Raw genomic sequence first — 144,179 nt, 5'->3', positions numbered from 1 at the left:
TTGTATCTTTGAGTTTGATGTATCAAGAGAGAAACTAAAATAACCACCCAGACTCCTACATGCATCCTTAATTCTCAGCTCTGCGAGTTTCAGCGCACATAAGGACGTGCCGTTATTCAGCTTTGGGCACTGAAAAATTAAGACAAAATAAAATGATGCTGCTTCTCAGTGCATATCAATATCTGTCTTTCAGGATCCCCACTTGAAGTTCAATGTATAAAAATATGTAAAAAGACAGAAATCTATAGTGCAGGGGAGCAATTCATCATGGGATCCTGTGCCTTGCTTTACGTTGCTGAAAATAGCAGTAATAAGGCCCCTACTAGAGTGTAGAACAAGCTACTGACTTAATAGAATAGCAAACCACTAATATATCCCAATACCTGCTTGCTAAGGTAAGTGGGACCTTATCGATAAGCAGATAAACTGCAGGTAGAAAATTCTATACATATTTATATACATATAGAACATCTCACCAATTGGTGACAGGTCAGAAATATGATTGGGTAAAAGAACAGCAGATGCCAGAGGGGCTGGGTGTCTCAACAGAAAGATGGGCAGGGGTGTGCCACTTTGTGAAACACTCAGTGTAAAACTGCAAAGATTTTGGTTATTACATTCCATTTCATTAAAATATGTAGACAAGCCAGAGAAATCTCACCCAATATGGGTGGTGGTGATCTTTCAGTTCTTTTTTTGAAATCATGGCTAAAAAGCAGAAGCACCATCCAGCTTGTTATCAGCCCACAGTTCAAAAGCCAACATAGTATTGGTGTGCATTAGGGCAAATGGCATAGAGAGCTGGCACATCTGGGAAGGCACCATTAATGCTCAATAAGACATATTGGTTTTGGAGCAACATAGACTGGTATCCAGACATCCAGGGAAGGCCATGTCAAGGCCCAACAGCCCTCAGTGAGGTTAAAGTCAGGACCAAGGAGGAAGCTGAGTTCAGAAAGTTCAATGCATGGTATCCAAGGGGTTAAAAAAGTCATATTCAGGCAATAGGTTGAGGCAGGCAGCAATCAGTGTAGTCAGGAGCAGGGCCCATGGGTGTTGCCATTTAGACATGGTACCAGAAGAGAGAGGAGCACCATTGGACTTTCCTCACAGGCCGTGCTTATGGCCGTGCTATTACACTCATTGTAAATTAAAATCTTTTTTTTGTATAACCCCTGGCAAAGATAAACATAAATACATCTCCTCAATGTTTTCCTTTATTCAGACAGTTACAGTACTTTTACAAATGCACAGAGAGAGATGGAAGAAAGAGCGCTTTGATAAAACTAGATAGATGGAACATTTCATTCTTGTTTTGCAAACAACTGGGTTCAAACACTGAGAAGAAAGAAAATAGACCGATTTGCCATTGTGCTACATATTTCTTTGCCACAGCAAACTTCTAATGATGTCAGCTAAGATTTTATTTACTCACTGAGATCAATGTATCCTTCCACTCCCTCTTGTGCACCTCTTGCACACTGAGCATTCTGGTAGCCCCTTCGTCAACATGTTCTTAGGCACAAAAATATCAGTGCCCCCCTAGTACAACCCCATAGGGAGTTTTATACAGAGAAATGATGTCTATGTGAAAAAAGATTGCACCTGGGCTCATTATAATGTAAATGTGCTTTCCTTAATTGTTTCACTGGGGGGTTGGACACCAAGCCCAATGACATCTGTTAATTAGTGTACCAGTCAGCGATTCTTTCCAATTATATAACAGTATTGAGATTAGCTGCTATAAAATAAAAAACAATATATGAAAAGTAGCATGAGAAATATAGATCTTCTCAAGGGGCGGAAGAGGAATGTTGCACCCATTGACCCCAGAAAAGCAGTGTTAAGGCCTCCTCCAAAATTCTGGGTAGCATTGTGGGTAGCAAGTATTTAGTATTAGTATTTAGTATTAGTATTTTAGGAATGGATGAAGCCTAAACCCACCCCAATTAATTTATATACGAAAATAAAGTTTCACATCATATGTATTCAAATCTTGTAAAAAGGTTTTGGGTTGTGGAAATCTTATTGCATAATTGTGCCATATAATGCAGTACAGGTATGGGATCTGTTATCCAGAAAGTTCCAAATTATGGAATGACCATCTCCCATAGACTTCATTATAAGCAAATAATTCTAGTTTTTTTTAAAAAACAGCCCTATTGGGTTTATTTCATGGTTAAATGATTCCCTTTTCTCTGTAATAATAAAACAGTACCTTGTACTTGATCCCAACTAAGATATAATTACCCCTTATTGGGGGCAGAACAGCCCTATTGGGTTTATTTAATGGTTAAATGATTCCCTTTTCTCTGTAATAATAAAACAGTATCTGTACTTGATCCCAACTAAGATATAATTACCCCTTATTGGGGGCAGAACAGCCCTATTGGGTTTATTTAATGGTTAAATGATTCCCTTTTCTCTGTAATAATAAAACAGTATCTGTACTTGATCCCAACTAAGATATAATTACCCCTTATTGGGGGCAGAACAGCCCTATTGGTTTTATTCAATATTTAAATTATTTTTTAGCAGGTATGGAGATCCAAATTAGGGAAAGATCCCTTATCCAGAAAACCCCAGGTTCTGAGCATTCTGGATAATAGGTCCCATACCTGTACAGGTAGGGGATCTTTTATCTGGAAACCCATTAACCAGAAAGCTCCTAATTACGGGAAGGTCATCTTCCATAGACTCCATTTTAATCAAATAATTCAAAAAATGATTTCCTTTTTCTCTGTAATAATAAAACAGTACCTGTACTTGATCCTAATTAAGATAAAATGAATCCTTATTGAAGGTAAAACACTCCTATTGGATCTATTTACTGTTTAAATTATTTTTTGGTAGACTTAAAAAGATCCACATTAAAGAAAGACCCTTATCCTGAAAACCCCAAGTAGCAAGCATTTTGGATAACAGATCCCATACCAAGTATCACAGTACTTATAGTTTGTAAATGCCAAAATTCTGATACTGTTAATACACTATATGTTCTTTAATAAAAATAAAAAAGGGAATGATTCCAAAAATATCCCGAAGTCATGAATACAGGGTTTAATTACCAAAGTTACAGGACTAGGGGGCAGATTTCTCAACATTTGTATTTCACTTTTTTCTGTAATTCCATTTGTTTTTGTGCTAAATATCACAAATTTGAACTATGGTTTTAAAAGCTTGACTTTTCGATATATAAATGTGAAAAATTTAAACCTTCTGCAAATGAAAGCTTGCAAGGTCCTGTAGACATCAATGCTTCCCTAGGCAAAAGTCTACCTGAGTTTTTCAAGTTTTTCAAGTTTTTTTGAATTTTTTTAAACTTGTTGACACATTAAAAATGATCAGTAAAATGCAAATTAAAGATATTCAACTTTTTTATGGTTTTATTCAATATCATTTGTTCAACTCGAGAATTAAGGGAAAAAATTGCTTTGAAATGGGATAGTTATTTATCAGAAGAAAGTTCTGGGAAGTCAGTTGACATCAGATCAAGACAATGAATGAACAAGAGCAATTTTGTCCTTTTTCTTGTTTAAACCATTGATGCTACTGGATAATTCCTGGCCTTTCTCACTGTTCTTTATTGTAAGGTGAAATCTCAGAGTCGTGGGATTTTATTTTAATACCTGGATAACAAGGATCAGGTTGAACATTACAGGAGATATTTTGCTTCTGAGTTGTGATGCTCTACACACTGATTAAGACACTCGGTGGATTGTTTGCTTCAGTGTCACATGACCTCTCATTGGGTCAGTTCCTATTTAAGTAGAAAATGCTAAGAAATGATGCTCTTCTTGAAACATTGTTGTGGAAATACATTTCTTATTTTTAGAATGCCGGGTCAGAGAGAACAGCATTGAAAATTGCCCTTAATTTACAGGTTATCTAATTAGTGCGGCAGGTTGTAAATAGCAGTGCTTTGTCGAATTGACCTCGACAAGCTTTGATTTATAGGTACTCTCTATGGGCGCTAATGTATTCAGCCGCGTGTATGGATATACATTACTTATAATTAGCTGGTAGGAAACACCATAGCATGCAGCAGATTAGAGTGTGTTCTGATTTACAAATATGAATTAATTCATTATCTGGAACAGTGCTGTTAATCTAGAGCCATTCAAGCAAACACATTCACTTTTCAATATTTTACTGGAAAATATTCTAATGGATAGTCTTCTAAACCAGAAGTGGCCTGCTTCAGCATTTCTACATCTTACCAAACCAAAGCAGTAAAGGGAGGCCATGACTATTTACCTATAAATAAAGGGTACTAAATCCATGATTCATTCCATAGGTTGAGTTTAATCACAGGGATTTTTAAGGAAGAGGTGGAGTCATCTGATTTCCATGGAATCTGTCCTAGCCTAGCAAGTAGTGTACAAAACATAGAAAGAAATTGCCAGCTCTTGGTCTAAGTCAGCAGTGACCAGCTGGTCAACTCCAGAATGTGGATAAGACTGAGCGCTGGCACAAGGGTGTTTCTAGCAGCTGGTCAGCGCTACAACATGGGTTAGATCAACTTCTTTCTGTGTTTCATGTACACATTGTAGACAAATATTGCTTCTAGCTGCTATATAGCCTTTAAAACAAGGAACCAATTTCAGGTGTATGCTAAGGAGCTGGGGCTAAACCCCCCTGCTTTCTCACTAGGGCTCCTAAGTTAAGGGTAAGTGCAACACGGTCTTGCTACTCAGTCACTGTTTGCTTGTGGACTTGATTTTAATTGCACTACAGACTTAGAATGCTAATAGGCAGTGTTAACTTACATACAATGAGGGGCATTGAGGTGGCATGAAAGCTTAGTATTTTGCTGGTAGCTCAAATCAAAAATTCTGATGGGAGGGGGGAGTGAATTCTTATGAATTCTTGTGGGAGGGGGGAGCAGGAGAAGGGAGAGGAGAAAGAGCTGGGCAGACCCCTGCCCCAGGAATGAAGGATTTTTCTGAGAGAGAAAGTCTGATACCAAAGTACATGTTTACACAAAAGAAGACAAGAATCACGTGTTTCCTTTGATAGAGGACTCAGTGCAGCGTTTCTGTGAGTGCTTATGGCTGTATTTACATAGACCTTTCTGATAAAGCTTACTTAGTTTTTTACCTTTCCTTTAAGCAGAAAATGAGGTCTACCTGAAATAGAAGCTGATGCTACACAGCTGATTATTAAATAATTTAAATTACCTGACACAATTGCACTGCTTTCTGTTTTGCCATATATTGTAAATCTGAATTAATTACTAATCAGCCTTATATTGTGCCATTTATATTCTATATAAAGTACAATGTGACATTTATATTCTATATATACAGTATATTGTGCCATTTATATTCTATATATACAGTATATTGTGCCATTTATATTCTATATATACACTATAATGTGCCATTTATATTCTATATATACAGTATAATGTGCCATTTATATTCTATATATACAGTATATTGTGCCATTTATACTCTATATATACAGTATATTGTGCCATTTATATTCTATATATACAGTATATTGTGCCATTTATATTCTATACAGTATATTGTGCCATTTATATTCTATATATACAGTATAATGTGCCATTTATATTCTATATATACAGTATAATGTGCCATTTATATTCTATATATTCAGTATAATGTGACATTTATATTCTATACAGTATATACAGTATAATGCGCCATTTATATTCTATATATACAGTATAATGTGCCATTTATATTCTATATATACAGTATAATGTGCCCTTTATATTCTATATATACAGTATATTGTGCCATTTATATTCTATATATACAGTATAATGTGACATTTATATTCTATATATACAGTATAATGTGACATTTATATTCTATATATACAGTATAATGTGACGTTTATATTCTATATATACAGTATAATGTGCCATTTATATTCTATATACAGTATAATGTGCCATTTATATTCAATATATACAGTATAATGCGCCATTTATATTCAATATAAACAGTATAATGTGCCATTTATATTTTATATATACAGTATAATGTGCCATTTATATTCTATATATACAGTATTGAGTGCCATTTATATTCTATATATACGGTATAATGTGCCATTTATATTCTATATATACAGTATTGTGTGCCATTTATATTCTATATATACGGTATAATGTGCCATTTATATTCTATATATACAGTATAATGTGCCATTTATATTCTATATATACAGTATAGTGTGCCATTTATATTCTATATATACGGTATAATGTGCCATTTATATTCTATATATACGGTATAATGTGCCATTTATATTCTATATATACACCATTTATATTCTATATATACAGTATAATGTGCCATTTATATTCTATATATACAGTATATTGTGCCATTTATATTCTATATAAACAGTATAATGTGCCATTTATATTCTATATATACAGTATAATGTGACATTTATATTCTATATATACAGTATATTGTGCCATTTATATTCTATATATACAGTATATTGTGCCATTTATATTCTATATATACAGTACAATGTGCCATTTATATTCTATATATACAGTATAATGTGCCATTTATATTCTATATATACAGTATATTGTGCCATTTATATTCTATATATACAGTATAATGTGCCATTTATATTCTATATAAACAGTATAATGTGCCATTTATATTCTATATATACAGTATATTGTGCCATTTATATTCTATATAAACAGTATAATGTGCCATTTATATTCTATATATACAGTATATTGTGCCATTTATATTCTATATATACAGTATATTGTGCCATTTATATTCTATATATACAGTATAATGTGCCATTTATATTCTATATATACAGTATAATGTGAGTGGGCCCCTAAGCTCAGGTAAGTGACAGCAGCACAGAGTATGGGCAGGGAATCAGCAGAAAAGAAGATGGGGGGCTACTGGGGCATCTTTGGGGGCACAGACCTTCCCTGCTAAAGGGCTGGGGTTGCCTTGGGCTGGTACAGAACCCCAAAACATAATGTACAACATTTCTGTCCTACTTCTTTGTGAAGCTTTAGTTCTAAACTCAATCACTTTGTATTATTATTGACAGTGCCATTAACAAATATATTTGAGCCCTTTACATAATGGCTAATGGACCTTCTAAAACCTTCAAAATCAATGCTGATACTCCATGCAGATTGCCATAATCCTATAAATCTAATAACTTGTATCCGGCTTTGCAGGAGACAACTCTACAAGGCAACCTTTCCTATTAGAGGCACATAAGTTAAACTGCTGACTATCAGCTTCTCTGTATTTCAGAAATAGAAAAGAAGCCAACATAAAAGCAATGTTCATCTCTCAACAAAACTGATGTTTTACTTCCAATAAGGATTGCAGTGGTGTTTTATCCTATTATTTTACATATAAAACAGTAAACTTTCAGAGCAGAATCTTCTGGGAACTCTATCTGCCAGTTCTGTTATTAGCTGTGGTTCACTATTGAAAGAAGGCAATAGGTTTGGCTTTTAAAGCATTAAGCCGGCTTTTTTGCATAACACACAAAACTTAGTGCAGAAAAGCTGCACTATCAAAAGAAATACAGGATTTCTGGTCTGGTGTAAACATGTACTTTGGTATTTGACTTCCTCTCTCAGAAAAATCCTTTATTCCTGGGGCCGGAGTCTGGGCAGCTCTCTCCTCTCTCCCTTCTCCTGCTCCCCTCTTCCATAAGAATTCATAAGAATTCACTCCTCCTCCCATCAGAATGTGTGATCTATGCTACCAACATCTAGAGCTACAGCAGGAAGCTATGGAAACCAAGCTAAAATGGCAGCTGCTATCTTAAACAAACAGAGGGAGCTTCTATGGCTATTTTTTCAGGTATGGGAACGCTTTCTGCAGAATAAATATAGTGTTCTAGGTGGCACTAATGTGGCGAATCTATTGGCAGTAAAATGCCCAAATGACTTTCCTTCTCTTTTAAGAAACTGAGCTAGAGCAAAAGCCTGTATTTATAGTACCCAATAGTATGGTCTGAGAACAGATACACTGTCTAGGACCTTGGTGGTTCTATAGACATCAACTTGATCTTTCCTTGACCAGCTTTGAAACTGTTGTAAATGGACCTTCCTAGCTAGTGTTATGTCTTATATTGGTCTTCTCTAGTTTTGCAATCCCTTAAGGTTTGAGGATATACCATTGTCCTCAGAGTTGTATTTTACCTGGTTATCTAGTCCAGATTAGTAGACTAGTAGCCAGTGTTACACCATTTATTACATTACCCCCTTTGCATTTGTTCTAGATTGCTGTTACCCCTGTTTTTGTATCAGCTGATTTGATAAAGGTCTCCCAGTGACAAGCTATAGGCTTGTTATATCTGTGAGGGCAGAACCACCATGCAAAGTAGCATTGCCACCCAAGGCATACTTGCTGGCCCGGGGGCCCACCGGACTGCCCCTTTTTGTAAGTATGGTGCTAAAATAATAAGGGTATGAGTATTAGTATGCTTGCTTATTAACAATGCCATTGTGGTAAAGTGTCCATAGAAAGTGTATAGCTTTTAGGATTTGAGTATTGATGAATACCATTATAGTGCTTTAAATAATATTGTGCTTAATTAGAGGCATATAATGTAATGTAGCAATGTTTTTAGTATTTGTGGGTATGTTGTACCTATGGGGTGACATACATTGTTTTAGATTTTATTTATGTATATGGTACACATATGGAGTGATATGGTAATGATTTTGTATGTATACATTTTAACAGTATATGAGTATGGGATTTTTCACAGATCTTCCAATTGACACTATGGACTGGGATGATGGCACTACACAAAGGAGTTTTGGTTCTCTTGATGGATAGCTTTGAGAACCAATTGGATATACGAACAGAGCTGATGACACTACACAAAGGAGTTGTGGCTATTTGATGGACAGTTTTTGAGAACCAATTGGACACTTAGGGGGGTGGAGTCGTTGTCTTTAAATTGTTACACCGTTTATTTTGTCTTTTACACTTGATAAAGGGCGCTATTTAGCCTGAAACATGTCGTGTGATGTGGTCTGCAATAAAAGCATTTTTTAGCAGAGATTCTGCCTAAGGTGCTCTCCTCTGTATATTGATGTGCCCCTTGCATGTTGACAACAATGACCTACCTCCCCAAACCCCCACCAATGTTGTCATCCCACCCGCCCATCCCTTCCCTGAGCTGTCACTCACTCACATTGCATCCTTAGCAGATGCCAAAGTAGCAGATACCTTCTTTGTCTACCAAGATCCTTCTAGTCCTTCTAGTGATGCTTGTAAGTTTGTTTAAATTTCCCTTAAACATATTGGAAAATAAGTCTTTAATACAGTTGATTTGCAGAGATTATTGAGTTTTAATTGTACATTAGAATGTCATTAAAAGCATAAAAATATCATTTTAACTTCACCCTATAAAATCCTGTCAAACTGAGCTACTAATGCAGGGAGAAAGGGCTGTAATGTTGAGTTAGGAAAGACAGCATTAGTACAAAACAGCGTTATAAAAAATGCAAAGCAAAGCATAATGTGACAAAATAAAAGTTGACAGATTTTGAGAAGACACGTCCTTAATGTGAGAGCAAATCTGACCCGCAACAGAGAAAAGCTGCCAACTGGCGTTACAGACAGATAACCAACCCCCTCAGAGGGGAATCTTGTTTACTGGGGGCTTAGGGGAAACATTTTTATGTTTCCAGTAAATATGAGTTTAATATATTATATATATTATATTAATTCAAATTATCCACAAGTGGGAAATGCAAATAATGTAAAATTCTTAGGAATCCACATGCATGATACACAGGGAGGAGATTCCCATGCACAGAGACACATTACTGACACATTACTGACACATTACTGACAAAGGTCAAAGCCCTGAAAATAATAATGTAAAAGAAAAAAAGCTAAAATGAATATGGCATTAGCTTACTGCCGATTTAGAAGAGAAAAAAACTCCTTAACCAAACTTATTTTATTCACTCTCGAGCAAAAAATCTATTTTCTCCCTTGATTCACATTTTTTCCTGTTTAGCAAGTTTTCTAAATCCTGAAAAGATCCATCTTGATCAAGTCCATCTAAACCTGACCCTAGTACCTGACTTGAAAAGAATTCAAAACAAATGATAAACTCCAGAGAATATCAAAAATGAGAAACTATTAATGACATATCTCACTCATGAAAATTAGCAGGAAAGATTAAGAAGGTTTTTTGAATTTTGGATAAATGAGCCCCTTGATTTTAAAGCACTGCTGTTTCCATTAATGTTATACAGGTATGGGACCTGTTATCCAGAATGCTCAGGACCTGGGGTTTTCCGCATTTGGGTCTTTCTATCATTTTGATCGCCATAACTTAAGTCTACTAAATAATCATTTAAACAATAATTAAACCCCCATAGAATTGTTTTGCCTCCACTAAGGAAAAATGTCGCAACTTTTTCGTTGCAACTTTTTCGTCGCCATAGAAACTTTTTCGTATTTTTCGCGACTTTTTCAGCAGCTCCAACCTGGCCCAAGGAAAGTCTCCCATAGGGCTCAATGGCACTCTGCAGCTCCAACCCGGCCCAAGGAAAGTCTCCCATAGGGCTCAATGGCACTCTGCAGCTCCAACCCGGCCCAAGGGAAGCCTCCCATAGGGCTCAATGGCACTCTGCAGCTCCAACCCGGCCCAAGGAAAGTCTCCCATAGGGCTCAATGGCACTCTGCAGCTCCAACCCGGCCCAAGGAAAGTCTCCCATAGGGCTCAATGGCACTCTGCAGCTCCAACCCGGCCCAAGGAAAGTCTCCCATAGGGCTCAATGGCACTCTGCAGCTCCAACCTGGCCCAAGGAAAGTCTCCCATAGGGCTCAATGGCACTCTGCAGCTCCAACCCGGCCCAAGGAAAGTCTCCCATAGGGCTCAATGGCACTCTGCAGCTCCAACCCGGCCCAAGGAAAGTCTCCCATAGGGCTCAATGGCACTCTGCAGCTCCAACCCGGCCCAAGGAAAGTCTCCCATAGGGCTCAATGGCACTCTGCAGCTCCAACCCGGCCCAAGGAAAGTCTCCCATAGGGCTCAATGGCACTCTGCAGCTCCAACCCGGCCCAAGGGAAGCCTCCCATAGGGCTCAATGGCACTCTGCAGCTCCAACCCGGCCCAAGGAAAGTCTCCCATAGGGCTCAATGGCACTCTGCAGCTCCAACCCGGCCCAAGGAAAGTCTCCCATAGGGCTCAATGGCACTCTGCAGCTCCAACCCGGCCCAAGGAAAGTCTCCCATAGGGCTCATTGGCACTCTACAGCTCCAACCTGGCCCAAGGAAAGTCTCCCATAGGGCTCAATGGCACTCTGCAGCTCCAACCCGGCCCAAGGAAAGTCTCCCATAGGGCTCAATGGCACTCTGCAGCTCCAACCCGGCCCAAGGAAAGTCTCCCATAGGGCTCAATGGCACTCTGCAGCTCCAACCCGGCCCAAGGAAAGTCTCCCATAGGGCTCAATGGCACTCTGCAGCTCCAACCCGGCCCAAGGAAAGTCTCCCATAGGGCTCAATGGCACTCTGCAGCTCCAACCCGGCCCAAGGAAAGTCTCCCATAGGGCTCAATGGCACTCTGCAGCTCCAACCCGGCCCAAGGAAAGTCTCCCATAGGGCTCAATGGCACTCTGCAGCTCCAACCTGGCCCAAGGAAAGTCTCCCATAGGGCTCAATGGCACTCTGCAGCTCCAACCTGGCCCAAGGAAAGTCTCCCATAAGGCTCAATGGCACTCTGCAGCTCCAACCTGGCCCAAGGAAAGTCACGATACTGAAGCTTGAATGAATCCGAAACTTTCGTACTCGGCACAACAATACGAAAAAGTTGTGACGGTGACCAAAAAGTTGCGGAAAATACGAAAAAGTTGCGACTGCAAGGTAAAAGTTGCAAAAATACTGATCATTACGAAAAAACGCATTCGGACCGTTCGTGGATTAGTAAATGTGCCCGTATGAGTTCCATAATTTGAAACTTTCTTATTAAATAGGGTAATAACAAGTTAATGTTTATCCATTAAATCTATTTTCCTATTTTCAATTGGTCAGGAAAGCATCCCCCCCTCGCTTTTTTATTTAGTTTGGGCTTCTTCCTCTGGAACAAACCTTGTATGTAATGATAATTTATCACTATACATGATTAATGGAATGTTATGCTTTAGTCCTATGCTATTACCTACAGCTTATTTTTTTATTTCTTCTGATCCACCTATATCACCAGTCAGTCACTGAATGAAGTTTGCCAAACAAATATTAACTTTGGGAATATCTGACTGATTGACTTGTGGGTGAATAAGTTGGATACTGCCATATTATGGGCACACACACACGTAAATAACCCCAGTTCAATTATCCGTACCCCAAAGTTCAAACCCCTGTATGAATGCAGTACATGTAGTGAATGTGGTCATTGAAACAGGAGATCAAGGTTCCCTTTTGCACTGACTCAAGGTTCCCTTTTGCACTGATACCAATGAACCAGCCAATGATATACAGTTTGGTTGGAAAATGTCTGTGCTCATTGGCTTTCTCTCCACAACCTCTGTTAGAAAACATTTTTTAATCTCATACAAATGAGGAGGCAATGGAGTCATCTCTCAACTTCCATAGGACACTGTATAAATTGTAAATAAATACACACATCTACAAAAAAATTAAAGCCCAAATATTTAGGACTACTTAGTGGATAACGACTAAAAAGATTTGAATTAAAAACAATGGGTAAGAAATGTAAAATACAAACACCCCCCGTATATATATATATATATAGACACTCTGTGCTTAACTCTCAGAAGTATAATCTCAGTCCATGTTGGCAAGCACTGTTCCCTGACTATGAATCCGTAGGTTTTATTAAAAGACAGTTCCAGCAGTTGCTTGACTTTCTATTTTAAGCCAATGGAATTGACCTTGCCTTCTCTAGCGCGCCTGGGAATTTACACTACAGTCAGTTGATGACTGTCCTTTGTCCTGACCTTTCCTTCTCACGGCTTCATTTAAAGCCGACAACCAAGGAACTTTAACTGCCCTGTTCTATATGCCGGAATTCTGTCTTATACACAAGTAAAATACATTCTATTCACTAGGATAGGGTGAAAAATTGGGATAAAATGAATCACTGTTAATATCAGTATAAATCAGTTGCTACAAATCTGGATTTCCTGCCATACAGGTATAGGATCTGTTATCCAGAATTCTTGGGTTATGGGGTTTTCTGAATTGAAGATCTTTCTGTAATTTTGGATGTCCTTACTTTAAAGGGCTCATTTACTAACCATCATTTTTTAATTTCAAACTCTATAGAAAAAGTCGCAGAGAAAAAATGCTGGAACTTTTCCGAGCTTTACTATGCGTCTACCCGGCTACAAATCCAAATTCAGCAATTCACCAGATTAAACTTGCTGTGTTCATGTAAAAGTCAATGGCAAAGGTGCCTTCACTTTCCTTGAAGTTTTTTTCTTTTTGAAACTTTACCAATTTCACTGGGTTTTGTCCGAAAAACAGCAACGATTTGACACAGTTGAGTTTTTTTTACGGCTTTTTACGACCTTTCTCACAGTGACTTTTCCTTACAACCTGTTTAAGTAAATATCAGAAATTTGGGAAAACAAATCTAGTTGAATTTGAAAATGAAATTTTTTTTTGGCGTTTTAGTAAATGCGCCCCTTAGTCTTCTAAAAATTGCTTAAACATGAAATAAACCCAATTGGGTTGTTTTGCCTCCAATATGGGTTCATGCAGCTTAGCTCCCACTAAGGACAAGGTACTGTTTTATCCCAGAGAAAAAGGAAATCATATTAATCAGAATTATTTGCTTAAAATGGACACTATGGGATATGGCCTTCCTATAATTCAGAGCTTTCTTGGTAATGGGTTTCCAGATAATAGATCCCAAACCTGATATAAAAGTTAGAGGAGTGCCATGGAATAGAGTCCTTCACAACAGTAATATAGCTGTACACTATAAGATATATAAGGGGTTAAAGTAATGGAAACCTAAGAAAAGAATATCTTAGAGAGAGACAGATAAAACAGCAGCTGTTATAGTTGCTTCTCCAATACACATCCATTATACTAATTGAAAGATTAGGAGTGTCTGTAAAGCAGTTTGCATGTGAAGCATCGTTCTTCCACATTTCATACTTTATGAATTTAGTGATGAACAAATCAGTTGCTAATTCAATTTTCTACTGCAGTCTCAGGCCAGGTAATTACACTCACCGGTATAATACATAATTATACATTCATTGGCTACTAAAGCAAATACAGTCCTGTCTCACATGAAAAAGGACAATAAATTGAAGATTGAAACATAATTTTGCCTCTTTATAGGTCCCTGGTAAGGCCTCACCCTGAGTATGCAGTGCAGTTTTGGGCTCCAGTCCTTAAGAAGGATATTAATGAGCTGGAGAAAGGGAATGGAGGATTTAAACTATGGCGTTAGACTGTCAGGGTTGGGGGTGTTTTCTCTGGAAACAAGGCGCTTAGGGGACATGATTACTCTGTACAAGTACATTAGAGGTACAATACAGGTTTCCTAAAATTTAGGAAACAATACGATGATAAATGGACTGTCTAGCTCAGTGATCCCCAACCAGTGGCTCAGGGGCAACATGTTGCTCCCTAACCCCTTGGATGTTGCTCTCAGTGCCCCCAAACCAGGGAGTTATTTTTGAATTCCTGACTTGGGGGCAAGTTTTGGTTGATTAAAAACAAGATTTCCTACCAAATAAAGCCCCTGTAAGCTGATAGGGTGCATAGAGGCCCTTAATAGCCAATCACAGCCCTTATTTGGCTCCTCCATGAACTTTTATGGTGCTTGTGTTTCTCTCCAAGTCTTTTTACATTTGACTGTGGCTCATGAGTAAGAAAGGTCGGGGACCGCTGGTCTAGCTTTATACTATAGAATAGATGATGAAGATAAGTCTTCAAGTTCAACAAGTTTATGCATGTCAGGACCTGCATGTACTTGAACTCTGGACTTTATATTAGGCAGGTTCTGCATTACCCCGCTGAGCCACTTGAGACCTTGGGCATCCAGCCCTAAACATTATATTCACCCCTCTTTGCCCCATTGTTCTGACTCGTCGCCTCCTCCTCCCTTAGTAAGCCCAGGTGGTTGCAATTGGACAATTATCGGGCTTTATAAGCCAGTTAGAAGCAACCCCTGGTTGCTTGTTCATTAAGCCCTTTTCATGATCTTGTGTCCGTACCTGCCTGACTCCTGCATCTGTACCTGTCCGTATTCCTGTGTCCGTACCTGCCTGGTTCCTGCTCCTGTACCTGCCCGTGTCCTGCCTACTCCTGCCTGGTTCCGTTTGCTCCAACCCGTTCCTCGTCTCCTGCCCTTGACTTCTGTTTGATCTCCCGGTAATTGACCTTGGCCTGTTTATTTGACTGCTCTGCCTTCAGCCTGCCTCTGACCACCGCCTGTTATTCGGACCCTCCTTGCCTGCTGCCAGTCCTGACCCTTTGCCTGCTAAACGGACTTGTATTATTTTGCCGCCTGCCTCTGACCACTGGCCTGTTTATGGACTTGTATTTCTTGCTGAATCCCTATAATAAATGTCTTTGCATCTCAATATGCCTTCTGCCTATCTACAACAGTACCCGTTATATCCTTATTACACAGCATATAGGCTCCTACCTGCCAGCCACCTACCTGTGGCTGTACCTGCCAGCCACCCACCTGTGGCTGCGCCTGACAATGCATCATCTTAAAACCTAATATATTAACTTAATTTGTTAACTTTATAAGTTAATTTGTTACTTGTTCGGGTCAATGAGCAGACTTGGTTATTCCTTAATATAAAGGTTTATGGTTTCTGTTCAATGTTTTTATTAATGCTTTGTGGCATTTATATTTAGAGTAATGTCTATTAGACATATTTTGTCATTTACATTATGGGGGGCATTTACTAAAGGTAATTTTTTCACAATTTATACTTTTTACCCAAAATGTGAAAAACCAAAAACATGTAATTTTTTTTAAAAAAAGTACATTAGAGGACATTATTGACAAATAGTGGGGGATCTCTTCTCCCATAGAAATAGCAGATCCTGTTATTGGTATTGGCATATATAGTATAATATATATGGTAGATATAGTGATATATGTGGGTTTATAGGTAGGTCTGCATAAGTTTATGTATATATGTGCACTGGGGTTTGTTTGGAGGGGTTGAACTTGATGGACTTTGTTCTTTTTTCAAGCCAAACTTACTATGTATATACAGGTATGGGATCTATTATCCAGAATGCTCGGGACCTGGGGTTTTCTAGATAAGTGGTCTTTCTGTCATTTTGATCACCATACCTTAAGTCTGCTAAAAAAAACATTTAAAAATAAACTAAACCCAATAGGATTGTTTTGCCACCAATATGGATCGATGCAGCTTAGCTCCCACTAAGTACAAGGAACTTTTTATTATTACAGAGGAAAAGAAAAAAATTAAATTATATTAGAATTATTTGCTTATACAGAGCTTTCTGGACTCGACAGATAGTAGCCCAATGACCCGTAGTAAAACGTAGGGAAGCAGGGGCATGACAGACACGTTGGACAGACTTAGCCACTCCCAGTTGCAGGTGATTGGTTAGTTCGTAAGGGGTATAAAATGCGGGTAACTGTTCCCGCTTCTCACTCCATTTTAGTCAGCAGAGTAAAACGCCCACCCTCCCTCCCTATAGAGGTGGAGGTAGCGGAGTGTCGTTGGCGGGGTGATTAAGTTGGGGGAAAGCAATGGTTGGGTTAGGAGGGGAGTTTTATAGTTAAGTGGGGCTGGCATGCTTGGAACCTCAGGGGTAAGAAAGTGGATTAGGAGGTGAGTTTTGTTGGGTAGTTGGTTCCGGGCCAGAAGGGAAGCTGGCAGCGCCAGTTGCGCTGCGCAGTTATTGGATTGTTACAGTGTTTGGCTATTTAAAAGTTGATTTGTTTGTTATACAAACATTTGTGTTATGTTTGAGATGTTGTTTCACATTTGTTATTTATGTTATGTTTTAAATTAAAACTTCACTTGTTGTTAATAAATTTTCTGCGGCCATTTTTATCCCAAGAATTGGTGTCTGTGTGTTTATTGGGGATGGTAAGTAAAGAGGTAAAAGGGGGTTGTTGGTTGGGAGAAGGGCGAGTCAAGTTCCAACGTTACTCATGTCAGGCCCTTTCAAGCTTACCGGATAACAGGTTTCCGAATCAGGGATCCCATACCTATATTTCTATATATACTGTATACATTGCATGCTAAACCTTTCTTCTGTAATACAGTTAATCTAGCCCCCAATATGTCCCTACCCTTTCCCCATTCTAGCACCCAGGCAATTCAGCATAATTACACAAGAGCAATAACATGGAAAGCATGTTACTAAATTATTATGCTATGTTAAATGGAAACTACCATCTAAAAATATAAAAATAAATCCCACACTGTAATTTCACCATTGCCTGTGAAATCATTTCTTGTTTTCATGAGTCACAGCCATATAATCTGCTAATAATACTTCTCATTCATGTGAAGGTATCTAAGGCAGGGATGTTCTATCGTAAGCATCTAATGAGTGAAAGCTCTGATACAAGCAATTAATCAGAGATCAGCACCCTCTCCTTCTGTATTTATAGCTCATATATCCTAGTTAATGGCTATGAGCTGCCTCGGCAGCCCTACAAAGCAAACTTTAGTGTTATTAGTGTGAAAGATCTCACATTTATCACTTTTAGGGTCTCTCATTACATACATGTGAGCATTTAGTAGCCAATTAGAAGACAGTGTACCATGTAAGGATTTACAACCATTAAACACATTCTATGTTTCATTCTGACTGGTAAATATAATAAAAAATATAGTTTGCCCAGGTCTAGTGAGCCATATGAACCAGCAGTTTAGTTGTTTGCTTTAGGGAATCAAAAGGGAGTCAATTTTATATTAACTGGCTGCAGCGTTACTCCATAGCTAGTAAAGATAAAAAGAGACTGTAATTCATCAGGCTCAGACATATCATCACCCTTTGCAGAAGCAGTAAAAATATGATGGGGGATAAAAGGGCTCATTAATAAGCTCATTTATAAGGGTTTACACTGGTAACCGTTAAAGCCCTGTCGCTACTGACACTAGCGATGTGTGAATCTGTCTGCCGGAAAATTCGAGAAATTGCTGAAAAATTTGCGAAACGGCAAAAAATTTGCACCCATTTTTTTATGCCTATCACAGTGCATTAAAGTCAATTGACATATTTTTTCTCATGACCTTTCTGTCTCTGCAACATTTCTGCCTTGGCAAATTTTTTGTCTTGGGAATTTCTGTTGCAGTCTCGTGAAAAGAAAAAAAAAACGGAAAAACAATTTGCTCATCACTAGCTGACACCTTCTTGGTGGCGATAGCCCTAAGGTTTCTCAGTGTGCCATTCATCTCATCAGACTGAATAGGTGCAATGGTGCTTAGCAAAAAATGTGTAAGGAGCAGCTTTAGACACAAGTTACTTTAAAGAGAGCTGTTACTTTGCACAATGACTGTGTCTATTTCATTGCAATTGCAATTGATTAGTAAATGAACACTTATTCTTTAGTGGCAAGGCACAAACAGAAGTATGAGTTGGCAAGGGTACTCAACCAAGAAAAAACTGTCCAATTCGTTCCCTGTGTTGTTATCACTGCACACAGCACCATTCCCTTCAGGCTAGTGCCTGAGACATCCTCCATCAATAAATGAATAAAGGAAAACACATACAAAGTACTGTGATTGGTACCTCACACCCTCCAAACTACATAAGTGGTTTCATACTACAGACCAATGCTCTAGTGGGTGTGGAGTACCCGCCAATGAAATGCATGTGGTGCCCAACAACCAAACAACTATGGGACGGTATATTCACACTTATAAATAGGACATTAGCTACAGATCTTGTGCCGACCCCTGTTTAGGCCTTTTGCTATGTGAGCTGAATCAACTTACAAACGCCTAGTAGTACCCAAGCCCGGCCATTGCCCTCTTTCTTCCATTTATCATCTCCCAGGTGTCCCTTTCCCAGTTATAAAAAAAATGAAATACTGTTGCAACCGTTACTGTTTGTTGATATGTAGAAAACTATAATTATCAATATTTTCAACCATATAATATACAAATACATCTTCATGATGAATAACGTTGATAAATGCAATACCGAAATACTGCAACAATAAAAATAAAGATAAAAAAATTGATGGTATGGGAGATGGCCGTCCTGTTATTTAGAGGTTTCTGGACAGCGTCGGACTGTCCAGCGTCCCTCCCATAGGCGGATTTTCAATAAGGCTAGGGGAGGCTAAGCCTCCCCAAACCTGCTCTGGCACCCTAAAAATAAAAAAATAAAAAAACCTGGCTCCGTTTCTGCGCTGACAGTAAAATTGACCAATCAAGACACAGATGCAGACAGGGATCAGGAAATTTTGCAAACTGCAGAAATGAAGACTTAAAAAAGAAGAATCTGCAGACTGTAAGTTTACCCATGAACCAGCTTTGAACTTTGCTGCAGTTTTCATCCCACAGGTACTATACACAGGTACTATACTGTATATGTTCTAAAGGCTGACCCACTAGCTGGAATTAAATTGTTTTTTGTCATCTGACATTTATAATATCCCCTACCCTAACAGATGGAGGGTAAGTTAATTTTTCCCCCTGACAAAGCTTATTGTGCTTTTATATATTTGTTATGGTTTTTTTGCACATTCTATTTTTTTTTTACTTTTGTCATTGTTTTTTTCATTTATAGTAAGTTACAGTGGGGCCAATGTTGTGTATCAGTGCCAGTGTTATAGTGCCAGGGCCTGAATATCTGCCATCTGTACCCACTGCTCCTCATGGCATATAATGTGCTGGGTTTGTATATAAAGACTGTGTCTCACTGTATATAATGTGCCTGGGATGTCAGTACCCGCTGCCTCACTTTCTATAAAGCTAACTTAAACACATCTAAAGGGGAGGTTCACTTTTAAGTTAACTTGTAGTATATTATAGAATGGCCTATTCCTAGCAACTTTGCAATTGGTTTTCCTAGTTAATTTTATATAGTTTTTGAATAATTTGCCTTTTGCTTCTGCCTCTTTCCAGCTTTCAAATGAGGGTCACTGACCAAAAAGTATTGCTCTGTGAAGCTACAGTTTTATTTTGCCATGCAGGCCCCTTAACTATTCATATTCCCATCTCTTGTTTAAACCACTACCTGGTATATAAGACCCTAGCAACCAGATAGCTGCTGAAATACCAAATGGAGAGCTGCTGAACAAAAAGCTAAATAACCGAAAAACCATTAAAAATAAAAGAGGACCAATTGCAAATTGTCTCAGAATATCAGTGTCTACATCATATTAAAAGTTAATTTAAAGGTGAACTACCCCTTTAACCTAACTGAACACAAATGTATAGAGAACCCCTAACAGAAGTGCACGTATGAATGCATTTACATCCAAAGCATTTTAGGGTTAAAAAAATCCCCCCCACCCGCACTTTTGCACAGTATCCCTGGGAGTCAGTGGGAACTGACAGAGGTAGTTGGGAGGTTAATTTTTTACACCAGCAGTGAATCCACTAAGTGTCACATTAGCTGTAGGTCAGTCTGTGTATGGGCCATCTTTAGCCTCCCCAAACAAAAAAGTCATCCTCCGCCTATGGTCCCTCCCCTGATGTGCCGCAGGTAAGTTTCATTTAGGTGCTCGGGGGAGGGGATCGCAGGGTGTTGGGGGCCCCTGCAGGGGGGTGTGTGAAAGCGGCAGGGGCCATTGGAGGGTGCAAGAGCCCCTGAGGCAGAAGCCCCGGTTGGCCCTGCACCCAAAATCCACCGTTTCTGGATAAGGGGTTTCCAGATAACAGATACCATACCTGTTTTTATGAAACAAATTTATTCAACACACTACAGTTTTGGAGATGTTTCATCACTGTGCCAATGCTTCAGTTAAGGGTTCCCTTGTTATCTATTCCATGCCGTGTGTTTGCTGGCAACAAGGCAAGGTCCAAGGTACCCTGGCTATAAAAAGCTAAATGTTTGCATGTAATGAAACCTTTTTGTATTCTGTATAAAGGCAACTCAGCAGAGCAATCTAATATAAGAACGTTAGTGGACTGCTTTCCATATTCTTTTTGATACTTTTTCCACTAAAAAGCACTAAGATGCCAGATGATTTTCCCACTTGCTATAGCTTTTATTATTCTGCTGCTTCTTTTATTTCTGTTTCCTCGCTTTTAGTTTTCCAATCTCAGATCGCTATCTGGAGTTTAAAATCTACATTCCACTCAAAACCCTTTGTCAACAAGCTCCGTTTGGCCAGAAGAAAACCATTCAACTTCTAAAAAGATGTCAACATTAAATGAAAAGGGTAAATAAAAAAAAACCATTACACAAAGTGAAAACACAAGCAGCTAAATCTACAGAATAAATATAAAACACACGGACGCTTCTATAGCTATTATTTCTATGGGAATCTACAATAATATTCCCCTTTTATCGTTTCCAATCTTTTTTTTATATACTTAGAAACCCTGTCCATGAAATTTAATGTACTGCATTCATCCGTTTTTATTGTTTGCAGTGAAAAATGTTATTACTCTACTTCTTACATAGGTTTTAAATGGAAAGGAAAATATACCGGCAGAATAATTTATAAGGTAGTTTTTCTTCTAACTTTACATTATTCAATAGGGACCTATAAAGCAACTTTTTATTTTATTCAAGATCAAACTGAAGACCCCGACTGGAGGAACCGCACTTCACAGATTTCTCTTTGTACATCTGAAACAGCACCTACAGATAGATACTCTTCTTCACTATCAGTTTTTAGAATATATATACTTTTCCCATAATCCTCACCTACTAGTGATGGAGACCCACATAATACATATGTTGACCAGAAAATCTGCACTACAGTGATGGGCCCCAATAATTGTGAAACTAGTCTGTAGTTGAAGTCTAATTAGCTATAAAGTATGTCATAGAAATTAATGAGTGATAGTGAGTTTCGTTCAATGGATTCCTTATACTTTGTATACATATATAAGGCCATGCAGCTTCCACTTCCAACTCCAGGGAGGGTTATCTACAAGTTCCAGCCTTCTTGGTGGACAAGTACAAGATTGCCATTGGATGGTGCAGTAGGTACTACAATCAAGGCCCCCTGACTGCAGAACATCCCCAAGAGACATACATTGAATTTGAAGGTTGAGATGGGGATCTTGTAGGGAAGTGGATGGGGTTTGGTAGTGGAACGTTTTGGCATAAAGAAGCATTGATGGGTGGATCTGGGATGTAGTTGTGCATGTATAGGTAATTGAGGGTGGCATTTGACTTATTTGCAGGGTCAGATAACCAATGGGTCAATAATTGGGCTCCCTGTTAACAACTTTGTCGTATGACCCCATGATTGCTGATGGCGGCCCTGCACAAGTACATCAGAAATTGCCAAGGAGGCAAGACAGTGACAGCACAAGGCAATAAGTAGCAGTACAGATTTCTGAACGATTGTATCTTATCGAATAAACTGACGGATAAGAGACAGCAAAGCTGAAAATATTTCTCATATAGGCACAATGTACGAGTTAGAGATAGGAAAATAAAGCTGTTATCTATTCTACAAGCAAAATGTTGACAAAGTGTTTAGTGAATAATTCCTCTCCCAGTTGTTGTTCTAACCACTGGGTTAAACCTTACCCTACACCGAGGGTAACATAAGGTACAGTAGATAGAAATCCATTGGCACTGCTAGTTCTAGTTAGTTATGGTATAAATCTGATTCTTTGCCATGGGTTGCTTGAGAGATCAGTTGTTTATGAAATGTAAACACGTTCCTACCTGGTGTTCTCGGCAGCTGTGATTGCAATTAGTGGGGGGATCCTCAGGGCTAAAGAGATCGGCCTCTGTGGATTCTCTGAATCTGATTTCCTTTCCAGTTCTGTTTGTTCTGCAAGCCTGAAAGCCAGAGGTGGAAGATGGATGGCTCTGCAAGAAAGTCTCCTTACTGGACATGGTTCAATTTCCTGAAAAATTCGATCTTCTTCATATTTGGAATGAAGGGACTCTTCTGACACCTATAAAAATAAAACAGAAAAGGTTCAGTTGACCGATTTGACCATCATCATATGCGTCTGATTTTGGGCATATGTTAAGTGAGATAACTGCCCCAAGAAAAAGCCGTATAGCACTATCCCATGTCTTTACTGAAAAACTGTAGTGATGTGTGCAACATCCGTTGCTCAATCCAAATAATCAGCTTTGGTTTAGGCTGAAGAAAAGATACATATCCATTGAGTTAACCTTTTCCTCTCATCTAAATGAAACCTGCCTACTTGCTAGACAACATCAGAATATTTCTCTGTTTTCCTTCAGAAGCTAAATCTCTCTGACTGTACAGTTATGAGATGTGACCAACAGGTGGCGCAACAGTATGTGCTACAATATCCATTATACTGGCAGTGAACAAAAACTTAAATAGCTCTGAAACTAATAATAATACCAATAACAAATGTAAGTTGCACAAGTTCTTAGAAAAGCAGCCAGAGCAATTCTACATTAAATGTTTTTAAGGTTTACTTATGATAAGAACAACAAAATGTTGCTGGAATGTAATATTTACATTTTTATTGAAAATAAGCCTGCCAGAGGTTCAGCAGCCCTATAATAGTAATGATCCAGGCTTTGAAAGTTGGCCACAGCAGATCACAATCTTTCATCTTGTTAGGCCATTTTTTTGCAAGCGCCCAATGCTTTATTGGTAGGAGGCAAACGGTGCACTGTACCCATATTTGCTAGGCATGGATTTGCGGCGATTTTCTTTCACTTTCGTAAGACTGTTTCGCGAAATGTGTGACACAATTTGCACATAAAGATTTGCATTGCATGTGTTAAAAAAATAGTGTGCGTCAAAATAAAATTGTCACGTGCATCAAAACATTTTTGTGCACGTCAAAACATTGTCGAACCATCTAAAAAACTACGTGTGCGGGAATTTTTTATTTTTTTTAGTTGCACAACATTTTCACTGTTATTTTAGCAAATCAAAATGGGACAGATTTGCTCATCCCTACCCATAACTCATTCTTTATATTTTTAATACAAATACAGCACTTTCCTTAAGGATGAGTGAACAGGTTGGGTCACTGTGCAAGGCTTTTTGGAGATGACTTGTCACCGATTAAAAATCTGTTCAATGGAATGTATTAATCAGTTTGGAGATTTGTGTCGGGTTTGGGACTGATTGGTGCCTGAATTACAAAGGATACACAATAAATCAAGACACATTTTTGCATTAGAACAAGCAGCAGTGATGTCGATGTCTCTGTTCATCAGAACGTTAGTGCTAACACTCGGTGTTTGTTCTACATGTCATTGTGCAATGTAATAAAATATTTTAATCTAGATGAGAAATCAATAACCTTACAAAACCAGGATAAAGGCATAACCGCGATGCCTGAATGCGTTATCTCTACGCTCAAACAGCAATGAACTCACCTTCAACTCCACACGCATGGAGAATGCATATTCTAAATTTAAATCAGCCAAATGAGAATAAAAATGCTAAGTCTCAGGAAAGTGAATGCGCGAGATCATGTAACATTGGTAGCATTTGATTAAAAGAGACAGATAAAACATACCCTGTGGAGTTTAAATTGGTTAGTAAGGTAAATTAAGTCAGGAGGGTTGACTGAATGCTTAAATAAATGTACCATGTTCATAATAAGGGCAGGTAATGATAATCTAGATAAGATTTTAAAAATATTGTAGAACTAGCAGAGGCAGCACAGTTAGTCTGCTTTTCATATATGTTTTTCAGACTTTACACTTATAACCTTTAATAAGAACATTTCCTTATTCTACAGTTACTGCCATTATATTTCCTTTTAATCCAAATTGTGATAATTAATTCCTAATATCCTGTGTTGCTTTAGTGACCCAATACCCAAGAATAACATTGTGGATGGAAGACACTGAAAAGGGTTACATGAAGGAGAAATAAACCCTAAAAATGAACATGGCTAAAAATGCTGTATTTTATATACTGAACTTACTGCACCAGCCTAAAGTTTCAGCATCTCTATAGCAGCAATGATCCAGGACTTCAAAGTTATCATAAGAGCTCTGCTCCCCATCTTAGAAAGTGTCTGTAGCACTCACATGCTCAGTGGGCTCTAGGGGTCGTCGGAAATTATCAAGCAGAAAATGAGGCTGGCCTGTCATATAAACTGATGCTACAGGGCTGATTATAAAATTCTGATGCAATTGCCCTGGTTTCAGAGCTGCCATGTAATGTGAATCTGAATAATTGCTAATTAGCTTTATACTGTGCCATTTATATTCTATATATACAGTATATTGTGCCATTTATATTCTATATATACAGTATATTGTGCCATTTATATTCTATATATACAGTATATTGTGCCATTTATATTCTATATATACAGTATATTGTGCCATTTATATTCTATATATACAGTATAATGTGCCATTTATATTCTATATATACAGTATAATGTGCCATTTATATTCTATTTATACAGTATAATGTGCCATTTATATTCTATATATACAGTATACTGTGCCATTTATATTCTATATATACAGTATATTGTGCCATTTATATTCTATATATACAGTATATTGTGCCATTTATATTCTATATATACAGTATAATGTGCCATTTATATTCTATATATACAGTATAATGTGCCATTTATATTCTATATATACAGTATAGTGTGCCATTTATATTCTATATATACAGTATAATGTGACATTTATATTCTATATATACAATATAATGTGCCATTTATATTCTGTATATACAGTATATTGTGACATTTATATTCTATATATACAGTATATTGTGCCATTTATATTCTATATATACAGTATAATGTGCCATTTATATTCTATATATACAGTATAATGTGCCATTTATATTCTGTATATACAGTATATTGTGCCATTTATATTCTATATATACAGTATATTGTGACATTTATATTCTATATACAGTATATTGTGACATTTATATTCAATATATACAGTATAGTGTGACATATATATTTTATATATACAGTATAGTGTGACATTTATATTCTATATATACAGTATATTGTGACTTTTATATTCTATATATACAGTATAATGTGCCATTTATATTCTATATATACAGTATATTGTGCCATTTATATTCTATATATACAGTATATTGTGCCATTTATATTCTATATATACAGTATATTGTGCCATTTATATTCTATATATACAGTATAGTGTGACATTTATATTCTATATATACAGTATAATGTGACATTTATATTCTATATAAACAGTATAATGTGCCATTTATATTCTATATATACAGTATAATGTGCCATTTATATTCTATATATACGGTATAATGTGCCATTTATATTCTATATATACGGTATATTGTGCCATTTATATTCTATATATACGGTATAATGTGCTATTTATATTCTATATATACAGTATAATGTGCCGTTTATATTCTATATATACAGTATAATGTGCCGTTTATATTCTATATATACAGTATAATGTGCCGTTTATATTCTATATATACAGTATAATGTGCCATTTATATTCTATATATACAGTATAATGTGCCATTTATATTCTATATATACAGTATAATGTGCCATTTACTTAGTTTACTGTGTAGTTGGCACACTGCTGGTAGCCTTGCATTGATATATTGTAGTATATATATTTAATTGTTGATGTGCAAAAAAATATCTTCCTAGAGACAGATCTGTTGGGGACAGGGCACCTTGTTATGAGCCAGTGCACTAGGGCTATCCTATGTAGCATTATTTATCATTCTTTATTCTTTTCCTCCTCAATCACTAAACCCTGTGTTTCCTTGTACTCAAGTGAAAACAGCCTTTAGATAAATATAGAATTAGAAATTAAGTTTATTGTTTATTCTCATGAATGTTCAGGGTGAGTTGGACACAGGGGGTATGGAATTCAAAAGATGAAAAGTTCTTTATAGTATCTTCAAATAAACAGCTTTCAAATGCTTGCCTGATCTGGAATCAGAAGGGCTTTAATACATACTGGCCTCCGAGGTAAATTATTGGATTTTTCCATTATAGCCACATGTTAAAGGCAGCAGTAATTCCAAGGGATCTAATTAGAGTTATAGGTTCTTAACCAAGAAACCTGTGTCATCTTATGAAATCTCAGCTGGTATGGGTTGCAGAAATAAATTGGATGCCTTCTCCACAGCAACCATCACCAACAACCAGCTGCAAGCATCATCACTTCATCACATCATCACTAATCTTCTTGTTTTGAAATCAAACTGAAATGTTTGAGGTAAATGAGGACAGATATTGCAGAATCTGTTAAGTAGTTTGAAAGAGTCGAATTGATCCGGCTAAAATACACATATCAAGTGGTACTTAAAGATACCAATTGGGATAATTCTTAGTTATCGGTCTAAAGAAAATGGATGCGGCTGCTCAGAACATACATGATTAAATTACAGAAGAAAAAAAAAAAGTGGCTACATAACCAGTGAGGGAAAACTTGACAAGACACTTCTAGGAGTGAGAAATAAGGTCATAATATTACACACTATAATGAGATTATTATTATGCACATACAACATGAAGAAATCTTCGCTTAAAAAAGTAATAACACAATAATAATACAGTCAATACAGAGCCCCCAGCAGGGAAATATTCCTCCACATCATTATTAAATGCAGAGGCCACAGGATAAATGTGGTCATCAAGATCATTGGTATTAATCAAGGGCTCCACTATAGCTTTTAATAGCCTACAATACTCAACCGCTAAATCACTGGGTGCTGCTCATATACAGAGTGCAGGGCAGAATGGAACATAAAGACATGAGGAAAGACAATGACGAAGTTCCGGAATTCCGGTGGGAACAAAGGTGCAAAGGAGACCTGTCTTTACTATATAGTATTTATAGTAAACAGCTATATAGACAGAATAAAAGCTGGAAGGAATATAAAGTGGGGGTAACAGCTCTTAAACAAATAAGAGACACAATATCCCTTATTTAGATGCTACCCACCTGCCCCAGATGGGGCCAAGCCTTCCTGTATTATTAGGGGCTTCCCAAGCTTCTTCTCTTACTTAGGCCCTGACATTCAAAATGGTTATGGCCTCAATGAAAGAATTTACAAACCTTATGCTAATAGTGAAATTATTTCAGAACTTTTGGATCTCAGTAGCAAGGCCAGGACTAAACATCAGTGACATTGCGGTATGCGTTGTGTCATGTTTGTACCAAAGAACCTCCAAGATCCATGAAACGCATACTCAATATCAAACACAAGAACATTTTGTAGATGGAGCATATTTAAACCATTGTCCCTTCAATCTGACATCCCATGTGTTAATCATCATAATGTCTTCTCCTATGTAAAAGCTAAAACATAAATTATCACAACTGATGATACAAAATGTTAACTCATACAGAATGTCTGGGTATGTAATCCTTTGCTCATTGACAAACTTAACTTTTTAGATTGACTCTCTGGCAAACTCAAGGTTTCATTTCACCTATCAAATGGCTCCTTTCCCATAATATAAAGTCATGCAGGTTTATTTCCTTGCAGTCAGAGGGGGCTGCTATTAAATGATTGGAGGTATGGCCAGAACATGCCCATAAATGTTTTTCATTGCCTGTTCAAAGTGTATCCTTAGATCCATGCCAGCATTGATATTCCCTAAAAGGCAATTAGTAATTGTTTTACTCTAGTTTTTTTTAATCGTTGTAAAGTTTTGTACTTGCTTTTATTGAAAAATGATCCATCATTACCTCTTCAATGCACTTCCCAATTAGATTCATTTCTAGGTTTCCTCGTGGGCTATTTTTATTGCACTTTCCCATGGCGGGGGTCCCTTGGGGGGGTGCAGGACCCCTGGAGTCCCTTGGCCCAATGGGCCCCTGCACCCCCCAGTCCGACCCTGCTTGAAATTGTTTTCTTTTCAAAAAGCTTTAGTTGTGTTTGGGTGGAAATCTTTAATTTCAATAGCCAAAGACCATCAGTTGATTCTGGGAGAAGATGAATGTTGAATTGGGTGGTTTTACCTGCTGACATGAAAAATGTATGAATTGAATTTTGACTCCAAAAGTATTAATTGCAGCTGCTTATTAGGGGTATAAAATAACCAGAATGCTTCCCTAGTTTCCTACATCTCAAAGAGTTATTTATGAATGCAACTGCAGTGTGCAGATAGTGATGGGATTCCCTTGCACCGATAGACAAACATGCCTGTGATTCAGCAAAGAGGCAGAATGGACACAATGACTAATGGCAAAACTATACTAAACCATGTTTGGATGAACGTACCTTATAGCTTTAATACAGCTGTCATTTACTCTATTTTATAGTGAGCACACTTGCATCTGTGGTCCCATAATATTTAGTAATCATCACTTGATAATACTGACTGCTCCCATTTTTGTAATACAAGGCCATAGTTCCAGGTCTGTGCTCTGTTCCCTTTGAGAACCTATGAACACCCCCTAACCCAGGGGCACTTTACATTGAAAATGCTGCTTTAAGCTACTGAGTGGCGCATACGCATGGCCGAGTGGGGGATGCCCAGAGTTGGTTAATAGTGTGTACTGAGAAGGCTACAGTGTTACAGACTGATTGATGGAAAACCTTCAGGGAAAGCTCTTAAAGAATAACAGATCAATAGAAGTAGCAGAGAAAATAAGTTAGAGCGCTGTACGTGGGGTTTTTAGAATACACAAGGAGCAATGAGAGAGCAGTGACATGGCTGAGCTAAAAAGTGCTCTGAAATACTGTCAGCATGGCAATTTCCCCTGAAACCGATATCCTTCCTGCAAATGTCAAACAACTGATCGAAAAAGCATCAAAATAGGACACAAAATAAAGTTGAATTAAAATAATTAACTATGATAAGCTATTTATGAAGCACAAACATTTTCAGGCATCAGCAACTTTAGGGATAACCTCATATTTTGCTTCTTGTTGTTGCTAGTTACAAAAAAAGAGTGATGAGAACTGGGGATGGAAAAGTCAGCATTAATTTGCTACTATCCATCATTTTTATGTTTGTCTCAGCATTTCAAAAGTAATTCTACTGGCAATATCAAGCCATGCCCTGAGTTATAGAATAATACATGTGCTGCCTTATATTAAAAAAGCAAAAGATAAGGCCTTCTCAGAAGTGAAAAATTGTGAGAGTTTTCTCTCGCCCCAAGCAAAGTGAGGGGTACAAAGTCTGATGGGTCAGGTTTTTTATTGGTATAGTTCCATTTAGAATTATAGAATGGAGATTATTGAAACAGTCCTCTAATATGCCAGTACCCTTTAATGACCTAGAGTGGGCCTTGCCAAATAGTGGCCAAAAGTGAGCCCAAGAAGTGTACATTATACAAATTGTTTTGTTGGTATCTTACTTACATATGACTAAAGGGCATGGTTGTATAAATACACTATATGGGACACCTACCTGTCCAACATCTCATTTCCAAACAAGCATTAATATGAAGTTGGCCCTGGCGTTGCTGCTATAACTGTCTCTTCCCTTCTGGAAACGCTTTCCACTAGATGTTGGAATATTGTTGGTGGGATTTGGCTCCATTCTGCCACAAGTGAGACTGGTCGCTAATATTGGAGATCAGGCCTAGTTTGCAGTCACCGTTCCAATTCATCCCACAAGTGGCCATTTCAGTTCAGGTTGGGCTTTGCCAAAGTCAGTGAAGTTCTTCTACTTCCAGTACAACAAACCCATTCTTGCTTTGTGTATGGGGAAATTATTGTGCTGAAACAGGAAAGAGCCTTCCCCAAACTGTTGCCCCAAAATTCAATTGTCAGGAATTTGCTGAAGCATTAATGCTTTCATTGAAGCCAGAATGGTTCTAACCATGCAAAACAGCCCAAAAGCATTTTTCCTCCTCATCCAAACTTGGATACCATAATGCATCCAAGCTATTAGTATTCTCCGGTCATCTGCCAAACCCTGACACCAGCAGACTGCAAGATGGTGAAATTCAATCTATTACTTTAGAGAACAGGCCTCAACTGCTCCATAGTTCAATGGCAGGGATCTTTACTCCATTCATCTTGGCAGTTCACAAGGTGATATTGTTTGCCTTTGATCACCTATATAACCCCAAATACCCTATTAATAGTCTTTGTGATGACTTTGGTTCCAGAGACATTTTAAAAGTCAGTGGTTAGAGTTCTAGGCATGAGGGCATGTCATCCTAAATGGAGTTTTCACATACTGTAAATATGCCTGGATACTCTTGGCAATATAGTGTATTTACATTAATAGTTACATAGGGTTGGAAAAAAACCTTTCCCAGCAAACACACCCATACCGACCCAGTAGTCTATCACTAATTAGTAATGAGCAAATTTTTTCACCAGGCATGGATTTGCTGCACAATTCTGCATAGACTGTAATGCATTTGGAGAAAAAACTTGAGAAAAAAAATGCCCATTGACTTGGAAAAAAACAAATTTTCGGCCATTTTGCGAATTTTTCAGCATTTTTGTGAATTTTTTGCCAAAGCAAAATGGGACATATTTGCTTATCACTATCTGTCATAGATTTTTCTTATTAATGTTTAGAATGAGAAAACACTGGGAAGTGATTTACTGTACGTTGGACAATCCTGGGATCTAAAAACAACACAGAATATTAAATCATACAAATTCCAACAAAAAGCAAATGGAAAACTCATACAAAAACCTTGATCTCTTAAGTAAAAACTTTTATTCTAGCACCCAAACCTGGGCCCTATTTTATGATTTGATTCAGTTTCTGGTCAGTAGTTACACTAGAAAAGGACAAATGGCCCAGTTTCCTGTGCTTCTCTGCATTTCTCTACCTCTTCACTTAACAGCATGACTTCCATTTAGAGTCTCCATCAATAAGTGATGCCCTTTGCTTGGTCTCAGATATTTGTCTCTAATTGCTGCAATGAAAACAGATGTTCTAGAATGTGAAGTGAAAGTGGATTCATGTGGATAAAACACCGGCGCATGTTTTGAATACAGAGGATTCATTTCACCCAAACATCACAGGAAACATGTTGAATTTCCCTTTATACTTTGTTTGGCAAGCTGAACTTTGTAAAGCTTCTGATTTGCTTTAATGTTACCTTGAAAGGATAGACTTTTCTAACATTCTATATAATATTAAACTATTTTACTATCTATGTCCATTAGCCGCATTGCAGAATCTCCCAATGTCTCTGCACTATGGAGCTTACAGTCTATACACACATATTATTATCTGAGTAAGTTTAAACTGAACATTAGATTAATTAGTAGACAATAAACATAAAAACCACCCATTACAAGTAAATTACTAGTTACTTTGATAAATTCAATGTGCAAGCTACAATAATAAGATCTCTATTTAGGAATAATCAATCTCATGTGACTTTAGTGACCCAGGGGGACAACAGTGACGGCATCTTTATAGCCCAGAAACAAAGACGTCTACCAATTACTTTTCTCTTTCCAAGAAAAAAATGATGAGAAAATGTTGTGGCCTTAGAAGGTCACAGGTTGGCAGGTCAGACACAAGTAATAAGTATTGTGTCGATACCTCACCACTATTCCTATTTTAGAAACTGTTGAGGTATTGGAAAATGGAAAATATGAACTATAAAAAAGAAAAAAATAATATATATATATATATATATATATATATAAAATAGGCTCTCTAGTGTCTGCCCTCCGATGCCAAAAAATCTCACGTAACGGGGTGCTCATTCAAATATATTTCACAGAAAATGTATTTGCAGACTGGCATACCCTTTTAAAATAACAATGTCTCTATTGTGAGCACATCGCACAAAAATCTGATGTTTCAGTCCTCATTAGGACCTTTCTCAAGGATAGTGCTAATATCAAATTAGAGTTCTAAATTTCACCCATTGATAAATACCCTTTTAAAAATCCCATAGGAAAAAATAGAACATGGGTGAGTTTTTATGTATTGAGCTCCAAATTCACATTTTGATAAATCTGCCCCATAGTGTTGACATATTCCACGTTTCCAACATTATATATCATTCACACCAGTCCCTGTTGCAGTGGAGCTTACAATCCAGGTCCCTATCACATTTACACATACTTGGGTAATTTCTATCAGGAGCCAATTAACCTGTCCTTATAATTTGGAGGGTAGGAAGAAAGCAGAGTACATGGACGAAACCCAGTCAGACATGGGGAGAACACACAAACACCTTGCAGAGAGTCCTGACTGAAATCGAACCACTGGTAGAGAAATGCTTGGAGAAATTCTAGCATGGCATGTACACACATATGTACCTAATAACGACTGATTCAAATTTTTCTTAATTCATCAGAATTTAAATGACCACTTTGAGCAATCAAATTCAGTTCATTCATATGTGTGTTAGAGTTCAGTGGCTGTGAAGAAGTCTAGCACCCTACTGATTCTGGGTCAGATCCAGGTAGTACACATCAACCAGGAATTACATAAGGACAACAGGTCCAATGGTATGGTATCTGAATGGTTAAAGAGAGTTGTAACCAAGGACGCGGAACAGGTAAGGGACAGGCAATAATCGATACAGTCAGGAATAGCTCAGTAGCAAATAACTTGAATATTAAAACTATTTGCATCAGAATAGTGTACCCAGGAAGGTAGTGAAATAGAACTTACAATCAGGCATTGGACCCAGGTTGTGGGAATGTAAGTTTCAATTTCATGTCAGTGTGGGCACCGTGGCACTAGGTCACTCTGATTGCTGCTCAGCCCTTACCGTTCCCCATTCCCCAGGGGCAACATGATAGTGCCTTAACTAAGGGCATTCTTAGTAGCAGAGACTTTCAAGTTCATATTGTTGGGTTTATCGAATTCCTGTTGGCCATTTATAATACTAAAGACTTGAGGTTGTTGTTTAACAGACTAAAAATTGCAGGTTTTTCTTGGGAAACATGGAAACGTTGGGCACATGCATCTCTGGGGGAATTAACAAAGAAATAGCAGAATGATTAATAACCTCCATGACAGGGAATGGATCATTTAACATGAGCCCTAGTGTGGGAGAAGGAGCTTGAAGAAGAATATTTTTGCAGAGAGCCAGTAGAGCAGTGTAAAGGTCTTTTTTGCTAGTGATATAGTTGTCTAAATGATTCCCTGTAGCAGTCCTGATGGCAGACAAAGAAGCAAGACCAACACTGGATATGTGAACATCTGAGACAATATAAACTTGATCTTTGATGAGCAAAACTGGTGCATTTCGCATTGGCAAAAGAGTTATGAAACTGCAGAAATTTTGCAAAATACTGGAGCAATAGAGGACAGGTACTGGACCCCTTATCCGGAAACCCATTAGCCAGAAAGTTTTGAATTACAGAAAGACCATCTCCCATAGAATCCATTTTAATGAAATAATTCCCAATTTTAAAAATGGTTTCCTTTTTCTCTGTAATAATAAAACAGTACCTTGTACTTCATCCCAACTAAGATATAATTACCCCTTATTGGGGGCAGAACAGCCCTATTGGGTTTATTTAATGGTTAAATGATTCCTTTTTCTCTGTAATAATAAAACAGTACCTTGTACTTCATCCCAACTAAGATATAATTACCCCTTATTGGAACCAAAACAATTCTGTTGGATTCAATTGCTGTTTAAATAATTTTTTTAGTAGACTTAAGGTAGGAGATCCGAATTAAGAAAAGACCCTTAATCCGGAATACCCCAGGTCCTGCATAAATACGTTCTAGGCACAACAACCTTTATTAAATGGCACTAGTGATGGGCGAAATGTTTTGCCAGGCATGGATTCGTGGAAAAATTTGCCGCACGTCCAAAAATTGTCGCCGGTGTCAAAAAAGAATAGTCGCGGGCGTCAAAAGAATAGCCATGCGTCAAATTAATAGCCGTGGGCGACAAAATAATAACCACAGGCAACAATTTTTTTTTCCAGCGAAACAGAACAGATTCGCTCATCACTAAATGGCACCAATACTTGCAGCATTTCTGTCCATTTTTGTGCAACTGCGATTCTGTCTGTGCTTCCAAAAAAACCCTTTTTTTATAATGGAAACTCAAGCTCTGCCTTCTACATTAGATTTCAACCTTTCTAAATAAATTGCAACTTTCCATCCACTTCCTTTATATATTTATTTACATGGCTGCGGTTCACTGTGTCACTATAAATGTGCATAATCACGGAGAGCAGAGTCATAAATATGCAGAACATTCAGATGTTTGGTAAATTGACTGAATAATATTCTGTGAATATGAGCTTTAAATTTCTTAGGAACCTGTTTGAGCCAGAATTATTAACATTATTTGCTTCGTTTAATGCAGATCTGAATGTGATGTGGCGTTTAAGTGAGCAGAAATAGTAACACTGCCTTCAATACACAAACAGCAACTGCTAATCACTGAGTCAGTCCATCCCCCACCAAAAATTTCTTTTAGAGCATTTTTTCCATTATTTTTCTTAAAATATTTTGTTGGCAAAAAAGTGTTATTATCAGTGTTAGTGTCAGCATAAGTGTCAGTGTTAGCGTCTGTATTAGTGTTAATACACTAATCGCCAAGCGAGCGGATCTTCACCCAATATCCCCACCTACAGGTGGGAGATATCGGGGAACATGTAGGCTAATTCAATCATTTGGCCCTGCCAAATATAAGTCACTCCCACAATTGTAAGTCACACCCACTTTTATCATAGGCCTTGCACATTCTGGTTTCGTCTACTAAACTCCAACATTTACTGGCTGGCGATTCTGCTTCTGCAAAGCCCCCTGGAGGGAGGTTCAAAGTTCATTCTCCATTCTATCCAATTCCTGTGTGGCTATAGTGGGACTTTTTACAGAAAAAATGAGCGGTATGAAGTCAAAAAATGCCAGTTAGTAGATTATAAGTGGAGGAATGGCATCCCTCTGAATCCCTGCCCAATTTCAGCACTGAGCAACATTATTTACTGATATATACAGTATATTCCAGTTTGCCAAGATTCTATAATAGGTCCCTAAACATAATATTAACTATGGGGCACATTTACTAATCCACGAACGGACCGAAATCGTCCGAAGGCGTTTTTTCGTAATGATCGGTATTTTTGCGACTTTTTTCCGTCACCGTCGCAACTTTTTTGTATGTCCTGTGATTATTTCGTCGCCATTACGACTTTATCGTAAATTTTCCGCGCCTTTTTCGTCGCTGTCGCGGAAAAATCGGATTGGTTTTTCCGCCATTTACAGTTGCTCAATACGATAAAGTCGTGACGCAGATGAAAAAATCGCACAAAATACGAAAAAAAGGTGACGGCGCCGAAAAAGTCAAAAAAATTTCGTTTCCAATACGATTTTTTCCCATTCGGGATTTGGATTCGTGGATTAGTAAATGTGCCCCTATGTGTTGGTTAAGTATTCATTCTGGGGGTGTAGTTTCCTTTTATAACATATAGACTACAGTAGGCATTGTTTGGTACAGAAAGAACCCTCGTCAACACATAATTCCTTATTAACTCCAAAATCTATGGATTTTAGCCTCCAAAGCTTTCACCACCTGATGTAGCTGTTTATTAAACCCGATAAACCTGTGACAAACAGAAATTATATATAATCTATAAGCAACATATATGACGGCACCACCCCAGCTACTCATTTTCCCTGATATCCATAATTTGTCAGGCATTTAAGATAATTTAGTTTGTGTTTGCAGTTGGTTTGTTTACCCATACTGGTAATAGCCCTGTATAAATCTGTACCTGTGATAAATGACATTCATTAGCCTGGGCAATAGCTCTTCCTTTGAGTACAGGCAAGGTGCTTGTTTCTATTTTAAATGACTTGAATAATGTCACTGAAGCAGACACTTAAAGGTCACTTGGCTCTGCAGAGAGAACAGGAGACTTTTTGAAGAAGATAAGGATTTTAGTAATTCTTAGTGCTTCTCATTATTGGTTTAGTTCCATTAACGGTGAGAGTTGCCTTGTTTTTCTCATAACATTTATATATGTTAATAAATAAACACTGTTTTTTGCAAGAAAATGCCCTCATTAGCACTGTGCTGCCCACACAGGACAGGTGCCATTATGGGGCATACGAAAAACCCTCCAGTGCCCTGGCCTGCTCATTATGCACATACGGAGGGGTTTCTGGCCCCTGAGCCGGCCCCTGTGGCGCAGCCCCCCTTTTTTTTTTTTTATTAATCTTTTCTTATTTTTATTATTTGCCTTCCTCTGCTAAATCTTTCCAGGTTTCAAATGGGGGTCACTGACACCCACCAGCCAAAAAACGATTGCTTTACGAGGCTACAAATTGAACAACCTCTTTAACCCAGTGGTTCTCAACCTTCCTAATGCCACAACCCTTTAATACAGTTCCTCATGTTGTGGTGACTCCCAACCATAAAAATTACTCCTAAGACCATCGGAAATATGTGTGTTCCGATGGTCTGAGGCGACCCCTGTGAAAGGGTCGTTCGACTCCCAAAGGGGTCCCGACCCGCAGGTTGAGAACTGCTGCTTTAACCTGTTAATATCAGATTAGATCCTACTAAAAACATGTTTTTCAGTTGTTTGATATCCATGCAATGCCATGGAAAGCAAATCAGGTTTATATTGTGCCATTTATATTCTATATATACAGTATATTGTGCCAGTTATATTCTATATATAAAGTATAATGTGCCATTTATATTCTATATATACAGTATAATGTGCCCTTTATATTCTATATATACAGTATAATGTGCCATTTGTATTCTATATATACAGTATAATGTGCCATTTGTATTCTATATATACAGTATATTGTGCCATTTATATTCTATATATACAGTATAATGTGCCATTTATATTCTATATATACAGTATAATGTGCCATTTATATTCTATATATACAGTATAATGTGCCATTTATATTCTATATACACAGTATAATGTACCATTTATATTCTATATATACAGTATAATGTGCCATTTATATTCTATATACACAGTATAATGTGCCATTTATATTCTATATATACAGTATAATGTGCCATTTATATTCTATATACAGTATAATGTGCCATTTATATTCTATATATACAGTATAATGTGCCATTTATATTCTATATATACAGTATAATGTGAGTGGGTCCCTAAGCTCCCTAAGGTAAGGAGATAGGGGGGCTACTGGGGTATCATTGGAGGCACTGGCACCTTGGCCTGTTACAGAAGCCCAAAAGATATGGGGCTCATATTAAAAGGTACTTGTGGCCACTCCAAGGCTTTTTGCAATCACCCAAGGGAAGGTTCTCCCCGTTTATACATATTTTTTCACTTTGCTACTAGATGCTTAGTGTGGCAGTATAATACATTCCTATCAAGGTGACATTCTTTTAAATACAGAATCATTTTTAGTTTAGATTATTTCTGAGTAGTGATGAGCCAATCTGTCCTGTTTCGCTTCGCTGTAAACTTTGCGAAATGGTGAAAAATCCATAAAACGCTTTTATCGCGCAACTTTTTTGTCGCCCACGTATTTTTTTTGTCACTTGAGTCTTTTTTTGATGAGACCTTTTTGACGCACAAAAAATTTTCACAGCAAATTTTCACAGAAATTTCGCAAAACAATGGCGAAATACAGACATTCGCTGCGAATCCATGCCTGCCGAAGACATTCGCCCATCACTATTTCTGAGCTATTTTTCTAAATATCTGCCTTTGGGTTTGCCCATTGTGTTTGTGGATACCGTAAACTGCTGATACGGAGGCTAAAGAGCTACGTGATGTGGTTGGAATTTTATTCTAACATCACTGCGCTCCCCCATATATGTGTTGTGATTCCATTAAAAAGGTAAGCCCCATCCCAACTAGCACTGGCATTTTATAGTTCAGATAATGATATTTATTGTGCTTTAGTTCCGCGATCTGTCGCTGTGCGAGCACAATGCTAAATCTTGGGAGATTGCTGGCTGTAAATAGCCATTATTTTTCTCATATGTCACTTCATGCTGGAAGTTTACCTACTTATTAAAATTAATTCGCTCCTGAAAAGGAACACTGAGGATTTTCAGTAATTAATTATGTTTGCTGACGGTCACTGGGCACAGAATCTTAGATTCCCCAAGTGTTTTTAGCAAACACATTAGCATGGAAATAGCATTATTTAACTCAGTGCTGTCCAACTTCTACGGTGCCGAGGGCCAGAATTTCTCTAGCATACATGGTGGAGGGCCGCTAATGGAAGCCAGTTTTGACCACTCCCCTTTTTGAAACCACACCCACTTCAAACCACACCTATTTTATCACAATGGTGGTAGCACAGCAAAATCCCAAATGCTTGGTCCTTACTGTGGGGATATCAACCATCATTCATATGGTAAAGAATTATGTCATATTAAGATATACCCTTAAATTCCATATGCCTCCTCCTCCCCTGTGGATAGCAGAGCAACCCCCAGTACATAATTACACACCTTAGGGACCATTTATTGGCTATTTCCAACTGCTAACAAACTCCCACAACAAACCCCTGCCAGGTTCACCTCCCACAAGCAGCATAGGGCAAGCAGAGTATGGCACACACAGGCAGCACTCTGCCTGTCCTATGCTGCCTCTGTATGCCATACTCTGCCTACCCTACCCTGCCTGTGTGTGCCATACTCTGCCTGCCCTACCCTGACTGTGTGTGTCATACTCTGCCTGCCCTACCCTTCCTGTGTGTGCCATACCCTCCCTGACCTATGCTGGCTGTATGTGCCATACTCTGCCTACAATACCTGAGGTGTGAAGAAGTGAACAATGGGAGTGATTACAGTCTGAGGCTGAGGTGTGAACACTACAGGGGGTGAACAATGCAGGTATTAAAAGGTGTGAAAAACACAGGGGATTACATATTTAAACAATACAGAGGGATTACAGCCTGAATCTGAGGTGAGAACCATGCAGGGGGCCAGTTAATCTCAGTACTGATACCATTTAAAGCTAACACAAAATTAAGCCATCAAAGCAGCCAGACAGGTGGGGGGCCACACAGAGGGCCACCAGTTGGACAGCACTGATTTAACTCATAAGGGTTTTTTGTTTAGTAATACAGGTACAGGTATGGGATCCATTATACAGAAACCCGCTATCCAGAAAGTTCTGATTTACGGAAGGGCCATCTCCCATGGACTCCATTATGAGCCAATATTTCTAAATTTTGAAAATTATTTCCTTTTTCTCTATAAATGTAAAACAGTACCTTGTACTTGATCCCAACTAAGATATAATTACCCCTTATTGGGGGCAGAACAGCCCTATTGGGTTTATTTCATGGTTAAATGATTCCCTTTTCTCTGTAATAATAAAACAGTACCTTGTACTTGATCCCAACTAAGATATAATTAATCCTTATTGGGGGGCAAAACAATCCTATTGTGTTTATTCAATATTGAAATGATTTTTAGCAGGCTTAAGATATGGAGATCCAAATTATGGAAAGATCCCTTATCCGGAAAACTAAAGATTCCGGGCATTCTGGATAACAGGTCCCATACCTGTACAGGTATGGGATCCCCTAACTAGAAGCCTGTTATCCAGAAAGCTCTGAATTATGGGAAGGCTATCTCCCATAGACTGCATTTTAATCAAATATTTCAAATTAAATAATAAAAATAATTTCCTTTTTCTCTGTAATAATAAAACAGTACCTGTACTTGATCCCAACTAAGATATAATTACCCCTTATTGGGGGCAGAACAGCCCTATTGGGTATATTTAATGGTTAAATGATTCCTTTTTCTCTGTAATAATAAAACAGTACCTGTACTTGATCCCAACTAAGATATAATTACCCCTTATTGGGGGCAGAACAGCCCTATTGGGTTTATTTAATGGTTAAATGATTCCCTTTTCTCTGTAATAATAAAACAGTACCTGTACTTGATCCCAACTAAGATATAATTACCCCTTATTGGGGGCAGAACAGCCCTATTGGGTTTATTTAATGGTTAAATGATTCCCTTTTCTCTGTAATCATAAAACAGTACCTGTACTTGATCCCAACTAAGATATAATTAATCCTTATTGGAGGGAAAAAAAACCCTAATGGGGTTATTCCATTGTTTTTTAGTAGATATGTAAATCTTAAGTCTACTAAAAAATCATCTAAACCCCCCCAATAAGGGGTAATTATATCTTAGTTGGGATCAAGTACAGGTACTGTTTTATTATTACAGAGAAAAGGGAATCATTTAACCATTAAATAAACTCAATAGGGCTGTTCTGCCCCCAATAAGGGGTAATTATATCTTAGTTGGGATCAAGTACAGGTACTGTTTTATTATTACAGAGAAAAGGGAATCATTTAACCATTAAATAAACTCAATAGGGCTGTTCTGCCCCCAATAAGGGGTAATTATATCTTAGTTGGGATCAAGTACAGGTACTGTTTTATTATTACAGAGAAAAGGGAATCATTTAACCATTAAATAAACCCAATAGGGCTGTTCTGCCCCCAATAAGGGGTAATTATATCTTAGTTGGGATCAAGTACAGGTACTGTTTTATTATTACAGAGAAAAGGGAATCATTTAACCATTAAATAAACCCAATAGGGCTGTTCTGCCCCCAATAAGGGGTAATTATATCTTAGTTGGGATCAAGTACAGGTACTGTTTTATTATTACAGAGAAAAGGGAATCATTTAACCATTAAATAAACCCAATAGGGCTGTTCTGCCCCCAATAAGGGGTAATTATATCTTAGTTGGGATCAAGTACAGGTACTGTTTTATTATTACAGAGAAAAGGGAATCATTTAACCATTAAATAAACCCAATAGGGCTGTTCTGCCCCCAATAAGGGGTAATTATATCTTAGTTGGGATCAAGTACAGGTACTGTTTTATTATTACAGAGAAAAGGAAATCATTTAACCATTAAATAAACCCAATAGGGCTGTTCTGCCCCCAATAAGGGGTAATTATATTTTAGTTGGAATCAAGTACAGGTACTGTTTTATTATTGCAAGGGAAAAAGGAAATGATTTTTGAAAATATTAAAATGATAGTATTACAGGTATTGGACCCCTTATCCGGAAACCCATTATCCAGAAAGTTCCTAATTATGGAAAGGCCATCTCCCATAGACTCCATTTAAATCAAATAATTTACATTTTTATAAATGATTTCCTTTTACTCTGTTAATAATAAAACAGAAATAATTCGAAATTCTTTTCTATTGTGTTTGTGAAGCAAAATGAACTTCACTCACACTATATAAGTAATATAAATATTGTTTCCTTCAGTCCTGGAATTACACAATCATATCATAGGGTACCAGTTTGTGGACACTTTTAAAAGGACAAGCTTTGTATCACCCCAGAATCGTCTGTATGTGCCAGAATGGGGGCCTGATGCCCAGGCCCATGCACAGGATAAACAACTGGTGGTTAGGAGGGAGGGGAAAGTGAGAGCTGAATTGAAAGTTATAGTACTTGTCTGTCCCGCCTCTATGCCTAAGGCATAGAGGGGGGGGCAGGCAATATATGATTGACAGCTGGGATTTTTAAATGCCTTTATAATGGGTTTGGATGTGTTAATATAAAAATGAATTTGGGTTTCATGTTTAATTTGATTAAATTATTGGAGCCATTCATTAGATATTTATGTCTAAACACCCTCCTTGCACTGCCATATAATTGCGTGATTACATGGTCCATAATGGAAGTAACAATATAATGTGCAATGTGTCTGTGTAAGGCGCATATAGTGGGGTGGAAGTTTCATTGGATGCATTCTGGGAAAAGAAGAAGGAAGATCCCCACATACCCTGCTTTGGTTTTTACTTTGTTCAAATAAAAATTCAAGTTTTAAACAAAGCACAGTAAATGGTAAGCTGACAAATCAGTTTTAAAAATGTTGTTACAGATAGTAAAAGGTGTGCAGGGTTAGATCAAATGGAAACCTGGAATAAACTATGTTGGCACAATGGAAGCTTTTTCATTATGGGCAAACCACTCCAAGATAAATAGAGCATTATTGCTCCCTTACCAGGGTGGAAAGATTATCTCTCCCCAGGGTGGCTGAGCAGCAGAAAAGGTACACACAATGGGACATGACAGATAGGTTATATAGATAGGAGAATGTGACGTTTGCACTGACATAATGGAACGTTGTGCTTGAACCTGCCTTTGTGTGAAATTGTCATGCAACTAAATTAGAATGGAGGATCTGAGCAACAACTGTCAACTGCTATTTTAAAGCAATACATTGAGCTCTGCACATTTTTCAGTCCCTTAAGTAAGATTTTCATGAGAGTTCAATTCTGTGCCGAAATGAAAGAAGAAAAAAAAACATAGGAGTAGTGATGAGCGAATCTGTTCCGTTTCGCTTCGCCGAAAAATTCGCGAATCTTTGAAAAGATACGCGAAACGGCGGAAAAAAACGAAACGGCGAAAATGTCGTGCGACAAAAAAATGTTTTCGCCCGTGGCTATTATTTTGTCGCGCGGCTATTGTTTCGTCGCCCGCGGCTATTGTTTCGTCGCCCGCGGCTATTATTTTGATGCGTGGCTTTTATTTTGTCGCCCGCGGCTATTATTTTGTCGCACGGCTATTGTTTCGTCGCCCGCGGCTATTATTTTGTCGCGCGGATATTGTTTTGTCGCACGGCTATTATTTCGTCGCCCGCGGCTATTATTTTGTCGCGCAGCTATTGTTTCGACAATTTTTGGCGAATCCATGCCTGGTGAAACTTTTCGCCCATCACTACATATGAGGGATTATGTAACATGCTCTAACAGCAGGTTATATTGACATACGTATAGGTAGAAACATTTATCCTGTCTGAATTCAAAAATATAATAATATATGATCTATCTATCATCTATCTATCTATCTATCTATATCTATCTATCTATCTATCTATCTATCTATCTATCCATGTGTGCACAAATAAATCTATTTTTATATTAAAAGATTATAATAGCATTGTAAGGGTCAGGTCTTGAAACCTGTTTGCCTGCATTGTGGTAAGCAGTACTGTCCAACTTGGCGGCCCACGGCCCCGCAGCCCCCCCTTGCGTTGCCCCACCATTAAAGTCTGGCTGCTGTGACTGCTTACCTTTGTGTAATCTTTAAATGGTATTAGTATTGATACTAAGTCCCTGCATTGCACACACCTATAAGACCCTGCATTGCCCAGGACTCCTTCCTAACTTTGCCTGTGCCTTCTCTATCCTGCCAGTGTGTGCCATACTTTGCCTGCCTTATGCTGCCTGTGTGTGCCATACTCTGCCCGTTCTACACTGCCAGTGTGTGTACACACTAGTGATGTGCCAAGGTTGGCCCTAACCCTCCCGTAGGTATAAAAAGGAGAGATGGTGCCTATATTAGCAGTGGGGGGGATAATAGCCTCTGGGAAGAGACTGGGGCTGTGGGATAGCAGGTATAGTAGGGAGAGATTGTGCCTATAGTAGCAGTGGGGGGATAATAGCCTCTGGGAAGGGACTGGGGCTGTGGGATAGCAGGTATAGTAGGGAGAGATGGTGTCTATAGTAGCAGTGGGGGGATAATAGCCTCTTGGAAGGGACTGGGGCTGTGGGATAGCAGGTATAGTAGGGAGAGATGGTGCCTATAGTAGCAGTGGGGGGATAATAGCCTCTTGGAAGGGACTGGGGCTGTGGGATAGCAGGTATAGTAGGGAGAGATGGTGCCTATAGTAGCAGTGGGGGGATAATAGCCTCTGGGAAGGGACTGGGGCTGTGGGATAGCAGGTATAGTAGGGAGAGATGGTGTCTATAGTAGTAGTGGGGGATAATAGCCTCTGGGAAGGGACTGGGGATGTGGGATAGCAGGTATAGTAGGGAGAGATGGTGCCTATAGTAGTAGTGGGGGATAATAGCCTCTGAAAAAGGGACTGTGGCTGTGGGATAGCAGGTATAGTAGGGAGAGATGGTGCCTATAGTAGCAGTGGGGGGGATAATAGCCTCTGGGAAGGGACTGGGGCTGTGGGATAGCAGGTATAGTAGGGAGAGATGGTACCTATAGTAGCAGTGGGATAATAGCCTCTGGGAAGGGACTGGGGCTGTGGGATAGCAGGTATAGTAGGGAGAGATGGTGCCTATAATAGCAGTGGGGGGATAATAGCCTCTGGGAAGGGACTGTGGCTGTGGGATAGCAGGTATAGTAGGGAGAGATGGTGCCTATAGTAGCAGTGGGGGGATAATAGCCTCTGGGAGGGGACTGGGGCTGTGGGATAGCAGGTATAGTAGGGAGAGATGGTGCCTATAGTAGCAGTGGGGGGATAATAGCCTCTGGGAAGGGACTGGGGCTGTGGGATAGCAGGTATAGTAGGGAGAGATGGTGCCTATAGTAGCAGTGGGGATAATAGCCTCTGGGAAGGGACTGTGGCTGTGGGATAGCAGGTATAGTAGGGAGAGGTGGTGCCTATAGTAGCAGTGGGGATAATAGCCTCTGGGAAGGGACTGTGGCTGTGGGATAGCAGGTATAGTAGGGAGAGATGGTGCCTATAGTAGCAGTGGGGGGATAATAGCCTCTGGGAGGGGACTGGGGCTGTGGGATAGCAGGTATAGTAGGGAGAGATGGTGCCTATAGTAGCAGTGGGGGGATAATAGCCTCTGGGAGGGGACTGGGGCTGTGGGATAGCAGGTATAGTAGGGAGAGATGGTGCCTATAGTAGCAGTGGGGGGATAATAGCCTCTGGGAAGGGACTGGGGCTGTGGGATAGCAGGTATAGTAGGGAGAGATGGTGCCTATAGTAGCAGTGGGGGGATAATAGCCTCTGGGAAGGGACTGGGGCTGTGGGATAGCAGGTATAGTAGGGAGAGATGGTGCCTATAGTAGCAGTGGGGGGATAATAGCCTCTGGGAAGGGACTGGGGCTGTGGGATAGCAGGTATAGTAGGGAGAGATGGTGTCTATAGTAGCAGTGGGGGGATAATAACCTCTGGGAAGGGACTGGGGCTGTGGGATAGCAGGTATAGTAGGGAGAGATGGTGCCTATAGTAGCAGTGGGGGGATAATAGCCTCTGGGAGGGGACTGGGGCTGTGGGATAGCAGGTATAGTAGGGAGAGATGGTGCCTATAGTAGCAGTGGGGGGATAATAGCCTCTGGGAAGGGACTGGGGCTGTGGGATAGCAGGTATAGTAGGGAGAGATGGTGCCTATAGTAGCAGTGGGGGGATAATAGCCTCTGGGAAGGGACTGGGGCTGTGGGATAGCAGGTATAGTAGGGAGAGATGGTGCCTATAGTAGCAGTGGGGGGATAATAGCCTCTGGGAAGGGACTGGGGCTGTGGGATAGCAGGTATAGTAGGGAGAGATGGTGTCTATAGTAGCAGTGGGGGGATAATAACCTCTGGGAAGGGACTGGGGCTGTGGGATAGCAGGTATAGTAGGGAGAGATGGTGCCTATAGTAGCAGTGGGGGGATAATAGCCTCTGGGAAGGGACTGTGGCTGTGGGATAGCAGGTATAGTAGGGAGAGATGGTGCCTATAGTAGCAGTGGGGGGGATAGCAGGTATAGTAGGGAGAGATGGTGCCTATAGTAGCAGTGGGGGGATAATAGCCTCTGGGAAGGGACTGGGGCTGTGGGATAGCAGATATAGTAGGGGGAGATGGTGCCTATAGTAGCAGAGGTAACAGTAGCCTCTGGCATACGAATGTGGCCCACTAAAATAACACTTTATATCAGAACAGAATGATGTAGGGAGTTGTGTCACAACACCTGAAAATCCACAGTTTTGACAATCCTGTATAATATACAGTAAATAATTGGCCCTACCAAATTGCAATGTCAGTGCCTCGCTATCACTTAAGCTGGCCCTGGTAACCGAATATATTAGAGATAGTAATATTTTACGTTTAAATTTGCCTTCTCAGATGTTCAAAGTCAACAAATTACTTGGTCTAAGTGAAAGCTTTAAAATATTTAAAGACATTATGGCTTTACTTTTCTAGAGATGATAACCATTAAGATAAATTGATTGATGCCATACTTGAAGCCTATTTCCGAGGGAATATAAATATAAACATTAATGGACTGCCTGTAATTCATAAGATTATATATTATTATGTTCGCTACTGATGTGCTTTCCTTTGGTCCATCAGATTTTGATGATCTTTGTCTCATCTTAGAAATATTTTCTGCTTCTAATGTGTCACTACATTTTCTCCTATGCAGCAGTAAAGTGATTCCCCATTTCATAAACAGCAATTATTTTATCCGTAAGCATTTGCCTTTAGTCTGTTTGACAAGTTGTTTTATTTATATTGATTCAAGAATAAGATGTAGCTTATAAAGTAAAAAGAAAAAAAACTAGAGAGTTCCATTGGGCCTTCAGTTGTAATGTTCTATTTAATTGTGGGGACCATTAGGATCCTGCTAAAGCTCAGGTTTTGCCACAGCTGTCAGTAGCACCTCCATCTTAATGTCTTCTGGTTTCCCAGATCAACCAAGAACAGCAGATTTTGTTTTAAAAAACTGAAGAGCTGGGCAGTCTAAAATTAAGGACTCTAGCAGGCCCAGACTGGAATTCAAATAGTCCCTGGCATTTAAAGTACACAGAGCCCCAAACAGCCCCCCAGCAGCCCAATAAATAGTGAGTGTCTATGGCATCTTACAGCAGCCCCTCTGGCATTTGCCAGAACCCACAGATTGCCAGTCCGGGCTTGGACTCTGGAATGTGTGGTTCTTTTCTTGGAGTAGTGGGTGGAAACTCTATAAAGTATTTTTAACATCCATATAATGAGAGCCCAACAAAGTGAGCTTAGGTGGATCATTTTTTGAGCATGGAACTTATCTGAGAAGTTCTCAGTGGGCTGGGTCTAGCACCGGTGCTTACTTTAACAGAGGGATTCAACAGAAAGGTAAATTTGTGAAAGAAGTACTTGCTGGTTTTCCTCTAAAAAAGCACTTGAGCACCCAGGCTGAAGAAGCCATTATAAGAGCTGGAATTAATGATTCCTTATCTAGGAAAAATGGCATTGGCTCTGAGTTAGCTCTCTGTCCATGAAGCGGGGGACTTGCTTGTGCAGTTTGAAAGAGCTAAGGAACATGTGAGTAAACTAACTGAAAATATGGGGTAAAGTTGGCCACAATAGCCACTGTAGCACTAGCAAGGGGTACATTTTCTATGTATGAATACTGTAAGAGTACCAGTGGCATCCTGGTTTCAGAGGAATATATTTGAATTGTTGCCTATATTATGTGCAATTGAAACCTGTACAAAATGCCCTGCTGTGAATAAAACTAAGATAAATACCAGCTTTAATCTACTCTGAGTGCTGCTAATGTTTATTGCCACTTCCACCGTTTGAATGAAAGCCTAGTATATATATATATATGTTATTTAAAGGGTTTTTTTAGTCTTTAGTGTATCCCACTGAGTGGAGGCACTGCTCTAGTAATGTAGGAGGTAGTATTATATCACTCCCACCCCCACATGAACCCCTTAATTAACATTATATCCTTTTCTTTAATGTAAAGATTTGCTTGAGACACAACTCCTCTTGTGCTGTTAGATGTGATGGTCTGACAATACATTTCCTCCATTCATCAGCAGTAAAAAATAATAATATTTTTGAACCTATTTTTAGATGTAGGAAAGGAAACTGCTAATACAACTTCCTGTGTAAGATAGTTAGATTATTACAATGATACTGCTCTTAAAGGAACAGTAACACCAAAAAATGAAAGTGTATAAAAGTAACTAAAATATAATGTGCTGCTGCCCTGCACTGGTAAAAGTTGTGTGTTTACTTCAGAAAGTCTACTATAATTTATATAAATAAGCTGCTGTGTAGCCATGGGGGCAGCCATTCAAAGGAGAAAAGGCACAGGCACATAGCAGATAACAGATAAAACACTATTGTATTCTACAGAACTTGTCTGTTATCTGCTATGTAACCTGTGCCTTTTCTCCTTTTTTCCAGCTTGAATGGCTGCCCCCATGGCTACACAGCAGCTTATTATATTAAATATAGTAGTGTTACTGTAGCAAACACGCCAGTTTTACCAGTGCAGGGCAACAGTGCATTATATTTTTATTACTTTAAAGCTCTTTCATTTTTTGGTGTTACTGTTCCTTTAAAGTAAGAAAAAAAATTAGGGGGCCTGTCATGTAACCTCAGGCAGTCCCTGGGCAGAAGTGGTCTCTGTATGAGCACAAAGGGCAAGTGGGGTAGGCATGAGAGGCACGGGCCTAGGGTGCAACTAGTGGGGGGACGTAATTCCAAGCAAAAAAAAGTTCCTTACACATGAAGCCAGAACAGGAGGCTCATCTGCCACTAAATGTTACCTATTGTACTGGGCTTAGAGGTGAATAAGAGCGACAGCAGTGTGAGAGGAAAAGCAGTGAGAAGAGGAGAAGAGTGGAGTGGATTTGGTAGTGAGGTAGGTAGGTGCTCAGTCTGTCAGTGTAGTGGTGGGTGGGGGTCGCTGGAGAGTTGCCTTGGGCATCTGTATGTCTAGGTCCAGCTCTCAGCTCTGAATAATGGGCATGCTCTTGCCTCCCTTAGTGCTCAGTTGCACATCTTCTAGGGATAATAGTAAATTACTTTTTTCTGTTACATGGCCATCTCCTCTTTGTTTATTCTTCTGTGCAATACATCCCACAATTTACCCAGTTTAACTCATATTTCTGCCTCCATATCTGCCAACCTTTTGTAGTTGGGCCTCTGACATATGATGGTATGTGCCACAGCTGCCATACATTACTTCCTACATGGTCTTGGTTATAAAAATGCAATTGCAGTTATAAGTACCTATTTTCAATAGCTATAAATTATAGAGTGAAACAGATAGTGAGAACCTGTCTCTAGTTCTCTAGAAACTGTTACCCCTGTGCAACTGGACATTATAGGGACAAAAAGCAAAAACAAATGAACTCTTCCTGAAAATGATATATGTAAATGTTTTGAATCAACCCCATAAAATGTATAAATTGTGTCTGGCTCAGCTGGATAACATTGCCCTGTGGAAGAGATAAGTAGCTATAATAAAAATGATGCAGTCGTATTATTTTCCCTTTAGTTAGCGTATCTATTTGGAAGAGAGAACAGAGGAAATTACTCTTTATGAGTTAAACAAACAGATCAGCCAACCTTTCTTTGTTAACTGCCTTTAATTGCCAAAGGAAATACAGTAGCAGGAAGGAAATACTTTGAGGCCAGGAATGCTCTTCAGCTCTTATATATATAATATACCTAATGGCTGCCAAAGTCTTTTAGAAGTAATGTTGCACTGTTGGAGTTCTTGTATTGACTATGACATAAAATTACACTCAAAGGGAAAATATATCTCAAATATGAAAGTATTAGGTAGTAGTCAGGTACCTGGGATAAAAAAAAAAAACATGGGGTATGTGCCTGATAAGCAAAGTAAAGTGGCCCCAAACACCTGAAATTAAAGTTTTCAAAGTTTAAAGCGCCCAGAACGACAGGTAGGTGAAAGGAGAGGTACCTGCCTGGCACGCTCTCACCATTGCGCCCTATACAGGTGCCTCTTCTGCTTACCCCTAGTTCCGGCCCTGATAACAGGGTGTTAACCTTGTGGTGGTCCAGAGTCTGGGAGAGACCCGGGAATAGTCAGGAAGGCTACATTCTCATCTGTGAGAGACTGTTATATTTTTGATGTCACATAAAGACAAGCTTGATGTGTTTTCAGTTGAAGAAAGTAAAGGCCAAGTCCTATTTTCCTGCATTTTGTGTTCCTGTCTCTTCTCTGCATTAGAAACTGCTTGCCTACCATTTAAAAAGCTAATCTTCCCACAGCCCCTTTTAATTCAATGAGCCCTTAAGTGCAAAAAAGATGGCAGATTGCACTTTTCTTTGCACTTCGCACCCTGCCCTGTAGGTAGAACAATTCCTGCAATAAATATGGCTCTGCCTATGTTCCTCAGCACTGTAGTCACGCTGTGTAGGCCACAATGAGACTTATACTTTCCACCTTCCCTGTGGCAGGATTGTCTTGTGCCCACTGGTGCTGAGCTCCAGGTACAGAGTGTGCCATACTATGGATGGAAGTGCTCTATGGGGAACACCTCTGCACCCCTAAGTCTTCTTTGTGCTTCCATCTGGGTTCTCCTGACTTCTTTTTTCTCTTCTTTTAGATTTCAAATTTTTTTTTAAAAAAATTCCTTATGCAGATAAATTAATCAGCAGCGAGGCACAGCCTGTTTTCCCCAGATCTAACAAAGTGATTTCGGTATAAGTCAGGGAACTGGAATGCACAACCGCAAAACAACACTACTGCATTGTTCTCAAAAGAGCACAAAAGGGTTGTAGAATTGCGCTAATGCACCACTTATACATTTAAAACCATATGGAAAAAGCATTTAAAGCTGTGAAGATTTAAACATCCCCTACGGTTTGGGTGCGTGTTTATAGCTGTAGTTAGTTATAAAACAGCTCATTGCCTTAAGTTGCACTGTGGTTTATTAATGGAACTGTGAAGTGCAAGTTGTACTTGGAATAAATGAGAAGAACTGCTTTAGACAGACGGCAGGTTTGCTGCAAGCATTTAAATATTAACGGCCCATAGTGTCCTTGTGGTTAAGCAAAGTGCACTATGTCTAGGGTTATTGTCTACATATCCTTTAGCCATTTTATCATTAGCAATAATTTCCTAGTGGGGACTCTACAGATCTAAAAAACAAGAAATTTAACAGAAAGAAATCTATGATTTTGGCACTGACAATCTACATTATGGCACTTTACCAATCAACCTCTAATAGAATATTATTATCCGTGTGAGCCTCAGCTGCACCTTTCCCTGCTAAACGTACCTCAGCAATCATCTCTTTCACTGTCCCTGAGATCTCTTCTAATACCCAGGTGGTCAAATAATTGTTGTTGGCCTTGTTAGCATTTTACCCATGACCCTAAGCGTGATGGAATATTGCTTGATTAACTGAAGAGCGACTTAAGTGAAGTAGCATTTGTTTTCAATACAATCAATGAGTATACTTCATGCATACAGGCATGTCTCTTAATTTTAGCAGTTACCTATATACAGTATATGGCAGCTAGGAGATGAATTCATTTTTTAGACCAACAGTTTTGTGGAAAATGTTCCATTCATTGCAGTTACCAGGGGGTGTTGGTCCTGATACAATTGTGCTTGATGCAGCAAAAGTAACAGAGTTACTTGCTCTTTAACCCCAATTGGATACATCTGGATGGAGGAAGTGTAGCTCCAGGGTTCCCACAGCGGCAGAGTCCTAGGCCCCACCGACTCAGGTCCACTTCGGTGAAATTGTGGGCGCTCCCCCCCTGAGTATGACCACAAGGAGAAAGTTTATGGTACATGGTACGTGGTGTGTGATCGGGGGGATGGGGGGGTTGGTTAGTAGTGAAGGTGCCCAATTGCTTGGAAGAGCTTTCAACTGGGGTGAGAGGCCCCTGAGGTGCCAGCCCTGGGGGACCCTGGACACCCCCCCCCCCCATTTGACACTGCACAGAAATTCTCAATTCGAAATAAGAGGGAGGATGAAGGCACTGGCATTGAGGGCTAATATACAGAAGTGCAAGGAGCCCATGTTGACACTAGTAATGAGTGAATTTTTTCAGACATGAGGTACGATTCACTAAAGTGCGTTAAAACGTGCGCTATTTATAGCATGCGGTAAAATTTTTAGCGCGTCTAATTTTTCGCGACAACGCACGATTCACTAAAAGCATACTTGTGTTAATTTACGCGCGATACTGCATGCGTTATTTTAGTTGCAAAGACTATTTTCGTGCGGTGTTGGATGGTACATGCGCTAATCAGCGCCCTGCGTATAAATAGTCGCCACGTATAAATAGTAGCCACATATAAATAGTAGCCGCATATAAATAGTCGTGCGAATAAAAGCACACCATGTTAGCCATACATGCCAATACTTGCGGAAAATTACTGTACTGAAAATGCCCATTTCCCTGCAAACTGGCGGCTGCATCACTCTAGGGCCAACACAGACTTGAATAAATCCCACTGCAAAGTCCATATTGTGTTGCCAAAAGCTCATGAACTGTACTTTTCTATAATTACCGCCTGCCCCAAGAAGGTGTTAATTTTCGCATTGACTAATGCAATATTTAGCGCGTCTAAGTGTTTGTGAATCATGCGTTAGTGTTACTTCGGCGCCCAAATGAACGCATGTGTTTGTGCGCAAATTAACGCATGCGATGTGCGACTTAACACACGCGGTAATACTGTAGTGAATCACGCACTAATTTTCGTGTCTATTGTAATGCAAAAAAGCGCGCAATAAAAATTAACACACTTTAGTGAATCAGCCCTATGGAGTTGTGGCAAAATTCCTCATTTTGTCATTGGCAAATTTTTTCAGAAAACTGTGACAAAAATGTGTGCAAAAAATAATTTGCTGAAAAAGAGTGTGCAAAAAAATTGTTGTGTGTGTAAAAGGAGTTACATGATAGGAGAAAAAACACCCGAAGACTTTAATGCATTTGGCGTGAGAAAAAATGCAAGAAAAAACACTTATTGACTTTAATGTATTTGACATGTAGAAAATACAAGGCAGAATGAACTGCGGACAATGTCATTTAACACTGCTTTGTTGTATTTTGCATGTTATAGTGCAATCTGGGAGAATACAAAGCTTTCAGCCTAAATGCCTTGAGAAACTGGTAATGGATTATTCTTTTTTCACATCAAGGTCAATGGCAGCTCAGAGTAATGTGCCTTATTATTGTTATTTATTTTAAACAGAGCACTGCTGTTAATCCCTGCTAAGGGCATTAGCCACATAGGGCGATTGAAAAAGGTTGGGCCTACATGGAGCTACATTTGATGCTGCATTTTAACCAGGTTTGAAAATCTGGAATAAAAGTCAGGATCAGGCTGTTAAAAAGCAATGGGAACAGAACAGGTGGGAAGAGCTACAACACAATATTATTTATAATAAAGATAAAATCTACACATGTATTGGTTGGATACCATGGCAGTTCAGCAGTTTTGTTATCCGCCTAAGAATCATACTGACAGCTTCCCACCTTTCCTAAAGAGAGTGAAATGATAAGAAGTGGAACAGTGAATACTACAAAGTGCTCCTTTGGATGCAGTCACCATGTTCTTTTCCCACAATGCAGCATTCCATATCAGCACTAGCTACTTTCCCAGAATTCCAGTAACAAAGTGCAGTTGCACTTTAACTTGAATGAGACACAATTTCACTGAATGCTTTCTACATTTGGTTGGCGCTACTGTCTGTTTCGGAGGTGGCAGTTAGTGATGGACAAAATGTTTCGGCAGACATGGATTCGCGTTTCGCCATTGGCAGATTATTTCGCGAAACGGCTGAAAAAATTTGCCGTGGAAAAATTTGCCGCGCGTCCAAAAATTGTCGCCGGCGTCAAAAAAGAATAGTCACGGGCATCAAAAGAATAGCCATGCGACGAAATAATAGCCGCGGGCGACGAAATAATAGCCGCGGGCGACGAAATAATAGCCGCGGGCGACGAAATAATAGCCGCGGGCGACAAAAGAATAGTCGCGTGAGACAATTTTTTTTGCCGCACGACATTTTCACTGTTTCACGAGTTTTTCGCCGTTTCGCAGATCTTTTGAAAGATTCGCAAATTTTTCGCGCGGAAAAAAAAATTTGCCGCACGTCCAAAAATTGTCGCCGGCGTCAAAAGAGAATAGTCGCGGGCGTCACAAGAATAGCCGTGCAATGAAATAATAGCTGCGGGCGACGAAATAATAGCCGCGCGACAAAATAAAAAAAATAATAAAAATAATAACCATGTGACAAAATAATAGCCGCGGGCAACAAAAGAATAGTCGCGGGCAACACGCACGACATTTTCGCTGTTTCGCGAGTTTTTCGCCGTTTCGTGGATCTTTTGAAAGATTCACAAATTTTTCAGCGAAGCGAAACGCAACAGATTCGCTCATCACTAGTGGCAGTACCTCCAGGGTTCCCACAGCAACATACATTAATAGGAGTAGCACTTATCATTTGGAAACTAAAGGCAAGAGGAGGGCGCTGAGAGCAAAGATACATACGTTTAAGGAGTGTGTACTTTACTGGCCCACAACTGCGCTTACAATTGTACATGGCCACCAGAGGGTTTCTTTAGCGTTTCCATATTTGTATTAGAACTTGTCTTATTTTTAGAGATTAGGAATTCATTAAATTGTGTCATTGAGCAAATATTTGCATGGCGGAATCATTCTGCACAAATGGATCTTGCATATATCTGCAAATATGCACTAGTGGGTGTAAACAGACTTTAACACCATGGACTTATTTTCTTATTATTTTGGTATTGATGAAGATATCCAGCAAACATGCCCAAAAGCATAGCACTTAATACTTGCAGAGTTTGATGCAATAGATGTTCTCAAACCTATCCTTGTTCACATGTGCCAGCTTTTATACATAGATAAACTGCCAGGTTTGGGAGGCAGGAAATTACGTCATTTAGGGGTGGGGCTATGATGTTAGGGGTGGGGAAATGGGAGGGCTGGGCAGGGAAAGGTGAATGGGCCAGTAAGATGCATACTGGGTATGGTTATAGGTGGAGCAGAGGTGGCCCATAGTTATAAAGAGTGCTCAGCAGTGGAGAGGGTCAGGAAGGGAGAGATATATAGGCCATCACAAATTTGCCACAAGTACATTGCTGTTAAATTTGAAATACCAGTGGTGGCCCTAGCTGGGGATTTACTGCCTAAGCTGGTCAAACACCAGCCAGGTGGCAACCCTACGGGGCATATTTATTGTAGTGTGTAAACCAACATCACGGGTGATCTGGTGACGTTGCCTATAGCAACCAATCAGATCTTTGCTTTTGTTTTCTAACTCACTTATTGGGCAATATTACCTATTACCTGTTGCTATGGACAATATTACCGGTGATGTTGGCTTACACATTACTATAAATATGCCCCTAAGTGTACATTCCATATTGCTAGGCAGTTATATTGGTGCATCTGCTCTGAAACCTTCCCTGCATTTCCCCCCTGTGTCGCCGAGCACAGCAGCCTGGGCATGACAGAAGCCGATTAATATGCTGTGCCAAGCAATGGGACAGAGCAAGTCACTATAAATCTCAGCGCTACATCCTTCTAGAAAATAAAACATGACGTCAATTTAAGACGCTTTAAGGAGACAGGTTGAGATACGCACGCTCTAACCCTGAGTGCAGAGAGATCCAGTTTTATTTCTGTGTCAGTTCTATTCAAGTTATCTCAATCCCAGTGCCTCGGGCTGCAAATAAACTGCATGTCGGAAGCTCGCAATATAACAATTACCATATTTAACGCAATCGTTTTCAGATTCCTTCCGATAGCCTGTTTTTTGTGACAATACCCTGAATTAGATCATCTCCGTAAATGTAATAAATGTTTGTGTTTGTGGGAAGAGGTCACTTTCCCAGTGCCTACCTTTCTGGAGCAAAATGATTTGCCATTGCCTTAAAGGCATAGTGCATACTCCTCTAGGCCCTGCATTGAATATCCATTGTTAATGATAACCACAAGCTGACAGGGATCATTAAATGCAATGTTTAAAATCAAGAATGAAGCTCTTTGTTCATTCCCAGGTAATGGAAGACACTGTACCAGTTAGATCCACAATACTTGGTTGCGTTTAATGGATTTTTCTTTTATAAAATGTGCTCGTTGACATTCCTGCCTTAATGGTCCTTTCTTCAGTATATTTGCGCGACTTTTAATGACTCATAGCTACATTGCGCAACTTTTAATGACTCATAGCTAATATTGTGTAACGCTTTTCTGACCCAATTTACCAAACCAGGCTAGTAGTGATAATATGAGCATGGGTTACATTGCGACACTTAATACAAAGGGGTGAGCCTCCGCTATATGGGAGAATTAGATGGAGCTGAGGGTGTAGTTGAACTACAACTAGCTGAGGTGTGTAGTGCAAATAGAGAATAATGGACGCCAGAGGATTCTTGCTTATTAACTATGGTACAAGTTTATTAGACAAAGGCACAACTTGATAGTGCAGCAGGGTATACTCACAGACACAGCAGTATAGAATGTGTGGTCACCGTGGATAATACAATGGTGACACTTAGGCACAGAATAACCCACTTGGAGGATGCACAGAGGATTAGTTGACACCTGAGATATAGACCTTTCAGAAGGGAGTGTTCCGGCCGACTGTGGTCCAGGGGAGAGCTCCTAACACTGGTACCTGGCGTCTAATAAAACTGGTCCCTAAAGAACGACTACAGAGCCGGGGTGGACTAAACCCTTTTACAACTCCTGGTTGGGGCTATTAACTGCCCTTGCTAAATAATCTGACTACTCTCACCACTTCTAGAGGGTGCTATAAGTAAACCTGTCTGTGCTGGATAGTTCTCATTCACGGGGCCCTGTCCCCGACTTATAAACTGGCAGTTCTCTTTACTGAGACCGTGTGTCTCAGGCCCGATGACATGCAGCCTGAGAGAACAGCAGCCAAAGAGGAAGACACTTCCTTGTGCAAGACACTATATAGTCTGCACAAGGGGAGTGGTCAACCTGGGCTAAACCTATAGGGGGTAGCCTAATAACTGTAACCTGAGATCAGAGGGCTCTGCCCTATAACAATACAGATTACATAAAGATAGGGGATAACACCATAGGGAGCTTAACCCTATGGGTCCCTACAATTGTATAATATACTATTAACAGAATGTCAACGCATTTCCTATAAACGCTACACAACTGACATGAAACAAGGGCCACACTAGCGTAGAATATATAAGGGAAAGGCTCAAGTGATAGGGAGAGTGTGGGCAGATGTTAGGGGTCACCATGAAGAAGTCATCCATTTAGTCTCAGGAAACAGTAATGAATAACCAACCTACAGATTGTGGAGAAATTAGGTGGCAAGATCCTGCTTGGTGTAAAAAACCACTTCAGCTATTGAAGGTATAGGAATTTCACGGCATGATTGTATTCATATGGAAAACACTGATCTTTTCACTCCATTTTGGGTCCCCAAGAACCTGCACCTAGGGATACTAATGGTGGCACAGAATGCAAAATGCAAAAAACATGAATCTGTATTTGTGATTTGCACCCAACCACTCCACCAGTAAATGAGGTTCAATGAGTCTCGAAACAATGTAGCAGAACCCAGCTGTCATCCAGCAAAGACAACCATTTCCAAAATGCCTGGCATGCTTCTTCACAGGTCTTCAAAGGTCTGCCAGCTGGCTTCTGCTAAACTGCTTTAAAAGATAGAAACAGCAGTGCAGAGGATTCAAAGGGACAGGCAAATATTGGTTTTCATAGCAAATACACTTACAAATCATTTTAAAACTAGTGATTTTTTTTAATCAATTTATATGAACAAGCGGCATTGCCATTAATTTCCTTGAAATGACAGCAATGCTTCCTGACTGTCTCAGCTGATCAATGCCTCTCTGTATGGGGGGACAGGTCTATAAAAACATTAGGGCTGATGTCCGCTAATGCAGTTGGGGGTCTCTGTACTTTCCCAACAATCAGTTGCATGTTAAAGTATGCATCAGTTGCATATTAAAGGTACTTATATCAAAATGTGTTCCTTTCACTTTCGTATAGTTGTGCACCAATTAGTCCTTTCTGCCTTCTATTCTGAGTTGAGCACTATTGCACCTATTGATGCAGGAGAACCCTTGAGTAACTGCCACCTCCGGTCCCAGCAGTAGCTCTGGGGCCCCTCAGCACCCTGCGTCAATTGCTGCAGTTCAGTTTCGCAGAAAAAAAATGCATTGTTTACTTACTAAATAGTAATGCCTGTCTGTGAGATAGGTTGTTCCAAAGTTATTACTTCATAAATCACATCAAGACTTTACATCACTGTTTTTCATTAAAATGTGGCCCACACAAATTATTGATTTACAGAGTTTTTCAAAGAATTGATCTCATTGGAGAAATGGCTGCTCCAAAATATAATTAATATTATATATATAATATAATTAAGCACCAGAGAACAGATAAATAAGGATGCCAGGAAAGAATACATTATGGCAATATGTTTTACTGAGACAAGAAATGCCTTCTTATATACAGTGTATAGATTTCCCTTAGGCACAAGTCAGGGTTTGCTAAGAATTTCATACCAACCCCTCCCCGCAGCTCGTCTGCACCATTAGGTGCAAAAAGGTGAATCATGTAGAACTTTAAAAGACTAATATATAAACCTAAGTGCAAAAACAAATGCAAATGTTTTGCACAGGGTTGTACTTGGCCAGCGGGACACAGAGAAAAAAACCCATCCCTCATGGGCCCTGGCCCCACCGACCCAAGTCCGCTCCCCTGCCCAGCCAACCCCAGCTCCCCCACTGCCATGTCTGGGCTGCTCCCTCTCCTCCACTCTCCTGCCCGAGCCTGCTCCCCAAGAGGTAAAAAGGATGTGGCATGGAAGGGGGTGGGGACAGACATCTGGAGGAGGGCACAAATTTTGCAGAGGGTCTGGGGCCCTCAAACTTACACTACTGCACCACATTGGACAAGGTTTTCTTAATTCTACCCCTAACTAGTAATTTCCACGTTTTCCCACTGGTGGATTGTTTCGTGAAAGGGGCGACAAAATTTGATGTGGAAAAATTTGCAGAGCGACAAAAAAGTGTGCAAAAAAATTGTGGCGCACTTCAAAGAAAATGACATTTTGCCATTTCATGAATGTTTTGAAAGATTTGCGAATTTTTTGGCAAAGCAAAACAGGACAGATTCACTACCCCTATCCCTAATCCCCTGCATGTGGGACTATAAATTGGGGTCCTACAACTGAGAGGGAAAAACGCTGCATTGTGTGCAAAAGAAGAATGGAAATTTGCATCTAAAACTGCACTTTGCAATTTGCACATAACACTTGTGGTCATAACTGACCCTTATAGACCCTTATTATTTTATGGGTGATTTTCCAGACTATTGGACTGGAGATTTCCAAAGGAAACATCCAAAACAATCTGCATGTCGGGATGCAGTGGATTTGTTAATGAAAGGGATTCAGAATGTTTCTTATTAATAATCATGATAATATTTATAATTATTATAATAAAACCCAAAGGCTTGCATACTTTAGCAAAATATATCCACAGCACTGTCAGGAACGTTCCATTATAAAGGAGGCAGATGCCTATGTATAAAGCAATGCTGATTACTCTTTGACAACCAAGAATATTTTGTTTCCCATCTATAGAAACCAAAATGAGCGACTATTGATCTCATGCTTGTAATGAAAGTTCTTTTCTTAATATGCCAAATGTCAGCTAAAGACAAATGTCAAATTGTTGACTGTGGTTCCCAAATTGCCATGTTCTGAACACATTCTGAACTTTGTAGCAAACTGATGGCAGGAAACACAAAATATAACAGTGAAGTCATCAAGTCAAGCTGAGAAAATGTAGAGAACTGCAGAACGGAATAAGATTGAATAGAACCAGCTATTTCATTGAAGCAGTTTAATAGAAGTGATGATCATCCAAGTTTATAGACACTTTTCATTGTCTGTCATTCACTTGCGTTATTATTATTATTATTACATGGTTTCTTAGAGTTTGTATCCACTGTGCTTCTCTCTCCCATAGCAGAATTACTCCTCCTGAAAGTAACTCCTCTTCTCAGGGATTTCGGCATTTGACTGTGAATCAGGAGGACACTGTGTAAGCTGGGGTAGGAAGCAGAACCCCGGGGGGTAAGCCATGCCTACAATTATGGTGAGGCTTAAGTGGACTCCTTGCTCATGATACACGGCAGCAGCTGCTTCTTTGTAAAAAAAAGTCTTGTCTTGTTTTGCAACCAGATCATTCCTAATTCAAGATGAGTAAAAGAGATTCTTTTTTTGTAATAATAAGACAGAAACCTGGGACCCATTATCCAGAATGCTTGGGACCTGGGGTTTTCCGGATAAGGGGTCTTTCCGTAATTCGGATCTCCTACCTAAAGTCTGCTAAAAACATTATTTAAACAGTAATTAAACGCAATAGGCTTGTTTTGCCTACAATAAGGATTCATTATATCTTAGTTGGGATCAAGTACAGGTACTGTTTTGTTATTACAGAGAAAAGGGAATCATTTAACCATTAAATAAACCCAATAGGGCTGTTCTGCCCCCAATAAGGGGTAATTATATCTTAGTTGGGATCAAGTACAGGTACTGTTTTATTATTACAGAGAAAAGGGAATCATTTAACCATGATATAAACCCAATAGGGCTGTTCTGCCCCAATAAGGGGTAATTATATCTTAGTTGGGATCAAGTACAGGTACTGTTTTATTATTACAGAGAAAAGGGAATCATTTAACCATTAAATAAACCCAATAGGACTGTTCTGCCCCAATAAGGGGTAATTATATCTTAGTTGGGATCAAGTACAAGGTACTGTTTTATTATTACAGAGAATAAAGAAATCATTTTTAAAAATGTGAATTATTTGATTAAAATGGAGTCTATTGGAGATGGCCTTTCCATAATTCGGAACTTTCTGGATAATGGGTTTCCGGATAAGGGGTCCGATACCTGTACTGACAATAAGCAGTATAGTAAAATACTGTATGCTGCAGACTTCACTTTTGGTTGGACGGGTGAAGCAGGGTTGTTGACTGGTATATTATACAATAAACTACTACCAAAACCAGGGACAATTTTTTTTATGTAGCAAAGCCCAAAGCAAAACAGATAATTTATATAAAGTAGGACTTTTGCCTTCTACTATTGAAGGACCCCGGAAGTTGTACTGCAACAAAAACACAGGTTTCCCAACATGTTACTGCTGCCATCTTGCATAGAGGAAACCCAAGGGCTCAATTTTTTTACAAATACAAGCAATAAATGCAAAGTGATAAAATGCATTCAAATTACCCAGTGTTTTTACTAATGGAAGCAAGTTGCACCAGATTCAGCAATAGCATGTTATTCAGCTGCGCGCGGAGGAGCAACAAGCAAAGGAAACCATGGAAAGAGCTTACACTACTTTAAACTCTATTGAGTGGATTAGTTGTTTAGAAATATAATAGAAGGCCTCTCTGTCTATGTGAATGACAGCAACTGTGCTTCAACATTAATCAGCAGCTAGTGCCAACTTGGAGCTATATGGAAAGAAATATTTCGCACAAAGGCCACAACCCTGGGCACCTCAAACAGTCTAATGGGCAATATAACATAAGTGAGGTGTGGCTATCCTAAGACAGCACAAAGATGTTTGTTTTGATCAGTCTATTCAAGAAAAGCTGTGAAAGAAAATTGGTTGCTATGGGTTACTGCTGGTGCAAAGTTACCCTTAATACCTGTGTTACTATTCCCAAAGTGTTTTCACAAAGTTTGGTAAAGATACTGGTTTTGTTTCCCATTTGATTTATAATGTCCATTCCCTGAAGGACAGCACAAATCACCATCAGCTATAATATTGTACCTAAGGAACTCACAAAATAACATTCCATTTTCACGCTGTATATCCATGTGCAATGTTCTTGAGATGTTACTATGTAAATGGAGTAATACAAGGATAATAGATTAAAATCAATCTTATCTGCCCACACATAGCCATTTTACTTAAGGATTTATGCTCAGTAAGAGAAAGATATCACAATAGGAAGTTGAACGTTCAGCGTGGATGAAAAGGGACTTAAGAACGTCACATTTTGGAAAGCATGACAAAGGCATTGTTTTAACTTTAAAATAAGCCACACTTATTTGCAAATAGCCCATAAAGTTCCCCGGAAACTTTACCATAGATTGTAGATGCATTTTAAATATGTACAGGCTAAACAATGCCACGCTAAGGGGCAGATTTACTAATCCACGAATTCGAATCAGGAGAGGGAAAAATTTGGATTGGAAACGAAAATCTCAAATATCCCGAAAATGCTTACGGAAAAATCGTATTACTCACGATAATATTGTATTGGCGATCCGAAAGTCACTAAATTTTCATACTGACCATTGTAAACAGTGGCAGAGCCTTTCCGAATTTTTTGCGCGGCCGCGCGAAAAAATCGTCAAGAATACGCTCGGAGCGTTCGTGTCTTAGTGAATCTCCCCCTTACATAGTTACATAGTTACATAGTTACATAGGGTTGAAAAAAGACCTGTGTCCATCAAGTTCAACCCATCCAAGTAAACCCAGCACACCTAACCCACACCTACCAATCTATACACTCACATACATAAACTATAAATACAACCACTAGTACTAACTGTAGATATTAGTATCACAATAGCCTTGGATATTCTGATTGATCAAGAACTCATCCAGGCCCCTCTTATAGGCATTAACAGAATCTGCCATTACCACATCTCTAGGAAGGGCATTCCATAACCTCACTGCCCTCACCGTGAAAAACCACCTACGCTGCTTCAAATGGAAGCTCCGTTCCTCTAATCTAAAGGGGTGACCTCTGGTGCGTTGATTGTTTTTATGGGAAAAAAGAACACCCCCTATCTGCCTATAATCCCCTCTAATGTACTTGTACAGAGTAATCATGTCCCCTCGCAAGCGCCTCTTTTCCAGAGAAAACAACCCCAACCTCGACAGTCTCACCTCATAGTTTAAATCTTCCATCCCCTTTACCAGTTTAGTTGCACGTCTCTGCACTCTCTCCAGCTCATTAATATCCTTCTTAAGGACTGGAGCCCAAAACTGCACTGCATACTCAAGGTGAGGCCTTACCAGGGACCTATAAAGGGGCAAAATTATGTTCTCATCCCTTGAGTCAATGCCCTTTTTTATACAAGACAGCACTTTATTTGCTTTAGTAGCCACAGAATGACACTGCCTGGCATTAGACAACTTGTGATCTACAAAAACCCCTAGATCCTTCTCCATTAAGGATACCCCCAACACACTACCATTCAGTAGATAGTTTGCGTTTATATTATTTCTACCAAAGTGCATAACTTTGCACTTATCAACATTGAACCTCATTTTCCAGTTTGCTGCCCAGTTATCTAATTTTGTCAAATCGCTCTGCAAAGCGGCAGCATCCTGCATGGAACTTATAGTTTTGCACAATTTAGTGTCATCAGCAAAAATAGAAACAGTACTGTCTATGCCCACCTCCAGGTCATTAATAAACAAGTTAAACAGCAAAGGCCCAAGGACTGACCCCTGCGGTACCCACTAACCACACTGGCCCAATTAGAAAATGTTCCATTTACCACCACTCTTTGTACTCTATCCTTCAGCCAGTTCTCTATCCAATTACAAATATTATGTTCTAGGCCAATATTCCTTAATTTAATCATTAACCTTCTGTGAGGTACTGTATCAAACGCTTTAGCAAAGTCCAAGTAGATGACATCAACTGCCATTCCAGCATCAAGGTTCCTACTCACCTCCTCATAAAAGGCAACTAAATTAGTCTGGCAAGATCTGTTACGCATAAAACCATGCTGGCACAAACTAATAGTATTGTGAACTGCAATGTATTCAAGTACCCTATCCCTTATTACCCCTTCCAGAAGTTTTCCTACTACTGATGTCAGACTAACAGGCCTATAGTTTTCAGGCTGAGAACGGGATCCCTTTTTAAATAACGGCACCACATTAGCAATCCGCCAGTCTCTTGGCACCATGCCAGACCTCAATGAATCCTGAAAAATTAAGTGAAGAGGTTTGGCAATCACAAATAGTTTGTCTCTGTTTTCTTTTATACAGATCCATACGTTCTAAAGTTTGTCACTTGTTAGTTCTAATGGGACATTAGAGTTCTGCACAAAACCAATTTCTGAGACCCAGACCTGACCCGGATCAGTGGCCCGCAACCTGCGACCTGCATCCCGAATTTTTACTTGCTTTAACCTACTACTCAACTAGGTTTGCCACCTGTATGGTTTTGAGCCAGACAGCCCAGTTTTTGAAGTGGCTGTCTGTGTCAAAACTGCCTGCCTAGTTGAAATTGATGCGATCACCAATGGACGATCTCCAAGTCATAGCCCCACCCTGTGACATCACAAGCCTGCCCCCACCCCCTGTGACATCACTTCCAGCCCCCTTCCCATCTCTTGTGAAGTCACCGTCCACCCCCTGCTCGGAGTAAAGAGCTGGGAAAGGTTGGAACCCTATAGATGACCCAACCTCTAACTTGCCTTCCAAGATCCACACAGTGGGCTGCATCAAAAGAATCACATACTAACATCTTTTGCAGAAATGATGCAATCACCAATCCCAAAATGTTAACAATTTGCGTACACATGTACTTACAATTTCATTTATTTTGATGCATTAGACACAATTTCTGCGGCACAACTCCCCATAGAGCAGCCATGATGTTGCAGTACTGCACTGTGGGGGGAAAAAAACCCTGGGCGTTCGCATTCAAAGATTGCAATTTGCACAATGCGCTAATATGCACTAACTGACCCTTATAGTGTTTCTTTATGTAACGTGCCCAGGGTTTAGTTATAACACAGTGTTATTCTGTTATAAAACCATTTTAGTCAGATAGCACACTGAGCTGATTATGTTTGGATTGTCAACTGATCCTTCCTATATAGAAGGATTAGTAAAGCAGCAACCTCTCTCTTTCTTATGATCCTGCTTTCTAATCCAAGATGTGTTCCTTGGAGGAGCGAAGGGGATGACCCCTAGAGTAAACGCATCAAGTGATTCCTTTTGATTTTCTAGATAGATGCTGTTTATATCCTTTTATATTGTGCCCTAGGACAGGCAGCTTGGTGGCTCAGACATGAAGATTAATGAATACGTGAGCCCCTAGTTGGCTGTAAGTAGACACCAGTCACAATGAAGATGGAGGGATAGCATAAAGCCAAAGCTGAACAAGATTCTGGGGCTAAATAAGGTTAAACGATGGTGCCCAGGAATCGTATTGGCGAATAAACACACAAATTTGCATCTGTACCCAAAACACCAGCAGGTAGCTACCCAATGAAATACATTAGAAGAACAGTATTCTAGGGGATAATCAATGATATTAAAGCAAAGTTAGGCGTGTTTGATGGAGAAGGGACAAATATAAATGCCACACTATAGATAAAAGGATAACTGGACAGAAATGGATTGCCACTCTTTTATGGCATGTCATCAATATACCAATGCCTTTTAGCCGCAACTGCAGCATCTGTGAAGCTAAATCAATTACACATTAAACTTTGTGCTGAACTGCTGTCATTTACTTGTTTTGGCAAGTGCTTAATAGCAAGGCCATAAGTGTTTTAATTCTAAAACAGCTGCAAGTTGATGTTTTGTGTGTCAGGAAATGATTTGCAGCAATCACTTGCCAAGGGGACTCTATGTAATGGGGATTCCTGCTGAGATATTTTTTGTGGGTGAGTTTAGCAAGTATTTATGGATGGTCGGACAAGGTGATCATAGCAACAAAAGGGATGTGGGCGTATCCCAAGGCGAATAAAAGAACACTAACACCAAAAAATGAGAGTGTTTTAAAGTAATTAAAATATAATGTACTGTTGCCCTGCACTGGTGAAATTGGTGTTTGCTTCAGAAAGTATACTATAGTTTATATAAATAAGCTCCTGTGTAGCCATTTTGTGGTGTTACTGTTCCTTTAGGTATAAGAAAACTATAATAGAAGTGTCACTAATCTGGCCGAGCAGAGTGAATAAAATAAAAGTTCCACAAGCCTAAAGGGGAGTGAGGGTTTAGTCTAATGTCCCCTCTAATTTCTTCTTGGCTGTGAGCACAAAGTGCACAGCTTAAAGAGAACATTGGTTTAGTCCTGTGCTTTTTTATGGATAGATATTTCTCCTGCAGTTTGTCTATGTTGAGCTTTAATGTACTTGTGAAGAGTAATCATGTCCACTCCCAACTCACTACAATGAGATTTTGGCCCTGACAAATTCTTGTATTCTCTCTGCATGTTCCCTTTCCTCCACCTACCTCGATATCCTCGTGTGTTTCCCATTTTGTAATCATGACCCTTTATAAGTCTGTCCCTGACTATTGCACCTTGCTTGGTCATTGCGTTAATTCTGTCATTTTGCCTCTGGTATCCTCTCAGGTCCTTGTTCCTGACCTCCAAGGTTCTGTTTCTGGTTGCTGCCTTCCGATCTTATGTTGCTGGTCCCTACCTTCCGAGCTTCTGTTCCTAGTTCCTACCTTCCGATCTTCTGTTGCTGGTCCCTACCTTCCGAGCTTCTGTTGCTGGTCCCTACCTTCCGAGCTTCTGTTGCTGGTCCCTACCTTCCGAGCTTCTGTTGCTGGTCCCTACCTTCCGAGCTTCTGTTGCTGGTCCCTACCTTCCGAGATTCTGTTCCTGGTCCCTGTCTTCTGAGGTTCTGTTCCTGGTCCCTGTCTTCTGAGGTTCTGCTCCTGGTCCCTGCCTTCCAAGCTTCTGTTGCTGGTCCCTACCTTCCGAGCTTCTGTTGCTGGTCCCTACCTTCCGAGTTTCTGTTCCTGGTCCCTGCCTTCTGAGGTTCTGCTCCTGGTCCCTGCCGTCCGAGGTTCTGTTCCTGATCCCTGCCTTCTGAGGTTCTGTTGCTGGTCCCTGCCTTCTGAGGTTCTGCTCCTGGTCCCTGTCTTCCGAGGTTCTGTTCCTGATCCCTGCCTTCTGAGGTTCTGTTGCTGGTCCCTACCTTCCGAGCTTCTGTTGCTGGTCCCTACCTTTCAAGTTTCTGCTCCTGGTCCCTGCCTTCCAAGCTTCTGTTGCTGGTCCCTACCTTCCGAGCTTCTGTTGCTGGTCCCTACCTTCCGAGTTTCTGTTCCTGGTCCCTGCCTTCTGAGGTTCTGTTCCTGGTCCCTGCCTTCCGAGGTTCTGTTCCTGATCCCTGCCTTCTGAGGTTCTGTTCCTGGTCCCTACCTTCTGAGGTTCTGCTCCTGATCCCTGCCTTGTTCCTTCACTCCTGGTCCCTCTTTGTCCTGTTCTTTGGATTCCCCAGTACTGACCCTTGGCCTGTCCACCACTTTGTTTATTGCTGCCAGCCCCAACTTTTGGCCTGATTCTGGATTGTGCCTCTGCCTGCTGATTTCTACTATTCAAGTCTGTATTTCAGTTATTTGCACTTTTACTAATCACTTTGTTAGTTAATGTTCTCTTTCATTGGCCTCTGACATCAGTTCCGTGGTATATGCTTACACTCTGGATTACCCAGTCTTTAGGCTCCCAACTTCCTGGTACTCCACAGCGTCTCCTCAGGGACAGAGTGAAATATTGTCAGTAAACAAAACAGGTGCACAACTGAAGCAATAGGTATTCTGTCCTCTACCCTTCCAGACACTAAGCATCAGCCCCTTCCAGAAACTGCAGACCTGGTACCGCAACAAAATATACAGAAGGGGTACAGACAAGCAATATATGACTGCTTTTATTTCTGGCCCGGTGTGCCCTTCTTAAGTCTGTGAAGCTAGTTCTCCAACTTTACTTGGGACCCTTGCCCTGCTGCAAGAACAGCGGGAAAACTCCAAATCTGCTAAAAGACAATAAGAAGAACTTAAATGTCCCACGTTTAACATTAAGAAAAATGAATTAAATAACAAAAGAATTATTAGAATTTATCTACCATCTATCTATCTATTTATCTATCTATCTATTTAATGTGTTTGTGGGTTTATTCTTATATCTATGAAAATTGTTCATTAAGTTTCCAGGTCTCTGCCAAAGACAGCAGTGCCACTATGCGTAAGTGCATGATTGACTGCAGTTCCTATGTCCTGATGCAGCACTACACGAATTAATACTATTTGCAATGGTAGCATTTCTCTTGTTAAATTTCTGAATCTAATGATTTGACAGCAGCGTCCATCCAGTGATGGATAGGCTTGTATAAAGCAGAGTCCCCGTGGCTTCGGCTGAGTTAGATGATTGTCTGCCAGTGCTTGGCACATTAACCAACAGAAAAGCTGAAAATAAGGATTTCTTTTCAAAACAAGTAATACAGGGTTCATAGTCGTAGTGAGTATTGAGTTTTCAAATTCAAAGATAATCAAATAAGACAGATAACAGATAAAATAAGCACATTTTAGGGGTTAATTAGAGATGTTGCAGTAACCATACGTCTATGGAATAGAACTGGAATACTGAACAACATATAACATTCTCGTATGGAAAATATATAACTGTTTCCCAGACTCTAAGGCCACCTACACACACTTGTGCAAAATTTTTGGGAGACAACAGCATCATTGTGAATGGTTCTACCAGTGGCGGGCCGGGCTTGCACAGGCGCAAAGATGGAAGTAGAGGCACAATAACGAGCAGGCAGCGGGGGTTAAAGGCCCAGACCAGGGGTAGATGATAGATAAGGTACATGCCCCCACCATTCCCCCCCAGGCACGTGCCTCTTCTAAATACCCCTAGTTCGAGCCCTGAGTGTTACATTATAATGTGATGATTTAAAAAACACTCCAATGGTTATCAGTTCTTCACACAGAGAAAGATGCCAATTTAACGGCAAAGTAGTATTTAGAATAGTAGAATAGTTTTAGCATCAACATTTCACATAGTAGCTCTTGGATTTCCGTACTAATGAGTGCCATTCAGTTGCTTTATAGCTTCACTAGCTTTACTCCTAAAGATAAACCTGACTCTAGCTGGCTTTGGGGCAGGGACCTCATCCCAAATCATGTAATGAAACACCTAGCACTGAAGTAATTCCTTTTATTGTCTCATTCATGATAATTATACCCCTGTTTGTGTTTATGCCTTGTAAAGCTCCACATACATTTGAGGTGCTATATAAATAAACAAATACATGTGGGCAATTTCCCACAAGGATTAGGCTGTTATTGAGGCCTCCGGAAACTTGACTTAATCTTCCCATGATCCTCCCTCCTCAAGCTTTTTTCTAGAGCAAATTGTTTTGAGGGTTTACATTACCTTTAACACTAGACCCTGCAGGTACAAGTGCTTAATGTATAATTTCTTATTTAGAGGCCAGAATGTGCCCCTGTATATATACAGAGTGACGTGACCACTATTTGAGAATAAAACTCATATACTTTTCGTAGACACTGCAGAGCAGTCACCAACCCAAAGTCAATGATCCACTCCAGGCCTTTTTGAGACCTTATTTCATCTTATCATTTAGTGTGAAGAGGAATTCAGACCTCATAACATGGGGGTTGGTTGACAGCTCTGACACTGATGTTCAAATACAACCTTCCTCCTTAAATTACATAAAAAAGTCAAATGAACTGAGGTATTTTTTGTTCATGGCTATTTGCAATTCCTAACTATAAGTGCCTATACTGAATGAGAGCCATAATCACTGTGCTATATAATATTATCTGTGGTAACATTATAACATTAATGTATAACACAGTGGTTCTTGGAAGAGGCCTTGATATGTCTGCTAAACTACAAATTTGTTTGTTTGAGGAAAGTTTAATCTTTTAAAAATTATGTAAAGGTATAGACTACATATACAGTATATTATCATATAATGAGACCCTGACGCGTTGACTGTAAGTTTCGCGCTCAGGGGAGAACATCGGGCGGGTGGTGGGGGCCTCTGTGGGAGGATAGGGGGCGCAGCAGGGGCCCCTATGGGGAGTGCGGAGGACACGGCAGGGGCACCTTGGGGGGTTCGGGGCCCTTGGGGCAGTAGCCCCGGTGGGCCCTGCACCCTCCACTCTGACCCTGGGTGCCATTAAGGCACAGTACAGGTCTGATATGGAAGCAAAGACCAAGGTATCTTTTAGACTGGTAGAATTTTATAGAATATAATTCTATACATAAGAGAAAGGATGCTTAAGGATGTTAAAGACTGAGATGACCCCAGACGTCTATTTTATGCTCAGAAAAATGTCATCTTCAATTGGATTTCTTCTAATCCCTTATCCAGAGAGCAATAGATCAGGTCGATTAGTAGTATTTTATATTCAATATTTGGGTAAGGAGTTTAATATGTGGACAGTATTAAGGTAGGGGTACAGATAGTAGCACAGAAGTTGATGCTCAGGGGAAAGCAAATCTATGGTCTAAAAAGAAAATAGAAATAAAAAAATAAATAGTTTAGTTTAATAGTTTAATTAGACTATATATATATAGAAATAGGTAAGTTTAATATTGATACAATAACCCATGAGTGGGTTTTTGAAGGGGTTTAACTTTCTTTTTTCATGAATTGTTTTCTGTAACTATTTAATTCTTTGTTATTCTTCCACTCTGCATGGACAAATAAATCCATATTGTGCATTATTTGTACCAAATGCTGTGCTTAAAACTCCCATAACTTAAAATGGTTCTGCGTTTCTGACGTTTTAATGTTGCAGTGGCCTATTTTCCTTTCTACATCCCACAAACCTAATGCAAAGTCTGATGTGTTTATATGAAACAAGCCTTTATATAAACTCATGAAGCGTGACAGTGACAAATGGCACAAGCAGTAAATAGGACATCCCCTCTAGAAAAGTTCATGGTAACCTAAAATGCATTAGGGGTATTTATAAAAATCCTAAAGAGAAATATTAAACCCTACAAAAAGGCTGTTTAAGGGCTTTACCAGACACTCTGAATAATGCAATAAAACACTTAGGTGCTGCATACACATTGTATTATTCATGCCAACCTGTACACCTGTAAATATTAACAAACAGCAAAGCTTAAACAGACGGATTATGATGGAAAAGAACATCTACTGGAATTTAGTGCAGCTCCATTGGACGCACAGAAAGCCATTTATCAAGGTGAAGCAGAAGCCATTTTCAGCCTGTTCCCATCTTAGACAAAATCCCCAAATGTTCTCTCAACCGATATACAGTATATTTTTTGTATATTTTTGTCTTTTTGCCTATTTCTTCCTGTTGAAAATAACACTAGTGACTACCAGAGAACCTTCACTTATGTACAATTAGTTCAAAGCTTGGAAAATGGGCACCAATAAGTTTTGAGCTTAAAGATGGGCATTAACTAGCACCTACAGTAAGGAGATTAGACTGAGTGTGGATCCTTTCTTAGGGGCAGATTTACTAATTCACGAACGGACCGAAAGCGTCAGAACGCGTTTTTTCGTAATGATCGGTATTTTTGCGACTTTTTCGTCGCCGTCACAACTTTTTCGTATGTCAGCAATTTTTTTGGCACCGTTACGACTTTATCATATATTTTCCGCGACTTTTACGTCGCCGTCGCGAAAAAATCGGATTGCTTTTTCCGCCGTTTACAATTGCTCAATACGAAAAAAATTGCGACGGCAACGAAAAAGTCGTGCAAAATATGATAAAGTCGTGACGGCGACGAAAAAATTGTGCAAAATACGAAAAAAACGAAATGGCGACGAAAAAGTCGCAAAATTTTCGTTTCCAATCCGATTTTTTCCCATTCGGGATTCGGATTCATGGATTAGTAAATGTGCCCCTTAGAGTTTGAGATGGTTTGGCATGGTTAGGTTTTGGCTGATAAATTAAATGGAGACCAAATGGAAGGTTATGTGGGCAACTAAAGGCCCGTGTATGGGGAGAGCAGAGCGGCCTGGCCGACCGATATCTGGCCTGAAATTGGCCATATCTCGATCGGCCAGGTTAGAAAATCCGGTCGGATCGGGGACCGCATCGGCTCGTTGATGCGGTCCCCGATCCAACTGCCCCATTGCCGCCCACATAATCCGATCGTTTGGCCCCAGGGCCAAACGACCGGATTATTTTTTTTTTTACCTAAATGCTCCCCGATATCGCCCACCCGTAGGTGGGGATATCGGGGGAAGATCCGCTCGCTTGGCGACATCGCCAAGCGAGCGGATCTGCTCGTGTATGGGGACCTTTAGAGTGACCTATTTTTCAAATGTTACCTGTGGTTTCTATTCTTTTAGATAACAACTACAGATATATAAGGTGCAATATAGAGAAGCAAAGTCCGAGTACTGGATACTTACGCCAGTTGGCTAGATGTTCAAAAAGGCTGGCATAGGCAAAATATATTTTCCTTTCTCTTTCTCTTGAGGGACTGCGTTTCTTTTGCTCCAGTATGTGGCAAATGAGCAGAGGGATTTACAGTAGCCCGGCTGTTGGTTTGTGACTATTTTCCATAACCAGGTTACTTTAGCTGTAGTGGCTGTTTTCTCCTTGAAAGAATCCCAGGTTAAATGTGCAGGAGATGCATTTCCATTAATAATAAAGAATATAATAATGGCCTTTTTAATCCCCTCATCTTACCATATTGGATTTAAAGGGAAGTTCATCTATAAAACAACAATTGTAAAGTGACATTTTTTAACTCAATCTTAGTTTATTTATTTATTTTTATTGTTCTACCCATTTCTAGGCTGCAAATGAAGAAGCTTGTTGTTGTGTCACTGCGAATGTGAGGGTTCAGTTTTATTGTTATTCATGTTTTTTATTGCCCATTTTTTCTGAACCAGTCCTATTGGACTGCCAATTCAAAAACACTACTTCATTAGTCAGATCAAGCCCTAGCAATCACTTATTCCACTTAAAGCCCTTCCTGGGGCAGTCAGATTGGCTTCATCCCATGCCCCAGTTTGAGTGGAACTTTCACTGCAACTAACAAATATACCTATAGACCAATGAAATTATAGGGGAGAAGGATAAAAGAGATAGAAAGACAATATTTTGTGTAGAATGGGACCCCCTAAAGCAGTGATCCCCAACCAGTGGCTTGGGGGCAACATGTTGCTCGCCAATCCCTTGGATGTTGCTCCCAGTGGCCTCAAAGTAGGCGTTCATTTTTTAATTTCTGGCTTGGAGGTAAGAGTTGGTTGCATAAAACCCAGTGTAAAGCCAAACAGAGCCTTCTATAGGCTGATAGTCCACATATGGGCTACCAAATAGCCAATTATAGCTCTTATTTGCACCCCCAAGAACTTTTTCCATGCTTGTGTTGCTCCCCAACACTTTTTCTATTTGATTGTGGCTCATGGGTATAAAAGGTTGGGGATCCCTGCCCTAAAGTATACATTGTCCTTAGTATGGTATTGAGTTTAGAGTTTATCAATTTAGCTAGATGTGGACTATGTCTACTGGGTTATTGCATAGTCAGCAGTATTGTTAGTATGTTAAGAGGTTGGATCAGGTGGTTAGGGATATGTTATAAACATTCAATATCTGTTCGGCGATGAACTGCATGTTTCTACTTGCAAAATGCTCAGTGTTCCTGTGTGTTTTTTGGGATTACAACAGTAGAGCCACATCCCACATCCATGTGTAGGCTAGAAATGTAGACCATACTTACCCTAACCTGGCATATCAAAGATATGGTTCCTACTTACATGGTTACCTATCTGCTGTAGCACTACATATCTGAATAAATAGAATGAATGGGGCACAATCCAGTTTGCAAGCAATAAAATGCATAAATAATTTTACTTCAACACTAATATATTTTATAAAGAAAAAACAGAGGAAATCCCTCAGCATAATTTATGATTAAAATGAATAATAAACGATGAAGAACATGAGAAGGTAATATTGCTCTTTTTAAATATTAAGTAGTTGAAATGACTTTGGGCTCATGTGCTCGGCATGTGAGTGGTTTATACAATTCATTGTACTGACAGAGGAGTTCAGCATTAGTTCTAGCCATGCCTTTTAGAACTATCTAGAAACCATGTACTGTGTTTATCTGACAACAATGTGTAGCAGGCTGTTATGGTCAAGCTTTCTGCATTGTTAATAAAGCTTTATATAAACTCATGAAGCGTGACAGTGACAAATGGCACAAGCAGTAAATAGGACATCCCCTCTAGAAAAGTTCATGGTAACCTAAAATGCATTAGGTATTAGTATTTATAGAAATCCTAAAGAGAAGTATTAAACAAAGAGCCTTTTTGAGGGGCTTTACCAGACACTCTGAATAATGCAATAAAACACTTAGGTGCTGCATACACATTGTATTATTCATGCCAACCTGTACACCTGTAAATATTAACAAACAGCAAAGCTTAAACAGATGGATTATAATGAAAAAGAACATCTACTGGAATTTAGTGCAGCTCCATTGGATACACAGAAGCCCTCTTATCAAGGTGAAGCAGAAGCCATTTTCAGCCTGTTCCCATTTTAGACAAAATCCCCAAATGTTCTCCCCATTGATGTATATTTTTTGAATATTTTTGTCTTCTTATTTATTTTTCCTGACGAAAATACCACTAGTGATTACCAGAGAACCTTTACTCAAGTACAATTGGTTCAAAATCTTCAATAAGTTTTGAAGGGAAAAGATAGGCATTGCCTAGTGCCTACGGTAAGTAGAAATGATCCTGCCAATGGAAGCAAATTCCACCGAAAATGTTCTGACATCTAGTGGAAAGCCTTTCAGGAAGAGTAGATGAAAAAGACTTGGTTTCTGAAATGAGATGCTGGACAAATGATTGTCTACATACTTTAGCCTGTTTATTGAAATTCATATTTGTGTAATTTTCATTTAAAAAAAAAAAAAAACAACTTGAATGTTAGCTTATTTATAAAAAAATGATAATGTTAAAAAAAACATGATTAACTATGAACAAAACTAGAAAAAACTTGAATAAACATACATTTGCCTAATCCATTGCCATTGACTTCTACATAACCACAAAAGTTTTTTTTAGCACAAAAGAATACACGCTTTTCAATAACCCCATAGTGTGTGAACTAAACCTTTAGTCAGGCACAATGGGAACCTTACATTCAGGTTTTAGTAGTGGGGAAATGTACAGGTATGGGATCCCTTATCCAGAAACCTGTTATCCAGAAAGCTCCGAATTATGGAAAGCACTTCTCCCTTAAGGAGAAGATATGGACTTTAGGTATGGAGATCCAAATTACAGAAAGACCCTTTATCCGGAATACCCTTGGTCCAGAGCATTCTGGATAACGGGTCATTTACCTGTACCTTGTACTTGATCCCAGCTAAGCTATAAATAATCCTTATTGGTAGCAAAACAATCCCATTGGGTTTAATTAATGTTTTATTGATTTTTTAGTAGACTTAAGGTATGGCGATCCAAATTACATAAAGACCCCTTATCCGGAATACCCTTGGTACCAAGCATTCTGGATAACGGGTCCTATACCTGTACCAATATTTTTCATTGTGATAATGTTTACTCATACTTAGTACACAGTATGCCAGGGTCGGACTGGGCTAGCGGGGCACCAGGTATGTATGGGGGGCACCCAGACCCATCCCAGTAACCGCTTACCTCCCTCCCCTGATGGTAAGGTAAGTTTCAGATATGTGCGCTCAAAGGTAGGGGCAGGGTGTGAGCAAGAATGGGGGCCCTGGGGTGGCAGCCTTGGCCAAAGGTGAGTTTTGTTGCTTTAAAAATGGATATGTAGGAAAATAACATGAAGCTCATACAGTGGATTTTAAGAGTGCTCTGTGTGCCCCAAGTTAATTTCTAATTACTGCTTTTTTGGTCAGGAAGTACTTTGCCCCCTAAAGGCAAACCTAAAGGCAACCTGGCAAGTGCTGTATTGTCTTCTTCTATACCAAGAGAACCAAGGGAATTTTATGTTCTTAACATACAGGCAACAAGGGACACTTTTAATTTGAGCTATTTAGTTGCTTTTTCCCCACTAATGTTTTCTTCATGCAGAGAGCTGAGCATTATACAACAAATTGAGATTTGGTAATTAAAGTTTCACGTTGAAACTGCCAAATCCCACTGCCAGGGACTCTCAGCCAAAGCAAATCACTGTAAAGCAGCATCGCTACGGAATGAAGGTGAAAACAAGGTGTTTAAATCTGTACCCTCATGTAGCACAAATACATCGAATGAAATATACACTTTCTTCATTGTAGTTATGTGCACAATACAGACAGGAAGAGCATTTTTCCTATAACAATAACTAAAGGACTACTAACATCTTTCATTTTAATGGACATTCGTGTCTTTGATAATGAAAAAAAAAATGTTCCATTTGGTTTCAAAGTTCCGATTTCTTAAATGTATGTGTTTACTTTTATGTTCTGATGTCTGCAGATATCTTTGAGCTGATGCATATACACCTATGGTAGGCACTGGTTTTAATTAAACCACAGACAAGATCTTACTATTCTATTTTGAACTTTTTTTATATTTTTTTCCTAAATATTTTATATTTCTGCCCCAGATCAAATACAAATTAGTCACCAACTCTGAGCAGGTTATATGCCTCCCGATGCAATTGTCCATAGTGTGTGTGGATGTTATAGGGAATTTAAATTGTAAGATCCACTGGGGCAGGAATTAATGGGAATGATGTATAATCTCTGTAAAGCACTGCAGAATATGTTGTTCTTTATGAATAAAGAATAATAATAATAATTAGTAGATTTTGTATAAATGTCCATTTAGGATATTGTCACACCTTCCAATGACTGGAAGGAAGAATATTTGATGATGAATGACTTTCGTTCTTTCATGGTTGTATATTGCATGAGAATCAAGTTGACAGAATCTTCCAGATAATCTGTGTAAACCTGCCTGTGAATTATCTAATGGCCATTACTTGTCTATCCTGAAAGATAATGCTCAGCATAGCTGCCTTGCATCCCAACCAGGCAATGCCCAATGCAGAAGCTGCAATGGTAATACAGGTATAGGAGCCGTTATCCAGAATGCTCGGGACCAAAGGTATTCTGGATAAGGGGTCTTTCCAGTCTTTCCAAGTCCTACTAAAAAATCAATAAAACATTAATTAAACCCAATAGGGTTTTGCCTCCAATAAAGATTATTTATATCTTGGTTGGGATCAAGTACAGGTACTGTTTTATTATTACAGAGAAAAGGGAATCATTTAACCATGAAATAAACCCAATAGGACTGTTCTGCCCCCAGTAAGGGGCAATTATATCTTAGTTGGGATCAAGTACAAGGTACTGTTTTATTATTACAGAGAAAAGGGAATCATTTAACCATTAAATAAACCCAATAGGGCTGTTCTGCCCCCAATAAGGGGTAATTATATCTTACCTGGGATCAAGTACAAGGTACTGTTTTATTATTACAGAGAAAAAGGAAATCATTTAACCATGAAATAAACCCAATAGGGCTGTTCTGCCCCCAATAAGGGGTAATTATATCTTACTTGGGATCAAGTACAAGGTACTGTTTTATTATTACAGAGAAAAAGGAAATCAGTTTAAAAATTCGGAATTATTTGATTAAAATGGAGTCTATGGGAGATGGGCATATCATAATTCGGAGCTTTCTGGATACTGGGTTTCCAGATAAGGGATCCCATACCTGTACATGTTCACATAAAAACTTTAGCATTAGATTCACAGTCATTTTCTAGCAGAAGGAGAGGGAAGTGACAGTGACCATAAGCTTTGTTTCAGGCAATATACAGTATGTCTATTTGCCTAAAAAAAACATTTTCAGGTATTTTCTGTGTTTGTATTTTTTTGAGAAGGAGGATATTTTTGAAGATCAAATAAATGGACAGAGCTAGATAAATGTTTTGAATATACTTTGAACATAGGTGTAAATTGTATAATGAAGCAGTAGAATTCTTAATGAATCAGAGTGAGTGAGAGTAGGACTGGGCAGGCCGGGGATGATGCAGTTGGCCAGCTTGTATATATTGCAATATATGGACAAACAATCCCTGTTTTGTTTAAAGGGGAGGGCATTGCTTGGTTGCTTAATGCACAGAATGTCTTAATGTCCTATATACATTGATAATAGGAGAGTGCTGAGACCTTCTGGTCTCTGTCGGTATAGGTGTTCAGTAGTGATGAGCGAATTTTTTTGGCACGCATCGATTCACAGCACAATTCCACATTTCGCCACTGGCAATTTTTTTTCATCAAATAACTGCAAAATTTGCAGTCACATCAAAAAAAGTTGTGGTCACATCAAAAAAAGTTTTAGTCGCGTCAACAAAAAAGTTGCATGCATCAAAAAAAATGTGCATGTCAGAGAGTCGCGTTTCACCAATTTTCCACTGCACATTTTTCTGCACAATGGGTCAGATCACTAGTGTTCAGTATATATAAGGATCTGAGGTGGAAACTAATACACAAACGTTAATACCCAGAGGTCTTAGAATCTCATTGTTTCCCAAAATAGATTGAACACAAAACAATGGGAAAGACTGACAGAATTTACAGTAAATACAACTATATAGATGGAAAAAAGGTGGTTAACTGCATATAGCTAGCCAGGCCCAAACTGGTAATCTATAGATTGTGGCAAATGCCAGAGGGGCTGCTGTAAGGTTCCATAGACAGTTACTATTTATTGGGCTGGTGGGGGGGCTGTTTGGGCCTCTGTGTACTTGATATTCCTGGACCTGTTCGGAATTTTATTTTGGACCTAGTTGGGGTGCACATCCCCACACATAAACATTCAGAGCAAGGAATTTATCTCAATACACACTGTCACAGGCACCGCATAAGGGATTCAGTTCTGCTCCCAGCGGTACGTGATAAATTTGACACCATTAAATATAATTATTTATTTTGATAAAAAAATGTTATTAAAAATCATTTTGAAATATTCATTTAATTCCAGTATAAGTGGTGGTTTTGACAGGGGGGATTTTAATAATAAAAACATTATTAGATTTATGGCAGAAATGTGAAGGCATATGAGTGATTAATCAGGATGAAAGCACACAGCAGGTTATACAGTTATGGTTGGAGAATGAGGACACGGTGTTGAACAGCCAATGATGTGTTCTTAAAAACATAATGGTACATTACCCAAAGCAATTCATTTGGCACATCATGATGGAAGGGGAGGAGACCTTGACAGAATCCTACTACAACTTGAAAATCAATGGATACAGAGGCCAAATACCATCTCTATATCCCATGGACTAAACAGGGATAAAAAAAATATAAAATATATCTATACATTAGCACAGTTTTTTGCCCAGGTTTGGTTCAGATGCCAGTGTAAAAGTAACCCAGAAACCCATTATCCATAAAGCTCCAAATTATGGGAAGGCCATCTACCACAGACTTAATTTTAATAAAATAATTCATATTTTTAAAATATATACTTGATCCCAAGTACATAGCACAGTGGTGCAATGGTTAGTACTGCTGCCCATCCATGGAGCCCTGTGATCCACCATCAGGAATCACGGTGCTCTATACTACTAACTTAACAGGGCTCTTCACCCCCAATAGAGCCCCAAATATTAACCCATTGGCCTTCTGGGCTCCGTGGTGGATGGCCCTGCCAACTAGTAGAATGATAACATTTATTATAGTGTGTGTAAATGTGATAAGCACTTTAGACTGTAAGCTCCACTGGGGCAGGGAATGATATCTGTAAAGCAGAATGCTATATAGAGTTTGTTTCATGGTAGTAATCCCAAGTCTCTGCCATGGCAAGATATACAGCATGTTAAGGTGGCTATACACTATAAGATGAAAACAGCATCAGTAAGCCAATGTGGTCTTTGATCCTACTGGAAAATCAAACCTGCCCAATGTACATCTGCCCAATATTCAGCCAGATATCGGCCAGGCAGGCCTTTCATGGGTCATACACAGGTAGGAGTCAGTCTCAAAGACCTGAATATGCAGCTTAAATCTGCTCCTGTATGGCCTTTAATAAGGTGAGGTTTTTTTTTCATTTTTAAATTAGGAACTCATATTCCACTAGGTTACTATTTTCAGTTGGGTGTTCCTATTTATGTGTATTCATTTATTTTTTTCTCTTATTGAAAATAGAGAATTGGTTGTATATTTGTATTTTTATATACATATTTATATTTCTTAGATCTCTGCAATTATTTTTTCATATAAGGAAATTCTCTGGAAATGATTGTGTGGGTAATGCAGGCTATAATAAGAGTCATGCTGTCCTTCTGATGCAATAAATCTACCTTCACTCCAGTAAATGCACTTTCCTTGTGCTCCTCACATACAAACCTAATTGGCTGCAAACACATAAGATGTAGTAGCTGTCATATACATCATTTGCTGTCATCTTTATGTTAATGCCAGGGAGAGACATCTGCTGACAGCATCAGCATTTCTAACACACAGCAGGTTATCTAAAGAAATGGATGTACATACTTGCAGAGATATACTGGCACCGACAAACGCTGCTTTTGTTTGTTTTCTCTACATTCTTCCCAATGGAGTTTTATTGTAAAGTGAAGGGACAGGCAAGCAGGAATTAGTAAAACTCCAGAATTATAAATACTGAGGTTTAAGGGAGCTCCTTTCTATTTTCTCCCATGCTAAAAAGGCCTCTAGATCTTTCTTAAATCTATCTAATGTATCTGCCAGTACAACCACCTCTGGGAGAGAATTACACAGCTTCACAGCTCATTGTGATAAACCCCTTTTGCACCTTAAAATCTCAACCCCCAGGTGCATTATATTATATTTAACAACAATGAATCTCATCTGCCACTTAGCTGCCCAGACTGCCAGTTTGTCCAGATCCCCCTGCAAGGATGCCGCATCCTGGATAGAATTGACTGGTCTGCTGCCTCCTACTTCTATTGGTTCTCCAGCCATCTATACATCTCTGCTTTCAGTCTCTTAATTTCATGCATTTTTCATCAATCAGTGTGTATTATGAATTCATATATTGTGAATTGGTGGCACCTTGATTACATATTAGCACTGCAGCACTTGGGTTCATTTTATCAGTTGATATAAATACATTTAAAAATATCTCATTTTATTTTTGAATAGATTTGGATTGATTTGGATTGAACTTGACACGTTCGTTAAATTATTGCAGTTCTCAGATGTGACGTGTCAGTTCTATTGGAGGGGCGGCCTTTCAGTTTTTGTTATAGAATATTTTGCTTAAATGTATTAGTGAACCCGGGTTACAAACTTAAAGAAAAATCTTAAAAAATTATCATTATCATAATTACTGTATGCCTGATAGTGATGCAGAATACTCAAAAAGCACCGTCTAAGTTAACTGTTTATATAAATAGGCTTATGGTGACTGACTACAGTGGCTAGCACTAGTGACGAGTATATCTGCCACGGTTGCGTTTGGGCAAAAGTGTGCGAAAAAATGGGGGTATCTGCCATTTGATGCGACCGTGCCTTTTTTAACATGACCATGCCCTTTTTTGCTGCAACCACATTTTTTTTTTTGTTTTCATGAAACAATTCGCCAATGACAAAATGAGGAATTTCGCTGTGAATCTGTGCCTGCCGAAAAAATTCACTCATCACTAGCTACCATTTCTGCCTTGCAGCCAGGGTCGGACTGGGCTGCCGGGACACTGGGAAAAATCCCGGTGGGCCCCGGCTCTAGTGGGCCCCAGTGGCCCAGACCCGACCCTTGCGGCGATCCCCCCTGCCCGACCGCTCCTGCCCCAACGCATTAAATTTACGCACTCGGGGAAGGACGTCGGGTGGGGGCCCTGCGAGGGGGGTTGGGGGGGGAGGCCCCCCAGTCCGACCCTTGATTCCAGCCTGGGCACTATCTGGAATTCGTATGTTGCTTAGGTGCTTCAGTTTCCTATAGGTGATTTAGGTTTCCTCCCACACAGCATAAAACATACAGGCAGGTTAATTGGATCCTGATAAAATCGCCTGTACTTTGTGGCAGGGGCTAATGTGAACAGTCTATGTTAAGCACTGTAATTAAATGACATTTTTAAAAAATATATATTTCTAAATATATATATTCATATTCGTCTTATTTTTAATACAATAATTTTGTAAGGTATTAACTTAATATATTTTATTTTGAGGACAGCGTCTCTTGAAACCTTTATACCTTTTTCTTTCTTTCAAAAAAACGAAACGATTGGTTTGTACACAGGGTTCCGGCAGCAGTTTCCCAGCGGGGCTGCGTTTGGTGGCATTTGCGTTAATGATACCATGGGCATTTATTGAGTATAAACCCACTACAGCTGAAAACAATATATAATCTCTCTCTATATATATATTCCTGGCCAGTAATTCTCACAGCTGCAGGCCTAGCCTGTGAAACCTTTGCTATGTCTTCATGGAAAGATAACAAAATCCAGGCGACTGGAATCACCACATGAAAAGTTATCTCTTCTGTTCCCTCACGGGGAGGGTTCCCGCCCAATTGTCATCTATTGACATGGTAAAAGTCAGATCTCAGCACAAGCAGGGGTGTGAATTGGTTCCCAGCATGCTATGGGTTTAGTTTCACTTAAACACTTCACACTAGGATGCTTCATACAGTAGTCAGGAAAATAATGTCAAAAAAACAAAAGAGTCATTCATAATGTCAGCAATAATATCCACTGTCAGGGCTAGCTACCATCAGGGAACAGGTGCCAGAGCTGAAGATATACAAACACTGTGTGCATGATGTATTTGAGTAGATTGAAACATATATACTATATGCTATGAATGCATTATTTGGTTGCTAGGATTCAAATTAACTTAGCAACCAGGGAGTGGTTTGAATAGGAGAGGACTTCAATAGGAAAATAAGCATTAAAAAAGTAACAATAACAATAAAATTGTAGCTTTACAGAGCAATCGGTTTTTGGCTCAGGGGTCAGTGACCCCTGTTTGAAAGCTCAGAATATTCCATAAATATATGAATTAATCAGAAAGATTGTTTCTAATCAAGCATTTTTGTTTGTTTGTTTCATAAAACTCTTTTTAGTGCAGTGATTTTTATAGAGTAAAGTAGAACCATGGGCAAAAGTGCCACATTGTGTAGCCAATAACCACCAGATAAGGGTTTTTTTCTGTAATTTCCAAATCTTAACTCTACTAAAAAAATATTTAAACATAAATTACCATTAAAGGGGTTGTTCACCTTTGAGTTAACGTTTAGTATGATGTAGAGAGTAATATTCTGAGACAATTTGCAATTGGTCTTCATTTGTTGTTATTTGTAGCTTTTTTGTTATTTCAGTTTTTGTTCAGCAGTTCTCCTGTTTGGAGTTTTAGCATCTATTTGGTTGCTAGGATCCAAATTATCTTAGCAACCAGGGAGTGGTTGAATGAAACACTGATATATGAATAGGAGAGAACTTCAATAGAAAAATAAGGTAAAAATATAGGTATCGGACCCCTTATCCGGAAACCCATTATCCAGAAAGTTCAGAATTACAGAAAGGCTATCTCCCATAGACTGCATTTTAATCAAATAATTCACATTTTTAAAAATGATTTCCTTTTTCTCTGTAATAATAAAACAGTACCTGTAGTTGATCCCAACTAAGATATAATTACCCCTTATTGGGGGCAGAACAGCCCTATTGGGTTTATTTAATGGTTAAATTATTCCCTTTTCTCTGTAATAATAAAACAGTACCTGTACTTGATCCCAACTAAGATATAATTACCCCTTATTGGGGGCAGAACAGCCCTATTGGGTTTATTTAATGGTTAAATGATTCTCTTTTCTCTGTAATAATAAAACAGTACCTGTACTTGATCCCAACTAAGATATAATTACCCCTTATTGGGGGCAGAACAGTCCTATTGGGTTTATTTAATGGTTAAATGATTCCCTTTTCTCTGTAATAATAAAACAGTCCCTGTACTTGATCCCAACTAAGATATAATTACCCCTTATTGGGGGCAGAACAGCCCTATTGGGTTTATTTAATGGTTAAATGATTCCCTTTTCTCTGTAATAATAAAACAGTACCTGTACTTGATCCCAACTAAGATATAATTACCCCTTATTGGGGGCAGAACAGCCCTATTGGGTTTATTTAATGGTTAAATGATTCCCTTTTCTCTGTAATAATAAAACAGTACCTGTACTTGATCCCAACTAAGATATAATTACCCCTTGTTGGGGGCAGAACAGTCCTATTGGGTTTATTTAATGGTTAAATGATTCCCTTTTTCTCTGTAATAATAAAACAGTACCTGTACTTGATCCCAACTAAGATATAATTACCCCTTATTGGGGGCAGGACAGTCCTATTGGGTTTAATTACTGTTTAAATAATGTTTTTAGCAGACTTAAGGTAGGAGATCTGAACCCCAGGTCCTGAGCATTCTGGATAACGGGTCCCATACCTGTACAGGAAGGTATAAAACCCAATAGGATTGTTTTGCATCCAATAAGGGGTAATTATATCTTAGTTGGGATCAATTACAAGGTACTGTTTTATTACTACAGAGAAAAAAGAAATCTGTTGTAAAATTCTGAATTATTTGATTAAAATGGAGTCTATGGGAGACAGGCTTTCCGTAATTCGGAGTTTTCTGGATAATGGGTTTCCGGATAAGGGGTCCAATACCTGTACTAAAAAGTAACAATAAAATTGGAGCTTTGCAGAGCAATAGTTTTTTGGCTCAGGGGTCAGTGACCCCCGTTTGAAAGCTTCAAAGAGTTAGAAGAGGAAGGCAAATAATTCAAAAACTATAACAAATAAATAATGACCAATTGAAAAGTTGCTTCTATAAAATACTTCCCATAATTTGGAGCTTTCTGGATAACAGTTTTTTGGATAACGGATCCAATACCTGTAACTGTGATGAGATTTATTTTCCCCTTGCCTTATCCAGTATCTCAGAAACAGGACTTTGTTTAGAGATTCGCTGAAACACGTTTTGTGGTGACATTGGCAGGAGCCGCACATTTGCATTCGGCTGATGAATACATACATTTTTTATCATTACTATACATTGTTCATCTGTTTCACTGTTGAATTTTAATGCTTCTCCAGGTTTTATCATTTTATTCACAGAAGGCTTGACTATCAAGCAAGCTCATTTGTCTAGAAAATACATTATTGGCACCAGAAAGGATTCCAAGGTCTTTCAACGATTTCACCACAGTCGGATGTACTTTAGAAAGAAAATGTTAATAACTTTAGGCTTTATTTTTTTCTTTTCTTTCCCTTATTTAACAGAAAAAAAATAAGAGCTGGGAGCTTTACTTGAACATGGAACATTCTAAAAAGAATGATTGTGGCCAGCTATATGCTGAGAAATGAATATTCGTATATTTTATGTTTTGCTCAGACCTACAAAATATTTGTTGTCAGTTGATATTTACACATAAAATATAATTACAAAAGACCTTTGGTGTTTTAATACCATGGTTACCAGTTATCCATTTAGTGTAGTACAGGTATGGGATCCGTTATCCGGAAACCATTATCCAGAAAGTTCAGAATTACGGGAAGGCGTCTCCCATAGACTCCATTATAAGCAAATAATTTTGATTTTTAAAAATGATTTCTTTTTTCTCTGAAATAATAAAACAGTACCTGTACTTGATCCCAACTAAGATATAATTACCCCTTATTGGGGGCAGAACAGCCCTATTGGGTTTATTTCATGGTTAAATGATTCCCTTTTCTCTGTAATAATAAAACAGTACCTGTACTTGATCCCAACTAAGATATAATTACCCCTTATTGGGGCAGAACAGCCCTATTGGGTTTATTTCATGGTTAAATGATTCCCTTTTCTCTGTAATAATAAAACAGTACCTGTACTTGATCCCAACTAAGATATAATTACCCCTTATTGGGGGCAGAACAGCCCTATTGGGTTTATTTCATGGTTAAATGATTCCCTTTTCTCTGTAATAATAAAACAGTACCTGTACTTGATCCCAACTAAGATATAATTACCCCTTATTGGGGCAGAACAGCCCTATTGGGTTTATTTAATGGTTAAATGATTCCCTTTTCTCTGTAATAATAAAACAGTACCTTGTAATTGATCCAAAGATATAATTAATCTTTATTGGAGGCAAAACAATTCTATTGGGTTTAATAATGTTTAAATGATTTTTCAGTGGAGATCCAAATTGCGGAAAGACCCCTTATCCGGAAAACCCCAGATCCAAGCATTCTGGATAACGGGTCCCATACCTGTATTGGTTTCTAAAACCCGAAAAAGTTACAGACAGGTAACAAACATAGCAAACATAGCATACCAAACTTGGCAGTGATGAACATAAAGGTCTTTTCACCAGGTGTAATTTCACTATTGTAAAACTTCATGAACAAAATATTCCCTAGTAGAATGGTCACAGAACAACAGTAAAGATAGCTTAACACAATGGTAGGGAAGGACAGGTCAGACTGAGCCAACAGGACACCAGGAGAAAACCCAGTTGGCCCCCGCAACCCAGACCAATCCCCACTAGGAAGCATCACCTCCCCCCCCCATACGTAAGTATGAGCTATGTGCACTGGGGTGGGGGGGATGGAGCCAGAGACCCCTGGGGTTATAAGGAGCATTACAGGACGCACATGGCTGATAACAATAAAGATATGAATTCACAGTACAGATATGGGATCCTTTATCCGGAAAGGCCATCTCTCATAGACTCCATTATAAGAAAATAATTCTTATTCTAAAATAATTTCCTTTTTCTCTGTAATAATAAAACAGTACCTGTACTTGATCCCAACTAAGATATAATTAATCCTTACTGAAGGCTAAACAATCCCATTGGGTTTAAATGATGTTTAAATGATTTTTTAGTAGACTTAAGGTATGGAGATCCAAATTACAGAAAGATCCCTTATCCAGAAAGTCCTGGGTCCCGAGCATTCTGGATAACAGGTCCCATACCTGTACAATATAAAAAACCATAGACAGTAGAAATACTACTTACACTTTTCCCCCTTGCATACAAAGAGTCTGTATTCCTTTTCATGGCGGTGATAATTTAGAGCACTATTTCAGAAGCAGCCAATCAGCACCCTGACATTCAGCAATCTGAAAAAACATGATTAACAGTTACAGATTCACATTGGAGAGAAATAAAATACTCACAAATGTCTGTGGCAATAGAAACAATGCACACACATGTATTTTATATCACATAGGTAGGATAGAATAATGTTTCTAATGTTCATAGTATATGGTGCTTTTATATCATACTTTATCATATTCATATATTTTGTACATGTTAATATCATTATAAATAAATAATAATAATAATAATAGACCCTATAAAAGCAAACATAAAACTGAGTTCACTTGAATGTCCAGACATGAGAAGAGTAGTGATGAGCGAATTTTTTACACCAGACAGGGATTCATAGTGCAATTCTGCATTTAGCCACTGGCGAATTGTTTCGTGGAACTTCCGCAAAATTTTGCAACAAAAAATTTGCAGCCACATAAAAAAAGGTGCGGTTGTGTCAAAAAAGCTGCATGCATGAAAAAAATACGCTGCGAATTTCCACGTTTCACCATTGCCAGATTGTTTTCACGAAACAGGAGTCAAAATTCGCTGTGTGATCAAAAATTGTTGCCTGTGCCAAAAAAAAAATTATCGTACACATCAAAAAAATTGTTGCACACGTTTTTTCGCCGTTTTGTGCATCTTTTGAAATATTGGCGAATTTTGCGGTGAAGCCAAACAGATCCGCTGATCACTAAGGATCTCCTATAAAGTACATATGGCCTGAAAGATTCCAGTGAAATAGTTAATACTACTGCATTCTCCTCTTGTTTAGTACACATGGAATCACACCTAACCCCCTCCTGTTCTCATTGTCTGAGGTTCAGCGTGACCTGCTGGGGCGCTGAAATTTTAATAAATGGGTCAGTGAATTTCATAAACACATCTGTGTAATAGATCACAAATGGCACGGCACACAATCAGCAAACCGCCTGTATTTCTATCATGCACGGGAAATAAATATCTATGTAGTGCAAATGCAGCAGTGTATGCTATTACTTGGCTCACTGACCCATACATTTAGCATTAAGAATTGTAACTATTGCTATATCTGTGCAAGCAAATTCACTAATGTCTCTTCCATGCATCCCCTAAGAGCAGGTAACACACGTGTGTTTTAAAATAAATGCATGTATTGCTTCTACACTATTTCAATTATTCATGTGTTTTTAACATAATCGAAACCTTGCATGGATACAAAAATGAATATAAGGTAGAATAGTTACATAGCTAAAAAATACAATAGTCCCCCTCCAAATGACCCCAGTACAGGGGCCTAATTACAGAGGAAGCAGACCCTGCTGCTGAACAAAACACTATAGAACTGAAAAATGCCAAATAATATCATCTGAAACCCAGTTGCAAATTGTCTTAAACTATCATTGTCTTCATATCGAAACTAAATGTAAAGGTGAACTTCCCATTTAAGGTTTATTATGCCCCTCATGAAGGAACAGATCAGAGAATCTAGTTTGGCAAATAGTCTGTATGGAAGAGACACTTGTTAATTATGGAAAATGTAGAGTAGCTTGGGGAGCACAAGAATTTTTATTAGGTTGATACACCCCAATAAGTTAGGCGGTACCCAAAAAGACTTAAATAGTTACACAAATGTCACCTTAGTAATGGGGTGGATGTGGAGAGAGGATGTGCCTGTTTAATGGCATAAGGTTAGACTTCTAACTAGGAACCCCTGGATATCTTCTTCTACCAGTGGCACGTCTCTGCACTCTTTTCAGCTCATAAAATATTCTACGAAATAAAATTATGTTACCCTTTTTTATGCAAGACGGTATTTTTAGCCCCTGGCTGACACTGCCTAGAGTTGCACAGTCTGTTATTCACAATAATCCACAAATACTTCTTAATTAATGAACCCCCCCAACACTCTGCCATTTAGTGTATAACTAGCATTTATGCCATTTCTGCCCAGGTTCATAACCTTGTATTTATTACCACTGAACCTCACGTTTATCTTGGACCACTGTGGCCAAAATCCTCTCTGCAATAAAGATGACAAGCCCTTAAGCATAACAGAACTGCTACGGAAACACAGAAAATTGCTTTCAGGGTCAAATGAAAAGGTTATGTGCTTATGACTGTGTCTCTTCAAATACACCATAACAGCATGCAGTTCTTTCATCTTCTTTGAGATTTGGGATTTTCACAATGACAAATGTGGATATAAACTAAAAATAAGTTTGTTACAGTGATTGATATTATATTGGCCCTTCATTGTTTCTTATAATAACTGAGTAGTACACCGCTGTAACTCAATATTGGTTTAGCCTTATAACTTTAGCTGCCAGATTAGAGTAATATTACTGACTGTGCGATGACTGAAAATACAATAAGACCAGTCACATACAGTTAGGTGGAATGTTTTTTGCCATAAATAAAGTGTATCCTTCAAACACCTATGACCATAAACCCTCTCCTTATGTCACGGTAGCAGTGGTATATTCAGCTCTTGGTTGCTAACTAATTATCTACCTCCTCTTTTTTCAATTTGAATTGAACAGGATATGTTTGGTGAATTGAGCCATCTGGATTCTGAGAGCCATCATCTATAGTTTGTGTAAAATTATTGCTCAAGGGAGCACAGGTTTATTTCCATTGCCTATTGCTTTACTGACAACACTGTAGAGTTTAATGTCTGGCCCACTAATACAGTACCGAAGCAAAATAAACACGTGAAGGAATGAAAACTAACAGCATGAAAACAAGGTGCAATCCCTCCGTAGGGAACACTCACCCACTCTCTTTAAGATAAAATTCAGCTGCTACCTTCTCGAGCACTAAAACATTATTTTGCCCATTCCTGCGCTTAAGGGCAAATAGTACCTAGTGCACTCTTACCTTCCAGTTTGTGCCTGTATGTTACCCAACCACTTAGATTGTAAGCTCTACGGGGCAGGGACCTTCCTACTGTGTCTCATACCACATGGCACTTATTCCCTGTGTATTTATATTATTGTATTTATTATAACACTTGTCCTTTCTGTGTGTAATTTTGTATATTGTAAGATTGTACAGCGCTGTGTACCCTTGTGGCGCTTTATACATAAAGTTATACATACATACATACATACATCCAGGCCCTCAATGAGTCCACCACAAGGGCTGCAAATGTCAGAATAAAAAAACAAAATGTTTATTAAAAATTCATTAAAATATAAATAACTCCAGTGGCCCTATGAGGGCACAAAATGCATAGTGCCAGCGGAGATATTGATCTTTTAATACATTTTCTGAGGTGGGCCTGTGAGTATAAAGACTGAGCAGTAGTGATGAGCGAATCTGTTCCGTTTCGCTTCGCCGAAAAATTCGCGAATGTTTAAAAAGATCTGCGAAACGGCGAAAAATTCGCGAAACGGCGAAAATGTCGTGCGACAAAAAAAATTTGTCACCCGCGGCTATTATTTTGTCACGCAGCTATTGTTTCGCTGCCCGCAGCTATTGTTTCGTCGCCCGTGGCTATTGTTTCGTCGCGCGGCTATTGTTTCGTCGCCCGTGGCTATTGTTTCGTCGCGCGGCTATTGTTTCGTCACCCGCGGCTATTGTTTTGTCGCGCGGCTATTGTTTCGTCGCCCGCGGCTATTATTTTGTCGCGCGGCTATTGTTTCGTCGCACGCGGCTATTGTTTTGTCACGCGGCTATTATTTTGTCGCCCGGCTATTCTTTTGACGCCCGCGACAATTCTTTTTTGACGCCGGCGACAATTTTTGGACGTGCGGCGAATTTTTCCGCGGCAAATTTTTTCATCCGTTTCGTGAAACAATCCGCCAATGGCGAAACGCGGAAATTCGCCGCGAATCCATGCCTGGCGAAACATTTCGCCCATCACTACTGAGCAGCACGGAGAAGGCAAGGAAAGGGAGCTGATTTATAGGGTGCACCTGGACCACCTTTTCTCATACAGAGGTCTCCAGCGCTACTATTTCTTTTTGTATTAAAGAATGAAAACTCCAAAATTTAACCTAAACACTTGCTTGTTTCACTTGATTTGGTGTCATTAGGAGAGGTACACAAAAAAAATGCCATTCACTGCAGTGCATTTGGAGCGAGAAAAAGCTTGAGGAAAAAATGTGCGGGAGTTTGGTTAAATAAGACCTAAAATACCAAGTGCAGCAGCGCAGTCCTTCAGGGAAAACGTGTTTCATAGCTTCATACAAAAGGTAATATTGGGGGGAAATTCTCTGACTTTAAGCCGTTTCTGGCTTCATAAACTTGAGTTTTCTGTGATTTCGTGTCCAACTGAGATATGGCTTAATAAGACTCAACAACCGCAGGGACAGGATGAAAAAAACAAATCTTCCATCTCTGTGAAAAACCCCAAGGACGACAATATAACCGACATCGGAGACAATAAAAGCCGTACTAAACTCTTTTCCCAACTTTGGTAAATGGAGCTGTTTTTCTGTCCTTTTTATATATTACAATGTATGTTTTATATATACATCTCTTTCAGTTTAGATTTATTTATACATCCTGAACTATGTATGTGAAAATTTTAGATCTGGCGACAGATGTTAGCAGTGATGCAATGTGAGCTTGTACTGATGGGGTCAAACCTCATACCGTTCCAATCTTCTTTACTGGCAAATAATCATTTCACATTTTGTGGTGTAGCCCCCTATGTATAAGCACATTAAGCAGAGACATAAAAGAACATGTATAAAAAAACCACAAAAGAGAATGGTTTATTGAAAGCTGCAAATAAATAAACAGGCTTTTGTGGGAAATATGAATACATAGCAAATAAGCCAGTGTAGCCTGCTTGTTAAATATGTATATTCAATATGGTTTGCTTTTTTTTTTAAAGAAAATAAATTTTACTTTTATACACTAAATAATGTATTGATCCCATACATAGTTTATATAATGTACTGCATCTTCTGGAACTCTACCCAGTATACAGTGGAATTAGGGTTGCCACCATTTTTTTCCCAGAGAAAGAGCTTATAGCTTGAAACATGTTGTTTTAAATCAGTGATCCCCAACCAGTGGCTCAGGGGCAACATGTTGCTTCCCAACCCCTTGGATGTTGCACCCAGTAACCTCAAAGTAGGTGCTCATTGTTGAATTCCTGCCTTGGAGGCAAGTGTTGATTGTATAAAAACCAGTGTAAAGCCAAACAAAGCCTTCTATAGGGCTGCCAGTCCACATAAAGGCTACCAAATAGCCAATTATAGCTCTTATTGGCACCCCCAAGAACTTTTTCCATGCTTGTGTTGCTCCCCAACACTTTTTCCATTTGAATATGGCTCGTGGGTATAAAAGGTTGGGGATCCCTGTTTTAAATAAAGAAGACAGCAGCACAGTTTCTGCATACGTTTCTACTTTGCATTGTGGTAGAACCTAAAGTTAAGGAAACAGGAACCATCATTATTGACCACAACCTGGTCCACAATATTTTTTTTCCATAAAACCGGCCTTCAGCGTGCCATGATGTCATTTAGGGGGGGATGCTATGATGTAAGGAAAATGGGCAGACCAAGTGGAGAAAGGGTGAATGTGACTGGTAAGTAGGTGGGGAAATGGAAAAAGTGGGCAGGGAACTGGGCAGGGCAGAGGTGGGCTGTGAGTATAAAGACTGACCAGCACGGAGAAGGCAAGGAAAGGGAGCTGATAGGGTATTACAAATTACAAAGTATTTATGGGTTAGGCTGGAATCCAAAAATTTAATTCCACAACCAAGAACTGTGTCTATTTCTGTCTATAGGAGTCATTTACTAACCCAGGGTATGCAAGTGCTAGAGCAAAGAAGTGCAAGACTGTGCCCCTGGGGTTATTGCCTTCTAACGCAGTGGTCCCCAACCTTTTTAGCTCCAAGGCCCGTTGTCAAGCCAAAATTGTTTTCCATGGACAATAAGTAGGGGCCAGCAGTACTGACATTTCCCCGTTGGAGATAGAAATGTATTCAAATAAATTAAAATGATGCAATTTAAGTTAATGTAGGGGTCACCTGAGTAATTGTGCATAAAACATGGTGGTGGAAGAACTCATGCATTGGGATATTTTTCAGATTCTGGAGTTTGGGCCTTGCATATTATCAACTAAACACTGACCAGACAGAAGGGCCATTCTGTTCTGCATAGGAATGTCTTCACCTTGGGTTTAAACTTGAGGATCATGGTTTTTTTTCTGTTTTCTGTTCTACACAAGAAAAGGTTTTGAAGCTATAGACCTGAAATGACGAATATGTCAGAACAAAAATAATATCAGAAGTTCTATAAAAAGTGACAGTTTAATAGAGTAGCAGGTACAGAAAAAAATGAGGATTTCCTGGAGTTTATTAGGCCATGAGTGACAGAATGAACACCGGGGTATTGATCGGCTTATAGAGCAAGATTTATAAATCAAAGTAGCAAAACCTGACCGGACTGTTTCCCAAGTAAATAATCACTTAACTCAAATGAAAAGGTGGCTTTTTCAATATAAGCTGGGTTACAAGCTATCTTTGGTGGGGACTATCTTCATCCTGGAGGCTAATAGTGAAACGCTCTGATGCTGATCCCTACATCAGGTTTAGTTGGCTTCACTGCAAAATAACCAGTATAATATCCTGCAGAAAGAATTCCCATGTACTGTAGTACTAATGGCACAATGTAGCACCAATGGTTCTACTACTACTATTACAGTTGTTCTCTGTGCAATGCAGTCCCCATTATGCCAAGTTAACATTTTGCATGATCAAAACTAATTGGAGGCATTTGCATAAAATGTACCGCATAGGGGACTAGGGGGATAGATAGGTTAAGGAAGTGGGCACGTATGAACTTCTGATTGGGTTGAAGAGAACTAGGTCAGAGCAATATTTGGCCACTCACATGTAGTATATGGCTGAAGAGCATATAATGAAACCATAGATCACACAAATGTTTGTTCAAGTGCAGGTATGGGATCCCTTATACTGAAACCCAGTAGAATTGTTATTATTAAAAACGTTTTTTGGGGGGGATTACATATTGCTTTAGAGGGGCAGTGTAACACCTTGTTCAACATGAGCTCAATGAATATAACTTGTGCTGAGTATACGTTTCGCCTATTATGGAAACTGAAGTTACTCCATGTCTGGTCCTTATGAGGTTGATAATCAACCAGTACACAGATAATTCCCATGCATAGACTTCTTCTAACAAAACAGGTACAACAAAGAGTGGAAAGCTGCATAAGCAGCCTTAAGTCTTAAGTCATTTCTTGATCCTTGATTCAGGCTATGCACCCCAGCTTCTAAGAAGCAAATATATATGATTGTATTAAGTATCTGCTAGAATATTCAGTAATGCCTTCATACAGGCCAACATAAATAGTATATATATATATATATATATATATATATATATATATATATATAATTACTATTTACTATTTCAGTTTAGTAAATACAAAGAAAAAAACATTTAAAGGGGAACTCCTTCCAAATTATTGTATAGATATGGATAATTATTTAAACATTAAATAAACCAATAGGATTGTTTTGCCTCCAATATGGATTAATAATATCTTAGTTGGGATCAAGTACAAGGTACGATTTTACTATTACAGGTATAGGATTCATTATCTGGAAACCCATTATCCAGAAAGCTCTAAATTATGGAAAAATTTTAATTTTTAAAAATGATTTCCTTTTTCTCTGTAATAATAAAACAGAACCTTTTACTTAATCCCAACTAAGATATAATTACCCCTTATTGGGGGCAGAACAGCCCTATTGGGTTTATTTCATGGTTAAATGATTACCTTTTTCTCTGTAATAATAAAACAGTACCTGTACTTGATCCCAACTAAGATATAATTACCCCTTATTGGAGCAGAACAGCCCTATTGGGTTTATTTAATGGTTAAATGATTCCTTTTTCTCTGTAATAATAAAACAATACCTGTACTTGATCCCAACTAAGATATAATTACCCCTTATTGGAGGCCAAACAATACTATTGGGTTTATTTAATGGTTAAATGATTCCCTTTTCTCTGTAATAATAAAACAGTACCTGTACTTGATCCCAACTAAGATATAATTACCCCTTATTGGGGGCAGAACAGCCCTATTGGGTTTATTTCATGGTTAAATGATTCCCTTTTCTCTGTAATAATAAAACAGTACCTGTACTTGATCCCAACTAAGATATAATTACCGCTTATTGGAGGCCAAACAATACTATTGGGTTTATTTCATGTTTGAATGTTTTTGAGCAGACTTGTGGTATGGAGATCCAAGTTACAGAATGATCTGTACAGGGAAAAAGGAAATCATTTTAATCATTTGATTATAATAGACTCTGTGGGAGATAATGGTTCTCCGCATAACAGATCTCATGTTTGTACAATGAAAGAAAATGTAATTCTTTGTTTCTTTCCACTATATATTTTGCAAATAGACAATATTTACAGCCTTGGAAATGCTGTTTGCTGAATAGATTTCCCTTCCCTTGCTGTGTGTGTACGCTAGGGCTAGCAAATGCCATTATTTTCATTGCAGATTTGCCAAAATATTTCACTGGAGCATTTCAAGGATCCGCTCTGACCTAAATGTCAGTGCAGTCATTTTGTCATTCAATTAAACTTGAAATATGGGAAGGAAAACACTGGCATTAAAAAATATATATATATAAATGGTATCATTAAGGGACCTGAAAGAAATATATTTGTTACTCCCACAAAATGTAATAGGAGTGTGGAATTGTCATCTGCACATTCATTTGGCAAAAGGTCACAAGGATCATTTCATTAGGAAGCCGGCATGGCCAAAGGCCTGTAAATGACTCTGAGTTTCTCATTATCTTCCAATAAGATGGCTGTATGTCAGAAGCTACTTGTGAGCCATCCTTCTATTGGGTTAATGTCACAGACAGATATATTTATTCTTATATTTATTCTTACCAGCAGGCTGCAAATATTATGATTGCTTGCTCTCCAAAGCACCAGGGGTATATAATATGGCGGGCAGCAATGTTTATCACTGGTTCCTTCTGATCATAGCATAACCTGCGAGGCTTGCATGGGGTTCCTCTGGGCATTCTGATTTTCTTTCACATTTGAAATCAAATGGGCAGGTTGATTGGCTCCTGATGAAACTGACCCTTCTGATTATGTGAATGTGATAGTGAAATTAAATTGTAAGCTCCTCTGGGGCAGTGGCTGATGAGCAATCTATGAAAATATAAATGTGTCTGGGCTATATAAATAGGGATAGCAATAGAACTTACTGAGACATGAAGGCACAGTCTCTGAGACCCCAGGCGCTGGGCTAAGAGATGTTACCTACTGAGCAGCCCATGCTGTGGATGAGCCATCACTACTCAATGTTCATCTTTGTGCCTAATGACTCCCTCTCAGCCACCACTCAGCGAATAACATCTGTGCTACTCTGCAGCATCCCTGGTTCTCACTACTGCCAACCACATCCCTTTTGTACCCGTGCTGCATCCCTTTCCCTAGGCTTCTTCCTATGGCCAACAATTTGGGGAAAAAAAAATATCTAAAGGGAAGATAGCATTTCTAAAGGAACGTATTATATCTACTTTTATGGGCAGTATCACTTTCGAGTTTTTTCCCATGGATCGTGTTTCTTTATACTACATAGATACTTATCTAATCATGTCTGTAGTTGGGAATCTGATCAGCTATTATCCTGGCCTCTGCTTTAAAAACCCAGTGGGTGAGCTTTAGCCTATAGGAAAAACCCATGTAAATGGGATTTTCTTGCAGTTTGTTCGGAATTCATTCCCAGAATTCCTTTTGTTCATATTGCCAGTCCAAACGATTTCTAGAAATATTAATATGTGTTAATAGATTCTGTATTCTTTTACTAGGTTGAACCTGCAGAAAAACAAATGGAGAAAGTCTCTGGTAATATCCTTGTAAAATGGTGTTTTTACACAGACTCCAGATGAGATTAAAACCATCCTTCTTGGCATGTTTGTCATCCAACGGGAACAAAAATATATTAGAGAAAATGACTTCCATAGAATTATAAGATATCAGCCAATGGCAAGGAGAATCCAAATCCAAAACAAAGAACAAACTGCTGTTCTTACAGGTATTATGGCTACTGCCTAGACAAGAATACCCCCACACCTAACAAAAAAATCAACTTTTAATTAGAATTAGAGTCATTCATTTTTTTTTTTCAAATATATATCTGTATGTATATAAATAGTGATTGTACCTCTTTAAATTAAGCTAAATGTGTCCTTATGCCTGAAACCTTCTTGCAATATTGTATAATGTAGCTACATATTTGGATATATAGTTATACATAATTTATTAAGTTATAGTTATTTTTCTATGCATGTAAAGGGAAATGTACTGCCTGTCATTCATATGTCTTCTTCAACTGTGACAAACAAACAACAGCCCTGGCTTGTCGGCCAGTAGGGAACAATGGAAACGCGTAGATCAGATCTTGCTGAATCATTTTTTTCTTATTTTTGGAACATTTGTAAAACATTAGTTCACATAGGTGTACAGGAAGATTTACACAGGAAACAAGAACACCAGTGGGATACTATCATTAAAAACTAGGCTTGTGCTTGGTAACAAAGAGCAATATTTACAAGAGCAGATTTATGAAAATTATAGTCAGTCTAATATTCTTGCAGGAATTCATGTTGTCAAATTATATTTCTCGCTAAGTAGCATTCAGGTCTTTAGATTCTATCTTTTTTTTCTTTTTATCATGGTACAGGTATGGGATCCCTTATCCGGAAACCTGTTATCCAGAAAGTTTCAAATTAAGTAAAGGCCATCTCCCATAGACTCCATTATAAGCAAATAATTCTAATTTTTAAAAATGATTTTCTTTTTCTCTGTAATAATAAAACAGTACCTGTACTTGATCCCAACTAAGATATAATTACCCCTTATTGGGGGCAGAACAGCCCTATTGGGTTTATTTAATGGTTAAATGATTCCCTTTTCTCTGTAATAATAAAACAGTACCTGTACTTGATCCCAACTAAGATATAATTACCCCTTATTGGGGGCAGAACAGCCCTATTGGGTTTATTTAATGGTTAAATGATTCCCTTTTCTCTGTAATAATAAAACAGTACCTGTACTTGATCCCAACTAAGATATAATTACCCCTTATTGGGGGCAGAACAGCCCTATTGGGTTTATTTAATGGTTAAATGATTCCCTTTTCTCTGTAATAATAAAACAGTACCTGTACTTGATCCCAACTAAGATATAATTACCCCTTATTGGGGGCAGAACAGCCCTATTGGGTTTATTTAATGGTTAAATGATTCCCTTTTCTCTGTAATAATAAAACAGTACCTGTACTTGATCCCAACTAAGATATAATTACCCCTTATTGGGGGCAGAACAACCCTATTGGGTTTATTTAATGGTCAAATGATTCCCTTTTCTCTGTATAAATAAAACAGTACCTGTACTTGATCCCAACTAAGATATAATGAATTCTTATTGGGGCAAAACAATCCTATTGGGTTTAGAAAATATTTAAATGATGTTTCGCACACATAAGTTATGGAGATCCAAATTACAAAAGATCCCTTATCCGGAAAACAGCAGATACTGAGTATTCTGGATAACAGGTCCCATACCTGTATTAGAACTACATTAGATCATAAATAGTGGTGAGTGAATTATTTTGCCAGACATGGATTTGAAGCGAATTTCTGCCATTTGTGATTGGCGAATTGTTTTGCAAAACTAAGTGAAATCTCCCCATCGCGCATCAAACAAATTGTGTGCGTAAAAAAAATGCCCTTTTTAAAAAAGGCGTCCCGCAAATTTTTCCATGGTTTCGCAAATTTATCGCCGAAACAGGACAGATTCACTCGGAAATTCAGTTGGAAATGGATAGTTAACATGATTTTAGGATTTTGAGCCCTTCACTGGATACATTAGCGTAGTGATTGAGATTGAATGAATTTGTTTGGAACTCATTCACAGAAAGGAGAAAGGTGAATAAAAGGTTTGTAATCATGTTTTTTTTCTCCATCACAATTATAATAATATTTATGGAAAAACTTGAATCAAAAAACCTTTAGGCAGCAAAAAAAAGTGCAATAAAAATAGCTTTATCCCATTCATTTTCAATGACTGTAAAAATGGGGACATATTGTGCGAAAAACAAGAATGTGCGAGTGTATTATACTCATAAATATAGAAGGAATGTGCTGTAAAGGGGGTCGGCACTCAGCACACTGCACTGTGGGACAGGAACCAATCAGCTACTAGTTGGACCTGATAGGGAACTGAAGCCTGGCACTGCTGTGTGACTGCATGTAGTCAGCTGAAATATTGTGCTTGTGCGGCACCATATAATAAGAATCAGTGTATATGAAGAAAAAGATTTTCCAACCTAAAAATAACTAGTTTCAATCCACAAAATCTAAGGCTTGTGTGGTACAGTATAGCAACGAATAGTGATGGACAAATCTGTCCTGTTTCACTTCGCCAAAAAAGAAATTCGCAAAATGGTGAAAAATCTGCGAAACGTGTCTTTTTTATTTTGCTGCACCCGAGCCTATTTTGGCACAACTTTTTTTGATGTACAGCAAAATTTTCTGCATGAATTTTTTGCTGAGGTTTCAGGAAAGAATTCCCCAGTGGCGAAAGGTGGAAATTCGCTGCAAATCCGTGCCTGGCGAAAAAATTCACTCATCGCTAATAAGGAACAGATTTATCAAAATGTGAGATTAGAGCTCACTAGCAATGAGCGAATCTGTCCTGTTTTGCTTCGCCAAAAAATTCACGAAGCCGCTAAAAAAATTAGTGAAAATCATTGATGTCAATAAGCACCACAAATTTTTACATCTCAGTGAATTTTTTATTGTAGGCATTTTCGTGATATTTGCGATCTTCAGAAATTATCGTATCCAATCCGAATTTTTCCCATTCGGGATTCGAACTCGGGATTTCATGAATGTGCCCCATAATGTATCATTGTTGATACCATATTGTTTTTGTTGACCCTCCACTTACAGAGCTAGTTTACAGTTTTTCTTTGAAATAAATATTTAAAACCATATACCCCACTGATGCCTCATTTAATGTTATTTTATTGGTATTTATTTTGATTATTAAAACTTAGCAGTAGCGGCTGCATTTCCCACCCTAGGCTTATACTCGAGTCAATAAGTTTTTCCAGTTTTCTTAGGTAAAATTAGGTACCTCGGCTCATATTCGGATCGGATTATACTTAAGTATACGCGGTACACTTCTTAAAATCTCATAGGGCTCATACCCTTAACCACAGAAACTGGCAAAAAGCAAAAGAGGAATATACCCCCACTCTACCAAAACAATAGGCCCCAGGCGCTACAATACTGTTTTTCGTTGTTATTGTATTTTACTTCCCTTATTTACCCTTCTTTTTTTACTTTTTATCTATTTCTTGTTATTTCTATATCTGTATCACTTCTCATGATGCCATCTGATAATAGTTTTGATAACACAGACTACTGCAGTGAACAGTCTGCCAAAGTTCGAATGCACCATGACTAACAAAACCAATAAAAATTGTCAGTTTGAAAAAAAATCTCATAGGGATGAACAGAAAGTAGGTGAATTTTTTTTTTGTGAGTTCTGATCTCGCATTTTGATAAATCTGCCCCCAAGAGTTCAATTTAAAGTATAAGTGAAGAAAAATTAATTTCTAACCTCAAACTTCAAACCTGCAATGCACAAGAAAAGCCCATATGTTTCCAGCAGCTGTTTATTGGATCCTCGGGGAGACAAATGACCTTGTTCAAACCAAGGAGAAAAGCAGATCGTCTTCTTACAGCTGTCAATAGGAGTTAACACAAGGAAATTACATAATGTGTTTTTCTCCTCTTATGGAATAAATAAATCCCTACTGTATATCACTGTGACAACTAACATAATAATACGGGAAAGGGCTTGATTCATATGTAGCACAGGAGACGAGATAGGAGGGGTTTGTCTATTCCAGTCATGTAAAGTCTAGAGAAGGATGCTAAGGAAATGTTTAGCAGCTTAGTATATTTCTTTCTTTCTTTCATTTCCTCCCTTCCTCCTACCTTTCTTTCTTTGTTACTCTTTCTTTCTTCCCTCCTTTCTTTCCTCCTACTTTTCTTTCTTTCTTTCTTTCTTACTTTCTTTCTTCCCTCCTTTCTTTCGTTCTTTCTTTCTTTCTTCCCTCCTTTCTTTCCTTCTTTCTTTCTTTCTTTCTTTCTTTCGTTTTTTCTTCCCTCCTTTCTTTCCTTCTTTTGTTCTTTCTTTCTTCCCTCCTTTCTTTCCTTCTTTCTTTCTTTCGTTCTTTCTTCCTTTCTTTCTTCCCTCCTTTCTTTCCTTCTTTCCTTCTTTCTTTCTTTCTTTCTTTCTTTCTTCCCTCATTTCTTTCTTTCTTTCTTCCCTCCTTTCTTTCCTTCTTTCTTTCTTTCTTCCCTCCTTTCTTTCTTTCCTTCTTTCTTTCTTCTGTCCTTTCTTTCTCTTTCTTTCTTTCTTTCTTTCTTTCCTCCCTTCCTCCTACTTTTCTTTCTTTCTTTTTTTCTTTCTTTCTTACTTTCTTTCTTTCTTCCCTTCTTTCTTCCCTCCTTTCTTTCTTTCTTTCTTTCTTTCTTTCGTTCTCTTTCTTTCTTTCCTTCCATTCTTGCATGGTTGTCTACTAAAAACCAATCACTTTACTGACATGTTTTATACAGTGCTGTAAAAAAATAACTTATCCCTTTTAAGTTATTCCTGATTTTCCCATTAAATCTGCTCAAACATTTTTGTCAGTTGTATAAATATATTATTTGCATCAGAATTGTTTTCTTGTCATTTGCTTGATATTGAAAATAATGAAGTTTGCCATCTCTGGTGTGAAAAAGATGTTGCCTAAAAATGTAATCAACCTAATTAAGGGTTAGATTATGCAAACTAGCTGATGAACATACTGGCAATACAGGCATTCATGTTATTATTTATTCACTGTTTCTAATCCTGGGGGTAGGGACTCCCTCATATCCTGCATCCATATGCTACAACTACAGGGACAACGTTGTTGTGCAAATAGGCATATGTACATAGGGAATAATTGCAGTTAGATTTGAACAGCCATTTACAAGCAGGGGCAGGCCTAGCCGATCGTCCATCACCCCTCTACACTAACAACTACCCCCCCATCATGGCGGGGGGGGGATTCATTGCCCCCGTCTGGGAATTACAAGTGTCTGGGTCAATGGCAAGGGAGTGGGGTAGCCAGGAGAGATACCCGCCTGGTGCCCCCCCAACGCTGCACCCTAAGCAGGTGCCTCCTCTGCCTACTCCTAGTTCCGGCCCTGGTTACAAGTTAGAAAACAAAAGCAGAGATCTAATAGGTTCCTATGGGAAATAACACCAGTGATGTTGGCTTATACACTATAATACTGTAAATATACCCCTAGTTGTGCTATATATAAATATACCCCATATATAAAGGCTGGTTGTAAGCTTTATGAACTCATCTGTGCTTTTTGATTCTTAGCTGTGTTTAAGAGGCAGGTTGCTATGTGGGTGCCACAATGGCTTTCACACAGAATACTTTTTTTTCTTAAACACATACTGAAAACAGTCGAGGTCAAGGTTTGCTTCTTTAAGGAACTTTCTGTAAATGTTTCCAAGACAGGTCTGGTGTGACTGGAACTTTTGGGATAAGAACTTACTAGTAGTGATAAGCGAATCTGTCCCATTTCAGTTTGCCAATAAATTCGCAAATCTTTCAAAAGATTCGCAAAATAGCGAAAATGTCGCACGGAAAAAAACTGCCGCCTGCGACTATTCTTGCGACAATTTTGGCCACGTGACTATTATTGCAAAAATTTTGGCCGCGCGACTATTTTTTTGACACCAGCGACTATTCTTGCGACAATTTTTCGACGCGCGACTATTCTTGCTACAATTTTTGGGCGAGCAACGAATTTTTCCGCAGCGAATTTTATCATCCATTTTGCAAAACAATCCACCAATGGCGAAACGTGGAAATTCGCCGCAAATCCATGCCTGGCGAAACATTTCGCCCATCACTACTTACTAGCATTATGGAATCTACAAAATATGATTGTTTGCAGTCAGACATATTTAAATGCATCAGTAACTCCCATGATACTGAGCTCCCATCCACCTACTCATGTCTTTCTTAGTGAATATTATACAGTTATATTGATAGAAGCTGAGGTATAATGAGGAGGGTGTAGCAAGGGGTTGCACCCCAGTATTCAGAAAGTTACTATAGTAAGTTAGTAAAGGGAGAGGAAAGCCAATAAAGGCAACAGAAATGACAGAGAGTGATGGCTAAAACATACAACAGGCACCTGATCTCAAATGGCGAAATAAATAAGGAGTAATAATGTTTCCTCAATGGTAAAATCAAATGATTAGAAGTCCCAATCATAAATGCGCATAACCACAGGCCAAGTGATTTTGTCAGGAATCTACAATCATCACTGTTATACAAAAACATTATAGCCAGAACAATATGAATGACATTAAAATTTAAAATGTTGGACCTCGTGAAAAGGAGGTTGGCAATTATGATAGTATAGAATATACAGAAGCAGAAATGTACTTGTGCCTGCATGAAAGCAAACACAGCTTTACACCTCCTAATATTCAATGCTTAAACAAAACAAATCTAATCCCTCCAGTGTTAAAAGCAAAATAAAATAAAAAAAACAAATCTATGTATGGGAATCTCTGACATTTTTTGTTCCCCCCCTCCCCCATAAACCACGCTAGGCATGTTTCCTATTTTGGGATATATTTCATGTTCTAACTTTTTGTCCCTACTGTGCTTTTTTCCCAATATCTTTTACAGGCAGATAATATATTGTCTTCCACACTCTGCAGTACTCTGACCAGTCACAACGGAGATGGAATTTCAATGCTGCCAAGTACAGAATATGTTAGTGATAAAACGGAACATTTTGTCTTCCTTTAGAGCCTCGTCTGAAAACAAGTGAATGAAAGAGAAGTATATAAAAAAATACAAATGAAAGGATTTCAGATGTGAGAGGCTCGGGCATTCCAGGCTTTGCTACAGAGCCATGGATTTAGATAACTTCCACTAAACTGGAACATACACAGGATTACAGTGATATCCAGCATATGCATAGGTTATTTCACTCCCCTAACAGCACAATTACATCAACTGTAAGGCATTAACATCTTAACCATGCTAACAGTGTTATCCTATGTAAATAAATTGTTTTATTGTTAAGATATTTGGTTTCATTAACAACCAAAAGTGCAGTGACCAAAGTGCAATATCAAGCGCAACTGCCATTTTTTCCCATAATGCAGCATTGTTGCTGACACCAGGGGACATTGCAGCTGATGCAATTCTTGCTGATGCATACAAATTACTGCAATTATACTTGTCTTGATCAGACACCATTTCATTGACTTTAATTGATTTTGAGCGAGAAAAAAGTCATACAAGTAAAAATTTTTGCATGCATAAAAAGTGGTATCCGCGACAACACATTTCACAAATTTTCCAGCAATTTTTTGCTGAAACGGGTCAGATTCGCTTACCACTACCGCTAAAGGTGCCACTTCTCCTAAAATCAGAACGTTTCACCGTTGCTCATGGAGTCTTATTCCGAATACAGGTATCGGACCCCCTATCCGGAAACCCATTATCCAGAAAGTTCCGAATTACGGAAAGGCCATCTCCCATAGACTCCATTTTAATGAAATAATTCACATTTCCTTTTTCTGTGTAATACATAGTAACATAGTAACATAGTAACATAGTAAGTTGGGTTGAAAAAAGACATACAGCCATCAAGTTCAACCATAATGCCTATATATAACCTGCCTAACTACTAGTAGATCCAGAGGAAGGCAAAAAAAACCCATCAAATAATAATAAAACAGTACCTGTACTTGATCCCAACTAAGATATAATTAATCTTTATTGGAGCCAAAACAATACTTTTGGGTTTAATTACTGTTTAAATACTTTTTTTTAGTAGATTTAAGGTAGGAGATCCAAATTATGGAAAGACCCCTTATCTGGAAAACCCCAGGTCCCATTCTGGATAATGGGTCCCATACCTGTGCTCATAAAACTTATCAGGATATTACATTTATTTCCAAGACACCCTAAAATATGTTTTTTTAAACCTAATTTTTACCTACTCATATATCTACCATTCGCCACAGTTGGAGAATGTCAGGGTTATGGCAGAGTTACATTCATTTTGGCAAAAGAACAGACTGATTCTAAGTGACCTTTATGTTTAAGAAGAAGCCGGCATGGACCCAGTACAACTCTGTTTCAAAACACAAGAACAAAAGTACAGATAAGTCTCCCATCAATCAGTAAAGGACAGAAGTGCGCCTGCCTTATATAGTCATTTATGCTTGAAAGAGCAGCACAAAGCCTGACTCAATAGTAATGTTCTGCTCTTTTAGCAAAAGTGACAAGCCATAACTTATATACAGCTAACTCCATGTAATCATTGGTGGTCCTCCATTATTCACATATAATGAATCCATTTGTGAATTTACTAGTGTTCCTTCATACTCAGACATACTGGTGTTGGAAGCACAGTTGAACTTTTTAATGTTTAGTTCTGTATTTCTGAACAATTGTATTTTTGGCAGAAACTCATACATTTTGGGTTAAAGAATAAATACTGTGAACTTCCAGACACAAGTAGAAATGTAACTTATTTATACAGAATTACCTGATTCCACAGATTGAAAGGAACCCATGATGGTCAGTCTGTGCTTGATGGGACCAGCTTCCCACCCCTCTTGGGCCCACAGTGTAATACAACCCCTCCCTCACCTTGCCCCATAGTGAAATCATAGGTTCTATGAATTAAGAATCTATGCACCACTCACTATGGAAAGCAGATGTAGTCCAGAAGTTCCGGAATCCATCATTTCACAATGATGAGGAAGGGGTTGAATGCAACTGTGGGCACAAGGTATGTTGGGAAATGGTTTGTCATAGTTTCCTTTCAATCAGTGGAATCGGGTATGTCTGTGTAAATAATACATTTATATTTACTTTTTGGAACCCAACTGAATGAGTTTATGTCTAAAAGGACCCCCCCCGTATAATTTCCTTGTATGAAATATTATTGGAGGTTTGGATATATGTATCCTTTGCTGATAATGTTTTATGAATCCTGAAAAAATAGCCAAGGCTTAAGCTGGCTGCACATATATAATCATATGAAACGTAGTTTCGCACATTTTTCTGACCATGTATGGGCTCTGATGAATGTTCTGATAACCATCGTACTAACATTTAGACTGAAATTGTAGGATAAAGGTTGGACTTATTTCTACTAGGTACTGTACATGTAAGATGTAAGATTGTAAGCTCTACAGGGCAGGGACCTCCTTCCTACTGTGTCTCATACCATATGGCACTTATTCCCTGTGCATTTATATATATTTATTTATTTATGTATTTATTTATTATAACACGTCCTTCCTGTGTGTAATTTTGTATTCTGTAAGATTGTACAGCGCTGCGTACCCTTGTGGCGCTTTATAAATAAAGTTATACATACATACATACATACATTATGACCTGGGTGTATGAAAATCTTCATAGATGGGGACCCAGGAGAAGTTTATGGAAAGCTTGCTACAATAAATTCCTAATTTAATTAGAATTCTTAATGACACCATAAAGACTTAATAACAGTCAAATTTTTAATTGTTCTGTATAGAGCACTAAGTACCTTAAAGTACCAAACCTAAAAAAAAATCACAACAATAAAAGCAGATTTGCATAACAATTTCCAGACTAGTTTCCCTTTCTAGATGTCTGGAACAGGGAGCGTATCACTTTGTGGCGATTGCTCGTATTTATTTCTGGGTTTTCTCAGCTCTCGCTCTCTTTCGCCTTAAGCTCATCACTTTGTAGAGCTGAATAAGAAGGAACGTTTAGGTTTCCTAGTCAGAAAATGAGTTTTGGAAAATAATATGTGCGCTGTTTACCTTCCACCATCTCTTAATTTGTTGTGTTTCTTAAGTGCAGAAAGGATCAAACTATACACAGTTCCAGGGTGGGACTGGGCCGCCGGGACAATGGGAAAATCCCGGTGGGCCCGACCGCTCCTCCCCTGACGCGTCAAATTTATGTGCTCGGGGGAGGACGTCGGGTGGGGGGGCCCTGCGAGGGGGCGGGGTTAGGGGGCGCGCCAGCTGGGGGCACCTGCAGGGCCCCTGGGACAGGACCCCCGGTGGGCCCTTCACCCCCCAGTCCGACCCTGCACAGTTCTGCCCTATGCCGCCCCCTATCTTCTTAGAAGTCAGGACTGTCTATGTGCATGCAACTGTTTGTGAGCAAGTAGGTCAGATTCAAAAGCAAACTAACTGAACAGTTATGCCCCATGTGGCCCCCCTAAAGTCACTGACTGACTAAGAGGTTAGAGAGCTGAATGCAGTAAGTAGTGTTCTGGATATTATGTTAGACATCTGCCCACTCCAGCCCTTACTTACTACTACCTTATAGATGACATTTTTGCCTAACTATATTGAAAACATTTGTTATTTTACGCAGTCTATCTATTTTACCCAGTTTCATTTTTACACTTAATTGTTTCTTTGTCGGCTGATAGTAAATGATCATATATAATAGTACAACTGGAATTCCTTTTCATAGATATACTGTAGTAATAAACGTCCTAATATGATTAATCAGCAAGACGAAGCAGACTTTTTGCAGTTATCCTCCCACTGTATTTCCACCGGGAATGTTCCCCATCTGTAGGAAGGCATGCACTTGCATGTAATGAAGGTATAATTGTGCGCTGTCACTTTTGGGACTTATAAGTCTCACAGCAGGCCAAGCTTAAAGATCTCAGTCTCTGCAGGGATGCACGCAGCACACACTGATGTGACCATGGGATATTAGTCACAGGTTATTTTTGAATTTCATATCTACCCAGCTGAGTACTATTCAAACCTTTATTGAATGAAACGTTTGCACTCGTTTTCATTCCCCTGCTTTATGGGCCATTTAACTGCAGCTCTGAAATCGTTTAAAAGGTAATTGAGTTTACAGCAAAGCAAAATACGAATTCTTCTAAACGGGTTCATTATAATGTGTCAAGTGAGAACAGCAGGAAGCTGAGGGAGAAGTGAAAATTAAGGAGGATGAAGAATATCTGGATAATGCAGGGAATGCATCAACGTTGTTTATTATGTCCTGGAAATGTTGTAGGGAATAATGAATCCCCTGCTGCAAAATAAAAGGATATTAGAAGCTACTGAGGCATTCCATGGCTGTATAAAGGGAACACGCAGGAGGCTAAGTGCCTTTATTTAGGCCATGGTACTATGAGTTAACTTCTTATACACTATGGGTATACAATATTGCTTATAATATACAGATTTAAATATGGAGGTTTTGTATGGATGAGAAACCGTGCAACTCTAGGAAATGTTAGTCGGTGTCTTGTAAAGCAAATAAAGTGCTGTCTTGCATAAAACAAGGTCAACTTAAAAAGATAAAAACACAATTTAACCTTTATAGATCCCTAATAAATCCTAATGAAAGCCGAATTTCAAAGGCTGAACAATTGCTCCAGTACTGTTGCTATCTACTGTATTAAGTATATATTAATACCAAGTTGCCCCTAACATTGGTTATCTCAAAATCCTGAGCTCCAAAGCAACAGATAACCAATGGTGCACGACTGCAGCTGCAGCTTATACATTATATAATATGCCCACTGCTAAAGTAGAATTATATAAAGTAGAATTATATGATATTATTGCATTAAATGTGTGTGTTTAAACAATGTAAGTGAACAGGGCATAGTACGGGTAGCAGGGTAAGCAGGGTAGGGTAGGGCTCTGGAAATTAAAAATATAGAGAATAGAGAATAATAGAGAATAGAGAATAATTTACATGGTATTGTAAAGTATAAGAAAATCAGCAGTCACAAAGGAGTTTCACGGCCATATAAAGACATAAGACTTAAATGCAGGTCATGGTATGTATGTATGTATAATTTTATTTATAAAGCGCTACTGTACACCAAGGTGACTTCTAATAACCTCACATCTTACAAAAGAGTTACATTATTTGCTATAATATTCAAGCTTCAGTGTGTCATGTGACACAAATGACATCACTTAGTACCAGTTATAAGTGATGACATCGCAAAGTTGTTTATAAGGATTTATACTTTACGTTACATGATTTCTATTATAGATTGATAAAAGTTTCCCTATAAACAACCCCTCGTGTTTTTTCCTACAGTTGATATGTACAGAATAATAATACAACATATATCTTGTGCAAGGGAAGAAAAATCCCAGCTAAGAAACATATTTTATAAAGAGACAATTACACCATATAGTGGAAATACTTTATGAACAGTTTGTTATATCTGTTTGTCACTATGATATTCACATTTACATCCTGCGACACATCAGCCAGACAAGCTCCCCTTCATCTAACAATGCCTACAATATACCCTTACCATACCTCCTTTCTATCTGCCTATAACCCATTCAAGCATACAGAACTGTGAAACGATTGATGTCAGCCAATCACATATATCACCCATGGGAACACACTTTAGGAAAATATTTGGTTCATGAAATAAAGGGGACCCAATGGGTTCATCTCTCCAGCTTTTCAGACACAGCCTATGGCTTGTGGTCACATCTTAGTTTTCCACTTATTTTTTTTAGTTTTCCACTTTTTAGGATTCCACTCAGTACTAGGGGTGGATGTGCTGGGAGCCTGGAGCATAAGTCCCCAGTACCAAGGTGGGGCAGGGAATAGCTACTTCTGTCGCAGTACACTCATAGGAGCTGTGAGTTAGACAGGGCAGATTAGCATAGCACCACTAAGAAGAAGTGTGGAGTTAGAACTCCCAAGCAATGCATGCCTATGTGTAGGTATCTAGGTGTCTAGAGAGGGCTGTTTTCTTCCCTGAGAAGCTTCCACAGGAGCAGACCCACTTCACTAAAGTGTCTGTCAACTGGTGAAAATAACAATTGACATCCTTCCTGTGTCCTACATGAGTGGTGCCTGATCCTCTGTATTGCTTGACCTTTTCTCTGCCACTACACTCTCATAATTCCTTCCTATACTCAGGAAGCACCTTTGCTAATGGTCAATAAATCACCTTTCTAATTAAGAGCAACTGGCACATAATATTTTCTACATATGTTGCGAATGGGGAGAATGACAATTCAGCAGCATCCAATGTTTCATCCGTCACCTTCCAAGGACCCAACTGAGGGGGGGGGGGCAATAACAGTGTCCTACTGGTCAGCAGCTTAGGTGAGGGAAGAATAAAATAGAATATAGAATCACGGGCTGCTGAAGATACCGGATTGGCACCGCTAACAATACAGATATCTGGAAGCATGATTGGTTCCTAGCAGCGCATTATAGGTATTGTGTTGCTGCTTTTCTTTTTAAAATAGTTATTTTGGGATAATGTCTTAAGTGGTGCAAAGAAAATGCAATTTAATTGCAATGAATGAGCAAAGAAAATCCAGTATTATTTAAAGGAAAAGCCATGTAATTGTTTGACATATACTTTGCTAACGTATCACTTGGTACATATACCTTTGTGTGCTGGCCTCACCCACTCCTGTCTCCACCACTGTGTTATCCAGCCCATAAAGCATTTTTATGGGTAATATTAGGCTGTTTACACAAATAAATGAAACAGACATATTAAAAGGAAAGCCTTAGAGGCTATGTTTGTGTGGATGTGCGGAGCTCTGTAAGTGCAGCATTAGGCATCTCTAAAATGAGTTCATGGCTATAAACTGGCATGATTAACTAGCATTTATGTGTCCATTCGACCAAGGAAAATAGGATATGGCGACATAACTGAAGCAACTCATTATCTTTGCTTACAGCTCTACCTGACATGATAAAAGACAAAGACTCAATGTTAAATAACTTGCATTTTAAATAAGTGTCCTATATATTAGCGCTTCACAAACATTAGATTGGTGTTAAGTGGCGAAACTTTATTGTTAAGGCTGCAAATGGCTTTTGTGTATTCGGTCATGAATTATTCACACTGTGCTTAGTCAGACTAGCCTGTCAGCTAAATGCACAAGCACTCAGGCATTTATACATTCAGGAAAAGTTCACATTATTCTGTGGCATTTAGGCTCCTATAATGCAAGTGGCGTTGGGTTGGGAGAGTCCAGCTCCTATTATTCTCTATATAATTATAAATATTCATTAATTTTGAGTACAAGTAAGTGCAAACAACCAGTGCAAAAGGATATAGGATAGGATTTACTTGCCCATAATCGGAACAATGCGTACCTTTGTTGGGTGGACTTGTCCCACAAAACCTTCTCCTGTGACTGCACTTAATGGCATGTAACAATACAATTCTCCTGCCCAGCCTGCCCATTTCCTGCCCAAGTGATTTCACTGCCCTCCCCCCAACCTAAAGGTTGGTTATAAAAGAAAAAAAGGTGGCAACCCTATTGAGAAAGTCTATTTGAGTTAATTTAGCAGCAGCAAATCTGGAGTGTTGTTGGATAGGAAACATAGTGCACATTGTCGAGATTCAAAAGTTGTGCTTGTTCCCATACATTCTCCTGGCACCTGGGAATACTTACAGCCTGCTCTGGGGAACAGTGCAAAGTGTGTAATTTCACTACTGAGTTGCATCAGTGAGTGCTACTAAATTGAACCAACCAAATCTCACAATTGTTACCATCATTTCCCATTTCAGATGGTCTGACCCTTTTCAGATTCCATGTTCCTTTGGAAAATTGACCCTGGCAAGTGTCCCTAACCTCTTAAAGCTGTCCCCATGGCAACAAAGCACTTCCACACCCAGCCAATCATTGCTACTACAGGACAGGAAGAAGGAAGGCGTGATCTTCTGTCAGCTGAACCCCTTCCCTCCTCCTTCATCCTCCAAATTTCCTGTGCCAGCATTTCTGTGTGTGCATAGGGCAGGCAGAGTCTGGCACATACAGGCAGCATAGTGCAGGCAGAGTATGGCACACACAGGCAGCATAGGGCAGGCAGAGTATGGCACACACAGTCAGCATAGGGCAGGCAGAGTATGGCACACACAGGCAGCATAGGCAGGCAGAGTATGACACACAGAAAACATAGGGCAGGCAGAATATGGCACACACAGGCAGTAGAGGGCAGGCAGAGTATGGCACACACAGGCAGCATAGGGCAGGCAGAGTATGGCAAACACAGGCAGCATAGGGCAGTCAGAGTATGGCACACACAGGCAGCATAGGGCAGGCACAGTATGGCAGACACAGGCAGCATAGGGCAGGCAGTGTATGGCACACACAGGAGGACATTCTGTGTAATAATTATAGCATTGCAATGAAATATAAAGACCAGAATTACATGTCCATTTCCACAACAACCAGGTTTTAAGAGAGTATTGTTACATTAGATCATCTAAACAGCTATTCATGGCTCTGAATGTCCTTGATATCATTCTGTCTGACCACTGTGTTCTCATTTGATCCCAAAGCTTGTTTAGAAACTTGATTCTCAGAACTTTAGAGGCCCTCATTATTGTGTATTTCCACTGGTTTATATCAGTAAAACACTTTTAGATTCTTCACAAGAATTGTAGAGCTTCTTTATCTGTAAAAGGAACACAGGGTGCTAAAAAATCCCAAAAAAGGTGATGATTTCAACTACGTTTTTTTTTTTTCATTTAGAATGAAAAAAAAAAACATTTAAACCACTGATAAATGAACCCTACGATATTAAAATGCCTTTCAATCTTGCAACAGGAAAAGAAAACATAATCTCTACTCCAAGCGATATTGTGATAGTGTCCATCACTAACAGACAACATACTTCCTTATCATGAAAATTACTCCAACAAACCAAAGATTAATGGATTTTCTAACATTAGCCTGACATGTGCCAATCTCCCATTGGTATGTAGTGTATACGAGGGACCACACATGCTATGGCCATCTTTCTCTTGTTCAGATCGTTCCGAGCACATTTATGCACAGGCCGACAACAGTAAACAGTACATGGATATTGATCAGGATCAGCTTACCTTATGCATACACAGATAATCTTACAAAACTTTGTTTTATACAATTTTACCTGTACATGTATGGCCACCTTGTCCAATGGATTAAGAATGTCAAAATACATGTGCAGCAGTGCAGCAATTTCTTGGCTTAAGTAGTTGGCTACTAGACAAGCAAAAACAGTTTGCACTAATTGGATAAGTAATATAGCTGCCTGTTGTACACATAGGTAGAGGGTGATATTTGTCTTTGGGGAGGCTATTTAGACAATGTATGCTAAGATTCTGTTATAGTATTCCAGGGTAAATTTCACATAATCCCCCAAAATATATAGACGGATAAAAACAGTGGCAGTTAACCACATCCCAGAACACACAACAGTATACATACAACTCACAGTTAAAGGTGTCCAGTGGTCCAGTTACAGCTGATAAATACTCAGACTTGCTCCAAAATACTCCTAAAGTACAATCAATCAATAAACGAAGATGGAGGAGGCCTGGAGGCAGAACTATGCTGCAATTACTTTTACTATTCATGCACCTGGGATGTAAAAATATGCAAGCCCCGTATACCCTTAATGGGACTGCACTAGGCAAATCCCTAATGGAGAAGGACCTTGGAGTCCTTGTAGATAATAAACTTGGCTGTAGCAAGCAATGCCAGGCAGCAGCTGCAAGGGCAAACAAGGTTTTGAGCTGTATTAAAAGGGGTATAGATTCACGGGAGGAGGGGGTTATTCTTCCCCTTTACAGAGCGCTGGTAAGGCCCCATCTAGAATATGCTGTTCAGTTTTGGTCTCCAGTGCTCAAACGGGACATTATTGAGTTAGAGAGGGTCCAGAGAAGGGCAACTAAGCTGGTAAAGGGTATGGGAAGTCTCAGTTATGAAGAAAGACTGGCCAAGTTGGGTCTGTTTACACTGGAGAAGAGGCGCTTAAGAGGTGACATGATAACTATGTATAAATATATAAAGGGATCATATAATAACCTTTCTAATGTTTTATTTACCAGTAGGTCCTTCCAACGGACACGAGGGCACCCACTCCGTTTAGAAGAAGGGAGGTTCCATTTAAACATTCGGAAAGGATTTTTTACAGTGAGAGCTGTGAAGTTCTGGAATTCCCTCCCCGAATCAGTCGTGCTGGCTGATACATTATATAACTTTAAGAAGGGGCTGGATGGATTCTTAGCAAGTGAGGGAATACAGGGGTAGGGGAGATAGCTCTCAGTACAAGTGAGGGAATACAGGGGTAGGGGAGATAGCTCTCAGTACAAGTGAGGGAATACAGGGGTAGGGGAGATAGCTCTCAGTACAAGTGAGGGAATACAGGGGTATGGGAGATAGCTCTCAGTACAAGTGAGGGAATACAGGGGTATGGGAGATAGCTCTCAGTACAAGTGAGGGAATACAGGGGTAGGGGGGATAGCTCTCAGTACAAGTGAGGGAATACAGGGGTAGGGGGGATAGCTCTCAGTACAAGTGAGGGAATACAGGGGTAGGGGGGATAGCTCTCAGTACAAGTGAGGGAATACAGGGGTAGGGGGGATAGCTCTCAGTACAAGTGAGGGAATACAGGGGTAGGGGGGATAGCTCTCAGTACAAGTGAGGGAATACAGGGGTAGGGGAGATAGCTCTCAGTACAAGTGAGGGAATACAGGGGTAGGGGGATAGCTCTCAGTACAAGTGAGGGAATACAGGGGTAGGGGAGATAGCTCTCAGTACAAGTGAGGGAATACAGGGGTAGGGGAGATAGCTCTCAGTACAAGTGAGGGAATACAGGGGTAGGGGAGATAGCTCTCAGTACAAGTGAGGGAATACAGGGGTAGGGGGATAGCTCTCAGTACAAGTGAGGGAATACAGGGGTATGGGAGATAGCTCTCAGTACAAGTGAGGGAATACAGGGGTAGGGGAGATAGCTCTCAGTACAAGTGAGGGAATACAGGGGTAGGGGAGATAGCTCTCAGTACAAGTGAGGGAATACAGGGGTAGGGGAGATAGCTCTCAGTACAAGTGAGGGAATACAGGGGTAGGGGGGATAGCTCTCAGTACAAGCGAGGGAATACAGGGTTATGGGAGATAGCTCTTAGTACTAGTTGATCCAGGGACTGGTCCGATTGCCATCTTGGAGTCAGGAAGGAATTTTTTCCCCTCTGCGGCAAATTAGAGAGGCTTCAGATGGGGATTTTTGCCTTCCTCTGGATCAACTAGTAGTTAGGCAGGTTATATATAGGCATTATGGTTGAACTTGATGGACGTATGTCTTTTTTCAACCCAACTTACTATGTTACTATGTTACTATTAAAAAAATGTGCCACTATATGTTTCGGGCCCACAGACTTCTCTTAAAGGAGAATGAAAATCAAAATGTAAAAAGCATAGTGCCCAATAGTCCTCCTATTGTTTAGTAAAAACGCCACACTTTTGGCTCCCCTAATCAATATTTACTCAGTCACACTTACTTCACATTTTCTAGAACAGGCAGCCATCTCTAAAAAGGTATTCTCCCTTCCTTTCCCTCCTTGCTTCATACTGCACATGTGTTTCATTCCCCCCCCCTCCTCTCTGCCAGATCCGCTTCTGATTGGCTGGTGGGCATGTGTAGCTCAGAACAGGAGACAGGATCAAGTTACACACATGCTCAGAGAATAGGAAGGCTGCCGCTGGCACCTACAGGAAGGGGAGAGAGATTTCAGTGATGTCACTGTAGGCTTCACACTGCTGTAGGCTGCCAGCACCATATCTCAGAGAAGCAAGCAGGGATCTGGGAATTTAGATATGCAGTAAATACTTAAAAAGAATGCCTTTAGACTTACATTTAATTTATATTAACCTTTCATTGTCCTTTAAGCCCTACCCATAACCAAAGTCCATTGGTGGGAAGCAAGTCCATATACGGATTCTGAAATCCCAGTGTATAGGGTATCACTGCTCTGGGCTTATATTAGAGACTGACCCAAACACCATCCTTTTGTCCAGTGCAAAGAGGAGAGCATTTTTAAATACCACAGTACATATATACCCTCTGTTGATACTTTTGAATAGGTTGTTGTCTTGGAGGCACAAAAGATATGGGACAAGCAGTTCAATAAGTCATCTATATCCTTCCACAGTCTGCCCAAGTGAGAATGAGGCTTTAAGAGAATGCACTTTGTAGATGATGTACTCATAGTCTGGGATGAAGAACTGGATACATTCCATCAGCTGGTACATAAAGCAAAGCTGCACCACACTATTACATTTATTTATGAAGTAGGTTTTAGAAAGCCCACAGACAGGAATAACCTACTTAATGCTGCCAGCTTACATAACCCTAGAATTATTAGGGCAATACCGAAGGGACAGGTTATGAGAGCCAAAAGAATAACATCACACAAGTTTGGGGGCCTTTGATGATTTACTGCAAAGGTTTAATGAAAAGGGCTACACCACCTTAAACAAACTTTAATAGAATAATAGAAGTAAAAAAAAATCCCCAGAACACAGAAAAAAAAAAACCCAGAACACAGCTTTTACAGCACAGAAGTAACACTAATGAACCAGCAAAGAGCCCGGTTTTTGTGAGTAATTATAGTGCGGTTAGTAGGAAAATGGAGAACCTTATTAGACAATACTGGACCATAGTTCAGCGTGATCCTTTGGAAAATTGTTTACTCAACAGCCAAGATGGGGCTTACTGGATATAGATGGAGATTGGTGGTAGACTGGAGAATTAGACAGATGTCATTGGTTATGGTCACGGTAGATCAGTGTGGAAGAATGAAATCACAAGATGATTAGGAATGAGAATAAGAACATACCCTCTTTGCCCATCACAAACACAATGCTTCCAGCCATACCCTTTCAAAGGACTGTTTATGTCCAAGTCAACCACCCATCTATCTACTCACACAACCGACTGGAAAGAAATAGCAGTGTGAGAGTATTTAACTGGAACACTCACATATGTCTTACTACTAACTAAGCCTGTTACCTTAGCTATTTATAAAAGTAACAAATTAGCACTTAATACAATTACATGTTCAGTCCAATAACAATTAATAAAAAGAATAATCCGTAAGTGAAGTCCTTGACATCTGCTCTCCCCTCCATTGCTGCTTGGATACTCAAAGCATAACGTCTGTTTTCCACTTATGACTCTATCACCCCATTGCTTGTCAATTTGGACTTAAGAATAAACATTTATCCCATGCATATCTTTCACTGACCTGCCAGCTACTCGCTGTTGAGGCGGAGGTTTAATATCGGCGGCACAATATACTTGCTGGGGGGGAATTAGAGTCCTTGGAAAGAAAGTTTTTTTCTTTATCGGAACATATCCCTTTGTTATGATTATTGACTCACTCAGTGCTCACTACCACCAAAAAAATATTCTTCCAGAATGTATAACTGGTCATACTGTATAAATGGAAATGTTTCCAGATGGAGGGAAGGAGGACTGCAAAGGTTAAACTAAAGATAACAGCAATGCTTACTAATGATAGAAACTGACACATAATCGTGTGTATTTTAATGTGAGTGTCAGGACCTGCCTGTACTGGAACTCTGGACTCTATGTTAGGCAGGTTCTGCACTACCTCACTGAGCCACTGGAGACCTTGGGCATCCAACCCTAAACATTCTGTTAACCCCTCTTCACTTTTGTGTTCAGACTCACCTCCTTCTCCCTTAGTAAGCCCATGTGGTTGCAATTGGACAATTAATGGGCTTTATAAGCCAGTTACAAGCAACCCCTGGTTGCTTGATCATTAAGCCCTTTTTGTTATTCAGTGACCTTACCTGCATAATTCCTGCCTGTTCCTGCCCTGTTGCTACCTGACTCCTGCCCGTTTACCTGCCCGATTCCTGCTGGTTCCGTTCACCTTACCCTGTTCTACAACTCCTGTTCCCGACCTCTGTTGGATCTCCCGGTATTGACCTCAGCCCGTTTATTGGACTTTCCCTGTCTTCAGCCTGCCCCTGACCACTGCCTGCTATTCCGGACCCTCCTTGTTTGCTTCCAGTCCAGACCCTCTGCCTGCTTTACGGAATTGTTTTGTCTTCTGCCTGCCTCTGACCACTGGCCTGTTGTAAGGACATCTATTATTTTTATCGCTCATTCTCATTGCTTTACTTAATAAATCATGTTTCAGCATCATAACTTGTTTCCTGCCTATCAACAAGCACAGTACCTCCTTTATCCATATTACACGGCATATAAGCTCCTACCTGCCAGCCACCCACCTGTGGCTGCTCCTGACAGTGAGAGACACACTGGCACGTACAATACCTATTTGGACAAAAACAAGACTCGTCAGAACCAAAACTTGCCCAAAAGCCAGGAATTCAAACATAAGCTCCTCCTCTGAGGCCACTGAAAGCAACACCCAAGGGACTTGTGAGCAACATATTGCCCCCGAGCCACTGGTCGAAATCTTAGTCAATGCACAGGGAAGGAAGATGTTAAATTGATACTGACACAAAAAATAAAAATACTCGAAATATAAATATACATAAAATGTTCCCTATAGGTTGGGTTGATCATTTTTTCATTGATAGGTTTTCTGGACAACTGCCCCACTAATATAGCAGCCCACTCATAAAGGAAATTGGGGGATCTGATAGGTAATATAAAAGCATCAGGAAGTACTTTTATGGGCAAATTATAAAGTTCAGGCAAAGACAATATTATATTTAAAAAACAGTTTAATTTTAGGTGTCAGTATCTTTAAGGGGCCATAAGAGGGCCAATTAGCAGCAACTAATTACTGAACCAACAAATTGCTCCCATTTGTATAGTATATGTGCTACCTGAGTTACCTGTCCCTTTGCAATCAGGACTTTCAGAAATCTGACACTAACGTTACTGAGGATATTATGCAAAAATTCTGTATACTAGACATCAGATTGCATGTAACATAATGTACAAATACCCCTATTTCTACTGTGTCTGCATTGGTTCATATTGGCAAAGAGCAGCATGGACACCGACTCCAAAGCTAAGGAAGGAAAATTAATAGCCCCCAGCAAATTTAGACAGGTCTTTCTACAGTTACACTTGCAATACCTTGCAATCAACCTTTAGACGAAAATAGTACATTTTATATGATGACAGAAAGATAGATAGATAGATATATGATAGATAGATATATGATAGATAGATGATAGATAGATAGATAGATAGATAGATAGATAGATAGATAATAGATAGATAGATAGATAGATAGATAGATGATAGATAGATAGATAGATAGATAGATAGATAGATAGATGATAGATAGATAATAGATGATAGATAGATAATAGATGATAGATAGATGATAGATAGATGATAGATAGATAGATGATAGATAGATGATAGATAGATGATAGATAGATAGATAGATAGATAGATGATAGATAGATAGATGATATATATATGATAGATAGATAGATAGATGATAGATAGATAATAGATGATAGATAGATGATAGATAGATAGATAGATAGATGATAGATAGATAGATAGATAGATAGATAGATAGATAGGTAGGTAGATAGATAGATAGATGATAGATAGATAGATAGATAGATAGATAGATAGATGATAGATAGATAGGTAATAGATGATAGATAGACGATAGATAGATAGATAGATAGATAGATAGATAGATGATAGATAATAGATGATAGATAGGTAATAGATGATAGATGATAGATAGATGATAAATGACATAAATAAATCACCCATTATGTCCATAATGTACCTAGTTAAGGCTGTGATGCTAAAGCAGAGGATTCGTAAAAAAGACCAGAAAGCCTGTTATAGTGATTACAATGCTTGAGCTGCCTATGGTGACAGTGATTGATAGGTTATTATCCAAGCAAAGAACCATTCTCTAAAGCAGCATTAGTAAGCCCCTTAAACTGGAACAAACCTTTATTTGCATTGCTTTATTGCTGAATACGTTATAGGGAACTATATAGAAAATCTAGTCAGTGCTTCAAATGTGACGATTATTTTATGTGAAATTGGGCAAATACAGGCACTGTCTGTGGTTAAACTAGTGAGATGTTATTTAGGTTAGAAGAACGATGAACTGAGCAGTACAAATATAATGTAAATGGCATCTATAAAGCTATTTTAATGGTGGAGGGACACAAAGACTTTGAGAGTGTTTGGTCACTAAGGAGCATCTCTGCTGAAAATACCTGAAAATAAGAATACAGCTTTAACATAGGATGCTCTGAGCAATTAGGGTTATGGTTAGGGTTAATTCGATTATGTACATGTACAGTATATACAAAGTATTATTTTGATGTGGCTGTACAAGATAGTATAGAGCAAATGCCCTTTCAGGCTGGGGAAACCCAAATGCCTTCTCTGCTCTTCCCTAATACTCAGAATCAGGCTCACATGCAGCAACAGCGTTGTATAAATACACCTCCTACTGTCAGTTAGAATTTATCAGCTATCTCATTCATCCGGTTTGTTACTCTGGTTATTAAAGGAGAATGCAAGTCAGAATGTAAAAAGCATACTGCCCAATAGTCCTCCTATTGTTTAGTAAAAACGCCACACTTTTGGCTCCCCTAATCAATATTTACTCAGTCACACTTACTGCACATTTTCTAGAACAGGCAGCCATCTCTAAATAGGTATTCTCCCTTCCTTTCCCTCCTTGCTTCATACTGCACATGTGTTTCATTCCCTCCCCCCCTCCTCTCTGCCAGATCCACTTCTGATTGGCTGGTGGGCATGTGTAGCTCAGAACAGGAGACAGGATCAAGTTACACACATGCTCAGAGAATAGGAAGGCTGCCGCTGGCACCTACAGGAAGGGGAGAGAGATTTCAGTGATGTCACTGTAGGCTTCACACTGCTGTAGGCTGCCAGCACCAAATCTCAGAGAAGCAAGCAGGGATCTGGGAATTTAGATATGCACTAAGTACTTAAAAAGAATGCCTTTAGACTTACTTTTAATTTATATTAACCTTTCCTTGTCCTTTAAGTGTGCAAACACATATTTAGATGGTAATGTACACAATAGGCCTAAAGTTTGGCATTCCTCTTGCACAGCAATATTACATGGGGCACTGTCCCAGAGGTATGCTTATAAGGGGGCAAAGAGCATTTTCTTATATAGTTATGGGATATTGTAATTTACCAAAGCAAGCCCTATTGTTGGGCACAAGAAGCTCCTGGCAGTGTCAGACCGGGTTACCTGGGGTCCAACAGAGAAGCTCACACCAGGGGTCCATAAAACTCATAAGTGCACCCACCACTGTGACCACCGCCGACACACCTCACAGCTTTCGCCCCCCCCCCCCCATTATGTACACACACACAAGCAGGGCTGTGTCTATATTACAAGAATTACATGTACATCACATTACATTACATTAACATTTATTTATAAAGTGCCAACATATCCCGCAGCGCTGTACAATAAGTGGGTTTCATACATTGGACATACAGAGTAACATATAAAGCAATCAGTAACCGATACAAGAGGTGAAGAGAGCCCTGCCCAAAAGAGCTTACAATCTACAAGGAGAAAGGGTTGAGACACAAGGTGTGGGAATGGGCATGACCAGAGTTGTGAGAGGTGTGGCACAGGGTATTGCTAAACTAGATTACGGTAAGCTTCTCTGAATAAATGTGTTTTTAGAGATCTCTTGAAGGCAGAGAGATTGGGAGAAAGGTTGACAGTTTGTGGGAGTGAATTCCAGAGAAGGGGGGAATCACAGATCCCAAGAGGATTGTCAACAGCATGGATGACTCAAGTTTCATCCAGGGGCCTGAGGTGCTGCATGGGTGGCAGCATGGTGATAATGTACTCAGCCAAGACAGTGGGAACACCGGCATCCTTGGGTGGCCCTCAGTAGCCTCTGGCAAATCAGCCTTGAGTTGCAGAATTCACAGTAAGTGCCTGAATCATCCATATTCTTTTCTCATCAACAATGTCTGACCCTGTAACATACACATTCGGTAAATAATGAAGGGTAATGCCCTCATGGTTTTTCCACTACAGATATCCCTAACGAGTCCTAACGAGCAATATATGTGTTCTCAAGAACCCAACACATTGAATTGAAAACAATATTAAAATATATTGCCCCTTTTATTCAGCATTATATTTCCCTTTAAGCCACTCCTGACTCACTAATTAAATGTATACAATTTGTTGCTGACTTGGCAGCAGTGTATTCTTTATTTTGTGCTGCCGAAGCTTTTTATTTCTCTTGAACTAAGGCAGCAAGCATTGCTTGAATCACAAATGTATCCTTGGCCTGTGTGGGAATTGTCATCATCGCAAAGTCCAATGCAGGCAGTTAAAAGCCATAAAAGAAAAGCTGCCATGCTTTAAAATAATTGGAGCCTAGCACAACTGTCAAATATATGTTTAAACATGAGAGTACTACACCTGCCAGCCTTGCCTTGTGTAATTGCTTCCAACCATTAATAACATGATATCCTAGATTCAGAATGGCCTCCTAGTCAAGGTAAATGGTCTATTAAATGACCTCCTAGCCAAGATAAGAGTCTACCTTGCCTGGTTCATTATTGTACTATTTCTAATATGACCAAAGGGGTCTGTAAAGGCCAGTGGCACAGGAAAGGGATCTGCATAGGTTGTGACTGCTACCAACATGCCTAGGGTGCAACCGTGGGGGGCATTAGACACATACCTCTTCTGTAGCCTTACCCTAGTCTGGGCTTCCCCCCCCCCCGCCTGCTCGTCTTTTACCTGAACCCCTGGCTTGGCCGGGTCATATACCATTGTGTCTAATAAACCTGACAAATAAAGGATATCACTCCACCTATTTCAAATATGTAAGAAAGCAAAGAGTACACCCTTTCCTTACTGTATATAGTAATAGCCCTATCCATAGGCTGTATAAGTTAAAGGTTTAGGTAAGAGAAAATGTTCCCTATCCAGATGTGGGCATTATGGGATGGTAGGTGCCAAATCCTGACTGGCACAGGGTTTCAGGTAAGTTCTTGTGGGAAGAGGGAATGCAATTTTAGGTCTCCTTGGACTCCACTTGAGGAGTATTATGGTGCTGGGAACCTTAGGGCAATAAGGACCCTGAGGTAAGGCAGGCACTAACCTGTGTGGACCCTAGCTTCAACACATAGATCACTATGTGTTAGAGTCAGGTTTAGGGTACAGAGAATCAGGAGCTTTCCCAAGGAGACAAGAACATTTAATACATTTCTATGCAAAGAGAATTCCCCTGGAGCACCAATGTGGGAGCTTAATAAAAATCTAAAAGGTAATAACTCAGCCAAGTGTTTCTTTTAGAATGAGACCCAGCCAGGCAGGACTTTACTTGCCCTACCATATAACAATTGGGATCACTTTCCATAAGGATAGAGCCTTTGAAAGGGGGACTTTCCTTGGAAAACAAGGACCAATGCTAACCATAACCATAATGCAACATCGCAGGGCTACAATGATTCATTTACAATTAAAAGTGATCATTCAAAATCTTGTCTTATAGACACCAACAAATTATCTATATTTCTTTTTTTCTAGCCAAGTTGCATCAATTTTAAAATTGTGAATCTGCTGAGAGAAAGCTCCAGATATCCCTGGACTTGCCTGCTCTGTTTCTCTGCTGACTCATATGAATTAAAGCAGCTTAATTGTTATGTGTATCTGTTCTTCATCAGCCCGATAATATGAAGCAGATCAAAGAGTGATGTTGTCATAGCTCTACCAAGTGGCTTTTAGTTAATATAGCAACTTCATTGCATATTTAGGATTTGATTCATAGATACTGTCAAAGAATTTATATACAATTATTATTCATTTTGTGGGAGACTTGAAAGTTTTGGCAGGAACAATCTTTTAATATATAGGTCATATAGGCCCTTAAGGATGGCATCCTTTTAGGGATGGACGTCAGGTGTCTGTATGGTTGGGTGGGTAATAATATGCCTCACCGCCTCTGGGTACTTGCCAGCCAAATCTGGCAGAACTGAGGGGTGGGGGAGCTTTATAAAGCTTCACAATTGGTACAAGCTCAGTATAGCAGGTTCATCTGATCAAGGGCTGAGGTCTGGTGGCTAAGGGGGCACTGGACTGAAATACTGTAGAATTCAGAGAATGCAACACAGTCCAAGGGGCAACTCGGTCTATATTTTTGTTTACAGCTTTATATTCTTGAATATTCCCACATATGGTAACAGAACTCCTTAGGTTTGACCCAGGAGGCACATCATACTATAGAAATATGCATGTGTACTGAGTAGCTGGGAATATATTTCTCAGTGCAAAAATGCAATTCAGACATACATTTCAATTGTGCTTTAGGGCATTATTTTTTGGAGTGGGGAGAGAAAATTTGCAATTGTAGTAAATATTAATGTTTCTCTGTTAGGGAATGTTGTTTAGCTGTGAATATCAAGGTTATAGCAAATAACTTGCCCGTACTTTTTCCAGGATATAGTGTTCAGATGGAGCATAATCCCCCTAAAACCTATGTAAAACTCAGTTTTTTGCAGAAAAAGAAGGATGTATCCATAAAGCTGTAACAACAACTTCTATTTTTAGCAGGTGAATCTCCTGTAGTGTAGTGAGCGCCAGCTCTGTGCTTGTTCCTATACACCCCAGGCACTATAGGAATCCCTCTTGTACAAGTTCTCTGTCTGATCATGTCCTTGACACGCCGCATAATTAGAATGTGATTGCACTTTGAAGCTAAAGCGATGGAATCCATGGAAACAGCTCAGGGCTAGAAGCCTCAAACACCAGTTCTGAAATTTGAACACTTTGAACTAGAGATGTCCAGGCCTTTCAGGAGATGCTGGGAGAGGTTGTTCAACAAGAGATGGCAAGCCTCAGGCTGGGCTCCCTCCCTATGCCCAAATATCACCCACCATTGGCTTTTAAGTAGGACCTGCACCAAGGCTCCCCCACAGAAACAATGTATGGATAGATAAAGTGAAAAAGAGAATGAGTAAGTGTTAACAAAACTTAAAATCGGTATTCTAAAATAGCAATAATGCATGGGATAGATTGGCAACAAATAAAGAAAAAAGGGAAAGAATAAAAGGCAAAACTTAGCATGATATAATGGTGAGAATGCATAGAATAGAATGAAAAAAAGACGGAATAGTATGGTAATAATATACAGGGTAGAACAGTGAGACAAGGCATGGTAACGTAGGGAGAATGTACACAATAATAAATACAAGGTTGGTAAAAATGCACAGGACAGACTGATAAAAATGAATGGGAATAACTGGTAAGAATCCATTAATTAATGCAGTCAAAATTAGTATGACAGATTAGTAAAAATTCATGGATAGGATGGTAAAGAACACCAAAGAGAGAGGTGGAAATAGCCATGATAGGATGGAGAGAAGGCATAGAACAGAAAGTGAGACTCTGCATATTACATTGTATGTGACAGAATGTTGGGAATAGGTGACATGAGATGGATAATAATAACAAAGTGCCCAGATTCACAGCATTCCATCCATGACCTTCATTAAGTGGATATATTAATATCCTTTTTAACAAAACCTTACCTTTTTCTTATCAAAACCCACCCCACACAAATGGTTTTAAAGTTTTAGCAATGTTCCTATTTCATCTTAGATAAAAGTTTAAAATGACAGGACGGGCGAAACTAATTTGATTCACTCCATGTCCCCTGTAACGGAAATGGTTCTTCAATGTCACTTTGAACATCTCGTTTTCTGGCAAAACTAGTTGTGCCAATGAGCTTTGTGCCCGTGCACTGACCCTCTTTGCGAATGACTGATCTCCTGACTGTCACAAAACTTTAATCCCGAAAAAGCATTTCATTCTGTATAAAGCAGTACTGAGAATTTACAGAGCTAATTCCGATGCTGATAGAGTTCCAGGCCGTGCTTTCGCTTTCTTATACACTGTATAAGGGCCCTTGGGGCTCTTTGCTGCATTCTGGGCTGGGTTGCACAATGATTTCTTCTCAGACATCCCAGTGTCCTGGAAATGCAGATTCTATTCACTGGGATAGTTTAATGCTAGGGAAGAAATGGCATTTGCTGCAGAGGGGACCCATTGTTAGATAATGTCTTTCACAGACATAATAACAATGTCGAACATATCAATAACATATCAATAACATCTTAATAAAATCAGCTTGGTACCCCAATAATAGGAAGAATAGACAGGCAATGGGGAATGTTTTTAAGTTTCTATTAAATAATACAATAAAGAAAAATAGATATATTATCAGGATATACCTGAAAATGTGCCTCACCCCCCCCCAGCTTTTATTGACCTCCGCCTGCCTTCTTCCCACAGATCACCCAAGGCTGTTGGAGGGGTGGCTGGGATCTCTGTGTTTATGTGTTCTCCCCACTCCCCCCTTCCTTCCTTCCTTCCCCTGCCTTCCTGCATTGCCAAACCCCTCTCTCTTCTCTAAATACAGCCCTGGGTTTAGAGAATAGGAATACCTATGAAATGATAACTGCAATTAACATCAAGCCATGTTTAAAGAGTTGTTTAACAACATTTGTAGGACATTAAAAACATTTAGGATTTGTCTATATTTAATTTAGTAAGTGCCCATAATGGTTAATCCAGCATAGGGCTCAGCCTGTTCAGAGTTGGTGGAGTTGTTTTAAATTCCAAGGTAGATTTTCCCTAGCAACAGCAATTCTACACCTTGTTCTGCCCCAAGGACGGCTTTTGTCATGCCGACTGCCCTCAGCCCACCCTATGCGCTTACCTTTCAGGGGGTTGGGTTTCAGGGGGGATGAATTGATAGCACTATTGCCCTCTCTGCACTAGAACATTTCAGATTTAATACCTGGAAAAACGTCTCTTAAAATAACCAGAAGTAGCTTTTTGTCACCCCTGGTACCAGCAGGGCACTGCTGCCTGAATGGTTCTCCTCATGGCAGGAGCACCCCTGAGCAGCCTGAGGCTCCAAAGAGAAGGGCAGAAAGGGTAAGTACCCTGAACTTGTCCACTTGAATCATCTGGACTGAAGCGCATAAGCTCAGGAAACTAACCAAGCTAGTTCAGAAGGGAGAATGCAGAATCCTCTGTAGCAAGAGTGGTAGAGCTCCTAAGTAACATTACATATAGATTAAATATAACATTGCATATTACATTATATAGAGATATAAAATATAACAACACTTAAGGGTGAATACACGGAGCTAATAGCAGCAGCTACTTGTCGTGGCTACTAAATTAGACAATGTTGATCATTTACTGATAATTGTCTCTACGTGTGTTTTAGCAGAGGCATTTCTCAGTATTGTCTATGGCAGGGTATTTTCTGGTCTTCAGTAGCGGTGACAAGTAGCTGCTACTAATTAGCTCTGTGTGTCTTCATTCTTACAGTTGTTCCTTTAGGAACAGTGGCTGAGGTACCAGACACAATTCCATGGAGATTATTTGAGTGTGCAATCCCTAGTGAGTAAGAGGTACCAGACACAATTCCATGGAGATTATTTGAGTGTGCAGTACCTAGTGAGTAAGAGGTACCAGACACAATTCCATGGAGATTATTTGAGTGTGCAATCCCTAGTGAGTAAGAGGTACCAGACACAATTCCATGGAGATTATTTGAGTGTGCAATCCCTAGTGAGTAAGAGGTACCAGACACAATTCCATGGAGATTATTTGAGTGTGCAGTACCTAGTGAGTAAGAGGTACCAGACACAATTCCATGGAGATTATTTGAGTGTGCAATCCCTAGTGAGTAAGAGGTACCAGACACAATTCCATGGAGATTATTTGAGTGTGCAATCCCTAGTGAGTAAGAGGTACCAGACACAATTCCATGGAGATTATTTGAGTGTGCAATCCCTAGTGAGTAAGAGGTACCAGAGACAATTCCATGGAGATTATTTGAGTGTGCAGTACCTAGTGAGTAAGAGGTACCAGACACAATTCCATGGAAATTATTTGAGTGTGCAATCCCTAGTGAGTAAGAGGTACCAGACACAATTCCATGGAGATTATTTGAGTGTGCAATCCCTAGTGAGTAAGAGGTACCAGACACAATTCCATGGAGATTATTTGAGTGTGCAATCCCTAGTGAGTAAGAGGTACCAGACACAATTCCATGGAGATTATTTGAGTGTGCAATCCCTAGTGAGTAAGAGGTACCAGACACAATTCCATGGAGATTATTTGAGTGTGCAATCCCTAGTGAGTAAGAGGTACCAGACACAATTCCATGGAGATTATTTGAGTGTGCAATCCCTAGTGAGTAAGAGGTACCAGACACAATTCCATGGAGATTATTTGAGTGTGCAATCCCTAGTGAGTAAGAGGTACCAGACACAATTCCATGGAGATTATTTGAGTGTGCAATCCCTAGTGAGTAAGAGGTACCAGAGACAATTCCATGGAGATTATTTGAGTGTGCAGTACCTAGTGAGTAAGAGGTACCAGACACAATTCCATGGAAATTATTTGAGTGTGCAATCCCTAGTGAGTAAGAGGTACCAGACACAATTCCATGGAGATTATTTGAGTGTGCAATCCCTAGTGAGTAAGAGGTACCAGACACAATTCCATGGAGATTATTTGAGTGTGCAATCCCTAGTGAGTAAGAGGTACCAGACACAATTCCATGGAGATTATTTGAGTGTGCAATCCCTAGTGAGTAAGAGGTACCAGACACAATTCCATGGAGATTATTTGAGTGTGCAATCCCTAGTGAGTAAGAGGTACCAGACACAATTCCATGGAGATTATTTGAGTGTGCAATCCCTAGTGAGTAAGAGGTACCAGACACAATTCCATGGAGATTATTTGAGTGTGCAATCCCTAGTGAGTAAGAGGTACCAGACACAATTCCATGGAGATTATTTGAGTGTGCAATCCCTAGTGAGTAAGAGGTACCAGACACAATTCCATGGAGATTATTTGAGTGTGCAATCCCTAGTGAGTAAGAGGTACCAGACACAATTCCATGGAGATTATTTGAGTGTGCAATCCCTAGTGAGTAAGAGGTACCAGACACAATTCCATGGAGATTATTTGAGTGTGCAATCCTAGTGAGTAAGAGGTACCAGAGACAATTCCATGGAGATTATTTGAGTGTGCAGTACCTAGTGAGTAAGAGGTACCAGACACAATTCCATGGAAATTATTTGAGTGTGCAATCCCTAGTGAGTAAGAGGTACCAGACACAATTCCATGGAGATTATTTGAGTGTGCAATCCCTAGTGAGTAAGAGGTACCAGACACAATTCCATGGAGATTATTTGAGTGTGCAATCCCTAGTGAGTAAGAGGTACCAGACACAATTCCATGGAGATTATTTGAGTGTGCAATCCCTAGTGAGTAAGAGGTACCAGACACAATTCCATGGAGATTATTTGAGTGTGCAATCCCTAGTGAGTAAGAGGTACCAGACACAATTCCATGGAGATTATTTGAGTGTGCAGTACCTAGTGAGTAAGAGGTACCAGACACAATTCCATGGAGATTATTTGAGTGTGCAATCCCTAGTGAGTAAGAGGTACCAGACACAATTCCATGGAGATTATTTGAGTGTGCAATCCCTAGTGAGTAAGAGGTACCAGACACAATTCCATGGAGATTATTTGAGTGTGCAATCCCTAGTGAGTAAGAGGTACCAGAGACAATTCCATGGAGATTATTTGAGTGTGCAGTACCTAGTGAGTAAGAGGTACCAGACACAATTCCATGGAAATTATTTGAGTGTGCAATCCCTAGTGAGTAAGAGGTACCAGACACAATTCCATGGAGATTATTTGAGTGTGCAATCCCTAGTGAGTAAGAGGTACCAGACACAATTCCATGGAGATTATTTGAGTGTGCAATCCCTAGTGAGTAAGAGGTACCAGACACAATTCCATGGAGATTATTTGAGTGTGCAATCCCTAGTGAGTAAGAGGTACCAGACACAATTCCATGGAGATTATTTGAGTGTGCAGTACCTAGTGAGTAAGAGGTACCAGACACAATTCCATGGAGATTATTTGAGTGTGCAATCCCTAGTGAGTAAGAGGTACCAGACACAATTCCATGGAGATTATTTGAGTGTGCAATCCCTAGTGAGTAAGAGGTACCAGACACAATTCCATGGAGATTATTTGAGTGTGCAATCCCTAGTGAGTAAGAGGTACCAGAGACAATTCCATGGAGATTATTTGAGTGTGCAGTACCTAGTGAGTAAGAGGTACCAGACACAATTCCATGGAAATTATTTGAGTGTGCAATCCCTAGTGAGTAAGAGGTACCAGACACAATTCCATGGAGATTATTTGAGTGTGCAATCCCTAGTGAGTAAGAGGTACCAGACACAATTCCATGGAGATTATTTGAGTGTGCAATCCCTAGTGAGTAAGAGGTACCAGACACAATTCCATGGAGATTATTTGAGTGTGCAATCCCTAGTGAGTAAGAGGTACCAGACACAATTCCATGGAGATTATTTGAGTGTGCAATCCCTAGTGAGTAAGAGGTACCAGACACAATTCCATGGAGATTATTTGAGTGTGCAATCCCTAGTGAGTAAGAGGTACCAGACACAATTCCATGGAGATTATTTGAGTGTGCAATCCCTAGTGAGTAAGAGGTACCAGACACAATTCCATGGAGATTATTTGAGTGTGCAATCCCTAGTGAGTAAGAGGTACCAGACACAAGCTGATAAGCAGAGAGCCAACACCCAGTTGCATTTGTGAGACTCAGTAATTACTTCATTCAAGTAATAGGGCATTTTATCATCTTTTCTCTAACATTTTATTCTGGGGCTTTCTACATAACAAAATGGCTGGACGTACAAAGATGCCATTTCAATGTTTACAGGGTGGAACAAAAGCAATGGTCTCCCTAGGGACATCCCTTCATTTCCACCAGTCCTGTATCATCCAGCAATCAGCCTCACACATCAGCTTCTAAGGCAACCTCTGCTCAGCTCCTCTCTATAACCTGGAATCCATTGCTCTCTCTCTGACCTCTTCTCTGTTTATTCTCGCAGCCCAACAGGTTTCTCAGATCTCATCAAATCAATTGGCGTTTACTCACAGGGGTCTGTATCTGAGCTGTAATATTAACATTTTCAACAAATGCTCCTGGTACCATTATTTTGGGTGTAACTTAATTTAAAGGAACAGTGACACCAAAATTTTTTTTTTTAAAATAAGGAAAATATAATGTACTGATGCCCTTCATTGGTAAAACTATAAACTACTATAGTTTATATAAACAAAGCTGCTGTGTAGCTAGAGGGGTAGCTATTTAAATTGATATAGGGCTACATGGCGATGGTTACATAGTAGATAACAGATAAGCACTGTAAAACACCATTGTATTCTACATAACTTATCTGTTATCTGCTATGTAACCTGTGTCCTTTCTCCTTTTTCCCAGATTAAATTGCTATACCCATGGCTACACAGTAGCTTATTTATACACGTATGGAGTCTGTTATCTGTTTTCTAGGAAGCTCCAAATTACGGGAATCTCCTATAAACTCAATTTTAAAAATAATATAAAAATAAAAAAATATTTTCTTTTTCGCCATAATAATAAAACAGTACCTTGTACTTTATCCCAACTAAGATATAATTATCTTTATTGGAGGCAAAACAATCTTATTTGATTTAATTCAGTTTTAAATGATTTTTTAGCAGACAAGTTATGGAGATCCAAATTACGGCAAGACCCTTTCTCCAAAAAAGGTCCCAAGCATTCTGGAAAACAGGTCCCATTGCCATTTTAGAGTCAGGACGGATTTTTTTCTCCCTCTGAGACAAATTGGAGAGGCTCCAGAAAAGGAATTTTGCCTTCCTGTGGATCAGCTAGTGGTTAGGCAGGTTTCATGTGGACGTAAAAGGTTGAACTTGATGGATATATGTCTTTTTTCTACCTAACTTACTATGTTTCTATATAAATTACAGCAAAGCCTCCCTCCTTAACAAAATGTAACAAATACAACATCACAACTAACAAAGGGATAGTGAGACTTTCCATATCTAACAGGACCTCTGCATTATGCCTGTAACAAGCCATCCAGCACTTACAGAATGCCACCTTTGCAGCTCTTATCACTAAACTGATTTTTCTTCTGCATTTCAGATCTATTTGGAGAATGTTGACCAAACAGTTGAGTTTTCTGTCCAGTCACAGAGGGTAGGAAATGTATTTCATTCTATGCACAGTAAATGCAATCTTGTAAATAACATCCCATCATTATTAAGCTCTACGGGGCAGGGACCTCCTTCCTACTGTGTCTCATACCACATGGCACTTATATATATATATTTATTGTATTTATTTATTATAACACTTGTCCTCCCTGTGTGTAAATCTGTATATTGTAAGATGTACAGTGCTGCGTATCCTTGTGACGCTTCATAAATAAAGTTATACATACATACATACATTAACCCAAGTCAAGAATTTTCCTGCTGCCTGCAGCTTGCATTAGCACTATAGCGTGTAATCTACTAATATGACCAACTTTGGTCAGCAGGCAGCTTGTGCCTTGGAGCTATGAGGCGAGGGGTGATTTTGCTGTGCCTCTGATTAGTTGTTCAGGAATTGGCCTTCCAGTTTGGCAGCCAGCCCTGGCAAATGAATTGAGAATAATATACAAGATGGTGCGACTGTTTTTTGCCTTCAAGGCTTTTTAAAGCAGCACAGAGCGAGAGAGGAATAAGAGCGAGAGAGGAATAAATGCTCATTTCAAAGGAAACAGTCATCATAAATTCTCTCAACCACATTGCCAAGAGTTGCTTTTTAATCTCTGTGTCCCATAATATTTAAACCGTAAGAGTAAAATGTTTGGATATTTTTTACAATTTGTTATGTATTTGTTTATTTCAAGTGTCTATTAATTTTAATGTCAGAATAAAGTTGAATTTTCATACTGTAAAAACTAGATCCCAAATAAAACTTAACACCTGCAACAACTCACATAAATGCAGAACAAACAGGTAACATAAACTGTTTCACTTGACGAGCAGTTTGGCTTCTATTAACAGTCCAATTCAATGAAACAGACCTGCACAGAGACTTGCTCTTCCACTGGGCGGGCCCATGTGTTTATTGTTTCTACAGACCCATTCTGTAGATTTTGATTCCCGTATTTAAGAGTGATATAGGCCTATATCTGGTTTAGGTAAGACTATAATAATTGTTCAGAGAAGGAAGGAAGGAGTGAAAAATTTTCCTACGCATACAAAAATGTATCTAAGAGTTTAGGGACAAGTTAACATCCCAAATATATTTCACATAATCACAAAACAGAAGTAACATTATTATTAAAGCTGCCTCTGAATGTGCCATGTCTAGAAGGCAAATATAAGAAGCTTACAGACTAACTGGAAAGTGTCAAATGTTTTGCAGACTATTAGATATGCCCATCATCTTACTAATACACATTCACCAGTTCCAACTAAAAATAGAGCTCTCTGGCATATTTAGAATGTTTTATTTTAACAGATGCAGAAATAAATGATCACAGGGTGGCCTGTATTCATGAGCATTTCCTTTGTTTCAAGCAGATTTGCATTCAAATGTGCCGGAATGATTGTGAAGTCCTGCTGGTACCATGCAAATAATGTGCACAGACCAGTTCTCATAGCAAAGTATTCTGACGTAAATATGAACAAACATATGGTTCTCACACTAAAACATTTCAACATTTACAGGTATGGGACCTGTTATCCAGAATGCTCGGGACCTGGGGCTTTCCAGATAAGGAATCTTTCCGTAATTTGAATCTCCATACCTTAAGTCTGCTAAAAAAAATCATTTAAACATCATTTAAACCCAATAGGATTGTTTTGCCTCCAATAAGGATTAATTATATCTTAGTTGGGATCAAGTACAGGTACTGTTTTATTATTACAGAGAAAAGGGAATCATTTAACCATTAAATAAACCCAATAGGGCTGTTCTGCCCCCAATAAGGGGTAATTATATCTTAGTTGGGATCAAGTACAGGTACTGTTTTATTATTACAGAGAAAAGGGAATCATTTAACCATTAAATAAACCCAATAGGGCTGTTCTGCCCCCAATAAGGGGTAATTATATCTTAGTTGGGATCAAGTACAGGTACTGTTTTATTATTACAGAGAAAAGGGAATCATTTAACCATGAAATAAACCCAATAGGGCTGTTCTGCCCCAATAAGGGGTAATTATATCTTAGTTGGGATCAAGTGCAAGGTTCTGTTTTATTATTACAGAGAAAAGGGAATCATTTAACCATTAAATAAACCCAATAGGGCTGTTCTGCCCCCAATAAGGGGTAATTATATCTTAGTTGGGATCAAGTACAAGGTACTGTTTTATTATTACAGAGAAAAAGGAAATAATTTTAAAAAATTAGAATTATTTGCTTATAATGGAGTCTATGGGAGATGGCCTTTCCGTAATTCGGCCTTTCCGTAATTCTGGATAACAGGTTTCCGGACAAGGGATCCTATACCTGTATATACCTTGTCCATAAATATCAGCTAATAATGTCTCATTGTAAACATGTTTACTAGCAATGGGTTATAGGATTCATTCACACTGATGTGTCAGTCTCAGCTATAGCAAGATACAAATATATTATACACTGTAAATCAACCAAATGTAGGGTTGCCAACTTTGGCGGGTTTCAAACCTGGACAAAGGGGCGCGTGTGATGACGCCATTACATTATGATGTTTCTTGCCATGTGATGATGTCAGGGGCAGGGTTATTGCATCCGTCGGGCGCAATTCAGAGGGTTTGTGCCTGGTTTTCAGAATTTTGAAAACTGCCCGGAAGGTTTTGACCTGGACAACCCCTTGAAAATCTGGACAGGTGGTAATCCTGACCAAATGTGGTTCTAAAGACAGATTGAGTCCCACTGTGATGCAGACTGGTAAGGGTGGAAAGAGCTGCCAATTCCATTCTCCTCCATGACTTATAATATCCTTATATTTTTGAATAGGGTGTGCATTATTCACTATACATACTAAATCAGTCTCCAGGGACTTTTCAAATAAGAGAGCAGGAGAGAAAGGCCAAACTACAGAAACGAGTTGGAATGCATAGTTTAAGCTGAAAAAATGAATATTTTCTTCCCCCAAAATGTTCATATCGAGAAACTTCTTTTTGCAGAAAGAGTGGGGCAAGACCTGTGGGATTCTGTATATTACTGAAAATATTCATCTTTAGTATTTAGACCTACAGTTTAAAGCTTTAGCACTTATAGGAAGCAAAGTGTTTCTGTTCTCCGTCATATCACTACAATTATAGGCAGAGATCTGGGGAGGTGTCGAAATACTGGGTAACTTACGAATGCAGCCACAAGAGCGGTAGTATTAAGATGGATTCAAATGGTGTGCTTATTGACACCACGCATTGAAGGTACTTGTGTCCAAACAAGATTTTGCTCTTCCGTATAGTTGTTCCAAGCACCATGGCGTACGTCCTGCCTCTTCTGCTTCATCAAGCGCAAGTGACCTATTGATGCTGGGAAACCCTGGAGCTACCACAACCCTGAGCAGGGGATGTGCAGCCCCAGAGTGAATACAGCACAGCCTGTGATCTTTCTGCAGTGACTATAGTGGCATGGCTAGGTTTAATATGCTGGTTATCCATTGTATGTAGTAATCATACTGGCTTGTCTGGGGTTAATATGCAGATTAACCATCCATTATCTGTAGTAATTATAGTGGCACATCTCAGGTTAATAAACTGATTATCCATTATCTGTACCAATGATACTGTCACATCTTGGGTTAATATGCAGGTTTCCATTTTCCACAGTAATTATACAGGCATGTCTGGTTAAAATGCCAGTTATCTGTTTTATTTAGTGATTATACGTGGTCTTCTGGGGTTAACATGCTCGTTATCCATTTTCTTGAGTAATTACAATGGCACCTCTGGGGTATGTTTTGGTAAAATGGATATGGTATTTAGGGGGGTCTTCACAAAGTGTATGTGATGAAAAAATGTTCACAGCAGCGTGGCAGATTGTCATGGTTCATAATCTCTACTTAAACAGCTTCTTAGTTATACAATTATGTAAGTTGTGAGCAACTTTATGTGCTTTTGCTGGTCTAGAAAACCAGGTTGCATTTGCTTGATTACTTTCTAAGGCACACACAATAAGCTACTCCATTACCCGCTCACCTTCTCCCTAGAGCAGGACAACATGAGTGACTACATATCCTACTATTGGCCTGCCCACTGTTTGTACTTTGACCACCCATAAGAATTCTGCCCAAGCTCCTCCTTTTAGTCTTTTAATAAACAACCTGCTATTGCCCGTACACTACCATGGAGCACTGCAAACACTCAAGAAAACTAAACCAGGCATAAACAAGCACACATGCATCACGCAACCTGCTCATATGTAGCACAGCATTGGACACTCAACGGCTTGACTGGGAAATATGATTTCTTTCCAAACATACTCATTACTGATTAAAATGTCATCTTTACAGGTTAAAACATGTAGAGTGTGAGACCTCTACAGACCACAGTCCCTATTTATTGCCCTTGAGGAAATTGCCAGCACAAGGAGATTGTACCATTGCGGCTATTTCTGTATCATGCCCCAGGAAACCCAGATTAACATTTAATTTGTTCTTGTCAGCTCTCTCCAGGCCTTCGGTCTAATAATTATCCAAGTCAGTGCTTCAGATCTCACATTATTAGATCAAAGTTGCTAAGTGACCAACAAAAGAAAAGGGCCAAATTGGTCGTTTATCAACCACACACAGTTGTTGGAAGTTATTTTCTAGCCAATGCTGTCTTCGTGCAATTTCAGCCTCACTTCCCCGTCTGTAATTAATGTTTTTTTTCCTCCATTAAAATCCTTTCTAATGTGATTTATAAAATATAATTTCCACTGCTGTGTTGAGTTGCATCTAGTCTGGAGAATACGCCACTATATTTCAGTATATATGTAGCTCTATAACAGACATAGAAATGGGGTTCAACCCTCATGGTGGCAGACTGCAGTGAATATACTCCTGTTATGAAACAGACACCGACACTGGTACACACAAAGGACAAAATGGTGCCAGGGGTTCTTTTACAATACAATACAATATTTTAGTTTCTAGGGGAAATGATGCTGATGGTGTTTATTAAATGATATAAAACTCATGGCACAGCATTCAGAAAATCTCATGTGAAAAGACCTCTCTCTTTCTATCTGGTGTTATACAGATATGATTAGACAATGAATGGAAACAGAGGGAGAAGATGGCACATCAGATGGCAGTTCAGATGTATATACATTTTTTGTGTGTCCTTGTTATATGCTCAGCTGGATAAAAAACATTTCAATCTGTGATCAGTTTTACTGATAGCAATGTAGGAAAGAAAAGCTTCTTGTGGTATATAATATCGAATGAATAGAACAGTAACTGGTGGAATTATATAAATTGCCCCAGGTACTCTCAGCTGATTTTATTATTCTATGTGACCCCCAGGAGAAGGATCCACTTGGCAGGGGTTGGCTGGAAGGCCACTAGGGCAGAAAGAGCCAGGACTTGACAAATTTAATTAAATGGCCTGAGAGCAGGGAAAGCAAGTGGGGCAGTAGGACAGTGGGAGGGTGTCGCTGGGGGCACATTGTGGGTAAGTTACTCCACTGCATATGGGCATACTCCATTCCCCTGCCAAAGCTCCCTAGACACAGGCCGTCGAGTGCCTACATGGCAAATACAGCTCTGCTAAGAGTAAGAGTCTGCCTAAGGGCAGTTAGCAAAGCAGTCAGAAGCCCCACTGAGGAGAGCAAATGGGTAGAATGGGTGGCATTGACCAATGTAGGAACTAAAGGGCAATGGCTGAGAGACATAGAAATGCCAAGAGGACTGGACCCCTGTTAGTGAGCACTGCCTCTGGATATAACAAATACCCATATATAAATAACATAACAAAAAGTAATATTCTGGAAACTGTGAAGTCAGTGTATTTAATACCATGCTGGAGTAATGCCTGAGAACATCTAGCAAATAAACACTTCACTGTTTTTTAAGAACCACTGGCGCCAATGTTACTGAACATAATAATGTGTGGAAAGTCAGTGTGGAAACTCCTATGGCGACGGCCCCCCTAAAAGAGAGAGTTTTATGTAACACATACTCAGCTGGGAGTTCCAGGGAGTTGTGCCGTTCCAGGCTTGTGTGCTAAGCCTCTGTCCCTATTTATGCCACACATGTCCATACATATATGAAATATAATAGATATTATCTTGGACAGCTCTTGATTAAATTGACATTGACAGGGCCACTTGTCTGTATTCCTTGAATGGCGCTTCCTTCAGCACAGGCCATACGCTCGGCAGCATTTTATAGCTGTTCCTAATAATAAACATGTTGGTTCCCTTTGAGGACAATCACATTTGCTGCAGGACATGCCAAGTAAGCAGAAAGCAGTGGGTTTGCTGAGCGCTTATGTCTCATTCTGGGAATGTTTGCCTGCGTTAGACATTGACATATTTACAATGTCAGTCCACTGAAAGAATTCCCTGTGGCCTCCATCGATTTTACTGTCAATCACTGTGCTTTTCCTGCAGATCAGACACTGCCAGATTCAGAAAAATATACATTCTTCATTAGTGCCCTCGGGACTCAAGCTGCAACCCTTGTCGGGCACTGGACTGGCACCCTGCCACAACTGTCCCACTGGTATGTTCCCTATTCAATGTCATGTTCACCTTTATATTAAAGGGGTAGCTCATCTTTGCTTTAACTTTTATTATAGAATGGCCAATTCATTTAGTCTCCATTTTTTATTTTGTGTAGTTTTTAAATTATTTGCCTTCTTTTTCTGATTCTTTCCAGCTTTCAAATGAGAGTCACTGACCCCAGCAGCCAAAAACCTATTGTTACTTTTTACTACTTATGGTTCTGTTTAGGCCCTCTCCTCTTCATATTCCCACCACCGACACAGGGAAAACTGAGAAGATGTTGTTTTATTGTTACTTTATTGTTTTGTCTTTTATGTAATTGCAGTTTCAGTCCCTCTCCTATTGATCTTTCATACTGACTTCCAAAACGTTGCCTGTTTGTTAGGGTAATTAAATCCTAGTAACCAGATTTCCATTCTGAGCCTGAGGGTTGGCATCTGTATCTGCACAGTGCATTAAGTACATACTTTATGTTTATTGGAATCAATCCTTCATAAAGTGCCAGGCATGCCCCTTACACCTGTGCAAGTGTTTTATATGAACTCATCAGAGAGGCACTCAACCCAACATTGTGGCTTCTCGTATTCAGTTAACTAAACCACTCTCTGGCACTAAAGCCTTGCCATTGTCAGTGTCCCCATTCACAAGTACAAAAGGTGCTTGTATAACTTGTATCCTGTAAACCTGCACATATCTATTCCTGCATAGGCACCGAGCCAGTTGAACTTCAAATAACATCAGCTTCTGTCCCTTCAACAAGGCTTTTGTATGTTTGTCCAACAAAGAGCTGATTATTGCCATGTATTCCGTGCTTTTAATTAAGCACCTTGCATCCCTGCAGGATGCCCTCATGCAAACGACCCTGCCAAAGGGCAACGATACCTACATGCAAATATACTTTGGATAGAAATCTGTCATTGTTCCCGATATTTTGGGGGAAACAAAGAGAGTACAGTTTGCACACAATGAGCTACTTTTATTTAATAATGAAACCTTCGTTGTTGTGCCTTCTGGAAAAGTGCAAAATAGCCACATGGCGCAGGCTGTTTATTACAAGAATGGCCTGTTTGAAATACTTTTCTGGTGCTCATTTTTAAGTGGGTTTTTGGCTGCATTTTTCCTGGCATCTCCCTGTGCCACTTATGATTCATGCAGCATACTGAACTTTAGCCATCTAACCACTATGTGAGCCCTGATGCCCCTCTGGCCAGTAGAATTTTCTTTAGGATGTCTATATAGGAGTACCTGTCCTGGGATATGCACATCCTGGGCCTGCAGTGAAGCGCCTGTGGGTAGAAACAATGGGGGATAGCAGCTATAGTAAGGTTCTAAGATGGTGACAGCAGAGCAAGATGGTGCCAGTAAAAGTGGACATTCACAAGCAGCTGATTTGGAAGCTTATCTGCCTTTATATGGGGCCCTCCACTGGGCATAGCTGACCGATATCTGGGCAAAAATTCCCCAGTTGTCAATCTGTCAGGTTTGATTTTCCTGTCGGATTAAGGATGCAGTCCTCACACTGATGCCCTGTATCCCTATTGTTGTGATTCAACCCTAGAGCCAAACGAAAAGGTGAGCCCGATATCCGCTATCGTTCACCTTAGGTTGTTATTTTATGGAAATATCATCTCATTGTGGGCAACCTCACCAAATGTTTAGATCTGATCAGGAAAGGCCAATTTAACACTATTTATCAGTGTTGCCCAATCTGAAGCCCTACATGTATGATTTAGGTTTAAATCCACAAGCACAATGATTCCAAACCACTGGCTCAGGGGCACCATGTTGCTCACCACCCACTTTGATGTTGCTCCCAGTGGCCCCAGAGTAGGTGCCATCCTTACATTTCTGGCTTGGAGACAAGTTTTGGAAGCCCAGAGACACAGTTTTACTCCAAGCAGAGCCTCCTGCAGGCCAGCAGTCCACATGGGGCTACCAAACAGCCAATCACAGCCCTTATTTGGCATACTCAAAGAACTTTTTCATGTTTGTGTGGCTCACCAACACTTTTTACATCTGAGTGTGGCTTAGGAGTAAAAAAGGTTGGGGATCCCTGCTCTAGCAGAAGGCTGTTGGGGGCGACTAAGGGAAAAATGCATTGTGTAGTGCACTTTTGGTTGATTAAAACCGGGCATTTATTTAATTTCATATATATATATATATATATATATATATATATATATAAGTTTAGTGTATAAATGCCAGAACTATTTAGCATTTTGTACAGAGTGTAGAACAGCTGCGGTTTGGAAATTACTGTTTTATCCTATGAGCAGAAATTCTGATTTAACACAAAAAAGACACAGACTCTAATTGTAACTCATCTATTATTCATATGTTCCATGTAATTCTTATGTGCTACATGCAAACAGTTCCATGCACTCCTGCCACTGTGCCACAGCATGAAATCTCATTGACATTTAATGGGAGGAACAGGAGATCTGATAATAGCTTTATTCTACCGTTAATTTCTTAGAATAAGCAGAGTTTATTCAATTTTGAAGACCATATAATTTTATTTGGCCCTACCCTTTGTTGTACAGAAGAGAAATATTTATTGTTTTGCTGGCAACCACCTGTGTATCAAACATTCTACCCAGAGGTTGCACAGCGGAAGGGTGATCACAGGCATGTCATATTGGATGAATGATAAATCATTATAGATACGTAGTTGCTGGTACAATGCTGGATGCCAAAGACTTACTTTTCATATGTTTTTCATATCAGAGTAGCCTGATTACTGAGAAACCCAGCTGCAAGAAGCAACACGCAGACCCAGCTTAGCGACAAGGGAAATAATGCCATTTTATGTGCATTTTAATGACCAGGTGGAAAATAAATCTCCCTGCAACCCCCAGTTTAGAGCACTCGCACTGGGATCTATAGAATACACAGAAGTCCTGGTGTACAGAGACATTTAATAATCCCGCATTAGTCCAAGAGCCAAACTACTCTTGGAACCGCCAATGTTGCATCCCCAAATTTTTAGGGGTCCCACGGAACGTTCTTGTCACTTTGCTTACACTGATGCAATTTCCTCTCTTTGCCAGGCATATTTGTACATACCCTTGGAAAATGACTCGCAGTCATATTATACAGTAAAAGAGATCACACTGAGAGCAATGGTCTTGAAACCCCAAGATCATTATATAAGGCAGTGCTGTCCAACTTCTGTTGTACCGAGGGCCGGAATTTTTCCGACCTACGTGGTGGAGGGCCGATAATGGAAGCCAGTTTTGACCACTCCCCTTTTTGAAACCGCACTCACTTGAAACCACACCCATGTTATCACATGACCATACCCATATTAATGGTTGTAGTACAGCAAAAACCTGCCATACTCTGCCTGCCCTACCCTGCCTGTGTGCCATACTCTGCCTGCCCTACCCTGCCTTTGTGTGTGCCATACTCTGCCTGCCCTACCCTGCCTGTGCGTGCCATACTCTCCCTACCCTGCCTGCGTGCCATACTTTCACTGTGTGTGCCATTTTGGCTGGTTTGTGCCATACTTGGCCTGTGTGTGCCATACTCTGCCTGCCCTACCCTGCCTGTGCGTGCCATACTCTCCCTACCCTGCCTGTGTGTGCCATACTCTGCCTTCCCTACCCTGCCTGCGTGTGCCATACTTTCACTGTGTGTGCCATTCTTGGCTGGTTTGTGCCAAACTTGGCCTGTGTGTGCCATACTCTGCCTGCCCTACTCTGCCTGTATGTGCCATAATCTGCCTTCCCTACCCTGCCTGTGTGTGCCATACTCTGCTTGCCCTATGCTGCCTGTGTGTATGGCACACACAGGCAGCATACAGTGACACAATGCTGGCACTGCTCCTACAGTCTGCACAATAACTATATATTAAAAAACTTTTTAATTGCAGTGGGGTTTCTACTGCTCCTGAGGTGTGAACAGGGGAACAATGTGGGTGATTACAGCTTGAGCCTGAGGTGTGAACACTGCAGGGGGGGAACAATGCAGAGATTAAAAGGTGTGAACAACACAGGGGATTACATATTTAAACAATAAAGCCTGATTACAGCCTGAATCTGAGGTGAGAACCATGCAGGGGGGGGCAGTTAATCACAGTACTGATACCATTTAAAGCTTACACAAGAGTAAGCCATCAAAGCAGCCAGACAGGTGGGGGCCACACAGAGGGGGGTCGCGGGCCGCCAGTTGGACAGCACTGAGGAATAACAGTGAGTGCTAACTCCCCAACAGTGGGAGGCCATGGGCAATGCCCACCCCTAGACACATTATATACAGTGAGAAGCTGGGGTACTGGCACCCCAAATACATTAAATACAGTGAGAGGCAAGAGCAGCCCAAGTATAATACATACAGTCAGAGGCAGAGGCACTGGCACCCAAAGTACAATACATACAGTCAGAGGCAGAGGCACTGGCACCCAAAGTACAATATATACAGTCAGAGGCAGGAGCACTGGCACCCAAAGTACAATATATACAGTCAGAGGCAGGAGCACTGGCACCCAAAGTACAATATATACAGTCAGAGGCAGGGGCACTGGCACCCCAAGTACAATACATAGAGTCAGGGGCACTGGCACCACAAGTACAATAGATACAGTCAGAGGCAGGGGCACTGGCACCCCAAGTACAATACATACAGACAGAGGCAGGGGCACTGGCACCCCAAGTACAATACATACAGTCATAGGCAGGGGCACTGGCACCCCAAGTACAATACATACAGTCAGGGGCACTGGCACCACAAGTACAATAGATACAGTCAGAGGCAGGGGCACTGGCACCCCAAGTACAATACATAGAGTCAGGGGCACTGTCACCACAAGTACAATAGATACAGTCAGAGGCAGGGGCACTGGCACCCCAAGTACAATACATAGAGTCAGGGGCACTGGCACCCCAAGTACAATACATAGAGTCAGGGGCACTGGCACCCCAAGTACAATACATAGAGTCAGGGGCACTGGCACCCCAAGTACAATACATAGAGGCAGGGGCACTGGAACCACAAGTACAATAGATACAGTCAGAGGCAGGGGCACTGGCACCCCAAGTACAATACATAGAGTCAGGGGCACTGTCACCACAAGTACAATAGATACAGTCAGAGGCAGGGGCACTGGCACCCCAAGTACAATACATAGAGTCAGGGGCACTGGCACCCCAAGTACAATACATAGAGTCAGGGGCACTGGCACCCCAAGTACAATACATAGAGTCAGGGGCACTGGCACCCCAAGTACAATACATACAGACAGAGGCAGGGGCACTGGCA

At 39.4% G+C, this 144,179-nt stretch overlaps 1 long non-coding RNA gene across 1 annotated transcript; it reads right to left on the bottom strand.

Annotated features, from left to right (window-relative positions):
- Positions 1–22,810: 22,810 nt before the first annotated feature.
- LOC116407915 lies at positions 22,811–87,389 on the bottom strand. Its single transcript, XR_004220604.1, has 2 exons — positions 87,291–87,389; positions 22,811–23,050 (listed from the first exon to the last, which is right to left on the bottom strand). It is a non-coding gene; the product is annotated as an uncharacterized LOC116407915 (long non-coding RNA).
- Between the last annotated feature and the right edge of the window lie 56,790 nt (positions 87,390–144,179).

Source organism: Xenopus tropicalis, chromosome 1 (genome assembly GCF_000004195.4).
Source record: "Xenopus tropicalis strain Nigerian chromosome 1, UCB_Xtro_10.0, whole genome shotgun sequence".
NCBI classification, from domain to species: domain Eukaryota; kingdom Metazoa; phylum Chordata; class Amphibia; order Anura; family Pipidae; genus Xenopus; species Xenopus tropicalis.
This window is presented reverse-complemented; position numbering and strand designations above follow the sequence as displayed.